This window comes from Gopherus flavomarginatus, chromosome 9, assembly GCF_025201925.1.
Source record: "Gopherus flavomarginatus isolate rGopFla2 chromosome 9, rGopFla2.mat.asm, whole genome shotgun sequence".
NCBI classification, from domain to species: domain Eukaryota; kingdom Metazoa; phylum Chordata; order Testudines; family Testudinidae; genus Gopherus; species Gopherus flavomarginatus.
Genome location: NC_066625.1, coordinates 14,063,513 through 14,207,691, shown reverse-complemented (window position 1 = coordinate 14,207,691; position 144,179 = coordinate 14,063,513). Strand labels below are relative to the sequence as shown.

The following is a 144,179-nucleotide window of genomic DNA, read 5'->3' as shown; positions in this document are numbered from 1 at the left end:
ACCAGCCTGGAGCTTAAATTCATTACTCTGCTAGTCACTAAACATCAATGACTGAATAGAGACATTGGATTTATGGCTTATTAAAACAATCCGTAATTCACTAACAACTAGGGTGACCAGACAGCCAGTATGAAAAATCGGGAGGGGCGTGGGGGGTAATAGGGGCCTGTATAAGAAAAAGACCCAAAAATCGGGACTGTCCCTATAACATTGGGATATCTGGTCATCCTACTAACAACCATCCTTTCGCCTGTCCCCCTCCCCACAGCTGCTTTCTCCCTCCATACCTTTCCTCCCTAAGACTGGAGGGGTATCAGCTGGAAGGGTTCCTTGAAATATGGGTTAACAACTTATGCTAAACAACCTGTTCCACTTTGCATTTAGCAGAGACTCTCTCTCTAGTTTCCTAGATCTGAAGATCTGAGTCTCTCACCAGCAAAAGTTATTCCCTCACCCACGTTGTCTCTTTAATTCTAAGAGCATTTTAGCCTCAGTGTGTTTAATTTCACTAATTGATTAATGGAATGAATACATTTCCAGATTGTGTTGCCTGCATTATTAGTGTCTAAATATTCCATCACTTCTCAGAATGATACTTTATGGTATGTATCTGATGATCATTCTTACGTTCATTCTCTGATTTGTTATCTGTTTCAGCTAACCTGCAGCATTTCTATCCCAAGTCCAGAGAGAAGTCTGCATCATGGGCAGCCAGCCAACTGCAGATAACAGTTCACTGTTATGTCAGGGGGCTGCCACTGACTGTAAAGTCTAAAATAGACTACGTCAAATCCAACCCACAGCAAACATCTCTTTGCTACATTAGGTCTCGGTTATGGTAGAGGGCTCATTAGAAGTCATCACTGAATTCTGGTAGCTTACTGCTATATAATCTTTAGGTATCTCTTAGTGTGGCTTCTATATATGCCACTTAATAAGGGTGGTCTCTAGTACACATTACTCTGTCTATTTCTATTCATACCAAATTAAAAACTTTGACATGAAAGTGAGAAAAAAGAGCCAAATGTTGTTCTTGCTTAAATGGGTAAAACTTCCATTGAAGACAAGTAGGAATTACAACCATATATCTAAAGTAAAATAAAGAGTTGACCTAAAGTACTTTAGCGCCAATGTGAAAACTGTCCAACTGCAAATTTCAAATAACATTCAAAATAATGATACAGTATCACTTTTTTTAAAAAAAAATCCCACAAAATCCTAAAATCCAAATTTACACTTTACACACCATTCAGTCATAAGGATATAGATCAGAGACACTCTGGGAAGGATACGGTATACAACCCCAGATGACAGACACGCACAATCCTGTTTGAATTATAGTCCCATTTGGGCGATTAATCGAACCTCAGAGTGTAAAATGAGTGTGGAATATGCCCGTTATTTCTACTGCAGGGGTTCTCAAAGTGGGGGCCGGGACCCCTCAGGGGGTCGTGATGTTATTACCTGGGGGGTGGCGAGCTGTCATCCTCTACCCTCAACCCTGCTTTGCCTCTAGCATTTATAATGGTGTTTAATATATAAAAAGTGGTTTTAATTTATGAAGGGGGGGCACACTTAGAGGTATGCTATGTGAAAGGGGTCACCAGCATAAAAGTTTGAGAACCACTGTTCTATTGGTATGTTACACACGAAAAAGACTGGATTTATTGGAGTAGACAAAAGAATTGTGATAGTACAATCTACAGAGTGAGGTAGAGTGAGGTACATACCACCTGGATGGTGATAACTGAGGATAATTAACTGACGAAAAGCAGAGCTATTCTGTTGGGGAGGAACACTGAACCTCTCGCTCTGTAGCTCAGAAATCTAGAAGATGGAGCTTTCAAAGAAGAAAAGAATGCCTTAAAACTTGCTTTTGAATAATCCTAACATTCTGAGGCACTGTCAGTAAGACAGCTGGGAGAACTAGGCTGTGTTGAAGAAGTAAAGCAGGTTGAATCTGAAGAAAGCCTTTCTGTACTTGGCATAATACAAATATTAAAGAAACCATTAGCTATATAATATATGAGTCTATCAGGCAGGCAAAGTCAGTGAGCTGTGTAATGATTGTCATGCATGTTAAATTTAGCTGGCTGGGGGCTTTAACCAAACAACAAAACTTCTAAAGAGGAGACTTATAAACTGTAGGCGTCTCCACCCTGCTCCAAAGAAAAGCTATACATTTGTAGTCAACAATTCACCCCTCTTGGGATCTGCTTTTATTGTCAAAAAGGTAATCCCTTCATAATAGAACATGAACCTCAATCTAAAGCTTTCTCCTTAAGCGTGGTGGCTTCTTGGGTTCCTAAGACTTCTCCTAGCACAGCTATACCTAGGTTTCCTTATTCTGGGACTTGTCTGTCCCAGACAATAGCCCCGTTTGCCAGGGGGCTATTTCATCTTCCTTTATACACAGGAGAAAGTAAAATGAGTCAACTCTGCAGCAGTGAGTCAATGGTAATTAAACTGCAGCTTCCTACAGGGTTCCAGTACCTGCTAATAGAGCCAACCTGTCACACAGTTACAACTTCACCCATTCAGATCAAACCACCTGCCTTTCCCCATAACTGTACACACACAAACACATGCAGGTGTCATTTTAACTAATTTCTCCTCTCCCTTTTGGACTTCAGGGCCTTACATTCTACAAAAGACACTTGCTGTATTAGGATATTGCATTTGTTAATTTATTTGGAAGCATTAAAAAACAACTACCTCTAAGAGCATTACTTGGGAGTCTTTGCCTTGGTAGGCTAATTGCCAGCTTCTCATGAAACCCTCTGGCATATACTGTAATTCTAGTGTCACACCACGAGACCAGTAGAGTTAAAGCTATACAACCCCACAGTGCGCATGCAGTTACCAGCATGGAAGTGGGAATAGGGGCAGGGGAATAGGTGATACCAACATAAGGCACCTTTATCCCAGCATAATGGCATCTGTAACATGGCTTGTACTGGTGTAATTATTGCAGTAAAAAAATCACACCCTAATTGAAATAGTTCAACTGATACAAAATCTGCAGGTAGATCAGGCCACATTCCCCGCTGCTTTTATTTTCCTTTACAAGAAATGTAGTTAAAACACTGACTTGAGTCTTTTTTTAATTACATCAAAATTATGAAAAAAAAACCATTTTCCTGCCGTAAGTTCCTAGAGATCCCATGACATGAGCAGTAGAGCATGGCAGAAGTGCATAATAAATCAGTCCAGACTCTAGCTGTGTCTAAAGGGTTTACAGAAGGCTCTATATCCTTTTCACACTCCAAAGTCTGAATTATAATTAATTTTAGAACTCAACCAACCTACCCTTACTTTCAAAATGTCAAGCTGAGGAGTGCTTTATATGAGATTACAATTACAATTCATCAGCAGTACAGGCACACACTCGCTCACATCTTTCCACTTAAATCCTTTGGCCAAAAAATATTACAGTACTGACAGATACTAAATGATGGTTTCAAATAATACTCATTGGTGATAATGCTACAGTTTCCAGCCTAGTGCTAACACAGAGCATTTCAGCGGCAAATAGGTGTCATTTGACAACTCCTGTGTTAACTCTTCTAACAACCCGTCTGCTGCTTGCCTTAACGTCTTTCTTTCTCTGAGTCTCTCACTCTTTTGGAAAGAACTCCAGGGATGCGAGAGCTTAGCCTGTTAAACTATAAAAAATATCATAAATGTTCGTTAAATATTAAAGATAATTCTTCCTTGGAGTCACACTCTTATTTTCTTTTTCTTGCAAAGATAAAATGAGTCAGCCAGTAACTGCTGCGCTCTTAGGCCCTGATGGAATCTTGCAGTCATATAAGACCCCACTGATGGCAAGGTGTCTCTGTGCATGCGGATCTGAGTGGGGACCTAGCTTACATTGGTCCCAATAGTTATTGTCTTATAACACTGTCAGGCTGGAACACAGCACACATTGGTGTGTTTTACTTTTTAAATGTAAATGAATGATGCTCCCCAATCATCAGGAGGAGAGTAGGGGTCTCCTCTGAGTTGCTCTTGAGCAGCTTAGGAATAGCCTATTGATTCTCTTATGCAAAAAGAGAGGTGTTTTGAGGGCAAATGCATTAATGATAGTGAGGCACTCAGATACTGTGGTAATGGGGTCCATATACATACCTAAATGCCTTGGGAGAAGGATATAGATTTTTAATCCTTTGGCCTTGTTGGACCCCAGCATTGACGCTAACATCCTTTTGTCCTGTAAATATTATCAAGGTGTTCATTAAAATTTGTGACTGGAATACAGGCTGCAAAACTGCAATCACAAAAAAAAACCCTTCAAGACTAAGACATAAAATGTAAGGCTCTACTGTGTCTTTTAGGAGACTGGCCCATCGTGGGGGTCAGTGTAAGGGGGCGTGACCTCAGAGGGAGCAGTTGTGAAGGGACAGTGCACCCCATAGGGACGCAGGCACTTCTTCAACCCATAAGATGGTGCAACATCTGCTCTTATTCCCAGCTCAGGTAGACATACAAGTGCTAGCTCTGCTCCAATTAGTGTGCTTAAAATAGCAGTGCACCCATGACAGTGGCTCAGGCTAGCCACCTAAGTACAAACCTATCCAAGATCCTAGGGATGTACTTGGGCAGCTAGCCCAACATACCACCAGTGCTGCTATAGCCACACCACTATTTTTAGAGCCCTAACTCAAGCAGAACTAGCATGTGTACACCCACCCAAGCTTGGAATTACACCTACTAGCTGCAGTGTAGACGTATCCTTGGTGGCTGGCCAGCTCTGCTAGCAAGTAAGGAGAGGGTTGAGGCCATGATTCTCATCAGTGGTTAATGGAAATCAAAACAGGACAGGGACCTCTCACCACACCAGCTAAGAAAGAGGGACCACTGTTTACCAAGCCAGAGGGGGAGGCGGAGCTCTGTTCCTTCCCACTCCTCACTTATTTTAACACCTAGTCCCCACCACTAATCTGGCCTCTAGCCCATGAAGTCTTTATACTCAAGGATGGTGATTATCACCAGCCCCTAAGCAGAAAGGCACATTTTATCCTCTCTGTGGTATCGGGGCATGTGCCTTTAGGGGTAGAACTTTCCAGAAATAATCAGAGCAGGGTGTTGTGAAGCTCTTAAGGTTATGCACAGAAGAAAGAGCTCTTGCAAGGAAAGCTCTGAGTGATCTCTGAACACCATGCTCTCCACCCTGAGAACGAACATGAAGGTTGGGCATTCTCTGGTCCTTCAGAAGGCACAGCGGCTAGAAATATCATTTTACTATACTGTCACCTGGGGCGGGGGGGTAGAACAAGAATAACTGCTCCTTAATTTAATTTGAAGTTCTAACAAAAGAGCCTGTTCCACTTCAATTCATCTATACTGTGAGCTATTTTTATCCAGGACCCTGGGATAATTGTTAACATTCTGATGGGCCTAAAATATTTCCAATAATATGGTCTCTTTTAATTCCTATACACTGCCTACACCTACAAAATGAATTAAGCAGACAAGAGACATGTATAATGCTCATCAGCCAAGAACCAAATTCTTCTCTCATCAATTATTAGAGACACTATTGTTTCTAGCAGCTCCTCTTAATAGAGCTGATCACAGCTGAACATTCAGCTGCTTCTGTAGGAAGTGCCAAGACTTACATTATTTTATTATCCACATTTTCTTCTTATTTGAGTGTTCTCTGAATCCTCTGTAAGTGATTGCCTAATGGCTAATGTACAAGCTTAGGAGCCCTGAGTTCTATGCTCATCTGTGCCACTGAGTTCTCATGTAATCTTGGTCAAGTCATGTAATCTGTTTGCAACTCCTCACCTATAAAACAATGATGCCTTCAGAAGATTTCAAGATTCTCAGTGCAGAAATGCACAGCATTGTTTGTTTGTTTTTCAATAATTCATACAAACACCTTTGTTCACAAGCACAGGAGTTTTGAAAGTGCATGGAAAACATTATAAATTGGAATGGTGGCAAAATGGTCTAAGCATCTGGTTCAAAAGACAATACCATCAGACAATCAGGGGCTAATGGGGCAGTGAGAGTTTTGTGGTGCCTGACTCTGCCTGGGGAGCTCAGCCCTTAAAGGCATAGACCTGCTATGCCATAGACAGGGTAAAATGTGCCTTTCCACTCAGGGGTTTGGGATAATTTCACCAATGGGCAATGTTTTCTTTCTGCGAATCAAATAGAAGTTTTTCTTTTCTTCCTCTTTCCAGCAGCATGGACAGGGTTTGAATCAGGAAGGGAAGACAGGGCTGGCAGATTCCAGCTCTTCAGTGGCAGCACCATGAAGTGAAGTCAGAGGAGAGGCGGGACTGGCAGTGTCCAGTCTCTTCAGGACAGCAGCTCCTTAGAGGGTAGGGAGGTTGTGGGAAGGTCTAAGGTCTAAGAAAGTTCCTCCCTCCATTGAAAGTATAGCACCGGACTTAGAGCTATTCTTTCATTCACCTTGGGGGCAGAGTTATGATAGCTCCCCCCTACCCCAAGTCTGAGCAGCCTCAGTGCAGAACTCCATCCCCACTTCAGGAACAGCAGTATGGGCCCATGTCATGTGAGGGAAAGCTGAGGCAGAGGGAATGAGGAGCCGGTTAGCCTGTGATTTCAAGGAGGTAGCAGGTAGGGGCCTGTGACCAAGAAGAAAAGGGTGAGCAATGGGAGCCTGTGATCTGGTGGGGATGGGGGGACAGAGAGCAAAATGGAGGGAAGCTGCCTATTCTTTACCCAGAAGGCTAGGGGAGCAGTGGTGAGAGTTACAGCAGAGCTGCTTTTCTGTGGTGGGACCTTGTGTGAATTAAGGATTGTGAGATCCTCAAGCAGACTCCTTCAGACAGTGTAGCATCTTTGGCACTGGCAGGAGAGACGCTCAGGCATCACAAGGTGAGGAGTTTTGTCCTCTGGAAACAAGACAGGTGAGCTTCTCCCTGGAGAGGAGTCTGGCAGCTGGTAGAAGGTGGGGTTGGAGCAGAGTACTTGTCACAGGAGAACGAAGAGGGACAGGGTGCAAGATGGAGGAGCCATTCTGGCAGGCTATCAGAAGCAGAAAGTCACAGTTGTGTGCTAGGAGGGGAGCTAGCAGAGCAGGGTCCCCATGTACCTATCTATTTGGCACATGTGTAAAGCCAGAGGTGAGAGGGTGCTCCTGGGCCAGGTATATATCTGTATGGCTCTTTCGTAACATGGCACTGCTGCAATGAATAGGAGCTTGGCATGCCATAAAAGAAATGCTGGCAGCTTTGCAGAGCCTTAGTACCCTGTTCAAGTCTAAAGGAGTGCTCCACAGGAAGGCTGGTTCCTGTCCATGATTGGAGGGCATTGGTATGGAGGCAGGTCTCATGCAGGGAGATATGGACAGGGACACTCCTGTTGGAAGGCTACTGGTGTGCCCAAATTCCCACAAATGATCATTTGTGAGAAGGTTCTGACAGAATAGAAAAACACCTTGTCTTCAGGCTGCTCAGGTACTCAGATCTGAAGTTTCCTGAGCCTTCGCTTCTACCCACAGTTTAGTTGACCTGAAAAGGTTGTGTTGGATGTGTTTGGGGATTGACAAGGAACAAGACAAAGTAAGGCAGCAAGTGGGCAGCCCTGACACAAACAGAAGGGCTTTCCTTATACAAAACCAACCTAAAATATTTATTTACCAGGAATTGTCTCAAGGACATTTAAAAATCTTAAAGGAAACACGTCTCATAACACACTGGGCTGAATTTGTCCTCATCTATCATCACTGGAGTTAAACTCTGCAGAATTAAAGTCCAGGATGAATACATCCCACCATGTAGAAAAGATCAAATTGCTGAACAGCAGCTTTATTCCCTAACATCTTTTCAGGCCTTTTCACAGCTTGTGTGATAATCAGTGACGGAGAGAGTTGAGAAACAATAACAACTGGGAACTAGGTGCTACAGCTGGGAAACATCTCTGTCTCCTGCGTTTGCCAGTCTTGTCAAACAAGAATCCAGGAAGGTTGACATCCACTGCCAGAGCCAAAGAAGGAAAGGTGCTGAAGGCGATTAACTGACATCAGCTGGAAGAGTCAGTGCTGAATGATCATGGCACCCACATGCTGTATAATTTTGCTGCCATGCCAATGTGCGTAAACATCTAATAAAAAGTGTGATTTAGTACCTGGAAGCTATGAAATCTCTTCCATTGTTATTGAATATCATTTTGGAAGGAAGGGCGACTGACCACAAAAAGACAAATTTTGGTGCCATTTATGTTGTACAAGAGCATCTACAGATGGAAATGAAAACCAGCTAATGTCAGTGCAGATATGAGTAATCTTATAAAGATAACAGCTATAAAGTGATATATTCAGACTACTAATAAAATTGCATGTATATTCGCTGGCTGGCAAAATCTGTTCTTTATTCCGGTTGCATTAATTTTAGTGTCCAAGCTTCATACACAATAAGCACTGTTCTCTGATGTTATTTTGAGGATCTTCTTTTTGAAATATGGCTCCACAGCTGTAATTTTTAATTGTCTTGTGCCATGAGTATTTTTACAGCAGCAGTCAAAAAAGCAAAGGGCATCGGCAGTGCATATAAGAGGCTGGGGGAGGCTAAGACTCCCCAAAAAAGGCTGGCGTGCAGGAGGGCAAATGCCAGTATGGATCACATCCCTTTGGAGATACACTGGCCCGCTACCTTTGGAGTGCCAGAAGCAAAGCTCCCTAGAATTAGGGGGGCCACCAGCACCCAGACCGTAGTCCCACCCACACTTGGCCTCTTGCTCCGAGGCCCCGCCCTTGCTCTACCTCTTTCCCCGAAGTCCCCCCACCCACCACTTGCTTCTCTTTGCCACAGAGAAGAGTGAGCGGCAGGCAGGCGGCGGTGAGGGTGGGGTTGGGAGAAGAAGCAGAGAGTTCTACTGAGCATTCCAGGCTCTAGTGAGAATGCAGCACTTTCTCCAGAATATGAAGTTGTTTTGAATACACATATACTTTGATTTAGAAGATGGATGAAAATTAGATAGTGTATTTCCAAAGGTTAACAAACTTGAAGGGTCATTAGATTAGATTAAGATTATTAGCTTTTAAAAAGAGCTGAATCAAAGATAAATTTAATTTAAACAGTTTCATCTCATTATCCAGTAGTTCTTACTTGAGAAAAGATAATTCAATGTCAAGCAGAAACGTTAGAGGAGAATACTTTTGCAATTTATCTTTGAGTGTTAGATTTAAAGGAGGGTTTACAAGGTAAAGGTATTGTCACTACTTTATCTGTTTTGATAGAGTGACTTGTACATGTTTAACACAATCCACCTTTAACTGCTGACTTGGTCTTATATTTTACTTAACATTAATGGAAGGGCTGGAAAACATACATGGAATGTACTTTTACTAGAGAGACTAATATGGGATATATCAAAAAAAGAAAATGTCAATTTCATGGAAGAGAAACGCTCTCTTGAAGAATGAGATTTAGAGTAAACCAGGGATCGGCAATGTTTGGCACGCGACCAGTCAGGGAAAGCCGCTGGCGGGCCGGGATGGTTTGTTTACCTGCAGCGTCCGCAGGTTCGGCCAATCACAGCTCCCACTGGCCACGGTTCACTGTCCCCAGCCAATGGGGGCTGCTGGAAGCGGTGGTCAGCACATCCCTCGGCCCATGCCACTTCCTGCAGCTCCCATTGGCCTGGAACGGTGAACTGTGGCCAGTGGGAGCTGCGATCGGCTGAACCTGAAGCCACTACAGGTAAACAAATCATCCAGGCCCGCCAGGGGTCTTACCCTGACGGGCCGCATGCCAAACGTTGCCAACCCCTGGAGTAAACATTTTCAAAACTGCCTACATGAGTTAAGAACCTAAGTCCCATTTACAAAAGTGACTTAAGTTATGTCTACACAGCAAAAAAAAAAAAGAGATCCATGGCAGCGAGTCTCAGAGCCCAGGTCAACTAACTCAGGCTTGCACTGCGGGGCTCAAAATAGCAGCATAGCAATTTGGGCTCAGGCTAGAGCCTGGGTTCTGAAACCTGGCAAGCAGGGAGGGCTTTGGAGCCTGGGCTTCAGCCCGAGCATCTACACTGCTCTTTACAGCCCTATAGCACAAGCCAGAGTCAGTTGACCCAGGCTCCTAGACTTGCCACCATGGTATTCTGTTTTGCTGTGCAGATGTACTCATACGCACTTAGACTCGGCTCCTCATAGGTAATTAGGCGATTAACTAGGTGCCTAACTACCTTTGAAGATCTGGGCCTTTAGGAGGCCAAGCCTTAGTGAGTCTTTTTCTGACATAATTATGAGTAAAACTAGATGATAAGAGATCTGTATTTTCTGATTTTGATTATACCAAAAAGGAATGACATAAAAAAAAATCACCTGTAGTTCATGGTTTAGCAGCTTAAGATCCTAGTTCTGATGGAGACTTTCAATTGACAAAGAATTAAAATCTAGGTTTTAAATCATTTGCTCACTCTTCTCCTCCCCACTTCACCTCACAGCTCCTATTTAACAACTGATTGAAATATAGATAACTGGGGTGAGCCAATTTGTTTTATGTCACATAGAATAGGTAAAAAAAAGAAGAAAAACAGTTTTGCAGACATTTTTTAAATTGTTTCTGTTTCATAGTATTCAAACTGGAATAATTTTTTCTTTTTTTCCCTATTTTTTCACAAAACACTTTTGGAAAAAGTTTGCATTGTTAAAATATCTAAATTTTGAATATTTGTTTTTCTGCCTTTGCTCCTCGTCTCCTCCCCTGACCCTTTTTGCCACTGATTGCAAAACAATGAATAACCTCCAAGGTTGTTGGGCTTTGTCATTTTCCTCCCCACACCTCACTGTAGCTCTGCAACTTTTCAAATCTTCTCCAATTTTGCAAAAATAATCATGAAACTCTGCAGTTCTGCTGCCTTCTAACTAGTCCAAAACTGAAGAGCATTTAAAAAGTTGCAGAGTGGAAGAAAGAAAGGAAATTAAACCATATACACAATTTATTTTATTGTAGGCGATGGCAAAAAAGAGAGAAAAAAAAGTAAAGGTTAAACTACCATTATTACTTATGGTTAATATGATCGTCATTATTAAAGATAAAGGAAGTAGCTGCTTTTATGTATTTGATTACTGCACTACAGTCACAACCAGTCTGTTTCACTCTAAATGTGCCAGGCAGTGTAACAGCAACGTATCATTACACAGATCGTGAACCGTTCAGACTGCTGACAAGTTGTGACAACTGCACCAAACCTTCTGAGAGTGTAAATATAGCTAGCTTGCTACCACTGTGAGTTTGCTCTGTTGCCACAGAGGTGTTATCAAAACTGTAACAAAGGTCAGTCCATGTATCATGAAAGTTGCCCACTAGGCTTCTAAAATAAGAAAGGGGAGTAGTACACACACACACACACTGCTCATGCATATGAACAGAGTCTATATTCTGAGATTTTGAAATGTGGTTTGGTTCCCAGCTGGGCTGAAAAGTCGAAATCTCAGTGTTTTTCACAAAATGAAATATTCTAAAAATATTTTGTTTCACCCTTATTGAAACATTTTTATTCCACTTTATTGTTTTGACATTTTTAATACAATACAATGTTAAAGATGATCAAATGGAAATGAAGTATTCTGATCTCACTGAAACTAATTTCTTGCCAAATTTTTTATGAAATCCTAGTTCCTGTGAAATAATTCTTTTTAGGCAAATCAGCATTTTCCGACAGAAAACTGTTTAAAAGTTTTCAACTAGCTCTAAATATGAGTAATGGGCTCAGAATCTGGCTGATTAGTTTTAATTATAATTGGTAAATCATAGAATATCAGGGTTGGAAGGGACCCCAGGAGGTCATCTAGTCCAGCCCCCTGCTCAAGGCAGGACCAATCCCCAACTAGCCCCCTCAGGGATTAAAATCACAGCCCTGGGTTTAGCAGGCCAATGCTCAAACCACTGAGCTATCCCTCTCCCCATGCCTTCATCATTTCTGGGTTTGTAACCTGGCCTTCCTAATTTGCTCTGTACTGACACTGGTCTTACTGGGTCTTTCACTGGAAAAAACAAAAACAAAAGAAAAAAACTAGTACAGTTTTCTTAGGGGGAGCTTCCCAGATTCCCCACATTTTCCTTACACATCCTTACTGGTGGTCTGATGGGGTTTTCAGCCCACAAGCTGTAGGAATCTGGACACAGCTACCCTCAGAGCCCACCAGGGTGGAGCTTTCAGCCTCAACAACTGCATGTTGAGTTTTTTTTGTAAATTAGAAAAACTGAAGCCAAACTGGGTGGACTGAGGGGGTTGTATGATGAGTGGGACTGGAGAAAGAACATCAGGTGTCAGGAGGAACCAAATTCAGTTTGACACATGGAGATCAGGAATGCAAGCTGGTGGCCAGGTGGCCAATTCTGCCTGCCTCATCACTTATTGCTAACAAAACAGAGGTGGTTGTGGTCTCTCACAAATTAAACAACTTTTGGGTTTTTTAGATGAAATCTACGTAAAACAACATGTGCAGGCCTTTCGCCTGTAGTGAGAGCCATTGTATGGCTAGGTATGCTGAGGTAGGCCAAAGGTATGCAGGGATAGGCCAAAGAATTCCATCTCCCTTAATCCCTGTTCCTTTTTTGCACCCCACGTGCGTTCTAGGTAGAGCTGACTGGAAAATGTTCTGAAGGCAATTCTGACATTTCAAAATTGGGTTTGGGGTTGAATTAGAAGAAGTCAAAATTTCCCAGAATCTGAATTCCAAATATTTTTTATTCCAAAACAGCAAAACATTTTATTTCGCTAACATTGAAACATTATTATAGTATATAAAATATTACCTTAAACGTAATGAATCAAAATGATAAAGTCAAAATGAAACATTTTTTACCACTCCAGGCCCCAGCGCCTTCCCCCACACACCACCCCTGTTCAGCCTCTTCCTGCCCCAGGTCTGGCCCCCACCCCACCCCTTCTCTCAAGCCCCCACCCTCACCCTACCTCTTCCCACCCAGTTCTGCCCCTTCCCCTGAATGCACCCCATCACCACAAGTCCCCCTCCCCTCCAATACCTCCTGCATGCCGCTGAACAGCTGATCATGGCAGGTGAGAGGCATGGGGTGGGGGAGAGCGGGAGCTGGCTGCTGGTGGGCCTGGAGCATCCATGGAGTCGGCACCTATGTTTTTTCCTTTATCCCAAAAGAATGTTTCAACATGATCAAAACAATGTGTTTTGCCATTATTAAAAAAAAATGACTGTCAAAACAATTTGTTTCAATTTTCTTACCAAAAATTTCATTTAAATCAATATGTTTATGTAAAGAATTTTCATTTTGACTGCATTTTCCAAGGGAAAACTGTTCAGGCAACACAGCCTGGGAATTTCCCCAAGAAATTCTGGGGAAATTATTCAGAATTCTTCCCAGGAACCCCAGCAACTGCATGACCTGCATCTCCATGTACCTTCTAATTTTCCCAAATGCAGTTGTCTAGCTCTAAATCAAAGTGCCTTTAGGTATTTGAAAAAGATATATAAAATAAACCATGTTATAGAAAATAGCAATTGTGCAGAGGTAGTAACTTCATATGGACCAACAATACCATTAGGGTTCTTACTGCATGGCCTTAGTAACTCATGTGCATCAGCCACTTTGAAATGATATACTTCCCCCACTCCCAAAGAGCATTCTCATATTATGCAGTGTCAATAATCTCCATGTTTAACTGTGCTCAAGGCTTCATGGCTGCATACTGCAATAACTCTTTTTCAGAGTTATTGTTATCAATAAATGGGTCAATGGGTCAACTTCTCTCTGGGCTGAGCACTTTTTCTGTGGAGGATGTATTGTTTCCATTTTTATGCATTACCTGTATGCATTTATCTGAAATCACAACACAAAGAACACATGCAAAGAGGTAATGAAACAAAAACATGTAGTATGGGGTACATAGGGTACAAACCTAAACTCCAGTCCTGCAAGGTGGTAAGCTCTCAGACCCCAATCCAGCAAAGCTCTTCAACACGTGCTTACTTTTAAGCATGAGTAGTTTCATTGAAACTAACAGACCTATTCGCATACGCAAGTGCTTGCTGGATTGGGGCTGTCATATCTTACTGACAAACAAACCAGTTTTAGGATAAACCCTTTATCAGGAATGGAGACCAGGTGCAAAAATAAGGTAACAACACTTCCTGCTGCTCTCTGGCTGCAGCCTCGCACTGCCCTGTTCTGGGCTCTTTCATTTCTGTCCCAGCAGGAAGAGTGGTCTCACTCCACTCCGTAGTACAGGGGTCAATTCTCAGCACCTTGTAAGATCCAGTCCTCAGAGTATAAGGGTCCCATGTAATTGCATTTGACATTAATCGACCAACTGTAAGTAATGCAGCATTTAGATTGTTCTTCCATCCATAAGGCAACCATTAGAATTACAGTAAGCATAGCTACCACCCACCATTATTTCCCCTTTAAGGGGCCCTTTAGGAACTCACAAAGTGTCCAGTTGCCTCTCAGCCCACAATGCTTTAATTCAGTCTTTACCAGGCTGGCAACAGAAATTCAAAAACAGAACTCAAGAGTCCCAAACAAACACAAAGTCTTTCATCAGCTCCAGCTCCACACAGTCTCCTGGGCTTCCCTAGCTTATTGCCAGGCCTTCCGCCTTTGCAGTCTCAGCTGCTTCTCTCAACCTCCCTCCCCATCCTGCAACTTCCTGCTACCTTTAATACTGGAGTCCCTGACTCTCCTCAGGTAGGTCTCATCTTGTAATCAGGGTTGGCTTAGACCCAGGTTCTCCAGCCCAAGGGCAAGCCATCCTGTTCAATGGCCCTGGGTCTGGATAATCCTGCCTGACTCAGTCTACCATGCCTAAGCCATTTCATCTAAGTCCCTTCTCAAAGCCTCCTCTTCAAGCTTTCATATAAGCTTTGGCTGCAATCAAAACAACTAATACAAACTTACCAAAAAGAAAGGGAAGTTGGAAATGCCAAGATGAATACACTAGCCTCCCACATTACTCTGTTTTCACATTGTCCTCTCCGTCATCTCACCCCTTCCTTATCTTCTACATGTGTTGTTATCTCCTCCTGCTATACTAGCATCTGGATAGTAAACTTTTGGACAGGGGAAACTGCTTTTACTTGTGCTTTGAACTCCTGCACATCTATGGAGTTATACAAAAAAATAATAGAGGCCCCGGAGAAGTCATATTCCTTCCTCCATATATAGAGATTACGTTAAGGACAGGATTTCAGCTTCAACATCTCCATGACCTGAGGAACAATACTCTTGATATATTGAACTTTTGACTCAATCTCTGAGCAAAGGGAGAGCACTGACACAGGATAACAGAACCATTATCAGAGATTATGTTGCATCTCAGCATTAGCTGCTGCAATCACCACTCCTACAATTGCTCCTAAAACACAGTCCATTTCAAGATGTTGACAGAAATCGACTCATGTGGACACATCTCAGAGTGCATGCGAAATTAACAAGTCTCCGTTGTATATTCCCTAAAACACAGCTTTGGAAGGTACAAAAATGGCACTCCTCTGGGAATGTGTCAGACAATTCAGATTGAAGAATTCACTTATATAGAAGAAGTAGTGGCCTTTCAAGGTTTGTAAGTAATGTAACTGGAATATAGGAAAAGTCGGACTAAAAGTGTCCCATTCTGCATGTGCATAAAATTACTCACATTAGTAAGTCTGTTGAATGGGCAAAATGATACTCATATAAGTAGTGCAGAAGTGTTAGCTGAACTGGACTCTAAGCCAGATCATGGTACACTATTTTCCTCATTAAAACTTTCCTAACTGAAATAAGGTGATAGACTCATTGAATGGAAAAGAGAAGAAGGGACACTTCCAGAAATACAGAGCATGTACATAATGTGGTATGTCTTATACTACAATATTATTTATGACTGCCAACCTTTATCTGGAGATGGGAATTCAAATATACAATGTCCCAGCTGTGAATGAGTGGTCCTCAGATATCCTACTTGCAATAATTGTGAATATACCCAAATTAGGAGACTATAATCTTTTTTGACATCATTAATGGCAAGCCACCCGTGAAACTTGTTTTTTGCAAATGATCCTCAAATACTATTGGTGGCCAAATACTTTTTGTTTATATTTTGCCTCTTTTTCTGTATTGTCCAGAAAAAACTGAAAAAAATATGAAATACTTTAAAAACTTTTCACAAATGTTTTCCACAAATAATTGCTGTTCCACAGAGAGTTTGCAAACATTTAATTGTAAATATTCAATATTTGCACTGTCATCGATGAGTTACACAAGTCAAATGGTATCGTTTCTGTTCCCTCATATACATCATTTGAAATCCAAATCAGTTTGGGTTATGTAATAAGTCACGCAGTGTTGTTTCTGTCCCCTGGTTGGATGATTTATTTAACTAGCCAATAATAATATGAATTTGATGAATTTGAATCAATATGAATTTGAAATGAGATCTTTAAGTGTAAAATTCACAGTTCACAATTTGTACTGCGGTTAATTAGCTGTATGATTCATGATACATGTATATGGCTTGCTTCTGCCAAGAGAAATTAATGAGATTACTCTTGTGCTTAAAGTTAAGCATATTTTTAAGCACTCTGCTGGATTGGTTGTTCAAAGAATACATGAGCACAAGAGTTTAAAACTAGTTTGTCATGTGCATTCACCTAAGTAAAGCTTGTTTTCTAGAATATATGTGGAAAAAAACATAGGAGTAGAAAACTTATCCAAACAAAATTCATTGGAAAATTCAAATGTATATTAAAAGCAATGTTCTTGTACCACTTACTCAGATCTGTCAAATCAATTTCCTTGACTTTGCAGAGGTAATCTATACCAGGTTGTATTACTAAACTACAGATACCAGCTGGATAAACGTTTTCTATACGGCAGTGCTTATTGGAAGGTTCCTCTATAAGGCAGTTCCTATGCAAAGTAGGTTTTGCTCATTTAATTTTAGTCATAATACATTTTTGAATCATGTCTACTCCGAACAGTGTTGTGTCAGTGATGCAATACTAGCTTTTCTGCAAGGCATATGTTCTTTGAAAAGAACATAGAAGGAAAGAGAACAGACAGGAAAAGGTTTAGACTGCTGCAGCCTTGGTTTTGCAGTGCGTGGTAATTACACTGAAGAATGCATGACTCACTTTGCTGCACTACCGTGTGTTGCTAAAGTAGAGGTTTAGCATACTAGACAAATGATGAAAGATATAATATTGGTTTCTCCAACATGGCCCACCACTGCACATTTGTGGTGTTTCAAAGGTCTTTTTTCAGCACTCTATCCTAAGGAAAAATGTGAGGGTTTTGTTTTGGTATTTTTTTTAAGCCAGAGTAACCTACTGAATCAAAATATACTATATTGAAATTACAGCATACACATAAACGGACTCCTCTAAAAACAGTATTTTGGGTTATTTGGCAAAAACTCTGTTTCCGAAGAATTGTTTCGGAATGTGTGTGCAATATTCTTAAATGGAAACAAGATCATATTAACACTGTGTTGAACACTACAACAGAAATGTGACATGGAAAGTAAAGCCTTAGCTTTGTATTAGGAGATGGGCAAGCGGAGAAAATGTTTTTATTGCAACAACTTACAAATACCAATTGTCAGGATGGCTTACATAAAAGACACACAGCTGCTGCACAGAGGGCAAACACATTGGAAGATGTACAATTTGGGATAACACTTTAATTAACCTCTTAGGCCCAAATCCTTCTCTTGGTTGCACTGCTGCTAATCTGGAGTTATGCAGTGCAGTGGAATTACTCTGAATTTATTCTGGAGTTAACTGCAAATAGAATTTGGCCTTTAACCATATTGCTGAATTGCTGTATTGTAGTGATTTATAAATGGGAAAGAGTGTGAACTAGTGATTAGGGCAGGGGACTAGCAATCAGGAGTTTGAGTTTGCCAGTGACTTGCTGTGTAACCCTGACCAAGTGACTTAACTTCTTTGGCTCTCAATTTCCCCACATGTAAAATAGGTATAGAAATACTTACCTTCCTGAAAGGGTTAGGGTGAGAATTAGTAGTATTATACATTTTCAGATTAGAAAGAAAGACTATGTTATAGAAGTATCTATAAAAGGGATTTTTACAGATCACTGCAGTAAGAGCGACTGAACATGAAGAGAGTGCTTAAAGTGCTATCAGAATTTCTATTTGTGAAACTTACTGTTCAGTTCACAGCTCCACTAAACAAGCCTGTGAATTTCCAGCCTGTAGAGACATGTTTAATCTGCATATACTAACCAAACATTACTTTGTATCTGCTCTTTACTCTGTTTAAAGGCCAGCATGGTGCTTGCAAACAGTTATTTTTTAAACTCTTTTCTACATACAGTACAGCTGTTGTATTTCCAAGCAAAAACAAAGTAGTCAGTTATTTACCAGTCTGGCTATTGTCCAGACTTGTACATGGACTAAGCATCGAGTAACACTGCTCTGTGTGTATGTATACACACATTTGTGTAGATAAGCAGATGATATGATTAAATATGCAATTTAAAAAAATGTTCAAGGGCATTTGAAGGGCCAGGCTATTATTTATTTTCATTTATTTTATTTGGATTTATAAACATTAGGGGCAAGGCTGTGAAAGCCTTATCGATACTGAAGAGCAGCTACTCACACAAGAGGTCCCGCTAGCTTCACTGATTTGAGTAAGGGTTTCTTAACCGGGCTCTAAAAAGGACCTGTGTCCATTTACTCTAGGGATGCTTTAAAGTACACATATGAAGAGAACACTGACATAAATGAACTGCAGAAATACCAGGGCAATATGGCCTCTCTTAATGTAATTTATTCTCTCAGCTCTCCTATATATACACTACATATTGTACTAATCTTACAAACAGAAGTACGGAGAAATTAAGTGACATTGACATGGTCACCCAGGCGTGGCAGAGCTGAAATTAAACCCAGGAATTCTAGATTTCTAGCTGCAGACTTTGACTGCTGGCACACCTTCTATCCTGTAATTTTACTACTGGTAGTCAGTAGATAGGCCTTCTAGACCTACAGCATATTCCTAAATTATTGCAATGCCGATACTCTGATTTATCTCCAATGTCATTTAGAGCTTTAACTTTCATGGGAGATTATTGCTGAAGAAATATGGTTTGCATATGTTCATGCTGGAAAGCTGTTTCTCTCTACATCAGGAACTCTGTGTGTGTGTGTGTGTGTGTGTGTGTGTGTGTGTGTGTGTGTGTGTGTGTGTGTGTGTGTGTGTGTGTGTGAGAGAGAGAGAGAGAGAGAGAGAGAGAAAGAGAGAGAATCAAGAAGACTAAGTACACGTACAACTTAGGCCCCATATATACTGCCAATGTACATATTCAACACATTGGGCAAATTCTCTAACTTTTAGCATTATTCCATATGGAGTTACAGCAGCTGGAAAATTGGGTATATAGCAGTCAGAATATCTACCCGTCCCTTGAGTGCTAGGGCCTGGAGAGAAAAGTTTTGGATAAAATAATTTTCCAGAGATCATTCCATTAATTAGAATGAAGAACGTTTTGCCGTCCCTCCTGCTTTTCTAAGCCGCAGCCCTTTCTCCTCCCCTTCTCCTTCTTCCTTCTGTTTCTCAGCCCTTCTGGTTATCAGGTTCCAACAAATGAAGGACTACATTACTTCAGATAGTGCCTACCCTCTGGTACTAACAGAAGTGTGATAACATTCCTAGCCAGCTTCTCACTATTGATATGAATGAGTGGGGGACAAAATGCTGCTGCAGATGAACATGATCTCAATACATTTCATATAGGAAAAGAAGCTACCACGAAACCAGGGAATGCAGAGTTGCCAGCATTTTCCTCTTGGGTGCAGCCATTTGCACTTCAGTACCTTATAATGCTCTTACCCCCACACGGCTGTTTTAAAAAGTGCTCGTCTCCAGGAATAAACCAAAATGTTTGGTTATGCACAGAGGGTCTTTGGCTTTTTTCACTGAAGTTCTTTAAGAGAAAAAAGTTCTGGGACTCAGAAGATCTGGTGAACCCTATAGTCCCATTTTGTCCCAGGTTTATAATATAAAAGCAGGTGGGCAATCATGTAAGTTCTGTGATATCTGTGCTGATTCCATAATGTGTCCACCCTGGGGTACCTCTGTCATACACCTGCTACACCTGTTGTATGCAGTTTCCTAGGTCAATGCTATACTCTGTGCACTGAACTTCAATGGGAATTGCACATTTAGAGCAGTTGCAGAATTGGATCTGTCAGCTCTAATTCTCATGCCAATGCCCATCTTCTTTTCCTGGGTCCACAGAGTCAAGGAAGCTATTGGCGGGAAAGTTGCTACAGCCTTTACACAACTCCATGCGGCTAGGGGACTGGAGGAACTGTACCTTGATGGAACCTCTGCCACTGGCCCTACCCCTTCCCTCTCTTGGACAGCCTCCAACCTACCTTCACCCATTCCTTAAGTACTACTGCTGCGAGAACCTCTCAAATTCTACCCTAATACCAAGAAACACTTGGCATTGTTCTGTATGGTTTCTCTCCCCAGAGGGAGCCCTTAGCTGCAGGTCCTGAAAGCATAGTCAAAGGGTAGTGGGGGCTGGAGACACGGCACCCTCTCACTGCTGCCCCAGGACAGGCTGCACTAACTGGAGGAGGCAGGGCGAGATCCCCTGCAGGATCCAGGCAATGTCCAGCCCAGCCCCTCCAGCTCGCCCAGGGCAGCTCAGCAGTGCTTGTACCAGCCCTTTCCCGCAGGCAAACAGGAGAGATCAGCACCCCAAGCTTGGCTACACTGCCTGCAGGCTCCAGCCCCAGGGTGCCACCTGCACGGCCCTGGATAACCAGTGCACCCAAAGCAGCTGCAGGGAATCTAGGAGCTGCCCCAACCTGGAGCCATGTTCCAGCTCAAATAACAATAGCACTGAAGCTGCAGCACCACAGGTGGCAACATGGGCTAAATGCTCAAGTACATGCCCAGGGTCCCATGTGCTGCAGCTTTACTGCAAGCTGGATCATTAATCAACACTAGCTCAGGTACGTCTACACTTGCTGTAGTCACACATCTGATTGTAGTGTAGACTTAGACCCGGTCTACACCTAAAACTTAGGTCCACTTAACTATGTCACTTGGGGCTGTGAACAATTTTGCACCCAGAGCAATGCAGTTAGGTTGATTGAGCCCACACACAAACACAACCAGGTTGACAGGAGAATCCTTCTGTCAAATTAGCTATTGCCTCTCTGAGAGGTGGATAATTACTTAGATGGAAAAAACCCTTCTGTTAACGTATGGAGTGTCTACACTACAGCATTGTTGCACTGCCATAGCTGTGCTGCTGTATAATAGACATATTTTTACTCTAAGGGCATGTTTACACTTACCTCCGGAGTGATCAATGCACCAGGGGTCGATTTATCACATCTAGTGAAGACACGATACATCAGCCACCGAGCGCTCGCCCGTCGACTATGGGACTGCACTGGAGTGAGAAGCGTAGGCGGAGTTGACGTGGGAGCGGCAGCAGTCAACCTACTGCAGTGAAGACACCACAGTAAGTAGAGCTAAGAATGTCAACTTTAGCTACGTTATTTTCATAGCTGAAGTTGCGTAACTTAAACCGACTTAGCTCGCCCCCAGTGTAGACCAGGCCTAAGATACCAGAGGTGCAAGGCACAGTATGGAACCTTTAATTCTCTCCTATTTTAAGGAATCACAAGCAATATGAGACAATAGAATAGGAAGTACAAAGGCAGTGTTTGCTGTCGACCATGTGCACTTATGCAAATGATACTCAAAGCTAGCATCTCATATTCTTTGTTCTTCCCTTGTGTCTTTAATTAGTCATGTCCTTTATTTTCATGATCTCATTATAAAACGTTTTGTACTTTTAATCTATTTCTCTCCATGTCCTTTTTGTTTCTTCTTTGATGTTTAGCCTTTTAATCCTTCTTTCCAAATGCTTTCTTTTTAACCTTCCCAATTTTGATTTGCTGTTTTTGAAGCATTTTAGTATTTGCTACCTCTTTCCTCCACGTGTTATTATTTTGATTGATGATTTATTTATTATGTGCAATGAGGCAGCAATCAGGGCCCTACTGATTTAGTATGACATACTATTATAATAATACATAGTATTAAATACTAAAAATACACCTATTACAAAATAGATGATTTTTTAAATTATGATAATTTCCACTTCATTTTCTACAGTACTTGTTGTATTCACAAGAGTGTTTCTTTACGATGGTCGGAATGTAACACTGGTCCTTATCAGTTCAAGCAAATAGAAAATATTTGTGACCTCACCTAGTGTGAAGGTTACAGATGCTCTGAAGAACATTGATCTTTGCTTTTAAGGCTCGATTCTGCAAGCAATCGAGCCCTCATGTGAAGTGTAGAGCACCTTCAACTCCCACTACCTGCAATGGGGATGAGGGAACCCAGCAATCTCACAGTGATGCTCTGCACCTTGCAACATCAATCCCTACAAGCAAAGGCCCATTATTATTAATTACCGTATTATGATCATTGAATTGTATTACCCTAGTGCCTAGGAGCCCAGGACCTGGACCAGGACCTCACTGCACTAGGTGCTGTACAAGCACTGAACAAAAAGACACTTCCTGCCCCAGAAAGTTTACAATCCAAGTACAGTAACTCCTCACTTAACATTGTAGTTATGTTCCTGAAAAATGCAACTTTAAGTGAAATGATGTTAAACAAATCCAATTTTCCCATAAGATTTAATATAAATGCGGTTCAAAGGATATTTTGGGGAGCAGACAAAAGGCATTATATACTGTACTAAATAATAATTGGAGATATACCTATCTCTTAGAACTGGAAGAGACCTTGAAAGGTCATTGAGTCCAGCCCCCTGCCTTCACTAGCAGGACCAAGTACAGATTTTTGCCCCAGATCCCTGAGTGGCCCCTGGGTTTAGCAGGACAATGCTCAAACCACTGAGCTTTCCCTCCCCTTTATGGCGGGGAAGTGCCCCTGGCTTACCCCTGGGGTGCAGGGCTGGGAGTGCAGGGTCTGGGAGGGAGTTAGGGTGTCGGAGGGCGCTCAGGCATAGGCGCCAACTTTCTCCAGTGCCAGTGGGAGCTCACGCCCCCCCTGCCCCTGGCCCCACCCTGACTCCACCCTGCCCCTGCCCCCATTCCAACTCTTTTCCCAAATTCCCTGCCCCAACCCTGCCCCCTATTGGATCCCTTCCACAAATTCCTGCCCTGGCCCTGCTTCTTCCCCCAGCATGCTATGTTCCCCCTTCTTCTCCCCCCACGCCCCTCAAAACACCTGTTTCGTGGTGCAAGCGCTGGAAAGGAGGAGAAGCAGGATGCGGTGGTGCACTCGCGGAGGAGGCGGCAGTGAGCTGGAGCAGGAGAGGAGGGTGCTGCTGGTGGGTGCTCGGCACCCACCAATTTTTCTCTGTGGGTGCTCCAGCCCTATGCACTCAGGGTGGGGGGGCGGGGTCTGAAAGGAAGTTAGGATGAAGAAGGGTGCTCAGAGTGGAGGTGTGGGGTCTGGGAGGAAGTTAGGGTGTGGGAGGGTGCTCAGGGTGGGGGTGAGGGAGGCGTCTCAGGGCTGGGGCAGGCAGTAGTTGCAGAGCTTTTACCTGGGACAGCTCCTGTTTGGTGCAGGGGATGTGCAAGTGGCTCTGTGCAGCATGGCAATGCCACCATGGCCATGATTCTGGGAGCTGCCCTCCATGGCAGGTAGGGCCACCCAGAACACAGGGGCTTTAGGGGCTGCAGGGTTTCTCTCCGGCTGGCTTTGAAAGGGAAAGTGCTGCTTCTCTCCGGCCGCTGGCTGCGCGGCTGCCCCTGCTCTTCCTGAGTCCTCCGGCCCGTGGTTGCAGGGGCTTTAGAGCTGCAGGCCAGGGCCCCGGGGCCCCCTTAGCCCAGGGACCTGCAGCCCCTAAGTTCCGGGTGGCCCTGCCCACTGGGGGAAAGGATAGCAGCTTCCCTGCTCCCTCCCTTTCTCCCTCCCTCCCTCCCAGAAAGTCCTAAGCGCCACCAAACAGCTGTTTGGCAGCAGGGAAAGCGCTGGGAGGGAGGGGGAGCAGGCGGAGAAGGGGAACTTGTGCAACACTCCCTTGTAAAGTCAGCCAAATGACGTTATAAGAAGCATTGCACAACTTTAAACGAGTATGTTCCCTAATGGAGCAGCAACACAACTTCAAAACAACGTTAAGTGGGAGGACGTTAAGTGAGGACTTACTGTATAAGAGAAGAGAGAAAAGATGGATACAGACAGACCAACAGGAGAGTACAAGGAAACAATGAGACGATATTGGTCAGCATGATAGGCAGTGGCTTCGGCATATCAGCAGCTTAACCATTGTCAGTTTTTTGTAGGCATCACTTGAAGGGTGAGTTTTAAAGAGGGATGTACACTTCAGGGTTTCTCATTAACTTCAATGAGAAGTTTATGAGAAACTTTAGTTACTCAGTAGCAGAAACCAATTTTATTCTGCACCAGGGTCCATTGCAGGGCCAGAATATGGTGATATACAGAAAGAAAACTTCTGTTACTAAATGACCGAGGCCATTTGGATCTATACACCCCAGCCAGTAGCTAGTTTTAATGGAAAATTAGTAGGTGCCTTGAATTTTCTTAACCAAGCCATTAAGACTGTTTTTTAGCTTGGTTAAAATATTGAATCATTCAGCACATAGGCGCTGACTCCGTGGGTGTTACAGGGCTGGAGCACCCATTGAAAAAAATTAGTGGGTGCTTAGCACCCACTGGCAGCCAACTGTCCCCCCTCCTCCCTCCAGTGCCTCCTGCCCACTGGTGGCCCCGCCAATCAATTCCTCCCCCTCCTTCCCAGCGCTTTCCACCCACCACAATCAGCAGTTCCACGGCATGCAGGAGGTGCTGGGAGGGAGAGGGATGGGTGCACTCAAGGAAGGGGGCAGAACTGGGTGGGAAGAGGTGGGATGGAAAGAGTTGGGGTAGGAACAGATGGGGTTGGGTGGGGCCTGAGGCTGAGTGGGGTGGAGGGGGTGAGCACCCCTGGGGAAAGGAAGCATCTGGGCCTGTGATTCAGCATTCATCCTTTTAGTGATATTTTATACTGTCAGTCAAGAAAAGCTATATACTGCATGGCCAACATTTACTTCTACCTTCCAGTCAGTGAAGGGAGACAAGGCAAATAATCGGCACAGGCAGCGTTCCTTCTTGAGTCAAACAGACCTGTCCTTCAGACATCCATAACTGAGGCTATGGCTACACTATAGAGCTTACGGTGGTGCAGCTATGCCATTGTAGTGCTGCTAGTGCAGATGTTCTGAGCCAATCGGAAAGAGCTCTGTCATCGACTTAATCACTCCAGCCCCCATGAGCAGCAGTAGCTATGTCAGCGGGATAGTTGGTCACACCGGCACTTCGATCCGTGGAACTTACATTGCTCAGGAGGTTGGCTGATTCACACTCCTGAGAGATATAACTTATACCCATGTAAGCTGCTGCGCATACATAGCCTCGGTCACCTCACCACACTGGGAAACTGCCTCAGAATGCTTAGCATGCTGGTCCGCTGTCACTGGCACAGAAAGCATTATGGCTGGGTGGAGGCCAGCTCTCCACTTTAAAGGCGTAGCATGGCCTCAAAAGGACGAGGATTAGTGTCTATGGCTGAAGAGGAATCAACCAAATGGAGAAGAGATTGGAAGCAAGGAATTAAAAAAGCAAACATGCTGGTTGTTATTTAGCATTGATCAGTATCGCCTGTGTTTAGCAAAGATGGAAAGCACCCATGTGCCAAAGGGCCCACTAAGAACTAGCCCCAAGGGGTGGTAATTGTTGCAGGAGTGCTCTGTGCCTGTATATATGTAAACAGTTAACAGATAAGGTGCCAATAGGTGGAATTCAAGAACGTGTAGCATAGCTCCTGGGTTTTGCAGGGCCAGTAAAATTTATTATGCACTGCAAATGGCTTCCTCTAGCACCTCTTTACACCAGTGCTTAACACTGATTCCCAAAAGGGCAATGTGAAGTGAAACTGTTTCTTTCTTCTTCTTCGCCTAAGCAAAAGCTAGGCCCCTGCAGAAAACCACCAACCAAACATACAATGCTAGATTCTGCCGGCCCTTCTGCAGGTGCACAGTGGGTAGGGACGGGAGGGTATAAGGAGCATCCACCCCACACTGGCTACACAAGAGCCAGACAGAAGTCTAGTCAATGTGCTCTACTCATCAGCAGAGCAGACCAAGCTTTTGGGGGAAAGCATACTGCGCCCCATTAAGATGGATAGCAGTATGTGCAGGTCTACTAAGTAATGGAGAGGTGAAGATGCATTTTGTGGGGCTCCCCACTGCAGGCTTTGTGCATAACCTACTCTGTGAAGAGAGAGAGAAAGGAGACAGATGGACACACACGTCCATAGGACAACTATTCTGGTGACTCAATATTGCAGTATTATTAAGCTTATTGTGGCCAGGAAATACATTAGCAGCAGAAGAAACAGCACCAATGCTGTATTGTATTTATACGTGTTGCAACCATGCTCAAGAGGGCCCAGCTGAGATCAGGGTTGCATCATAGTAGGCACTTATCTAGTTAGTTTTACTTGAGCTGCCTAAATATTTTCAAACACATGAGCTGAGCTGGTCTGTGCCTGTTTTACATGGTTTCCAGTGAGAAAGGCCAGACATCAGAAGAGACAGAGCGTTAATTCAAACGATAATAGGAAAAACATTATAAGGAGAGAATTCAATTCATCTCCATAACAAGAAAGTCTGTATTTCTCATGACGGCACCTCAAATGGGCAATACTTTACTCCTGTGGGCTTGGCTTCCTTGTGCAAAGGCCACGACATTTTGTCAGGAAATGAAAAGAACAAAGGAATTGAGAGGGACTGGTCAATAAACTCCTTAGCTGCATTACACAGAAATATTTGTACCCTGTCCCTGACTCATAATATTGCAGTAAAATCAGTGAATCATTGCAGTGATTGCAGTCTTAGTGGGGGGTGGGTGGGAATCCGACTTTTTTTTTTTCTTTTTTTTTTTTTTTTTGCCAAAGGTCTATTTACCCTGAAGCATACATTACACATGGAGGACCCAGAACAAAGCACAGTTGATATTATCTTCTTTGGTTTCATAATAACCATGGAAACCCCTTAAAAAAAAAGTTACCTAGACCATAAAAGGCTCGGGGAGGGGAAAAGCATGCACTAGAAACCATTTGACTTTGCATTTTTAATGTTCATGTTTGCTGCCCACCCCAGAGTTATATCTTTGCACATTTCTTGGCAACTGCTCAACATTTTTATTTTCTGACAGAGAATGGAAGGGACAAACTGTTTTCACCATTGACCCAAAGTACTCATGGTAAGGTGTATAGGTAGGGTACATATATTACTTATTATTATTATAGCAAGTGCCAAGAAGGCCCAACTTAAACCAAGGCCCATTGTGTTTAGCCATTGTACAAACATAGTAAGAGTCAGTCTCTGCCACAAACAGCTTGCACTCTAAAGAGACAGAGTAGACAACAACAGTATTATTATCCTAATTTTATAGAAGGTGCAGAGAGATTAAGTGACTTGACCAAGGTTCCACACAAAGTCTGTGGCAGAACCAGGGACTGAACCAGATCTCCTAAATTCCAATCTAGTGACTTAATCATCAGGCCACCCCTCCTTCATCACAGCACATCTTCCACAATTAAAACCATATACAGTGTCTTCTTGCAATAAAGCATGCACTACGTACAGACATAACAAGGAAAAGATGCAAGAACGTTATGCAGTAAAGGCTCATGTAAAACATCATATCAACAACTCAAGAAACAAAATACTATTAGGACCTGGAATATGATGACCCCCTTCCCTCCAAAAAAACAATACAAAGCTGGATACACTGACAATAAAATGAATAAACTTTCTAAAAATCACATTCCATTCACAGTGAGGTAGAGTCTAAGATTTGGGCCTTGAACCTACTCCTATTAAAATTCAACAGCAATACCCCATCAAATCAATGAGAGCAGGGCCAGGTCACCCATGGGCATATCTTAACACAGGCCATAATGGTTTAATTCTGAGATCAAAGGAGAATTCTTTTTACAAAAAATATCGTGCAGGCATGGATTAGAATTTGTGCCTTTACCAGCTGTTTCTGGATTACAATGGTATGAGGATCTACCCACCAGAACAACAGAAAGGACCAGGCTGAAGCAAAGGGTGGGCGGGAATGAATCAGAAAGGAAACTCACATCAAGTTAATTATTTAACACAGGTTTGGGTTTTGCTCTTATAATTATTTACTTTGAGGGAGTTGGAGAGTGGGCATTGCAAATTGTTGCACTGTATTAAAAAACAGTGTTTTTATTGGCATCCCTTGTTTAGAGTAATTGTTCAAGGGGAAAAAAAATCATTTTTGAGTTCAAATGTCCTTTGCAGGCAGCTGCCTTCAAAATCCTTTTTTCCAGATGGACAGTGGACTCAGTGGAATTGCCTGCCCATAGAACTGATCAGAAAACTGAAAATAATAAACCATGTCATCATTTTGTTCTGATTAAAATTGCCCACCCAGTTCTATCAGTCAGGTGTGTTGTAAACAAGACAAGAGAAGTCATTCTTCCGCTTTACTCTGCGCTGGTCAGGCCTCAGCTGGAGTATTGTGTCCAGTTCTGGGCACCGCATTTCAAGAAAGATGTGGAGAAATTGGAGAGGGTCCAGAGAAGAGCAACAAGAATGATTAAAGGTCTTGAGAACATGACCTATGAAGGAAGACTGAAGGAATTGGGTTTGTTTAGTTTGGAAAAGAGAAGACTGAGAGGGGACATGATAGCAGTTTTCAGGTATCTAAAAGGGTGTCATCAGGAGGAGGGAGAAAACTTGTTCACCTTAGCCTCCAATGATAGAACAAGAAGCAATGGGCTTAAACTGCAGCAAGGGAGATTTAGGTTGGACATTAGGAAAAAGTTCCTAACTGTCAGGGTAGTTAAACACTGGAATAAATTGCCTAGGGAAGTTGTGGAATCTCCATCTCTGGAGATATTTAAGAGTAGGTTAGATAAATGTCTATTAGGGATGGTCTAGACAATATTTGGTCCTGCCATGAGGGCAGGGGACTGGACTCGATGACCTCTCGAGGTCCCTTCCAGTCCTAGAGTCTATGAATCTATGAAAAACAATAGCTCTCCAATAGGACTGGTTCTATATGGACCCCATTCAGCAAAGCACTTAAGCACATGATCAACTTTAAGCATGTGAGTAGTGCCTCTGAAATCAATATTAAGCACAGCTTCAGTATTTTCCTGAATCAGTATCCATGTATCCAGTATTCACTCTAAGACCCCAATCTTAGAAACTTTTGTGAACAGACATTCAGTAGTCTCACTGAATTTATTGGGAGTACTACTCTGGTTAAAATTATATGAATACATATTTGCATGACTGGGGATGAAGACAGGAGAAGGGTTGTAGGACGGTACCACTCATTTTATATTCCAGGCTGTGACACTCTTCATATGATACTGTGAATTTCTTTCAATGTAATAAAATAGTTTTGACTTCTTCAGATTTTACAAGTTGCCTGAAAATTCAGTCAACAAGATGAGAAAGACTCGAGATAAAGAGTCAAAACATCCATAAGAAACCAAAACTGCACAGCAACAAAAGGGAAAAAAGCTTGTGGAAATATAGAGATTGCTCAATGAACAAATAAACTACCCTTCAATATTTAGGCAGCTCAAGTAAAATTAAATAGATAAGTGCCTACCATGATGCAACTCTGATCTCAGCTGGGACCTCTTGAGCATGGTTGCAACATGTATAAATACAATACAGTGTTGACGCTGTTTTCTTCTACTGCTAATGTATTTCCTGGCCACAATAAGCTTAATAATACTGCAATATTGAGTCACCAGAATAGTTGTCCTATGGACATGTGTGTCCATCTGTCTCCTTTCTCTCTCTCTTCACAGAGTAGGTTATGCACAAAGGCTGCAGTGGGGAGCCCCACAAAATGCATCTTCACCTCTCCATTGCTTAGTAGACATGCACATACTGCTATCCATCTTAATGGGGTGCAGTATGCTTTTCCTCAAATGCTTGGTCTGCTCTGCTGATGAGTGTGTATATGTGTATATCTACATACTCTGTTTTAACATAAGGACACGTTCTCTCCAGGCATAAATTGACGTAGTTCCATTGACGTCAATCAAGCTGCAAAAATGATTCTGTATGTAATTTACTGAGCTATATTTTGTAATTTATATACATATACACATATGCTATTGTTTGAGTTTAGAATGTTTCAAGAAAGTCCACAAGGAATGCAATAGACATGATTTCATACCTTTTTATAGGAATCAATTTTAATATAGCAGGATGTAATTGTGATTATTCAAATTGCATATGCTATTATGTCAGCCATGTCAAGATAATTTGTTTTGACTTGGTTTAAAATAATCTTTTTTTAGATAATAACACATTTTCCTAACAGACAACCTTCTATATGACATCCTTTTACTTAAGATGTGAAGTTTTCAGACCTACTGCTTTATAGCAATATGTAAGATTACTGCTACACGAGAATGAATAGAGGAAACGTGCTTACCTGCATAGTCCAAATCAAATTGCTTTAGAAACAACAATAACAGGTCTTGTTTTCTTAGATCCAGCCAATTCTTTGTTCTGCTCAAGACAAGAATGAAACATTCCGGGCCAGATCCTCAGCTGGTGTAATTAGACCACTGAAATCACTGCCAATTTACAGCAGCTGGAGAGTTAACCCTATCTCTGCAATTGTGACAGTTGTTCAGTAATAAATAAACAGGCAAGAGGGGTCTGTTTCACTGACCCAGTCACACAAATGGATTTTCTGGGTCCCATTTTCCAACAGTTTCTAAATTTGCACATACAGTTTAGGTCATACAAAACATTTGCACACATACATAAAAGAAAGTGTATATTCGAAATGAGAATGTGCCGTAGTTTGAAGATTTGGGCCCCCGGAAATCAATCAAAGTCAGTGATGTGTTCCCATAATGGGCTAAACTTTGTCTGGTATTGTGACATTGAGACAGGGCAGCCTGGCTTCACTTATAACCATGAAAGCCTATCATATGTCACTCCTTTCATTACTATTTAGCTCAGACTCCCAGCTCAATGCATCTGCAATCAACCTTAGCAAAACCATTAGGGGAAAGGGATGACTAGCCAGGCAGTGTATTTGATTTTCTGGGAGATTTGGACATGATGGCAGAAAATATAAAGCGTCTAACTAGGTCCTATGCTGAAAGGCAATGAAAATGATGCCTTGGGTATGTCTGCTTTACTACTAAGCATACAAGAACCGCAAACTTTTGAAGCTCATCTTCCATAGACAAGCTAGTAATCAGGATTATTATAAGGGTGCATGTTTGGGATCTTGTTTTTGAAAACCAGGAGACTGATGGTTCAAACACAAACCTTAAAAATGCTTAGTTTATAGTGGAGCAGCCCAACATGCAATCCCCATTTTATGCTTGTGTTACCTGCTGTTGGGTGTGTTGATAAAAATAGAAACAGGACATAGCAGTGTGTCTTCACAAAAGGGAGAAGCAAGGAAGAACTGAGTGAGCAGTTTGGTCCTTGTTTGGGAAGGGAGAGCATCTGTTCATCTGCATCCTAGTTTTGTAAATGACACTACCTGCAGAAGAGACTGTGCAAGCAACATCAGATCTGCAGAACTTTCAGCACTAGAAGGTACTTTCTGCAACCATGTTGCTGCAAACCTTATTTTCCAGTAACAATAACAACAACAAAATATTGATGGAAAATTTTCAACCAGGCTTAGTTTACAATCTGCCCCACTGTGTTTGAACTTTACATGACAAGATTGTAAAGAAGCCAGCAGAAAACAAAACAGGCCTGATCCTCAAAGGTATTTAGGCACCTAACTCCTATTGAAACCAATGGGAGTTAGGGGCCTAAATACCTTTGAGGATCTGGGCCTTAGTGATGCAGTATGTGTCCTCACAAAAAACTATGCTTAATTAACTTACCAAATTGAACTGTCATGTATTGCAGTCCTCTCATAGCTCAGTAATGCAAGCAGATAAATGAGATAGATCAAGATTCCACTTAGACTTTATCAACAACTGTTAATTCATTCTCAGAAGAAAGGAGGCAGAAATGCTATGATTTTCGAAGATGATGGCCCCCGGAATTTCAGTGTGCTTATACACCACCGTGAAACTAAAGCCAGCACATTTTTTTGAAAAAGATGCTCCGTGTTCATTCATGACACATGATACAAAATGTATCCTATGCAAATCAGTCACACATTGTGATGATAGCTATTTCATGTGAAATTTCAATACAAATCAAACAATACTTCACAGAAAGCAGAGGACTGGCATTTGTTGCTATAGCTAAAAAAATCAAATGAACATAATGGAGGGGACTTCAGTTCATTGAAATGATCTGCATGCAATAATGTATTAATGTTATAATATTCCATTAAGAGCTCATTATTTCCTTGTTTACATAATGCTAGGAATTATCAAGGGTAATGTTCATCCAACAAGCAACACAGCAGAAATGAAGAGCTGCTGGCCCTGTACTGAAGTCCCATCTGCAGTCTTGGAGTTTAGATAAGGGGAAACATTTACATTTTTTTACTGAGCTCTATGCCTCCAAAATAAAAACAGAAAAACAGAAAACCAAGCAACCCCACAGCAAACAATCTTAACTAACTTCTGAACCGATCTAAGCTTAGTAGTATTATACCGGCCCTGTGACTGTACAGTATATAGACCTGCTTGTTTGAGCAAAGCCTGTTTGATGCACCAGTTTGAATGAGAGAAAATAGTAAACGCAATCTTTAGTTTTCTGTCAGCCCCATAGGTACAGGTACGGCAAATGCTTGGAATGCAAACATAAGCCAAGATCATCCCTAGCCCTACACCCACACATGGCAGTGAGGGAGTGTAAGCAGCTTCTTAATCCCCTGCATGAGCTACACACCCAAGAGGTTCCAGCTGAACCATTACTCTACCCCCTATGCATGTGGGGAAGGGAGGCTGTTTTCCCACTGCATTTGGAACCTGCTGGACAAGTAGCCCATACCAAGGAGTATCAGAGGGGTAACCGTGTTAGTCTGGATCTGTAAAAGCAGCAAAGAGTCCTGTGGCACCTTATAGACTAACATGCATCTGACAAAGTGGGTATTCACCCACGAAAGCTCATGCTCCAAAACGTCTGTTAGTCTATAAGGTGCCACAGGACTCTTTGCTGCTTTTACCATACCAAGGAGTTAGGCCAGGGATTTTTGGCTCCATCCCCTTGGTTTGCCAAGGAGTACAATTTAGCTGGTGCAAAGGGGGATTTATGTACTGCTGGCATAGATCATTAACAGCCTATTTGAGTATCAACAGATAACACTGGAGTAAGAAAAGAGACAGGGAGAGAACTGTGACTCTGAGAGTCACAAGTCCCCACTTGGTCTGGGCTGCCCCTTACTCAGAGCAAAAGCCATAGAGTATTTGCTGGACAAGCCACTTGCCAGTCCTGTTTATTTAGTAGATAACTGGTTTGGTGGATATATCAAGAAACGGCAGCCATCCATCTTGAAAGGCGAAGGTGTGCCATGCTGCAGCATCATGAGTGGCTAAAAAGACCAATTCTTGAGCAATAGTCCTTACCACAGATAATGTAGGCATAAGGCACAGAGCCAGAGGATGAAGCCAGCTCGTGACATGTACTTGAGACCTGCTGTGTTTTCCTCTTTGCTTGCCTCTTTGTCAGCCACATCTCTTCAGCTCTTTTAACTCCCTGGTGCAGCACAACCCTTCAGTGTGTCCTGTTGGTAGCTGCATCTTCCCAGCTTGTGATATCCAGCTTTTCAAGTCCCTATTGCAAATGTTCTTGAATCTGAGCCTAGGTTGGCCCATTGGCCTGGGAACATCCTGAAATTCTCCATACAAGAGATCCACATCCATATCATCCATCTAGTGCAGTGACCAAGCCAACAGAGAGGTCTGTCTTTAAGAATAGTGGTTAGACTTGGCAATTTTACTTTCTCAAGTACGTTGGTGTCAGAACTTTGGTTTCCCTCTTGATATTTAGAATACGATGAAGAAAGTGGGTGTGGAAGGTGCTTAGACTTGTCTTGTGCATGCCGTAAGCAGTCCAAGTCTGGCCATCATACTGCAGCATGCTCAGAATACACATCTGGTAGACCCGTATCTTTGTGTTCAGCGTTAGTTTGCTGTTATTCCACACTTTTGGTCAGTTGTCCAAATACGGTGGCTGCCTTTCCAATCCAAGAATTAAACTCATCATCTAGAGATAAGTTATCTGATACAGATGATCCCAGATAGCATAACTTGTGCATAATTTTTAGCAAGGTGCTAGCTATTAAAACTTCTGGTACTGTCCACGAACTTGTGCCATAATCATGGTCTTCTTTGAAGTGACCATGTTAGTTGGTTAGTCCAAATTCATTACAAGTGTAAAGCTATTACAAAGTTGCCAGAATTCCTCTGCACTTTGTGCAACAAGCAGTGCATTGTTGGCAACAAGAAGTTCTCTTAGCATCAGGTATTTAACTTTACTTTTTTGATCTTAGATGTACAATATTTATGAGTTGTTCATCTGATCTCATATGGAGATGTACACCCTTGGCACTAGATGAAAAAGCATGACAAAGCAGCAAAAGAATAAACCAAAGACTGTTGGTGGCAAAATACATCCCGGTTTGATAACACTGTGGATTTCAAAGCTGTCACATTGATCACCATCATACCGTACTGTTGGCCTCATGTCATCATGGACAGATTGAATCAGACTGAGAAGGATTTGGAGACAACTAGTTCTCCCTAGCAACTGGGAGAAGCCCTTTCTGCTGGCCACATCTGATCTATGAAGGCCATGTACAGCGGTTTTATTTGTTCTTGATATTTTTCTTGCAGTTGTCTTAGTGCAAAGACTATCTCAATAGTTGATCTACAAGCGTGGAAGCCACACTGAATCTCTGGATATACACATTCAGCAAGAACTTGCTGTCTTTTGAGAATGACATGGGTAAATGCCTTGTGAGTAACACAGAGGAGATGCTTCCTCTGTGGATATATAGGGTTCTAAATATCAAAGTCGGGAAACACAGAGAATTCCTTGACTTTTTTATACATTTTTTTCCATGGAATAAAGAAACCAATTAAAGATCTTTTTTGGACGGCACTGCCCAGTCATCCCAAATATGAAAGACTTGATAATGAGAGACACAGAGCAGTTCAAAGGAAAAATGAGTGTGCTCAGAGCCTATAGACTACAAAAGGTGAAGGTGAAGAGAGCATGTAGAATGAGGTCATGAGCCAAGAGGAAGTAGTAGGTTCCCTAAAGGTCAGATGAGCCTGAGAAGGAGATGATGTCAGGGAGTGTGGATATCCTCCTTCCCACACAAGAATAGTCCAGGACATATAGGAGAAGTGAGTGAGATAAACAGGAGCAATCAGCATTTCCTTGTTCTCGAGGGCAGGATTCCCTGGTGTTCTTTACTCTACATCAGCACTAGCAGAAGCAGAGCATAAGCTACAACCATAAGGGAACTCATTCATAGTGTGTTTAAAGAATCCCACATCTCTGTTCTTATTCAGACCCATTAAAAGCACTCACATTTAATGAAGAGACTGTTGTCCATTATGGGAAATCTCTTAAAGCAATTAGCAATGGACTTAGTAAACTACGACCCTGTTGCAAGTTCCAAAAAAAGAAAGCTTCAAAGCAGAGGATGCATCTGTTGGTGACAATATAGCTATCTCTGTGGATCTGATCCAATAAACACATACATGGGTGTAATTTCAGGCATGTGGAATCTCACATAAACCATTACAGAAATGAGGTCTGCAACTGAGTGACTCAGCAAAGAAAGGCGAGGAAAGAATTAAAACAAATTCTCTTTTATTAATGATTCCAGGGAACTTTGGCTCTGGCAAGATTAGACTGAAATGAAGGCGTGCTGGAGACCTCAGTATTCATTTTAAAAATTGAGTCTAGCCCTTTCTCTTTTCTGTGGATTGAAGCTCAAAATGGCAACAGGTCACTTGAAAAGCTTGTCCATTGAAGAGCAAAATACCCATGAAGGGGGATGCTGACCCTTCTAAGGTCCATGCAAAAGGGGAGCCCAATGAGGCATCTATGGCCTATAGGGCATTGGTGCCTTGATGAGCATTCTAATGTCTCAAAGAGTCCTGTGCACCTTAGGCCTGGTCCACACTACAGCGTTAAATCGATTTAAACAGCGTTAAATCGATTTAACGCTATACCCGTCCACATTACAAGCCACTTTAAATTGATTTTAAGGGCTCTTAAAATCGATTTATGTACTCCTCCCCAACGAGAGACGTAACCCTAAAATCGATATTACTATATCGAATTAGGGTTAGTGTGGACGGAAATCGAAGTTATTGGTCTCATTCTTTTACTGAGCTACCCAGAGTGCACCGCTCTGGAAATTGATGGTAGCCTAGGACCATGGATGTACACCACCGAATTAATGTGCCCTAGTGTGGACGTGTAAAATCGATTTTATAAAACCAGTTTTATAAAACCGGTTTTAATAATTTCGATTTTATGCTGTAGTGTAGACGTGGCCTTAAAGACTAAGAGGTGTATTGGAGCATAAGCTTTTGTAGGTGAACACACACTTTATCTGATGAAGTGGGTATTCAAGAAGTGTGTATTCACCCACAAAAGCGTATGCTCCAATACATCTGTTAGTCTTTAAGGTGCCACAGGACTCTTTGTTGCTTTTTACACATCCAGACTAACACGGCTACCCCTCTCATTCTAATGCCTGTGGGTTACGGAGGTTGGAGATGTCAGGGTGCTGAAGAATCTGTTACAGCTCATGGTGGAGTGAAGGGAGGAAGGGAATCTTCACTCCCCACGACCCTCTGCATGGTTACACTTACAAGAAACACAACCCTTTGAAAATATGGATATTCATATTTAGAGGTTGAGACAGCTCAGTTACCCTAACTCTCCTGCCATCTTCCCCCGGACCACTTTAGTTATGCATGGGCTACAAATCACCATTTGCCCATTTCGAAACATGATTTTCCATGATGATCTCAGAGTGGTAGACTCCACAGCCATGTTTAAAAATATTGCGGAAGGACTGTGAGCCAGCTATGCTTGGCTGGCGGGGAGGCGAAGAGCAGCCTAAGGGAAGGTGTGTGGAGCAGAGCCAGTGGAACTATGACTAAGCAGATCTAAAAGCAAATTCTTGGAGCTATACTCTGGTAGGGAAGTACTATTTCTCCCATTTGATGGATGGCTAAATGAAGCATTTAGAGGTGTACATGCTTTGCCCAACATCTCTAACAAATCAGTTGCAGAGTTCAGAAAATCCAATTCTCAGTGAGAATTTTGCCAGAATAAAGACAGAGGGATGTGCTCCAGAATGTATATCCTGTTTGTATTGTGTTTGCAGTGTCAAAAAAACCAACAACATACTTCTTTACAAACTGATAATGCCCAATTCCCAGGATGAGCTCAATAAGCTTTACTTCAATAAGATTTACTGTAAGATTTATCTGCCCTTGCCCGCATTTGATAGAAATTTGGTGGCCTATCTACCAAAGATTATGCTCCACACTCCACACACAGAGTGCGAAATTGTCAAGGTACAGATTGCTATATGGCAGCACGGCATTAAAAAAATGTTCTGTGCAAACGATGGTTCCAATTCTGCCAGGCGGTCCCCGTGGATGGACCACTGCACCCACCCCAAGCTCAACTGAAGTCAGTAAGGTTTTGCAGGAGCACAAAGACACACCTGCATTGAACAGCTTGCAGGAGCAGGGCCTTGCACTTTTCAGAGTCATTTACAGTTCTCCAGTGTGGCGATGTTATAAGAGCAGAGATATATGTTTAATGCAAGCACAAGGCACGGTAATATATCTTGATGGCTTAACTATCTAATAATGAGGGTTCAGAGTCTGATGCATTTGTAGCACACATTACACGTCAAAACAAGTCAATAGATACAGCTTTTATGTGTTCCTGTGTAAAGATAGCAAGAAGTGGATATGAGTGTTTTAGCTTATTACTGTTATTCATTATTTTTCAGTATGACAAGGAGCTTTCAGCAATATCAAGGCCCTATGGTGCAACACCAGTAAGAGACAGCCCCTGCCCCAAAGACAAGACAAATGGAGTATGATTATCCCCACTTTACTGATGGAGAACTGAGGCAAAAAGAGATTAAAGACCCAGATCCACCAAGGTATTTAAGCTAACTCCTAATTGCAATGCAGCTAAGTGCCTAAATGCCTTGGGGGAATCTGGGCCACAGTGACTTGACTAAGGACACGCATGAAATCTGTGGCAGAGCCATGAGCTGAAACCAAATCTTCCCAGTCTCAATCCTACCCTTCCCCTCTAATTTACCTTATTAGAAACTCTTGGTCAGTTTTCAGAATCTCTCCTGGATGGAGGACAATACTGGTAACCTAATCACCTTTTCCATTAAGCTATGTTGTAAGCATGTGCAGCGAATGTAGCCAGAGGGATGGATTCTTATACTGCAGCACCTTTAAAGATTGCTACAGCCCAGAGGATCCAGATTCAAAATAAAGATTATTCATCTGTTTCTTAGGAGGAACAGAAGCAGAGCTTTACATTTTGACCTTGTTATAGAAGGGGGAGGTAGGGAGGAGAGGGAAAGAAGCAGATTTGCTTGAGAAAATGCTGTCTCCCCTCCAGACAATGACATAGCAGAATTCATGTTCCTGAGTCTAGGCAGCCAGACTGTACTAATACTTTGCAATGCTATTAGCATAGATTCCCCCTCTCTCCCCTCAAAAAACCTTTGAGAAACAGACGCCCTCTCCTTGCCCCAGTTGGAGCTGCAGTAGAAGGGGGGTGGGAGGGGAGGGAAGAAAGAAAAGCTTGTGGTTGAGGCTTTCCTGTTACTATCATTGTAACGTTTATTTAGCCAATCTCTTAACTATGACGTCTGGATTCATGGCATGCTCATAATATTTAACACACCCACTGAAGGCTGGAGCTGCAGCGCTCTGAGTCCAACCAGTCTAAAGCAGTCAGCGTAGCTGAAAGGGGTTTTCACTCTGCACCTGCCAAAGATCTCTCTCTCTTTTCTCTCTCTCTCTCTCCCTTGTTTCTCTTTCTCTCCCAAGGCAGATCTGTTTGACCCAGCAGAGATTAAAGACGGCACCTCCCTCGCTAGGAAGACCCGCTACTGATTTGTGCTAGTTTCTTTCCTCGAATCTCTCTCCTTTTTCGTGCCATATTTAAGCTCTACGTTGCAGTAGTGCCATCAGCCAGTTTTGCAACCAAAAAAAAAAAAACCAACCAAAAAACAAAAAAAACACGGAACCCCAGCTTGGATCCAGCAACTACCCTGATTTGATCCTAGTTGAACATTTCTCTCTCCCAAGCACTGGATGCGATGGATGAAGAATCTGGGAACTGTCTGAGAAAATCATTTTCCAGCCAATGTTTTTAAACAGTCTCGCGGAGCAGAGAGAGAGAGTGTGTGTCTCTCTGCTGCATCACTGGTCAATTTCAAAGGATGGGAGGAAGCGTTTCCAGCACCTCTAAATATTATGGATGATTTTTGCTTCTCCTGAAAGCCTTTTATTTTTAATAGGTGGTATTATTATTATTACCCCCTCCCCTTTCTGTCTTTTTTTTTTCTTACCCAATCAGAGCTTCAGATGTTGGTGTCTCTTCAATAATCCCTTTTCTTTACCGTTGTGATCCCTGTAGTAATAAAAAAAGAAGAAGAAAAGATAAGAAAAATTGGACAGATGGGTTTATAAATTGAACTGCTGTTGGCTTTTGTTTTTCCCACTGATTTTTAAAGACTTGCTTTTGTTTTTTTGTTGTTGTTGTTGTTGTTTTTGCTCAGTACTTGATGAGACTCAGACGCGAGGACCGACTGCTTTTAGAATATTTATTTCGAACAGCCGATGGAGATAAACTTTCTACACTTAGTTGTTTGCAGTTGTTCTCTCCCCGCTCAGAAACAAACAAGCTTTTTCTGTGAAAGAGCTCCTTTAAATATTTAAATCACCCCCTCCCTTATAATTTTCCTAGGAGGACCCTGGACCATGAAGATGATTTTAGTCCGAAAATTCCGGGTGCTGATCCTGATGGTGTTTCTGATCGCCTGCACGATGCATATCATGATTGATCTGTTACCAAAGCTGGAGAAGCGAGCTGCGAGGACCGAGGGCAAGACGGGCTGCTCGTGTTCTCACCCCCCGAGCGAGGAGGCTCAGGGCTGGGGGAAGCAGAGGACGAAGGGCGGCTCGGAACCGGGCTGGCCTAACAAGCACACGCTGCGCATCCTGCAGGATTTCAGCAGCGACCCCAGCTCCAACCTCACCTCCCACTCGCTGGAGAAGCTCGCCGGGACCTCGGAGAAAGCCGAAGCTTTTAAGAGGCTGGAACAAAATGGCATAAGCCGGGATCTGGGGCATAAGCCGCTCATCCAAGATGGGAGCCTAGACGCCCAGCCGGTGGGGAAGGGGTACTCCAAACTCGCGGCTCTCTTCGAGCAGCCCCTCTACACAATCGCCACCCCGGAGCTGGCCGAGGAGGATGTCTTGTTTAACGTCAATAGCGACATCCGATTTAACCCGAAAGCGGCCGAGAACCAGGACTGGTGAGTAGGGCAGGGCTGGTAGAGTGACCAGATGTCCCGATTTGATAGGGACAGTCCTGATTTTTGGGGTCTTCTTCTTATATAGGCTCCTATTACCCCGCACTCCTGTCCTGATTTTTCACACGTGCTGTCTGGTCACCCTGGGGCTGTGGGGACTCCACGCTGTGGGTCCCTAGCGGGCTGTCATTGAAAGCAAAGGGGATTTAAAGCCATCGGCTTCACTGGGCGCAGGATCAGGCCCCGAGGCTAGGCACAGCAAGGCTAAAGTCTCAGCCTTGTCTGCAGCGCTGCAGAGCATGGTTTCTCCCCAGCAGCAGAGTAGTTTGGGTTATGTTCATGTGGCATTACCCTGAGACTGGGGATGGTATGATCCTGCCATGGGCTGGGGAGAGGTAACTTCTCACTTTGCTCAGAGTAAAGCCACTGATGCAACAGCCACTGATGTGGCAAGTGGATCTGGGCTCTTCCTTTCAATTACAATATCTTAAAAATATACTGTTTGTGTGAAGGAAACAGAGGCTGCTTCTTGCACACAGAGTTTGAAATGGCAATGCAGTTCATTTACATTCCAGTGTCAAAAAGCTCTGCCTCCATTGAAAATTATAAGTGACAAAAACAGCTGCTGTACAGTAGCTGATGTGTATGTTAAGACTACTGAGTACTTTTTAAAAAACAATAGACCGCATTTATTACATATAATTTAAGATGCACTATGGTTTCTTATTAAAAACCCTGAGGAGGTTAGAAATAGCATTATAAGTAGAAAATGGAGACTATTTGCAGTGTTATGTTGTAGGTTTTGAAATATTTCAAAGCCAGTAGCTGGAAATAAAATTCATATTTGTTTTGTGTCTGTAAAGAAATATAGCTTCTAACCGGTCATTTACAAGACAGCTATTTCAGATGAAATGAAAGCTTCAGTGATATAATTCAGGTGTCACAAATGGGATAAGAAAATAACATGTTTAAAGTGGGCTGGTTATTTTCCCCCAAAACTAACAAAATAAAGAACGCAAGACAGAGCAGTAAAATATTAACTTCTCTCAGAAGCAGAGAGATTGACTTCAAAGGTCATAAAACTGTCCACAGTATACAGATATGAATGGGATTTCAACCTTCAGAATCTGACTTGTGACACAACATTTTCTGCTCTGAATTATTTTTTGACATTCTAAAGCCCAGTGCTTCTGTCTTTAACTTTTAATACATTTGGTTTCATCTATAAATTCTCTGCCCCACTGATATATAAGAAATGCTTAGAAACTTGAGTGGCTGCAAAATCAAAAGGCATGTCTCTAATACAACAACACCCTCTTTCAAACACAGTGACTCTGTAATGTTTAAACAGCTTTATTGTGCCATGCAAAAGCTCTGACAAGCAGGGGAGAAACCAGCCTGGATTTGAATCTTTAACAATATAGTGTAAATGTTTTCATTTTCAGCCTCAAGTTTATATGAATCACAGAGGCCCTCAATTAAAATCAAACTTAAAGCACACTAGCTTAGAAAACTTCCAATTTCTCTGGAAAATCTCTGTCACCAGCATATGGCAATAATGTATGGAGATGGCTAAAGGTACAGTTGACCCTTCAGTCAAGACATGTGATAGCAATGTGATCTCCAATATAACTGCTGCTCTGCTTGTTATTGTTCCCAAGGTTTAAATAATTAAAAACAAATTTAGCAGTTAACATTAATTCATAACATTCTTTGCTATGACAATAGCTTAAAGCTAAGCAAGCTTTCTTGCAGACATGGGAGATAGAATTTGCATCTAGGAAGTAGTCAAAAGTCATTTCACTTCCTTTGATACCCCTAGAATAATAAGATCAAAAAAGAAATATGAAGTATAATATCTGAATGTAACAATACAATTATCAAATAATTTCAGGACATGTTCATTGTTAGATAAAGATTTGGGATAATGTTTATATTTTTGTCTCAAACTTGTTCAAGTTGTTTTCAACAACTCTACAATACATAAAAACAACACTGGGTGGTTTTTTTCAACATTGTACTTTGGATTAAAAACTAAAATATAGTGCATCTACCTCAAATTCAACCAAGACTCTTCTGGAGTTTTAGAACAGTGCAGTATAACACCAAGTCTGAGCTAACGTCTATTGGAGTCAATAGGAGCTTTGCCACTGACTTTAATGGCCTTTGGATCAAGCACTAATAATTTAGGTCACAACTCTGCTCTCATTGAGGTCAATGGCAAAGCTCCCAATGGCTTCACTGGAAGTGGGAGCAGGCCCTTAATCCACATCAGGGACAAATTGAAGCCCTTCTCCCACATCTATGTTGTGTGCTTTTCACATCGTTGCATCTTGAAGCTCTCTTTTAAGTTGCTTTGTGGAGAACTGGCAGATAAAAAATAATAATACTTCTCTCTCTCTCTCTCTCTCTCTCTCTCTTTTCTTTGGTGATAGGCAAAATGAAGGTAATGAAGATGAAGAATTTTTACCCACCGCAGAAACATCTGTAGATGCCTACCCAAACTGGTTAAAATTCCACATAGGTATTAATCGATATGAGTTGTATTCCAGACACAATCCTGCAATTGAGGCTTTGCTACAGGACCTGGTCTCCCAGAAGATAACCAGTGTTGGTAGGTTCAGATACATATATTTGTTTTATGACTATTTACTTATTCAAGACCTCATTGCTGTTTTAATATTAATGAATATTTTCCATTACTTATACTTGATGTTCCTAAAACATTGCTTCCTGGCTACATTAGTCTGCACTTATTTTCCTTGTTAAATATAAAAGAGGCTTCATAAAGATATCTTGCCAGTTCTGTGTTGCATGAATATTTGAGAAGCCGTTTGTATTGACATGGATGTTAGCAAGATTCTAGCTGCAAAACATATTAGACCAGATTCATCCGTGAGGTAAACCTATTGACTTCTGAGGTACAGTTACAACACGGTTGACTAGTGCTCATTAAACTGTAAAAAAACAAGTTGAATTTTTCAAAAGTCTGATTTTTTTAATTTGAATTTTCTCAACAAAGAGTTTGATTTTAAAAAAAAATCCGGAAGGGGTGGGGGAAGTGGGATGAAGACCAACATCGTCACCTGCAGAAGGTATTTAAAGAATGAAGCAACACAGTGCAGTGTCTCTATAGCTCTTGCCAATCTGTATTGTGCTCCAGTACTGCTATAGCTTTAAGGCCTGGAGCTGAAGTGTTTGTACATACAAATCTACACTGATTTCAAAAGACAGTGAAACAAGCATCAGGGTAGCAGAATGGGGTCCATAGTTCAACTCTGTTTGTTCTGTTTATAAACCCATGATTGCGATGATACTATGTTGACCATTCGGTACATTTAATGGTCTGGAACACATGGAAATATTTGCTATGGGGTTGATTAGTGATAGGTTTAGGTGCTCTTGAATATGGCTTTATAGTTACCAACAAAAGAAAACAAAACAGGGTCCTGACATTCTAAACCAGTTAATGTAATTTTATTCTGGTGGTTGATAATTGTCTAGTTGTTTTAGGCATATAAAAAATTAGGCAATTTCTATTAAACACCAGCTTCCTAACTACTCTTCACCTTTTCACGATGATGAAATAGTAGAAGCTCTACAAAACTGCTGATAATCTGTATTTCCACTGCTGGATTAGGTCACTGGGCTTTGACCCTGCAATCTTATTCAGTAAAAACTTCCATTGGCTTTAATGGGAATTTTGCCCCAGTAAATCAGCATCACTGGGCCTAGTGGTTACATTTTCCATCCTGTGAACCATAGTTTTCTCTGAACAGTACTAGGATTAAGTGGGATTCTTGATCAGAAAGGAGGGATCGATTTAGTTAGTCAAGACAGCAGGAGCCAGGATTTGGGGAATGCTACATGGATGAAATTCAACTTTATGCAGAGAGACACTCCAAAGCTTTAAGTGAAACCTAAATCATGCTTAGGCTTGTGCTCTGCTTAGAGGGGAATTTCACCCAAAGAGAGCAATTTTCACCATGTTACCTTAACAGGATGTCCAGACCAATGTACTGAATGATCAAATTGACCTTAAGGTGCCTAAATAAATGCCATTTGTATGAGCCTGTGTGCTGGTTTTCTGCCCCACCTCTGGATTGAGATGCTTTATTAAGGAGCCCAGGTTTGAGAATCGTGCCATATATATTCCATCTTTAGATAACACCTAACATAGTAGAAATAGCAGTCACTCTCTTTAGATAATACCGAATGCTTTTCATCTTCCTGCAGTCTAGGCCTCAGGATAACAAGGATAATTTACAGTGGAACGTGTTCTAGGTGATTTTCACTGCCTTGTCTTTGTGGGGAACGACAATCCCCTTTCCTGACACACTCACCCAGTCAGGAATGATGTACAAAATATTCATCTTGCAATTGGATTGGGGAGTAGGACAGCTCCTTACTATGCTGATTTTAAAGGCATTCCTCACTTATCCATCAGGAGATGGAAAAGAAAGAGATATAAGCTGGGTCCCTTCCTATCCCTCCCACACCCTGGAGAGTGGTGGTATCACTTCCGTGATCTATCACCTTGCACAGCTTCAGGGCAACAATTTTGCTTAACCCCAGGTCCTTTAAGACTTTGCATCTGAAAGGCTTGACCAGCCGTGTTTTGATTTGCTGTAAGAGCACCATGCATCTCTCAAAATGCATTTGGACTAAAGTGGCCACTGCTGAATATACTGCACTGCTAAATAGTGTAGCTTCACAATTCACTGAACTATATATTTTTCTTCGAGATCTAAATATAGTATATGTTCCTTATGCAGAGGAAAACCATGGCTTGCAGCGGGCTCAGATTGACCATAATGTAATGTTTTTCAAATAGATAATGTAATAAAATCTTTCTCAGTTTGTCATGGAGAGTGTTGGCTAGTGATTGAAGGAAGGGAATGAGAATCAGAAATATTAGAGTTTACTTCTGTCTCAGCCACTGACTTGCTCTGTACACTTGGGCATGTTGCTTAATATCTGTCTGCCTCAGTTACCTATCAGCAAAATTATTATAAAAATTATGAGTGAAAAATCCCAGCCCCAATGAAGCCAATAGAAATTTTGCCATTGACTTCATTGGGGCCTTTATTTCACTTTATATGTCTTACAGATGTCGTGTAAGGCTTTAATTAACTAAAGCTTTGCTAGGGCTTTGAGATCCTCTGGGGAAAAGTGCTACAGATGCACAAAACCATATTTATTATATTATGTATTGCATATGGGATATTCTGTTATATGCTTGTACAGTGCTTTGTACAATGAGCTTGGGGCCTCATGATGTTGCTGCAATAAAATACTAAATATGAGTAATTTACACCAAGAATGCCTTGCAGTTCGGATATACAAAAATACTAAACAATGCATCTCATTAGACAATGTTCCTTAACCAAAGAAGTGCAGATTCTGTCTGAAAAAATAGGTAAAGATCAGTTCCTAGAAATGAACTCAAGCTAGCCCTTTAAAGTGTGCTTATAAAAATCAAGGGGTCCAATCCTGGCTAAAGTTGGAGGGTTGCCTGCACCAAGATGGTAGGATCCGGCCCAAACCATTGGCAACCAAGCCATGTTTGTTCCTCTGGTAACAGGGTTATAGCAAGGTTTGAATAAAGAAAGAACCTTATTTTATATTATTAATGTTTGTAGAGTGGAGTTTATTTTGTTTTACACTGCAAATTCTTAGGGCTTTTATTATTATTATATTGACACCTGCCCACTTTTCACTTTTTGTGCATAGATGCAATAAGGACTCGAAAGCTTTTGAATGGATGAATAAAGTCTGACATGTATTATCAAAGGACACATGAATGATCAGTGCATTGTTTCACATGATTCTGCACATTTGCCAAGTTAATTTGCATGGTTCCTTTGGTGGTGTGGTTTTGAAAGCCAGCTATGAAGATGACTACCAGGTTAAAAGTGTAAAACAAATTGAAATCTTCATAGTGCCTGAGAATCATCATTTTCTTTTGACATTCTGTGCAATTAAATATATAGAATCCTAGAAGATAGATGGAAAAGACCTATTAGCTTATCCAATCCTTACAGGGTATGGCTACATTTGGAATTTCAAAGCGCTGCCCCGGCAGCGCTTTGAAGTGTGAGTGTAGTCAGAGCGGCAGCGCTGGGAGAGAGCTCTCCCAGTGCTGCATGTAAACAACATCCCTTACGAGTGTAGCGTGCAGCGCTGGGAGCCGCGCTCCCAGCGCTGCTGCCCTGATTACACTGACGCTTTACAGCGCTGTATCTTGCAGCGCTCAGGGGGGTGTTTTTTCACACCCCAATTGCAGCGCTGTAAAGTGTGAGTGTAGCCAAGGCCTAGTGCAAGGAATCTTGTCTACAGCAGGTTTTCTAATATTTTGATATGTTATATGTAGGTTTTAATAGGCTTATATGGTTTTGATATGCAGGCTTTGATACTGTTTGCAACCTGAACTATAGCTAAACTGTCTTCTTAGCCAAGTCAGATGTATCCGCTTAATTTTATTATTAATTGGAAAGTGTCATGTCCAAATAGACAGCTCTGGATCAATCAAAACTGCTTGCAAGATTCTGTAACCCATCCAGTTACCTTAAAATGAAAATGGTGAGAGAAGCAATTACTGCTTAGTTCACAAGAGCAGAGAGCATCAAGGTGACATTTCCTGGAGGTTTAAGTTTAAATGGAACAAATCCACTGATGATGCCACTATGGAAAATTGAATATGAACATTACATCTAGTTCCCACAGTGACACCCAGAGGTGGCCTTGAAAAGGACAGGGTTAAGGATAGCCTTAAGCCAAGTATATATTCAAAGCCCTGCCTATCAGTATGTGTTTGCTATTTATTCTGTTCAGTACAAAGGGTCTGATCCTGTTCTCATGTAATCCAAAGCAAAACTTCTGATGACTTAAAAGGGAGCAGGACTGGAGCCTAAACATTAATATTTTCTATTGAATATTGAAACCCAATTTTCAGAAAAGGTGGATGCACATATGCATGCGGAACAGCACACCTGCTTTGCATTGAGAATTGCCATAACATCCTGTACAAATTACTGTAATTAGCCATTCTCCTGCACATTTATGCATGTGCATAATCACAGCAGCAGCACGAGCAGTTCAACTAGAAGCATTGTATGGCATAGAGCAGTTAGATGCATCCATTCAGTAACTGTGGGCATGATCCTTCTCCCATTAAAGTTAACAGGAGTTTTGCCATTGGTTTGCATGTCAGCAAAACAGGCTTCTGTGTGTTTTTTTTTTTTTATTTCCTGGTTGAAAGGCCGTGGGAACATTACCTGATTCAGTTCGTTTCTAAAACCTATGATGCATTCAATTTGTGCAGGCAATAATTAGAAAGCTAGAGCACAAAATTACTGATGTGGTAGATAAATGGTACAATTAACGAAGGTAGACATTGGCTAAACAGCAAAATAAAAGACAGTGCTATGAATACTGAACCTAGATCCTGGCTCTCAGTAAAATGATAAATGTCTTGTCAAAAGGAAAGGAAAGAATGTGTGAAAAACATGATGAAATGTAGCACCACTGATTTACTTTATAAGAAAACAATGAATCTGCCAAGAATCAGCAGATTGATTAAATTTACAGGCCTGAATGGAGCCGGGGAGTGGGGGCTGGGGGACTTAAAATGTACACCAAAGACTTTGGATGTTTTAACAGATATCTCCACCTTTTAAAACTGCTTTTATCATCTTGAAGGCCTTTAAAAATGAGTCAGCAGCAGTGGCTGAGCAAGAACAAGTGACTGAGGCTTGAATTTGTTTTGAAATTTGTTCCTTATTACAGTTTGTGTGGAAACAAGCATCTAGGTCAGCGGTCGGCAACTTTTCAGAAGCGGTGAGCCGAGTCTTCATTTATTCACTCTAATTTAAGGTTTTGCGTGCTGGTAATACATTTTAACGTTTTTAGAAGGTCTCATTCTATAAGTCATAATATATAACTAAACTAGTGTGGTATGTAAAGTAAATAAGTTTTTTTAAATGTTTAAGAAGCTTCATTTAAAATTAAATTAAAATGCAGAGCCCACCGGATCAGTGGCCAGGACCCGAGCAGTGTGAGTGCCACTGAAAATCAGCTCATGTGCTGCCTTTGGCACGTGTGCCATAGGTTGCCGACCCCTGATCTAGGTTGTGCAGACTATTATCTGCTAGTGAGGTCAAGGTGTTGATGTTAAACTTAGGTCTGATTTACAAAGTTGGAATCTAGATCTGGATTTAAACTTTCTCTTATTCAGATATTATCACACCACGAGTTTTAGCTCAGTCCCACCTCTCTCATATATCAGCAGCATAAGTACATGGGATATTGTATGTCAGACACTGTCAAAAGACAGGAAGTTCAGACTTAATGCTAGCACTCTGTCCTTTATCTCTTCCTGATGGTGTTGCAAAAGACTATGGGGAATATCTTGATCTGATATTCAGGGCCCTACCACTCCCATTGTTAATAAAAGTGATTATTATTATTTATAACAACACCAACAGAGCACACTTTACAAAGACAAGTGCCCTTACAGAAGAGCTTACGATCTAAATGTATTGGGAGGATGAGGGCTGGGTTGCAACAACATCCAGGAAATTACATACTAGGTCACACCAGGGGTTCATCCAGTCCAATGTCCTGTCTCGGACAACAGTCAGTACAAGATGCTTTAGAGGATGGTGCAAGAAACCACATATGGACAGCTATAAAAACATAACTGAGTGATCATGGTGCCATACATCTCATAAGTTCCATAGAGGGTGTCAAGGTTTTTTCCCCACTTTGAACTTTAGGGTTCAAGAAGTGGGGACCTGCATGATCACTTTTAAGCTTAATTACTAGCTTAAATTTGGTACGCTGCCACCAGCCAGAAGTCTGTGTCGGGCACGCGTCTGTTCCCCCAAAACCTTCCCTGGGGAACCCAAGACCCAAACCCCTTGGGTCTTAAAATAAGAAGAATTTAACCATCCCCCTCCCTGGGTTGCCTTGGGAAGCTTCACACCGATACAAACTCCTTGGATCTTAAAACAAGGAGGAATTAATCATCCCCCCCGCCTCCTTTCCCCCCACCAATCCCTGGTGAGTTTAGACTCAATCCCTTGGATTCTAAAACAAGGAAAAATCAATCAGGTTCTTAAAAAGAAAGCTTTTAATTAAAGAAAGAAAAGGTAAAAATTATCTCTGTAAAATCAGGATGGAAAATGCTTTACAGGGTACTCAGATTCATATAGACTAGAGGGACTCCCCCTCGCCCAGCCTGAGATTCAAAGTTATAGCAAACAGAGGTAAAAATCCTTCCAGCAAAAAGACACATTTACAAGTTAAGAAAACAAACATAAGACTAATCCGCCTTGCGTGGCTATTACTTACCATTTTGAAAATGAAAGACTGATTCAGAAAGATTGGAGAACCTGGAATGATGTCCCGTTCCTCTCAGTCCCGAGAGCGAACAACGAACCAAACAAAAAGCACAAATAAAGACTTTCCTCCACCAAGATTTGAAAGTATCTTGTCCCCCTATTGGTCCTCTGGTCAGGTGTCAGCCAGGTTCACTGAGCTTCTTAACCCTTTACAGGTAAAAGAGACATTAACCTTTAACCATCTGTTTATGACAGAGGTTTTCATTATTTGAACACTTTGCAAAAGGGAGGTGTAGGGTTTGCAGAAAACATGGACATGTGTTTCCAAGAGGGACTGGGTGGGAGAGAAGTTGGAAGTATGACTGACTAGGAACCCCCGGGGCACATGGGAGAAGGATGACAGGTGAGCATGGGAGAAGATCATTACATACTTAATCCAAAGCCCAGAAGAATGAGTAGAAAGACGCTCATGGACTTCAGTGGCCTTTGGACCAGGCCCTCAATCCCCAAATGTCCCTGGTAAAGTTAACTCCACTGAGGATTTGTTCCAAAGCCTCTTGAAATTTGGAAATCAGGCTGTAAAATTCTTGCAGTACCTTAGATGAAAGAGGATGTTAAAGCTGGAGTATATTAACCTTTAGCTTTCAATTTCTTTCTTTGACAAGTTGAATTGCCTAAAGATTGAATATAATCTTTGTACTGGAATTTACTTTTACCATTATATAAACATGTCCAAGAATTGTTGGATGAGAGTTGACTCAAGATGTGCTATATGGTATCAGCGAGTTTTTAAGAACTTTTCCAGAGCTGCTCATCGTCTGTAACATTAAGGCATATTCCAACACTTTTTAAAATGTGGATTATGACCCTGGCTGGAAGACACCTTTGGAGTCAGAACAGCCTTAAGGCCGTTTTAGAAATGTCTTAGTATGCTGATCATAGATGTGACAGGCTGTAATGGCTTAGTATCATTATGTGCTCTTCTCTGAATACTGTATGTTCTAATCCTGTGTATTATAAATCCTTATGAAATTTTTATTTGGGTAGCAGCTGAAGTCTCAAGGGCATGTCCAAACAAGCAAACAAGGTTTTAGAACATGATTGGACTCTTATTCCTTGGCATAATATAAAGGGAAACATGTTTGAACTGAGAAACATAAGTGGAAAGTGGAATGTTCCTTGTCTGATTCATATATGCCAGAAGATGAGAAGAAGCTGAGCAAGCAGCCTTGATATTAGAGGGAGGAGAAAAATCTCTAGGCCTAATGTTCAGATCAAGTCTCCATGAATGCTTTAGACAAGTACTACCACATAGGCCCATGCAAATTAAGGTTTTTGCATGCACTCAGTCCCAGATATTAAGCACACATGTCACTGTCTGCAGGGTTGAGACCTTAGATTGGAAGCACATTGGATTCAGACCATACCTCTTTCTCATCTGCAATGTGTCATGCACAACTATGGTACTGTATAATTCATGTTAACGATCCTCACTTTTGCATATGTAGGTAGGCACTTGTATGTACAGGAGCGGTGTTGCATCTTACGCGGAGGTTAGGTTCTGAAGTCAGCACGTAAGGCGAAAATTGCGTATAGTCAAAACGCTCATTGAGTGGAATAGCGGGCGGAATCGCCCGCACTATATGTACAGTATTTAAATTATTGTTTTTATCTTTTTTGTTTGTTTGTTTTGCTGAACGCGTATAGTTAAAATCGCGTAAGTTAAATGTGCCTATGATGCGACTCCAGCCGTTGGGTTAAAATGGGTGGGAGTCATAGTAAGGGACACTGTGGAGCTGCATAGCTCCTGCTAAAGTGCCTGGGCAGATAATTCCCCAGCAAGGCACAATGCCTCTAGAAGCTAAGGGGGAGTGCGGTTGCTGTGCCACCCTCAGTCAGTGTGTAGCATGTCCCCCCACACCCTGCACTGCAGGGGGCCAGTTGGGAGGCATGACGTCCTACATCTAAACTCAGCAGTGGCACAAAACTCCAGCAGTCCTTGTGTTCCAGAGTGCTACTGCAACCCATTCAGCTTGTGCAGACAATAATCTGTGGGTGAGTATGACAAGGCCAGAGGGAATCTTTAATCTTCTCACCTTGCACCCTCACACAAAGGATGAACCAGTTCTTTCGGTCTGGAAATCAGGCCTTGCATGTGTAACAAATCAGAGCAATTTTTCATGAACCTTTCATAAAGTTTTCCCCTTTCTTGTTGCAAAAGTCATTGGCTGCAGAGGTTGCTAGGCAAATAACAATTTCTTGTGCTGCTTTAACATACTGTGCATCCTAGTAAATTTAGAGTAGTCCAAGCTGTGTGTTTAGAAATTGCTGTGAGGGAATCTCCTTTTTTTCCACCATCACTACACCCTTTTGGTCTTGAACAATCTCCCTTTCCCAGTCAATATGGGCTTTCCCACTCACGTGGCTGCATAACTCCTAACGGTTGTATCAGGTCCAGGTCATGCCATGTGTAGAACCCTGACTTTTTGTAAAATGGGAGTATTCTGTTGAAATGGTGCAAAATCAGCTTTATGTGGAGGGATATGAAAGTAGATCCTGCTTTTCAAACACTGATTCTGCTTTGGGCATAACATTCCTATATTGCAACGTTTCCCAAACTAGGATGCCGCTTGCAGAGGGAAAGCCCCTGGCAAGCTGGGCCAGTTTGTTTACCTGCTAGATCCGCAGGTCAGGCCGATCGTGGCTCCCACTGGCCGCGGTTCGCTGCTCCAGGCCAATGGGAGTTGCTGGAAGCAGCGGACAGTACGTCTCTCAGCCAGCGCCGCATCCAGCAGCTCCCATTGGCCTGGAGCAGCGAACCGCGACCAGTGGGAGCCATGATCGGCCAGACCTGCAGACGCGGCAGGTAAACAAACTGGCCCGGCCCACCAGGGCCTTTCCCTACACAAGTGGCGTCCCAAGTTTGGGAAACACTGCCATATTGTATTTGTTTACTTTTCCACAGCCTCTTTTGGCTGTGGACTTTTTATCTGTACTGCATTACATTCAGTCAATTAAATATTTTTTAAAATAAAGTTTGAAACAAATGTTTATTTGCAAATACGTGGCTCTTTTGTGCCATTGATTATAAACAGAAATCCTCATCAAAGTCACCAGGAAGTTTTGCTTAACTGATGGCTCAACGCTGGTCCTTGAATAAGTCTAAATCCTACAAGAATGACTTGGACAAAACTCTCATTGATTGTAATGGAAGCGGAGAGTGAACAGGACTGCAGGAATTGGCCCCACATTTGTATGTTTAGCAAGTGAATGGAAAAAAGACCAATTTTGAAAACTTTAGTGACAAGGGGCAGCTCCTCAGGTGGTGTAAATCTGTGCAGCTTCACAGTTGGCAAGGGAGCCACGCTGAGTTACAACAGCTGAGGATCTAAGCTTAAGGATGCAATTCTGATCTCTGTTACTCAGAGTGACACTATGAGTGTAAATGGAGACTAGGGTGACCAGATGTCCCAATTTTATAGGGACAGTCCCAATATTTGGGCTTTTTTTTATATGGACTTCTTTTACACCCCCATCCCCTGTCCCGATTTTTCACACTTGCTATCTGGTCAACCTAATGGAGACATTCTGGATTTAAACTGATGTACGGGACAATAGAACTTGGCCAATGAGAATCACAACGTTGGCCTTATTCTGCGTCCTTTACACTATTCTGGCAGTGAAATGTGATAGAAGGCTAGCTTAAACTGCCATCTGGGGACTCCTGGATAGTGTAAAGGTGGAGTAGTTAATTATACACCCCATGCTCTTGACCACTCAGTATTGCTGACAATCTAAGTGTGTAGCAGAGCTGTTGCCAGAGTAAGCTGTGCTACAGTGATCCTGAGACGTTACTGATAGCACATACTACAGCAGCCTGGGGTTGCTCTAATTTATGCTAGGGGCTGAACTGGCTCTAGTTGCCCCCAGGATTCAGGGTGTTTGTGGCTGGAAAACCATCTATACCTCCCCCACTTCCCTTCAGGTGTCCATGAGGATCTCACCTACTCTGTGCAGCAAAGTGAGTCTAATATATGAAAACCACATGTTTCTGGTATACCTGTTCAGTGTGAGTTGTTTAATGCCCCTTAATTTCTAATTATTTATTTGTTCCATTGGGATAGCCGAGTAATTCAGCAGAAGGCAGGGATCAGCAAAATAGCAATGCAGGAGGGATTTTCTTCCAGAAGAAGAGTAATTAAACTGACCAGATTTGCATAGCATTTTGTTTCAAAAAATATCCGGATTACAAGCACTGAAAGAGAGCTGGTGACCCATCAGTAATAAGGCACAGAGAGGAGTAATTAACAGGACGTGTAACTAATGGTATTGGTTAGGGAAAGCAAATGTAGACATTAGACAGGTCAAATAAGGCCAGCTCTAAGGCAAAATTTATGAAAAAGATAACATGACATTTTGCATAGTTCTTAAATTTATACCTTTTTTGTCTGATTTCTAAAGAAGGGGATTATCTGATCATTCAGAGGAAGCATTAAAAAGGACTAAATTGCCCACACTGAGATGACTGACATGACCATCACTGCACAATGCAGAAGTGAATTAAAGAGTTGGGTGTAGATCATTTCATTTACTCAAAGTGTTCTTGGCTGGTGGAAGAGAGCAGATGGTCTGCTGAAGCATATATTTACCTCCCCTGACTAACCATATCATCAGATAAGATGTACTCTTTGAGAGCTCTTTTACTCATGTAATGCGTGGTTTTTTTAAGTGACATTTTTTTTTCCACTTATACAAAAAATGTATCAGTCCAGGTTTAAAAACACCATCATCCAACTGTTAAAATGATATTGTACAAATGATGCAGTTGCTAGGAATAAATACTGTCAGTCTTACAGTAATTCACCATCAGCTGGTGTTTGAGAGTCACGCAAAAATGGTCTACAGTGTGCAGCATGAGCCAAATTTCAGGGCATGGCTACACTTGCAGATGTAGAGCACTTTGAGTTAAACCAGCCTTCATAGAGCGCAGTAGGGAAAGTGCTGCAATCTGTCCACACTGACAGCTGACAGCACACTGAGGTGGCCACATTAGCAGCTCTTGCAATGGCCACAGAAAGCAGTGCATTGTGGTAGCTATCCCAGCATGCAAGTGGCTGCAATGTGCTTTTCAAATGGGGAGGAGTGGAGTGGAGTGTGACAAGGAGTGTGTTGTGTGTATGTGAGAGGAGAGAAAGTGGGTTTTGAAGGGCTGAGAGCATGTCAGCATGTTGTCTTGTAAGTTCAGACAGCAGCAGACCGCCTCTCCCCGCCCCCACCTCTCTCTCACACACAGCATTCTGCAGCAATGGTTGCTTTGTCTCGGAGCAGATAAGCATGCCGGCTGTCAGAAACAGAGCTTTCAAAGGGCATAGCCGCATTCCTGCAGTGATTCTAAAACAATGACAAGAGTGACCACTTGACTTAAGGGGATTATGGGATGTTTCTAGAGGCTGATCAGAGTGCAGTAATGCAACACCTCGCTCACACTGATGCCCAGGCATTTCAGCCAATGCGCACCAAGCGTTAAATCTTCTCGCTGAGATGGAGTATCAGGAGCGCTCTAGCCCTGCAGTCAGATTGCTCTATGTGCCTTGCCAGTGTGAATGGGTAGTGAGCTAGGGCACCCGAGGCTGCTTTTATGTGCTCTAACTCGCAGTGTAGCTAAGCCCTCAGACATTACTCATTCCTTACTCAAAGCTTCCACTGAAGTCACCTCTCGCTTATGTACATATCACCTAATGCAGGTCCTGATCCATAGCCCACTGAAGTCAGTGCATAGATATCCACTGACTTCAATGGCTTTGGATCATGCCCATGGAGAATATAAAAGATATATATACATATTGCTCAGGAATAATAAATACTTTAATCACAGCATAGTATTGGAGTTGTGATTGGCATCTGTTCATGCCTTTAATTAAAGGCTGGCTGCTACTCACCCGTTTTTACAGCCAAGGTTCTGGTGTTCTCCAAGACACACGCAATCTCTTCTTCCCTTATGCACACGTTTTGTGGTTGCAAGTTGAAAGAACATAGGGATTAGGGGACGTGAGACTGCAGGGACCTGTATCTACACACTCTTAGCATTCAGAACTCCCACTGAAGCCAGTGGTGTTTCTACACTTCAAGGATCAGGCCAACAGTTGGAAAAGCTGATGAAGGATGCAGGACTCCCTTTCTACTCCAGTTTAGTCAGTGTGAGCAGCTACTCTAGACTGCATTTCCCCTATTCATCCACTAATTAAGTCTTTATCCCTGTTCAGGAGTGCCCTATGCACATATATGTGGATGTTCAGACACCACAATGATGCGTGCAATATAAAAGCTTAGCTAGAGAGAGATGTGCTATTTCAGTGTCAGACTGCTGACTGTACGTAGAAATGTACGCTGTGATTTTAAATGGTTTTACTTTTCTCCCACAGCAATGAAATCAGGAGGCACCCAACTAAAACTGATCATGACATTCCAAAATTATGGACAAGCGTTGTTTAAACCAATGAAGTAAGTAAGAAATGTTTCACTCCATTTTAAAGCTGATTTACACAGCCGTGGCATGTTACCCTCTTGACAGCTGTTAAAAGATCACTCATCATGTCTACTAAGTTTGTGGTGCTTAGTTATCTAAGCTTCCCACTGAATGTAAATTGTAGGCATGTTAAGAGGAGGAGGCATGTTAAGGCATGAGGAATTTCAGCATTCTTAGAGCCTGATCCACATGAAGTCAATAGGAGGCTTTGCATTGACTACAGTGGGGTTTGGATTAGATCCTTAAATGACACCAGGTTATTGTGGTTTTATGTGAGATGTCATGCACACTGTTCTCTGTGAATTCTTTGACTCACAAAAATACAGGATGTGCTCAAATTCCTCTTTTATATGGATCTGTATTCCAAACACACTTGCTCCAATATTTTGCAGTTTGTGTTGCATCACTTATTTTGGAACTGTTACCAGCAAGAGTGCGAGTTTTGGCCAGGTTTTCAGAATAGATTTATTAGAGAGGAAGACATAGATAGTGTTTGTTCGATGAATTATAATTCCATCCTTAATTTATTGCTGTTGGTATTAGAAGTGCACTCTACTGTTTGCTAAGGCTGTATTGTAGCTGTGAAAATGAGGTTCTTTGAGAAGCAGGAGTGAGGAGAAAAGACTTGGATGAAACAGGAGTGATTTTATTCTCACTTACAGCTGTAGAAGCAGCAAAGAGTCCTGTGGCACCTTATAGACTAACAGACGTTTTGGAGCATGAGCTTTCGTGGGTGAATACCCACTTCGTCAGATGCATGTAGTGGAAATTTCCAGGGGCAGGTATTTATATGCAGGCAAGCTAGAGATAATGAGGTAGTTCAATCAGGGAAGATGAGGCCCTGTTCTAGCAGTTGAGGTGTGAAAACCAAGGAAGGAGAAACTGGTTCTGTAATTGGCAAGCCATTCACAGTCTTTGTTTAATCCTGAGCTGATGGTGTCAAATTTGCAGATGAACTGAAGCTCAGCAGTTTCTCTTTGAAGTCTGGTCCTGAAGTTTTTTTGCTGCAGGATGGCCACCTTAAGGTCTGCTGTAGTGTGGCCAGGGAGGTTGAAGTGTTCTCCTACAGGTCTTTGTATATTGCCATTCCTAATATCTGATTTGTGTCCATTTATCCTTTTCCGTAGCGACTGTCCAGTTTGGCCGATGTACATAGCAGAGGGGCATTGCTGGCATATGATGGCGTATATTACATTGGTGGACGTGCAGATGAATGAACCGGTGATGGTGTGGCTGATCTGGTTAGGTCCTGTGATGGTGTAGATATGTGGGCAGAGTTGGCATCGAGGTTTGTTGCATGGATTGGTTCCTGAGCTAGAGTTATTATGGTGCGGTGTGCAGTTACTGGTGAGACTATGTTTCAGGTTGGCAGGTTGCCTGTGGGCGAGGACTGGCCTGCCACCCAAGGCCTGTGAAAGTGTGGGATCATTGTCCAGGATGGGTTGTAGGTCCCTGATGATGTGTTGGAGAGGTTTTAGCTGGGGACTGTATGTGATGGCCAGTGGAGTCCTGTTGGTTTCTTTCTTGGGTTTGTCTTGCAGTAGGAGGCTTCTGGGTACACGTCTGGCTCTGTTGATCTGTTTCCTTATTTCCTCATGCGGGTATTGTAGTTTTGAGAATGCTTGGTGGAGATTTTGTAGGTGTTGGTCTCTATCTGAGGGGTTAGAGCAGATGCAGTTGTACCTCAGTGCTTGGCTGTAGACAATGGATCGTGTGATGTGCCCGGGATGGAAGCTGGAGGCATGAAGGTAGGCATAGCGGTCAGTAGGTTTTCGGTATAGGGTGGTGGTAATGTGACCATCACTTATTTGCACCGTGGTGTCTAGGAAGTGGACCTCCTGTGTAGATTGGTCCAGGCTGAGGTTGATGGTGGGGTGGAAGCTGTTGAAATCATGGTGGAATTTTTCCAGAGACTCCTTCCCATGGGTCCAGATGATGAAGATGTCATCAATGTAGCATAGGTAGAGAAGGGGCGTGAGTGGACGAGAGCTGAGGAAGCGTTGTTCCAGGTCGGCCATAAAAATATTGGCATATTGTGGGGCTATGCGGGTGCCCATAGCTGTGCCACTGATCTGGAGATATATATTGCCATTAAATTTGAAATAGTTGTGTGTGAGGATAAAGGCATAGAGCTCAGCAGCCAGTTGTGCTGTAGCATCATCAGGGATATACTGTTCCTGACAGCTTGTATTCCATCTGTGTGTGGGATGTTTGTGTAGAGAGCCTCTACATCCATGGTGGCTAGGATGGTGTTTTCTGGAAGGTCACCAATGCATTGTAGTTTTCACTTACAGCTGTGTAAAGCTGGAGTAATGCCACTGAGGTCAAGGAGTTGCACAGGTGTAAAACTGATGTGAGTGAGCTCTGAATCAGGCCCTATATGTTTGTATTATAATAATGAAAATCATTGTGTGCTTAGTGTACAGGGTTTAACAAAATCACTTGAGGCTGCAGAATGTTTAATGAAGTTACTCATTCTGTGTCAGTGGTATTACTGGAATAATAAACTCATTTCCTTTCTTTGTTCCCCCTATAAGGAAGTTCACTTAATTTCCTTTAAGGTGGTCTGTAAAGGAATAAAGCAGCACAGAATATGTGGTCTTCAGTATGTATGTATTTTATATTGTACATGTAGACAGGAAGGATGGTCCAGTGGGCAGGGGGTTAGCTTGACACCTGGATTAAATTTCCTGCTTTGCTACTGACTTCCTATGTGACCTTGGGCATGTCAGTTACTATCTCTGTGCCTCCATTCTCCATTTGTAACATGGTGATAATAAAGGGAGGTACCTTCCCTCACAGGGATATTGTGAGAATAAATACATTAGAGACTGTGAAATGCTCAGATACTATAGTAACAGAAGCCATATAAGTGCCTAAGTTAGATCAGGCCTTATATGGACTTCAGAAGGAACAGGTAAATAAGTTTCCTTCTCATCAATCTCCTTGTTCACGTGTGTCCTGAGATCTATGAAGAAATCCCCTAGATCTCAGATCATCCACAGAACGCCAAAGTGTTTATGCAAAGGCCCAGTGGTCCCACATTATTCCAAAATTCCTCCCATTCAGGTTGGCTTCCTCTGGATTCACATTCTTCTTGTTTCGTCTTTTGGGGCTGGGAGGCTCAGATCTCTGAGAGGGAAACTACATAAGATGATGTAGACAAGTCTGAAGGGAGATGTTGCCAAAGCATGTCCTAAATGGACCATTTCAAAACCACTGGAACTATAAAAGAAATGCTCAGAGCATTGGTTTGGATGATACCACTGAGGCTCTATTCCTCCCCCCGCTCCCTTCCCAACACATTTTATCTGACACATTTTATCACTATTCCAAATAATTTCTGGCCCTCCTTGGGAAATTTCTGAGAACACAGCAGGGCCTTGCTGTCTTTAATTATTAGGTAAAAGAGTGATGGCCTTGGTGGCTTTCCACATGGTACAAGATTCCTCCTGTCTCCATTTACTTAGATGCAGATATTTTAAATCATTATCATTGCTGTGACATTGTAGCTCTGGGAATGCTAATGAGGTTAAATCAAAAGTTTACCATGTGTACTGCTTTATATACACCACTGGCAAGATGATGAGTGGCAATGGATGTATAACCAGTTTCCTATACAGAAGCAATTATTGCCATCCAAGGGCACAACAGCAGAAAACAACTGTGTCTTAATCACCCCTTCAGCTTGATTTTGAGGGTGTTAAAATGCTATTTTCTAACTGATTTTGCATTAAATACATGTTTAGAAGAAGAACAGCATTCCACAACTGTGTTCCCAAATACTCCATCTTACAGTGGCAACACGACTGTATTTCACATGGTCGCTGTAGAATACTTCAGTTTTTTTATTAAGGACATTTGCGAGTATTTGTTTTCATCATGAACAAGGAGCCAGAACCTAAACTGGTGCAAATCTATATACAGTAAAAGCTGTTTTATCTGGCATGTTGGGGGAATGGGGGGTGCTGGTACGTGAAAAATGCCAGTTAACTAAGAGGGAGGGAGTTTGGGTGCAGGGGTGTGTGTGGGAGGGTGTCTGATCCAACGGCCGCTCACCCGGGGTGGATCCCCACAAGCGGTGACCTGTCCCGGCTGCTCCTAAGCAGAGACATGGCAGGCAGCTCTGCGCACTGCCTGAGCCTTTGCCCATAGGTGCCGCCCCCTGAAACTCCCATTGGCCACAGTTCCCAACTAATGGGAGCTGTGTTGCTAGCACCTGGGGCAGGACAGGGGCAGCGTGCAGAGCTGCCTGCCATGCCTCCGCCTAGGAGCAGGGAGGATAGGTCGCCGCTTGTGGGGAGCCGCCAATGGTGAGTGGCCCCGGATCCGGCACCCCGCACCCCATTCGATGCCCCACGCCCCTGCCCGCACCCAAACTGCCTCCTAGAGCCCGCACTCCACACCCCTTGCCACACCCCAGCCCCCTGTCGGCCCCATGCCAACTGGACTATAAACTGGAATTTCACTGAAGATCAGAAATGCCAGTTTATAGAGCTTTTTGGCTGGTGAAGTGCTGTATAAAACAGCTTTTACTGTAGCTCCATTGAGTTCAATGGGACTATATCAATTTCCCACAGTTTATGATCTATTTCCTGTGAACTGTTTGGTGAGATATACAGAGTGATTTCCTTCCATGGAACTGAACATCCTAAAACTTTAAATATACAGGCTGTTAAATCTACAGGACTTCCCATGGAAGGGCCTTATCCAGCTGAAAGGAGCCTTCTCTAAATTTAAGCTGTTCCCTCTTTTGAGGGGATATCACTTTTGGTTCAGGCTTTACGTCTGACTCCTTCCCAGGCAAGGTGTCATATATAGGGCCCAACCAAATTCATGGTCCATTTTGGTCAATTTCACGGTCATAGGATTTTAAAAATAGTAAATTTCATGATGTCAGCTATTTAAATCTGAAATTTCATGGTGTAATTGTAGGGACCCTGACCCAAAAAGGAGTTGTTGGGTAGTCACAAGGTTATTGTAGGGGGGGTTACGGTACTGCAGCCCTTACTTCTGCACTGCTGCTGGTGGCAGTGCTGCCTTCAGAGCTGAGCCACTGGAGAGTGACATCTGCTGTCCAGGAGCCCAGCTCTGATATGGCAGAGCTGCCATTAGCAGCAGCGCAGAAGTAAGGATGGCAGGTATGGTATTGCCACCCTTACTTCTGTGCTGCTGCTGGTGGGGTGCTGTCCTCAGAGATGGGCACCCGGCTAACAGCCACTGCTAGCCACCCCCCAGCTATGAAGTCTGCGCAGAAGTGAGGGTGGCAATACCGTGACCCCCTTAAAATAACCTTGTGACCCCTTTGCAACTCCCTTTTGGGTCAGGACCCCCAATTTGCTGGTCTCCTTCGTGAAATCTGTATAGTATACGGTAAAAGCACACAAAAGACCAAATTTCACGGTCCATGACTTGTTTTTCATGGCCAGTGATTTGGTAGAGCCCTAGTCATATGGCAATGATACTCATGTGGATAATGTCAAAGGATGTCCTACATGTTCTTAGGGCATCATCAATGCTAATGCAATGGGTAAGTTCCTCCCTACCTTAGTCACAGCCAGAGATGACCTTTAAAGGAATCTTATGGACCACAAAACCACTCCCTGACTCTCAGCTCTGGAATTGGCAAGCTGAAGAGGCTTTCACTTTGATAGTCAGGAAAGTGACCTGCATCTTGGGCCACTGCACTCTTCTTCCATAATTGTGATACAAGTCACATGACTGCATTCCACCAATCAACCCGTAGGAGTATGCACTATACTAGATGTCCCATAGATCATCCAGGACCATTTCCTCTTCTGTTTCTGGAGATGTGCACAGTAGCTATTCTAGCCTTTAGGAGATCCTGTGGGATGCATATTCCCAGCAGCAGAGATGGAACTAGGGAAGGACTAGTGATGTGTTTGTCTCCATTTGAGTGGATATGCCTTTCCCTATGAACAACCATGCTTCTAGCCCAGTCTGAAAAGCAGTTAAATAATGTAGCATTTCTTGCCTGTGAATAAATACTATGGCCTCAATTCAGCTGTCAAATAAAGGGGTGAAGACAATGAGAGTTGCAACTCTGTCTTTGAAGTTTGTACTGAGCTACTCTTTAACATACCAGAGGGGGTTGGAACCAGCAGGATATTGAGCTTGATTCCCAAAGAAAATTCATGATCAAAAGTGTCCCAATCTGTCTATTATTCTAGTTGGTTTAAAGCGAAATCCCTTATTTCTGCAGGGCTCAGATTCAGATAGTGTAGGAGGGAACCGCCCCCTGTCTGCACTTGATTCCATGTGTAATATTGGTGAACCCTTCTTGACACATATAGACCTGTTCACTATTCTTCAGAGTTGCAACGATATTGGTGCAAATGGGGTGGAATGAGAAGAACATGCTAAATCTTTACTAATGCAGGGAGATATCTATTAACTAAATGGCTATTCCATAGCACTTCAGAGATGGTTTCTGCAGCAGTGTTACAGTGAAATGTAACTGGCACGTTGTTCTAACTCCTGGAGAACTCATGAGCAGGCCTTGCTTAGTTTGCATTTCACAGCTGCCGAATCCTTTGTTGATGACATCTATAAAGTGAGCCAGCTCATGAAAGAATCCTTCAGCACAGCCAGTATTTGGAAATGGAGAAACCAGAATCTCTTTTTGGCATCGCCTGTGCTAAATGTTTGACATTGCCTCACAAATCTTGTACCATCGGGTCGTTTATTCAGGCAAGCAGAGCAAAATCAGGAAAGCGGAGTTCAATTGCCAAGAGAATGGCACTATGATAACTAAAGCCTGATCATCTACAATTATTTTATTTATTTGGAGCTCTGCATCTTCCATTGTGAAATAATTCCACGTAAAGAGTTACAAGGGGAGCCATTTCTATTTAAAAATCCCATAGCCCAAAGTAAGTTCCATAGCTAATTGCAAAGGAATCTTAAAAGTCACAGAAATGAATCATAGTTCTTGCAAACTTAAGGGAAGTTTGAATGTACTTGCAATGTGTCTAATAGTTAATATGTAACTTTGTTCTGCCTGTCACAACTGTATTGTACTATATTACTGTCATCATCACAAAACCCCAAAACCGCACCAACCCTAAAGCTCCTTCCTGTTACTATATTAGCTTTGTAAACAAAATGTATCGAGATGCCCAGCAATGTCTCAAGTCAAGATTCCTTTTATTGCTTATTCAGAGAGAAAGAGAAAGAGAAAGAGAGAGAAAGCGGTCATAAATTTAAAAGGCTTTTGGCTTATCTGGCTAAAAACTATACTATTTTTTATATTTTTATTTATTTTCTCTTTGCTGTTGTTAACTGGGGGAGTAAAACAGCTGGCTTAGCAACAAAAGAAACCACATTTTTTTCTCTTGGAGGCTTTTTATTTTTGGAAGGGTGAAAGCCTGCTCCATCGAAGTCAATGGCAAAATTCCCAGGTAGAACTGAACATAAAATATCTTTTCTAGAGTTTTTTTGGAGCCATCCTATAAAATTTAATAGAGAATTATCTCTCTCCTATACAATTTTACAGGCTATTTCTAAAATACCTATACAAAGGGCACGATTCACTATGAAATCTGTGAATTTTAGAATAATGTCAGTAGACCTCTATTTGTTTCATCCAGAGAAATGGCCTTGAAATCAGTGAAGTCACTCTGGATTTAAACTGGGATGAAACCAGAATCTTATTCCAGATTTACAGTGGTTTAAGGAGGTTAAAATTAAGCCTTACATGTTTTTTGTACATATTTTTCTTATAAGTGCATTATTTTTGTAAGTACCAACACAGGGTGGATAAAAGGTGCATCATTATAGTCATCTGTAAAAGATTGTAGCTAATCAGTGTCCATTACTCCCATTTTTTTTTTCAGGTGCAAGAATTTTATTATTTTTAATTATTTACTTATTCCAATTTAACACCTTAAAAACAGGATTTGTCTTTACTGAAAAAATGTGTCGTGTTAGAGACCTGTCAAGAAACATATTTTAACTAGCACTTTAGTTAATACCATGCATTTTCTCATCTTTGACAAGCTCTAAGTATCCTTGCAGATATTATCTGTAACAACAGATAAAATAAAATGATAGCAGTTCCCGCAGAATGAAAAAATAGCCAGGCAGAAAAAATAAAATAAAATAAATACATTCCCATCTCATATTCCTTAAAAAGGCTACCTTCTCAGACCTCCTCAAATTCCTTTCAAAGGGAGGGGCTTTGCACCATAGTTTGAAGATCACATAGTTTGAAGACCAAGGTAGTAGGGAAATGAATATTGTTTTAGTTGGCAAAGGACAGCTATTTAACTGGCTTTTAAGTTGCACACTTTTACAAATGAACAATTAGCAGCACTTTTTAATTTTCTCTTTGATTTGCCCTTTGAGAGTGCTATACAAATACTGCATTTTAGGATAGTGGCATTATATAGGACATAAAACCGCTCTAATAGAAACAACTGTTAATTGCTTTAATTTTCTACAATTATGTCCAGATTTTGAAGTTGTAGTGTGACTACTTACCTGTGAAATACAGCCCCTAGGTCTGATTATGATTTCATTTACACTGGTGTTACTCTACTGACTTCAGTGGCATTATTTCTGATTCACACAGGCATATGTTAACTTTGGAATCAGGGCCAATTGTCTATACACGCTGCATGATTAGTTTGCCTTAGTACATTGCATATATTGCTGTTTTGGGGAAATACATTTTGCAAACCTGTTGGGTTTCAGCTGGTGGGCATCCAATATAACCACACTGTTACAGGGCGTGCACAAGGGTGGACAAGCCCCACTATAATCGCTGGAGGCACAGAAATCCTCCAGCCCTGGGGCCAAGGTGGTGGGAGGGAGAGGAGAGAGCGAGCTCCTACCAGGGCCGAGCTGTGGGTGTCGGGGGAGTGAGCTCTTCCCAGCCTGAGGCCATGGCAAGGGAACAGAACATGCCCCTCCAAAAGGGGTCAAATTTAAATTCCTGTGCAGTATTGTTATAAGTCAACATAGCAATTAAATCAAACTGCAGCTACAGAAGTGAGATATGCATACAGTAGCTGCTATTCTATCTGCCTATCAGGATGATCACTTTGGCAGATTGTAATCCATTGCATAAAGCCCTACTAACCAATCCATGATTTAGGCACAACTAAAACCACTCTGCTTGGTGAATCAGCTCAAAGCAATTTTTACTGTGGTTGTCACTGCAGAAATCTAGCACCTTGTAAGGGGCTGTTATTTCAGACATACGGAGTGACAAACTGACACAAAAGGTTGAAACTAATAATGACACTATTCAGCTCTTACCTTCCTGATAAGGAAACACCTCGTTTTGGGTATGCAATTATCCGTCAATAAACAGACATTCCAAGGGCCCCATGCATGAGTTGCTGACTCTATAGGGAGAAATCCTACTGTTCTTACCTCTCCAATCCCTTCTGGGACTTTTGTCTGACAGCCAGATTCTGATCTCACTTGCACCAGTGTAAATCTGGAGAAAGCTGAGAGAATTATGCCAAATTTACACTAGTACAAGTGGAATTTGACTATGACTTTGAGTAAGGACAGCAGGATTTGGCCCCTAGCTTGTACATTCTCCAGCGCATGTAGTAGCATGAAACAGAACTTCTACCTAAACATCTCACATACTGCATGTTAAATTACTTTCTCTCCCTATCATATCTTCATCAGACTATACTTGTTCCACATAAAAGATCATCTCAATACAAATTTTAAATGGATTTAGAAATCGGGGGGGGCCCAATCCAAGGACCATTGAAGTCAACTGGAGAATTTCCAATATTTTCAATGAGATTTTGAAGAGAGCCGAAGCTGATAGCCCTTTTCAGATTAAATTCCTCTATAGCAGGGGTTCTCAAACTGAGGGGCTCGTGAGGTTATTACATGGGGGGTCGTGAGCTGTCAGCCTCCACCGCAAACCCCACTTTGCATACAGCATTTATAATGGTGTTAAATATATTCAAAAGTGTTTTTAATTTATAAGGAGCAGTCACACTTAGAGGCTTGCTATTTGAAAGGGGTCACCAGTACAAAAGTTTGAGAACCGCTGCTCTATAGCATTGCAAATAGGAATGCAATTTCCTCCATATTGCCCATGCAGTGTATTCCGTCCTTGCTATGGAGATTCACCTCTGGAAATGAAAGTCTTGGCTGGAGTCTAGACCCATTCAGTCATAGTGCAATTTGTTCTAAGATTTTTAGAAATATCATTAGATATTTACTGCAATGTAAACATTTTCATACTCAAGGTAACTTAGAGGAGGATTATTCGATGCAGTGAGATGAGTTTCAAGAAAACATCCCTGATGTTTATTTCTTATTGTAGTATCATCAGAGTGTAATACCAAGATTCATCCGTTCTTTTTGATCATCTTTAGAAAGGGTTTTCATTGAAATGTTCTCCGGTGGAGGAATGATGTCACAGCACATATATTTTCTGTTATGAGTGGTAGTCATAGAACTGTAGCACCTAGAGGGTCTAATTGAGATCATTGGTTAAGATCCTCTTGGCAAGATCAGAACTGGACCATTTCACTTGTCTGGTGACCATGACAAGGAAAATAAGGAACACCTTTTCCTGTCTCTCCACATCTGCAATATTGTGCTCAACCCATGGTGGCGTTATTCAGGATTATCCTATGGGTCATTCCAGTCGACAGTTGTAACAATCATTCAAGACGTGTGTTTTCAGCAAATTGATTGTTTTCTGTTGAACATTAGCAATTTCTTTCTCTTGCGTCTTGCTTCCTTCTGGCAACGCTTTCTGTATAATGAGCACTTCTTGACAAAGGTGGGTGCAATGGCAGAGGTAGCAGTGAGAAGTTGGGGACTTAGGCATCTCTGCTACTTGTTCAGGTGGCAGAATTAATAGCATCTGCAGAGTCAAGGCTGGAATGCGCCTGTGTGAGGAGTGTGCCTACACGCAAGCCTTTTACTTCTTCTTATTATTATTATTGTTCATTATTTATTCTTTGTATTACCGTAGCACCTAGGAACGCTAGTCTTGGACCAGGATCCCTTGCATTTGAGTAGGATGTTCTGGGGTTACAAATGTTTATGTCCCCCTGATAAACACTTCCTTTTTCTAACTCTCTGCCCTCCAAATTCACAAGGATTTATAGGACACAGGATTAGAATGTATATGTGTCCACAAACCGATGGTCTTGTCCCCCACCCCCATGGATATCAACGTCTTTCCAGAATGATCTGTCCTGAAATGGGCCTCGCACAGTAGCTACAACAAATGTGAGGTTCTCCCTAGCCTCTCCAGCAGGCTTGGAAAGATCTGTTAATGGTCCAGGAACACTACAACATCTGTTTTGTGCTCCTGTCTAACTAAGGCATTTATATAGCTCCAGTCACCACAGTATAGGCGCTAACAGTACCTGCTTGCCTTCTGGGTTGTAACCAAATGGGTAGCCTTGTTTTACACTGGTAGCATGACTTCGGCTTTTTTAGGACTCCATTGGTTAGCTCTCTCCATCATAGGTGTTTGTAGACTCTAATTAATTAGTCTTTGGGAGTGAAGAGGTAATGATGTTTGCTATTTGCTTTGCTTGTTGCTTTGAATGACAGTTTTCTGTCAGGGATTAGATCCTGATTCACTAACTAATGCCATGTTGTTACTAGGGTTGCCAACCCCCCAGGATTGGCCTGGAGTCTCCAGGAATTAAAGATTAATCTTTAATTAAAGAGTATGTCATGTGATTAAATCTCCAGGAATATGTCCAACCAAAATTGGCAACCCTAGTCATTACTCCATGAAAGAACCGCCGTCAGTATTTCATTTCAAGCAAGCAAATTCTGCATATTAATAATATCTGTTTCTTAGCATTGCCATCACACTTTACAAAGATGATAAGCATTATTATCCCCATTTTATCTATGGCGTGAAATGACTTGCCCAAGGTTACCCAGCAGGCCAGTGGTAGTGCTGGGAATAGAACGCCCGTCTCCTGTCTTTTGCTCTGTCTACTATGCCACACTGCGTCCACAGTTCGTATGATGTGCAGGCAATCCTCATGGAGTAGAGCTTGCTGGTGCAGGCACCCTTGCTGGGAGTCCACAAATTCACTATCCCCGTCTCCATCCTCTCCCTTCATGCAATAGAATTGCATTGATTCTGCTGCATCTGGGACCTTCCACTTCTGTAGAGGAGGGGAATAGGGCAGGAGTGTGGGGGGAGGGAGAAGGTTGAGGATCTGGCTCTTCGAACTGTTTATCTTAGCTTCATGTTTGTTCCTTAAACTTCCATCTTCCATAACTCATTTCCCGTTTCTGCATATTTATTTAGTAACAGTCAGCATCCCGCATGTGGCTTTTCAAAAGAAAAGGGAATAAATAGCAATGGGTGAAGCAGGGATGACAAGGCAGCATCTATAGTTTCTGGAGACCTGTGTCCAAATAGGCCAAAGGTCAGGAGCCAGATGAGTTTACTTGACACAGTCCCACACGGGCTAGTGACACAAAAAACAGCCTGCAATTGTGGCATGAGTGGTAGCTTCCGCTCAGGAGAGATCCAGATCTGAAATGAGAGGGTGATGCAGGTGGGGCGGCTCCAGGCCCCAGCACGCCAAGCAGGTGCTTGGGGCGGCATGCCGCAGGGGGCGCTCTGCCGGTCACCGGGAGGGCGGAGGCAGGATGCCTTCGGCGGCATGCCTGCGGAGGGTCCGCGAAGCCGAGGGACCAGCGGACCCTCCACAGGCACACCTGCGGGAGGTCCACCGGAGCCACGGGACCGACGACCAGCAGAGCACCCCCCACGGCATACCGCCGTGCTTGGGGTGGCGAAATGTCTAGAGCCGCCCCTGGATGCAGATCAAGACAGAAGGGCTTTGACGGAGCTGAGAAGCTTATGAGAGCTTGCACAGTGCCTGCCCAAATTATGCTGCCAATGACTTACAACAAAAAAAAGTGCATTTAATAATCCCACTAAGTAATGTGTTAAAATATACCTGTAAGACTTTCTGGTCACTCCTGTCATGTCAAGTGTCTATCTCAATAATGATAGTATAATTTTGCTTAAAATTTTCCAGCCTGTGATCATAGAATCATAGAATATCAGGGTTGGAAGAGACCTCAGGAGGTCATCTAGTCCAACCCCCTGCTCAAAGCAGGACCAATCCCCAACTAAATCATCCCAGCCAGGGCTTTGTCAATGATAACGTTCTGCATGTAGGTGTGTAAAACTGAGAAGGCCTGAAAAGCTAATTTGCATGCAAAAATAAAAAAGAAGCCCTAAATACATTTTCTATGTGTGCATATGAACAGTTGTAAATAAATGCATTCATTTGAGCCATATGAATGATAAAATATCTCACACTGGCACTTAAGCCAGATAGTACTCACAGAAGTAGAATCAAGATGATCCTCTGTCAGCATTATAAAACCTTTTTGTAAATCTTGCTAATCTGTGGTCCAGCTTCAAACTGCAATGGTAGATATCTGGCCAGTGAAATACTAAGGAGATGAGTGAGAGCAGACATATATAAAAGTTGGCAGAAATACTGACTTTGTCAATATATCTATTGCTTTTATTTTGGACCTATTTGCTATGCTACCCCCAAAACAAAAAAGGAGATGAATATACTATATTAATTCTCTCATTTAGAGGCAAATCTAATCATTATTATATTTTCTTTTGTTTGTAGTTGTTTGGTTTTGTTGTAATACTGTGATGTGATACAAGGTCATAAAATTTCACATCCAGCTTATCATATTATCCAATCATTAGCCTCCCACGTACAAAAGGAAACATATTATATTGTCATTTACATTATTGTGTACGGAAGACCATATGATTTGGCTAAGCCTTTTGGATAAGGATTCTTTTTCATCTGATTCCTTAGAGCTTTATTCACCAGAAAGTCTGATTCCTGTCATTTAAGCCACAGAGTTTACATAGGCTTTCAGACTTCAATTATGTTTAGAAACCAAATGTTTCTCAGTACACTCTCATTAAGCTGAAGATTTAAGTTTTGGCAACTCCACCAAAAAGGAGGCCACGTTTTCTCTCATACTCAAATATAGAAGGAAGATCCAAGTGATGCCATGATGGCGTTTCAACAAAGCATGCTCAGAGAGAGAACCGTGCTGTCAGTCTTCTCTGTTCTGATGCTTAGCTGTGCGTCCTACTATCAGGGATCTTTCTTCTCTAGAATAAAGGGGCCTGATTCTCTGTTATGCTAAGGCTCTTGTATGGGACCCTGTCAATGTAAAGCAGAGGGCAGAAGGAGCCACTGCAAAGAATGCCCCCAGCACAGAGGTGTGCAGATGGCACAGAGCTGACTAGAGTTACCAGCTGTCCAATTTTCAACCAGAATGTCCAGTCAAAAAGGGACCCTGGTGGCTCAGGTCAGCACTGCTGACCAGGCTGTTAAAAGTCTGGTCGGCGGTGCAGTGGGACTAGGGCAGGCTCCCTGCCTGCCTTGGCTCTGCGTGGCTCCTGGAAGCAGCGGCATGGGGGCAGCCAAGGGGCTCCGAATATGACCGCCACCTCAAATGCCACCTCCGCTGCTCCATTAGCCAGGAACTGCGGCCAGTGGGAGATGTGGGGATGATACCTGCAGATGGGGCAGCATGCAGAGCCACCTGGCTGTGCCTCTGTATAGCAGCCAGAGGCGAAACATGCTGCTGCTTCCGGGAACAACCTGAGGTAAGCACCACCAGGAGCCTGCACCTCCACCTGCACCCCAACACCCTGATCCCCCTCCACCCTCCAAACCCCCCGGGTCCCAGCCTGGATCACCTTCCTGTACCCCAAACCCCTCATCCCCAGGCCCACCCCAAAGCCTGCACCACTAGCCAGAGCCCTCCACCCCACCTCCCGCACATCAACCTCCTGCCCCAACCCAGAGCCCCGTCCTGGACCCTAAATCCCTCCCGCACTGGACCCCACATCCCCAGCTGGAGCCCTCACTCCCTCCCGCACCTCAGCCCCCTGAGCTAGCCTGCTGAAAATGAGTGGGTGAGGGAGAATGAAGGAGATGGAGGAGAGAGGGGAGGGCAAGTGACGGAGGAAGGGGGGATGGAGTGAGCGGGGCTGGGGCCTTGGAGAAGAGGCAGGGCCTTGGAAAAGGAGCGGGACCCAAGAGGAGGGGCAGGGCAGGGGCGGAGCAAGGGTGTTCGTTTTTGTACAAGTATAAAGTTGGCCACCCTAGAGCTGGCATAAGGCTCCAAACCATCCCTGTTTCCAGTCTAAGATGTAGGGGGAGAAATAGGGATGTGCTGTGTGCAAGTTGAGGGTGTGGCAAGAGTGCACTGCATTATAGCTATTCTCTACTGCACAGGGCTCACAGAGGGACCTCGTAAGCAGAGCATCATTTAGAGCAGCCCTGAGGGCTAACATGCATGGCCCTGCACAGCCCCAGAATTCAGGGAGCACAAAGATATCTTAAAACCATTTTTACTCCTACTCTTTCCACCATCCTTGCCCCAAGCACAGGAATGCAGTAACTAAGAATCTGGCCCCAAATGTGCCCTAGTTGCTCTGTCTGACTTAGCCTTCACTGACTAAAGAATTCTCAGTACTTTTGCTCATCTTGTGTCTTAGCCTCAGAGAGCCAGTCCTTTGGGTTTCAGGTTGGAGCTATCCTATCATGAGTTTTAACACTTAGCCGCTCCTTCTGTATTATTGTGGCACTCTTTACATTAGAGCCTTGCTTTGTTGGCAGGCAGAAGAAGGTGCAAAGTCTGTGCGCTTACTGTTACAGTACTATGGGCCTGATTCTCCTCCCATACTGGTGTAAAGAGGGAGTAACTCCATAAGCATGTTTACAGCCAATGTTTCTGTGCTGTTAGAGACGCAGGGCTCTGTGCAGAAGAGACGGCTCTTGCAATATATTCTGGCTACCGATTCAAATCCATGCTCTTCTGGCGCCCATTAAAGTGTCTGACAACTTGTGAGCAGGCACAATGCCATCCAAACAGATGGGCATGAATGTATTGGCTGCCAAGAGACCATTCATGTTCATCTGGTGTGGGTAATGAGGGCAGAACGTCTAGCTGTGACTGTCCAAATGGCTGTCCATCTTGAGGTTATATCTCTTTAGTTACACAGGGAGAGGAGCGGAAGGAAATAAGGACACCTTAAATCCAGTCTGGACACAGAGTACATTAGGGTTATTTATTTCGATTTTCACTTTGGCAGTATAGCTGGCACTGTAGTGCCTAGCATATAATTTCAGGCACAGGCACAATAACGTTTTATAAACATCAGTTAAAAATGTCCTATAACCACTCTGAATGATTTGTAAACTAAATAAAATAGAGGTTCAGGTATTGTCTTTAATCCATCAGCTCTTTATTCAGGGAGAACATTTTAGCATTCATGGTCACAAAATGTTTGTCTCCCGCAGTTGATTCCCTGCTCTGGACAGAAGTAATAAATCATGGGGCTTTCTAGCTAATACAACTAGAGAGATAGTACAGGACTATCCCTTTAAGAGACTGGGTGACTTCCCATGTTAGGAAGTGCAGCTGGCTGGATCCAGGTGTAGCACATGCTCTGAGTAAGCAGCAATAAAGGAACCTCCTGGGTTGTGTGTCTGTGCTAGCTGTGTCCAAGTCTAGTATCACACCAGAGACATTACAGAGAGCGTCTCTGCCTCCATCCCTACCCTCCTGTGGGCATGTTTTTTAAACTGTCACTACACCCCCCCCCACTATCTGTCTCCCTCTCCCCTGAGGAAAGCTGATTTTTCCTCTTCCACACCCTATGGGGAGGAGTCTTTTAGGAGGGATTCCCTCCCCTAGGAAATGAGTTTCCCTTTATTTTTCCCGAGTGTTTTGCACTGAAAAAAGGTTAGTGCTTGGATTAGAATTAGATGTTTCTCCCACGATGCATTAAGCCAGAGCAGCTCTGCACTTGCTTTCAGCCAGAGGCATAGCTGCCTTCCATTTTGATGCCCAATGGATTGGAGACCATCCAGGGGGCTCCTTGAGAACAGCAGCACAGCAGCGTTTAAAGGCTTCGCTGCCTCAGTGCCTGCAGGCAAGTTAGGGAAAGTGAGGCAAACGCTCTGAGTGGGACCTGTCAAAGACAACCACCAGAACAGCTTCTTAGCTCAGTTACTCTCATAAGAACATAAGAATGGCCATACTGGGTCAGACCAAAGGTCCATCTAGCCCAGTATCCTGTCCTCCAACAGTGGCCAATGGCAGGTGCCCAGAGGGAATGAACCTAACAGGTAATGATCAAGTGATCTCTCTCCTGCTATCCAGCTCCACCCTCTGACAAACAGAAGCTAGGGACACCATTCCTTACCCATCCTGGCTAATAGCCATTAATGGACTCTCATGCATTGTGTGCTCTCCATGCTGACTCACAGCTCACTAATTGGCTTTCATCCCGTCAGGAGGGGTTGGGGGAGGAAGGAACTTCTTGTGGTTGTGGGCCTGGACTCTATGGTTCCTTTGAACCTAGGGGTCTATGTTTGCACTACACCACAGATCCCTCTCAGACTGGCATGTCCTTTGGACCAAAGAAGCTCATAAAGAGGGCAGAGCTGGTAAGCAAACCTTTTATAGCCCCTCACTTCTGCCACATTCATTTCCAGGCAGCCTCTATACAAACATGATTTCGTGCCTATGGAAATATACCATTACCCTGAGGTTGGTGAAAAACTCTTTTTTTTATCGTCTTTTCATCTCATCTTATCGCCTGAGATAAGGGTTTAGATCTGTGAGCAATAAGGGTTCCAGCTCCACTAGAACATTGGCTGTGTGTAAGCATGGTTGCTCAACACAATTAGTAATAACAATACCGAGCTCTTCTATAGTGTTTTGACTCAGCAGCTTTCAATGTGCTTGACACAGGAGCTAAGTACTTTTATCTCCATTTTACACATGAGACGCAGAGAGGTCATCCAGCAAGCTAGGTCACCTGAGTCCCAGGCTAGTGCTCTGCCCTGTCAGTTTTAACATGGAATGGTCCTGCCTCTGGACAGGAAAAGCCCACCTAAAAGTATATTTTCCTAAAAGTTGTTTCTAAAATGGTTTGCTTCTCTCTACCCAGACTGGACCAAATTGCATAAAACACTGTCTAAATGTACACGGTATCATCGTGTAGAACTGAAATGAAAGGGCCAGATTCTCCTTTCATCTACAGCAGTGTGAATCCAGAGTGACTGTATTGACCTCAAGTTTTATACCAATGTAGCTGGGAAACGAACTTGCTTCATACCTCTGCCTCGTAGCCTTGAATGGTCTTGTAAGTCAGAGAACACCACAGTTGTAGCTCTACCTTATTTCCCTTCCCTGCCTTTGCTTTTCAAGGACTTTCAATACAGTCATTCAATGGCTGTATATGGAGTTGCCTTCAGGGTCTAAAAATAGAACCTCTGCTACCTGCTTGTCCACAAATATCATAGCCTCCAGAAAGGCTTTCCCAGTTGAGAGGCCTCCAATACGGATAATACAGTGGTGTCAATTAGCCAATATAGCCAGTCACCTATCAGTTGTTAGCTAGTGCTTTACCAAGATTTGCATCGTCCATTGTTGTCCCAGTGCTTCTCCTATTGCTACATTGCAGCATCTGTCAGGGGAAGAACCCTGTCCAGTGTACAAGATGGCATTCGTATGACAGGCAGCTCTGAGGAGCAAAAATATTTAGCATGTCTTGTTCCTTTTATTCAGCTCATATTACTTCACCCACAATGCACCATGTACCACATTCCCCCTGCCCCTGTGGTTTCAGATTGAATAGATTAATCATGTCACTTTACACCTTCCTGGTGTCCTATTTTGCTGAATTAACTTTTAAAAATAAAATAAAAGAATCCTTTGTTAGGTAAGGAGGGGGCCAAAACAAGCACCAGTATTCCAGGCACATTTGGGTTGAAGATCTCAGCCCTAGATGAGTCTAAGTTACTCACCACCACTGGATGCAGGGACTCTTTGTCATGGCAGCAGCCCGGGGCTCCTTTAAAGGTCCCCATTGCATTTGGGTTAGGAGGGGGAAGAATTGGGGACAGACTTAACTGAGCATATCTGAGTGAGAAAAAGGAAGGGGCTGGACCAGGTGGGACCACTGACCCACCATGTGCACCAAGGGGTGAGGGAGGGTATTTATACCCTGCAGGGACTCTCTCTGGATAGCTCAATATTTGGTACCTGCGTTATCAAGGGACGATGGGATATACCTCTCCAGCTGAGGAGTGGAGATATTTTTGGCTGATATTAAGGAGGCAATTGTTAACTATCTGGAAACCCAGTGAGGGGGTAAGCAGACAAGCTAATTGCTGGCACTTCCTTTTGGTAGGTGTCCAGTGCAGGTACTTGTTATAGTAGCAGATACTCATTGTTTCCTGACAAACAGGAGCTGGAAGTGGATCTAAAGGGAGGCACCCCTAAGAATACTGGTCTCTCAATCTCTGGTACAGCTGAGAGACAACCCCTTACTTTTTGTCAAGTCCCCCTTAACCCTTGTGTGAGGGGACTATGGTGGGGTCCCAGCAATTAAAGTATATCGGTTTCCACTTGTCTTTCATCCTGCATGGCCATGACAAAGGTTGTATCTGGATGCTGCCTTTAGATTTGTTTTCCTTATGTCTATATCTATATATAACCCTACTAAACTTTTTATATGTATATAAACAAATCTAAAGGCAGATAGATAGATAGATAGATAGATAGATAGATAGATAGATAGATAGATAGATAGATAAAGAGGGTTCTATCTATCTATCTATCTAAGTGTATTGCTGTTGTATTTATTAGCTTCTCTATCCCCAGAAAAAGAATCATCCATTAAAAAAGAGGAAATTATGTTACATTTGGTTCTTCTTAGCAATGTGTCATTATATCTCAATACCTGCTGGCCTGCAAGGTATTTTGTGTTACAAAAATCCATTTTAATATCTGTGAATGTGTGGTAAGAATTTTCTGGCATTCTGAGCTCTAAGGAATTAAATACAACGGTCCTCAATTTCAAAACCTGCTTTCACTGCAAGGAATATGAATCCAACAACAGGAGCAGGATTTTAATTAGCTTGCTTTTGAAAGATTCTATAGAAATCTAAAATTACTTTGTAGGGTAAAAAAAAAGCTCCTAGTTTTATCCGCGAAGAGGCTTTAATTCTGGTGAATAAAGTAAGTGGCGGCTGTAATAATAAAAGATTCTTCCCTCCCTCCCCCCAACTGTGTGGCAGTTCCTTCAGCCATAGCCTGCTGGGAGTTGATCCTGTAGCAGTGAGATGTTTCAGTTCATCAGACTTTATACGTGGCAATTGATGAACCAGGTGGTGACGAGAATTTGTGCTTCTGTTAGGTTAGCTGTTAAAAATGAGACCACCTGAATTCCTTTTCAATGTGACCTTCTCTAACTGGTCATGAACTGTGTTTTCTTTGTGATCTGATCTGATTTTAAGGCCAACCAAAAGGCTAACAGTGCTTTAAAACACAATAATACCTAGTCCCTCACTCTGCTGCTTTTTTATGAAGAGAATCAAAAGCTTTGCAGGCATTTCTACATCTGGCTTAGTTGTTGGTTAAATGTATCCTCAGGGAGGACTGGAAAATATTACTTTTCTTGTTTAGAAGAGAAGTAAATGAGTCACTTTTTCCAAAATTGTTTTCAAGGAAAGGGATATCAGAAGTTGTTTGTATTGTGCAGTTGATATTACAATAGATCTCATGTGTATTTTAAAATTTTACAACATTACAAAAGGGAGTCAGATTAAGCAGAGCAACAAGAAAGACTCTAAACATTATCATTATCATTGCTCTGGTGAGGGAATGAAATTTTATAGCTACATAATATCTTTACAGTCTGCCCTGAATAAGGGGCAAGTCATAAATGCACCAATCCAGGGCCAGAAAAGGGTGAAAACTGTGACTGTGATATTTCCACCCCAGCTTCCTCCTTTAATTTGCAGAGGGAGCAGATTACTTCAGATACTTCTGATAAACATTTTTTTCCCACTGCATACCCAGACAGGTACTCCGAGGTGAGCTAGAGGAGGAAGAGGGTAGTGGAGCCAGGGCTTCTCGCTCTCCTTGCACCTGTCTACCCCTTCTCTGCCGACATGCTCATAGGAGGCAAGAGGATAGGAGGAGCAGCCCCTTTCTCCCCATCATGGTCAAAGTTGTGATCTGAGCAGGGACGTTACTCCCCTTCCAGTCACCTACGCAGCTGAATATAAAGGCTGTGACATTTTCCCTTTGAAAATGATGGAAGGATTTCAACAGGAGCTATATGGAAAGCCAAGTTGATAACGTCTGTTACATTCACTCACAGACAACCTTGTAAGATTGGGCCCAATCCAGCAAAAAAATATGCAGATGTAATCCACTCCACCTGCCTAAAGCCCAGGTTTTTGGACTCCATGTGGATGGAGTGCAGAAGAGGAGAAATCTACCCACTCAAATCCAGGACCAGGATGTGGGTCTAACGTACAGCTCCTCTTCCCCCTCCTGACCCATCCCCAATGTGGCCTGTCATGCTGATCTACAAATGGCCCGTGGAAAGACCTATTCTTCAGTATGTAAAGGGTGTGTAGGAATGTCTGTCTGATCATTTAGTGAATGGAGTCATGAACAGGCCTTGTGCCGGGTTTAAGTACTGTAGAGGGCCAGCTGTCCCCACCCAGATAAATGTCATCATAGGCAAGATCTGAAAGATTTAACCAGCAGTAATATAAGCCAGGAGCAAGTGTAACTCAGAATTCCAAACGGTGCTTTAATGGAACCAAATAGCTTGTTTTTAGCTAATCAATCCAAACACATCTTTAGCCAAGTGTTAACACTTTCATCTTGCCATGTCATTGGAGAAAAGAAAAAGTAGTTGCTGGTATTTTTAAAAGATCTAATTGTATAATAAAACTAAATAAAAGGCAATTAAAAAATTACACCTGAAATTCAACACTCATGTTTCTAAATGTCCTCTTTTCTACATAAAAATATTTGAGTCATGCCCTTATCTATTCAGTGGGTTAATATTGAAATATTTTAAAATACGAGAGGCTTTATGCTGATAAAAATAGAATTTAAAAATACTTGCACAGGTAAGCTTGAAAATTAAAGTTTTTTAAAACTATGATTATTCTGTTCCTTCTTGCATAATCACAAATTTTAAATAATTATTTTTAAATTGATTTTTTTTCAAACTGGCCATAACAAGCTAGATAAATCTCTTCAGAAATAATTTTCCACCTAGCTGAAGAAATTAGCTATTCCCTTCTCCCTCCCACCTAGAAACAGCATTAGAGTGGTTACCTAGATACCCTGCTTGTAAAGGATGTGGATGCTGAAGCAATTTAAATAGTGTGATTTGTCATCTAAATGCAGACATCATTAGCAAAGCGCTATTTAGATGGAGCCTTGTCAGCTGAACACTGATAACTTTTCTCAGTGTTGAAGAGAGAGATTTATTTTAACCAACTTATGGGAAAATGTTGCTTGCCTTGGGTGAAATTCTACAGAGATGTCTGGCACAAGGACTGTGCATTCCTTATGTCCTCATTTATGACCTACTATGAGGACTTTAGTGTGATTTAAGGCTTGCATAGGTCTCCGGTTGGCTGTACAGTGCTGAATTTCACACAATATTGCCAGCCTTCAGCATGCAAAAATCATGGGTCAGCCCTCCCAAAATTCATGAGATTGTATTACAAATCATGAGAATTTTTTTTATACATTTTTGGTTCTTTTTGTTTGCCTTCTGGTTCTGAGCCTTTAGAGTGCACTAGCTTTGTGTTTTCAAAATTTTCTCTTCAGCCATGAGGGCTAGAAACTTACTTAAAAAAAAAAAGAAAGAAAGCAGAGATTCTCATGCAGTTTCTTCATTTCAACCAGTGGGGCTGTAAGGAACTCATCAGATATCACAAGACTCATGATGACTTTGCAACAGTTGGCAGTACTGATGTTTCCCCTCAAGTCAATGGCATGTTTCCCATTAAGTCAATGGCATTATTTGTGTGAGTAAGGCAAGTATGATTTTGCCCTTAACTTTAGGGGAGAGGGGTCTTGTATTTGTATTTTTTTATTTTATTTTTTTGTAACTTATGGTGCTTTTTCTTCCTGCTCTCAGTTTATCTTTTGGCCTCTGAATTTTTAAAATGGCAGGCACTTCAGAACAGATTACTAATGAGAACACCTAAGAGTAGGGTTCTAAGCTAGGTTGATGAAACTACATCATTGTACTGAAATTCCCTGTAGTTCACGTTTTACTGTGAAAAATAGAAAATGGCCACTTCCTCTGCTGAATGCTGTAGAACTTACTCTGTTAGGTAAGAAGGCAGTATTACTGCTTAGCATGAGATCCGGCTGTTTGGCATTGTTAAGATGGCTGCTCTGCCCAGGGGTGGTAAGCAAGTGTATCTGAGGCTCAAGAAAAAGATATTCTCCCAATTATCAGATCTCTTTTCATGGCCAAATTGCATATAGCAGATTGGCTCAGGGCCTGATCCAGAGCCCACTGAAGTCAGTATAAATCTTTCCACTGGTTTCAGTGGACTTTGGTGGAAGTTCACTCAATGCCTGATCTGACAAATCACCAGTCTCGGCTAGAGTAGGACCCAAATGGAGCTTGCACCCCAAATCCTAGCTAACCATGCATCCCCCAGATGCATTGTGGGATCACCACCATTAAGTAACTGCCAATTATAAATTTGTGAGCATCCTTCTCCGCAGATTTGCTCCCAGATCATATACGGGAGGCCTGCTTTTAAATCAAGCACAGTACCAAAATATTCTGCTGATCTATGATAAAACTCTCTTTTCCCTTTAGTTTTAATTGGTGTTACAAAATAGTTTATGGTTTTGTCATTAATATTCCCAATTGGCAAGACCAATAATTTATTTCAAGCTCAGATGTTTCTACTGATTAGCAACACCAGTGGGACATACTGCTCAATCTATCAACATGGGTTATTTTTCTGTTCTGGATGGGCAAGGATTCTTGTGCAGTTGAATTAGTGTCTTATCACAACGTTTGTTACCAATCTAGTGAAATGGAGATATTTTCATGATAGTAATTAAATTCCTTCAGTGACATGCAGTATATTATATGAAAGACTCCAGTGTAATGAATATATTTATCTTCCACGAAATCTACAATATTTTCTAGCCATTTGTAGGACTCAGTCTATAAATAATGCAAAGCATGCTGTGCTGCTTTTCAGTTCTTCCTAGGATATTATGCTATTAAAAATCCCAGGGTTCTTTCTGCTACGCACACATAGCAGGTAAAAAGGATGTTCATGTGATGAACAGTGACAGAAACAGCATCAGTTAATACATAAAGCTTCAATTCAATGAAATACAATGAAATTGTTTGCAATAATTGTAGTGAGGAATGAGACTGGTATTCAACTTAATATATGGTGGTTCAAATCTAAATTGTGATCCATCAAAGAGGGCATTGAATTTATAAACCTACTACTGGGATTTGGAGTGGTAAAATAAACAGAGATGTTTATTTATATTTTAAACCAAACATTGCTCCCCCTACAACATCGCAAGTACATACACTTGATAGCCATGTTAGCCAGTGCATCTAGGTTGTATACACACCACATTAATAGGTATTATGCATATGATATTAATATATATGTGTTGGGTATGCATGCTAAATAGTAGTATGCTTATTTTTGCTCACTTATGCTAAGGTATATATTCCACAATGTCCCAGGATAAGTATAGCTCAGCACTTGGCTTAAGCAAGTACAAAAACTGTTAGAAGCTAGATAGATGTGTGTTATGAAACAAAGGTACAATGTGGTACCAGGAAATAAGGTAAGATATATGAGTGCTTTGTAGTAGTGAATATCATGCCCCTTAATGTTTGAAATTTTATATTCCAATTAGAGTGACAAGATGTCCTTATTTTATAGGGACAGTCCCGATTTTTGGGTCTTTTTCTTATATAGGCTCCTATTACCCCCCTGCCCCCTGTCCCGATTTTTCACACTTGCTGTCTGGTCACCCTAATTCCAGTGAAAGATGAGAGAGTACAGGGAGGCACCAATGATAAAGCTGGCAGAAGCTTGCTAGTTAAACGTAAACTTTAAGGGATGTGAACATGGTCTGTAAATTATAAACGGCCATGCTATCAAAGATGGCTAGTTTAAGGGGGCAGTTGGGAAGCACATCTTCTGTGTAAGGTAAACTGACCATGCTGCATGACTCCACTTCTTGGGAAGGGCTGGTAATGTATTAACTCTTTCTCTCCTGTACCACATTGCTTTCTCTTTAGACAATATATTTACTTGGTACTGGGTCTCTTGGCCATTTTTAATATTGACCTGCAAGCATAGTCAGTTAGTTGGCTGTACCTTTAGTCAATAGCCAGGATAAGAATGAAACTTTGGTTGTATTTGTTTCTTTGTTTAGGAACACATCCTGTAATTGAAATCCCCTGCCCCTCGTTAACAACATCCAATATTGTTTTCAGAACAGGATTGCTAATTCTTGCAGTGTGAAGAAGACAAAGATCATCCAACACAAAGACAAAGTTGAGTCCTGTATATCTTACTTGTTAGATAGGAGTGCACTGTATGTTAGAAAGGAACTGAGTGTCTATCATGCACAAGCATTACTTACACATTAGCAGAGTTTAAATGCATGTGACAAATAGAAAGTAAATGAATTATGTACCTAGAAGAGGAAAAAATTATCTGCCTATTTATGGGATGATCAATTTTGCATTAGAATTGACAGTTATTTTTAGTTCAATAACATTACAGTAGCTGCATTTATAAAGAAGCAACCCTCTTCTTCTATGGCACCATAGACATTGGCTTCATGGGTGCTCCGGAGCTGGAACACCCACGGAAAAAGATAGTGGGTGCTCAGCATCCACCAGCAGCCCCACAGATCAGCTTCTCCCCCGACCCCCACCCCCCTTGCCCACCAGCAGGCCCCGCTGATCAGCTCCTCCCCCCTCTCTTCCAGAACCTCCCGCCCGCAGTGATCAGCTGTTCAGCAGTGAGCAGGAGGTGCTGGAGGTAAGGAGGAGGAGAGGGGATAGGAAGAGGCAGGAGAGCGGGCAGGGAGGGGTGAGGGTTTGGGGGAAGAGGTGAAGTGGGGGCAGGGCTTGGGGCAGAGTGGGGGTCCAGCACCCCCTGAAAATTCAGGAAGTTGGTGCCTCTGTTTGGCACCCTTATACCAAACAATTCCCTGAGATTTCTTGGTATTGCCATTTTCAAAATCCAGGGTAACATTCTGTCTGTTTCCTGTTAGCACATGAATTCTGACCATCATTTGGCTGCATAGTTATTCTTGTGCAAGGGAGTTGTGGATCGGTGATCTGCTTAAAACCCTCACAAGGCAAGTAAATATATCCATGTGCCTTACTTATTCCATCCCCAAGGTAGAGTGATTTACTTGGATGCTGTGTGAAAAGCACTTTGACCAGTTTTGCCAACCTGGATGCATTTATTCTGGTTGTTAGTGGACCACACCCACTTTTGGGAAGTTTGACTCTTTTTCCTATCTGTCAGTACTAGATGTGTGTTTTTGTAACAGACCAATTTTTGTAGTTTGAGTGGAATGTAACTAGTGCATAAGCCCTGTGTTGATCCTTCGCTCAGGGGTGACAAAATGGGATTTCGACTACCTCCTTAAATTTCACTGTTGTTTCAAAGCGTTTCTGCTGGATTTCGCAGAATGACTCAAAAAGCCATAGTGACTTGCTGCTTTAAAGAAAAGGTCTCTGATTTTTCATCTTTACTTTTATGATTAAAATCAATTACTTCAATCACTGGCTCTTTGATGCCTTTTTCAGAATGAGGTATCAAAAACAATACAAACGCAGATGTAATACGTAGTCATTATCACTAATGATGCATTGTAGCTAACTTCCGCTTCCAAATGAAAAAGCACAAGGGCAAGGAAAACAATCAGAAGCATAAAATTAAAAGGCAAAAGTAAATAATGTAGTATGACCAAGTCTTTGGAAATGCATAATGTGCAGCAATAATCATTGTTTCGGCAGGGAGTCTCCATCCCTCTAGCAAGTAACTTGTTTTGCAAGCACCGTCTGCCTTTTCAATGATTTGAAACAATGTCTTAATTAAACTTGATGAAACTATATCACATTAACCATTAGAAAAAACTCTGCTCTGATTTGTAGAGGCCACTCCCATTTTAGTCAATAGGAGCTGTGTGTACATATCTAAGGGCAGAATTTAAGAAATCTGATTTTGGAAAAAGTTTCAAGACTCACCATAAGGTGGGATAGAAAGGTTATGTCTGGAAATGTTACCTTAAAAGATCTTCACGGTAGATAAAAATGAGTGGAAATCAATAGGAAGCATTTTGTTCAGATACACTAATTCACACTGGACTGCATAGTTTAAGAAATAACTTTATTGAAAGGAAGTTTCTAGAGATTGACCCTTTGGTGCCATCACTCTGGAGCTCTTGCTGTCAAACTATAAAGGGGCTTGAATTAGTGCATAACAGCCGGGAATCTTGGTTCCCACCACTGTACCATGCGGCACTATTCTTTTCTATTCTATATTGGTTCTTATACTGCCCTGCCTGTCATATATGAGCGCCTTCCAGTAGGGCATTGAGCAATGTGACTAACGTCTATCATGTGAGCTTCATTCTCTCTTTCTCATCCTCTCCACAGAAGAAGAACTGTAAACGCAATTTACTGGTTTGTTTTGGTAGGGTTGTCTTTTGTGAGTTTGTTTTTTTAATGTTGTCAAGGTATGATTCCCCACTCTGAATCTTAGCGTCCAAAAGATGGGGTACCTGCATGAACCCCTCTAAGCTTAATTACTAGCTTAGAAATGATAGAGCTGCCACCACCCAAAAATATAGTGTTTTGGGACACTTTCTGGCTCCCAAACCCTTCCCTGGGGACCCCAAGACCCAAAACCCCTTGGGTCTCACAACAAAGGGAAATAAACCATCCCCCGCTCCTTTCTTCCTCCCAGATTCTCCCCTCCCTGGGTAACACTGGGAGATCCCTGTGATTCAACTCCTTGAATCTTAAAACAGAGAGGAAATTCACCTTCCCCCCCTTCTCTCCCCCTCCCAGACTCTCCCTGAGAGAGAGACAGTGATCCTAACACAGAGAGAAATCAGGCTTTTCCTCCCCCCCTTTTCTCCTTTCTCCCACCAATTCCCTAGTGAGTGCAGACCCCCTCCCCTTGGGTCTTACACAAGAAATAAAAAAAAATCAATCAGGTTCTTAAAAAGAAAAGCTTTTAATAAAAGAAAGAAAAAAAGTAAAAATTGTCTCTGTAAAATCAAGATGGAAAATGTTACAGGGTCTTTCAGCTTGTAAACACTAGAGAGAATCCTGTCCCCAGCACAAATACAAGTTGCAGCAAACAGAGATACAATCCTTCCAGCAAAATACACATTTGCAAATAAAGAAAACAATCAAAAGACTTAATCGCCTTTCTAACTGGTACTTACTAAATTGAACAGAAGAGGCTGTTTCAGAAAATTGGAGAGTCTGTATACGTCTGGTCCCTCTCAGAACCCAGAGAGAGAACAAAGAAAAAACCCAAATAGCACAGACAAAGGCTTCCCTCCACCAAGATTTGAAAGTATCTTGTCTCCTGATTGGTCCGCTGGTCAGGTGTTCCAGATTTACTGAGCTAGTTAACCCTTTACAGGTAAAAGAGACATTAACCCTTAACCATCTGTTTATGACAAATGTATACACGGCTCTGTGTTTATTTTTAGAGAAGAGAGGTTGAAGAAGTGCATCTTGCCTTTGGAGCAGAAGGTGACAAAGTCCTTAGTGCCACATTCCCAGACCAAGCTTTGGGATTGACAGTGGCAATTTAGATTAAATACCACTGTTGCTTTCTGAAGGTTTTACTGTTGGCTCAGCAGATCTCTCACTCCATTGGAAGAGTCTGGGTCAGCCATTAAAATCATTGGGTGGTCATTCTTCAGCTAGAATCAAAAGCTTTAGGGGAGACGGAAGGATCTGTCAGGCAATGCAATCAAGGAGAAATTGACAGAGAAAGGTGTGTGAATTGATCATTGGGGCCGGGAGAGGGACCAAAGACTTACAAGGCCCCAAGGTGTACGTAGCAGGTGAAGAAGGGGTCAAGACCTCTGAAAGGGTGGATGATAATATGCAGTGGATAATTTGCTCAAAGAGTTTAGCCTCTTTTTCTATTTGCAGTTTATCAGCAAGCAGATTACAGCTTTGTCGAGTTCGTTATTGAAAAATTATCTGCCATATAATTTCCCTGAATAAACCTCGGCCTGTTGGAGTGGACATGAGCAATTTGTTATGAGAGCTTGGTGTTCAGAATTTGAAATGTGATCATTAGTTCTAACTGGAGCAGATCACATGGTATCATTCCAGTCTCCTGACTGGATGAGCATAATTCCTGGAACCAGGAGTCCAATGCAAATATTCAGTATTATAATCTTATAATTCACTTTCCCAGAAAGTTTTCTGATATTTGCTGAAATTTCATTGCTTCCTTGTATATCCCTGCCAGCAAATTCATTGGCAACAATGTGCCTGGAAAGCGAAGCATCCAGATCCAATTCAATGTTTTATTAAAACAAATATTCATGCTAAAATTTAGATATTCACCCCGCTCTATTGGAATTAGCCTGGGCAGCTGGTAGTTTCCTCCTATCGGAGGACATAGAAGGAGGATATTGGAGTGACCTGTTAGAAGTAATGCAAACATCATTCGAGGATTTTTTTTTTTTTTTTTTGTCCACAGATCTCAACCTTAAAAATGCTAAGGACCTGATGGGTTGTGAGACAGGGCGTAGGTTCCAGTTTTAATTATTATATAAGACTCAATTCACCCCTTCTTTTTTATATTTCACTTTAAGGGCATCCAGCCTGATGGTTACTAGAGTCTAATAATTATTTATGCAATGACCAAATTTAGGCTAAACACTTTATATAGATATGCCATGGTCCCTGCCTTATCATAGTGTCTAATCAAAGGCATAATATCATGTGTAGTTTTGTTGACTTAAGCAAGTGCCTGATCCAAAGCCTACTGATATAAATGGGCAACTTTCCATTGACTTCAATTGACGTTAGATCAGGTGCTGTGCTAGAGTGTAAAGAATTGGATCCTAATTTAAGACATGGCTCTAAAAGATAATATAATAATTATTATCTAAAAGCCTGATCCAGTGCTCCTTGAACTCAGAGGGAGGCATTCCACTGACTTCAAGAGGTGTTGGATCAGAACCAGCGAAATAATAATAAATATTAGGGGAGAGGAACAAGGACAGATAGTGATTACACTACTGAAATAAGATGATCATTCAATTTTGTTATGTGCATATTTTGGTAGGTCCATTAAATGTACTATAAAAATATGAGGATAACTCACTAGATGTGGATGTCAGGGATCAAGAACTCATGTGGGTTTCACATATATATGACACTGTACTATAAATAAGTTGCATATTTTAGAGATATTTTAATAAAACTTAAATATTCTAGGAGTGACCAAACATACACCGTTACTGAAAATCAGTGCATATCATAAAGCAGCTTAATAAAAAATTGCTGGCAACAATGGTATTTCATGTATTTCACTTAAATGTGTTGTACTGCACAACTTTCATAAACTTTCCTTTCTTTTCTTTTGTATCCTACTTTTGTGAGCTACCTCAGTTGGCCTTAACATGTACTTATTCTCATTTTACAAAACAATCTACACTATAGCACTTTAATTTAAAATTGTCCTAAACTGATTTTAAAGCAGCACACCCGGGTCAAATTTTACATTTACGGAGCTCAATCATTTCAGTGTAAGTATTTCCTTTCCCTCCCCCACCCTTCTTAAGCTTTGCTTGAGGTCTAGGTATAGACATTTTGTCATCCATGGAGCATGAATAAATATACTGCTGTGCACTTTGAGAATGGTAGTTCACTGAACACATTCTCACTGGATGGCAGATATTTATATAAAATAGCAATCCTCTCAAGAGTTACTGCTGAAATAAAGAAAGAGATTATTTCTTTCTACCTAATGTTGCTCAACATAGTTATTCTGGCATCTTACTGCACTTTATTCTTTATAGGGTAAGATTTTAAAGGGTTTCAATAGTTTTACCACTGACTTCAATGGGGGTAAAATTAGGCTAACATTGAGCACTTTTTGAATATCCAATCCCTAGCATCCGTCTAATAAGGAAAGTATTGTAGCTCCTTAAAATCTTCTCCATCTTCACAATCAGTTGGCTAATGAAAGCAATGTCCACTAACTGGAATTAAATGTACAGAGTCATCCTATTCATAGATTCCAAGCCAGAAGGGCCCCTTGTGATAATCTAGTCTGACCTCCTGTTTTATATGGGCCACAGAACTTGCCCAAAATAATTCCTAGAGCAGATCTTTTAGTAAAACATTTTAAAATTCTCCAGTGATCCCTGGGAAATTGTTCTGTCTGATGAGCTAGGAAAACATTAACTCCCCGCACCCCGGCTGCAGCCTTCAGAAATGCGAAGGAGGGCAGTGTTGCCAATACTGCCTGGATTTCCCTGGGGGTGAATAAAGCTTCCCCATAAGGCAAGGGCCCTTGCAGGTACAGGGAGATGGGGAGGCTAGCAGAGGGCAATCCAGCCATTTATTCAGAGAATAAGAAACTGAATGGATCTTTATGTACACTTTCCCAGTCTAATTTGTGAGTAATGTAGTGCTCCTGATTTATAGTACAGGCTAGCAGTGGCGTTTGTGATAGCCTGAAACAGATAGGATGTGGGGTGAGATTTTCAACAGCACATTACACCCAGATCCTTAAAGGTATCTAGGCACCTAAATACCTCTGAGGATCTGGACTTAAACAATTTAGGAGCTGCAAGTCCATTGGAAGATTTGTGCTCCTAAATCAGTAACGTTCAGAATGACAAATTAGTGATGTCATGATACTCCTAAACATGTAACACTTCGAACAGAATGGCTTAGCCATGGTAGATGATGTGTGTTACCATCCATTAAACAAACCCCAGCAGATTAACAGCTCAATAGTGCTTTCTTTTCAAAAGCAGTAAGTGGCCCAGGCACATACCAGTCTTTAAAACTCTACGGATGTTTCATCTTTCTGCTGAGATACAGCCTGAGTTAGAGGCAGCCCACACAAAGACAGGAGATGCAATGAAGTAAATGGGGGCATTAATCTACATTCCTCATTTAGGCAAAACTCCCAGTGAAAGAAATGGAAGTTTGCCCTGAGTCACAGCATGAGTCAAAAGCAGCACAGAAAAGGTTAGATACCCTTCATAGAGATCACATCTGCTGCCAGGCAGAAGAGCGGCAATGGTACCGCAGACCTAAAGTAACCATAAAAAGAGGGCGGTGGAACAGTTTGTTTTATTAGAGTAATGAAATATCATACCATATCAAAGCAATTCTCTTTTCTTTTGTAACCACCAGGGAGTCTGAAACAGGCAATTACATCTTCTTTCCAGCTCAGAGAGGCATATCACCCTTTGCCACACATTAAAGCATGTTAATAAAGCAAGTTCAAGGGTGTGTGTACTTTATTGGGCAATCACACCTCTGAAGAATTAGAAACGCTTAGCCCTAGGGAGCGATTATCTTGCAGTAACCACAGGCCCGCTCTCATCTATGGCATAATTATTCAAGATTTTTCTGGATTTTGTACAAAGACAATCTTGAAAGAAACTGTAAGGGTGAAAAAGAATTTCACCCTTACAGTTCTGTAAGGGTGAAGTTCTCCCCGAGCAGATGACCAGCACAAGGATTGTGAGCTACTCAAGACCCACTTAAGCCCTATTTGAGGAATTAAAGAGGACTTAAGCAAGCACCAACATGGCTTAGTGCATGGAATACTGGAGTGGGACTCAAAAAATCTGGTTTCTATTTCTTGCTGTTGCCTATTGGGTAACTTTGGGTGAGTCACTCTGCTGCCTCAGTTTCCCCATCTGTAATATGGGGATAACAATACTGACCTCCTCTGTAAAGCACTTTGAACTCTATAGCTAAAAAGCACTACACAAGAGGTTGGTATTACTAGTAAGTGGTAAATAAACCTTGGGTAGGCATTCTGCAGAAAGGAGAACTGTTATTGTATATCAGTAGAGTCCACTCTATAGTCAGTATATACATACAGGACCTGTAGTTCCACACTTGATTCATAACATATATATTTGCAAAATCTTAGGCACTTGGCTTTTGTCAAAATAAATAACATAGCTCAGTACAACACAATTATCAGCTAGCCCTGCAATGGGAAACTGTAAATACAGTGCACTCACTTAGTGGCCTGCCTTATTCTGTTTTGCAGAATACTCAGCTGCTTGGAACTCACTGGGAATGGGAACATTCCTGGCACAGTTGTGCATATATGGTTGGCCGATGATGGAGGTACCGTGTAGTAGGAGAGATGGATATTGTGCTACTAAACCATTTCACAGCCAGGATCTCAGGGTCTTTTTATTATTTATTGATTGATGTTGCAATGCTACCATAAAGTGTAATGGTGAGATTGCATGTTACAGCTAACAGAGATGGAAATCTGTTCTTATTAGATCTTAGAATTACAAGCACTCATTTAATATATAGAGAAAGAGACAGAGTGAGGAAGAAATTCTGACTTTGAGCTACATTTTGAAATAGGTGTCTCTAAGAGTCTCTACGGTGCCACAAGTACTCCTCATTCTTTTAGCTTTTGGGAACTCCTTGTTCTTTTTGCTGATACAGACTAACACTGCTACCACTCTGAAACCCTAAAAGCTATGGCCAATAGGAGCAGTACAGAGTGTAAATACTGTGGCCCACTTCTACTTCCTCCAACACTTGTTTAATGCAACTTTTATGTGTCAGGCTGCAGAGGAGTTTGCTTGATCTTATCAGTTAGGGCTAGTGTCCATGTCCTTGCGCTACATCCTATTCATCTATGGTGTCTACGTGTCTCTGGCACTCAGAGGGCAGTGTAGAGATATTATGGGCCGCAGTGGTACTCCCTCATGGAGAAAACATGACAGCCAGGATTTGACACCTCTTTATAGACAAATTCTCCTCACCTTTCTTACCCAAGCAGTCACAGTAAATAACATTGCAAAGGAGGAGTTTCGTGTGCACTTAATTATTCTGAAGTTGCTAAGTGTTTGGGTACATGTTGTGCTGTGTCGACTCACTGCACAAAAACCTGAATGAAATCTAAATGGTGAAATCCTGGCAAATATATCACTGACTCTCATGGGTTTGCAGGATTTCACCCAAAATATTTGGTACCATGAATAAGAGAAGAAAGCATAAGGAACAGGAGTACTTGTGGCACTTTAGAGACTAACAAATTTATTTGGGCATAAACTTTCGTGGGCTAAAACCCACTTCATCGGATGCATGCAGTGGAAAGCATGACGATCTTGAAGTCCAGGCACTGAACCAGGTGTCGGGAGCTCTAGGTTCTGGCTCTGCCAAAATCTGCTTGTGTGACTTTAGTCAAGTCATGTATGGCTTGATTACTGAGCGTTGTAGCCAGATCCAACAAAACACTGAAGCATGTGCTTAATATTAAGGAACATGGTTAGACACATTGACTACTCAGGTGCTTAAAGTTAAGTATGAGCTTAAGAGCTTTGCTGGATGAGTTTACTCATGGCAGACCTGAGTCCTTAATATCTCTGTGTTTCAGTTCTTCACCTGTAAAATAAGCATAACACTTTCCTGTCTCACAGAGGCATTTTGAGGATAAATTCATTAATATTTGTGATGCTGTAAGATACCACAATGGTAGGAGCTATATTAGGAGCTTGATGAATAGGTTGACAGACATTATATTTCTGATTTTCAGTTCATCATATTCATAACATATTCAAAAGGTCTTTTTTTTTTTTTTTGCAATATGTGTAGAAATAGAAGAAGTAGTTCTCTTCAAACCTGGAGTATCTGCCCCTTTTTGTTAAAGGAAACTTGAGCTATTTGGTGTTCCTAATCCATTTAATGTTATTGTTCCTTTAAGTCTTTACCCCTGAGTGACCCCAGACACAGTATATATTATACAACATTCTCTGTGCTGAAGGACAGCTTAAACCTCTGATTTTATAGGTGTTTTTCTTCCATCCATGCCAGAGCACTACAAATGTTTAAATATTCAAACCCCTTCTTTGTACAAAATACTCTATATTTCCTTCTCTGAAGGAAATCTGAAACTGCAAGAGCACAAACTAAGCTTATGTTTGCACTGGCAATTTTTTGCAAAGCACTTTCTTTGCAGCTGTATCATTTTTCATGTTTGCTGTTTATTGTGACCAGGGCCTCCAAGGAGATGGGGTGTGTGAGAGAGAAATGACAGATTTCATGGGCTATTCATGGCAAAAATGCACACACCACAATCTTCATCAAATGAAAGAATCTAAAAGAGAAAGTCAATTATATAGGCAAAAAGATTTGCACGTGTTACAATTTCCTAATGCAGATGTATTAAATAGATGCACAGAATATCATTGCAGCCCCTCGTTAATGATCTCTTCTGCTTATTTAATTGCTACGAGACTCTTTTCTCCCTGCTGTGGCAACAACATTGACCATATTAATATGGTTACAGAGAACTGTTTTGTAGTGCTGTCAAGTGCCTCTTAATCTTCCTACTCCTGTATGTGAAGCCAGGTTTCTATCTCGAAGATTCATCAAATGTTATTTCTGTATTAAGGTTTTTCTTATTCACAAAGTAAATTAGTGACAGGAGCTTCCCAGCACTTGTCTTTCTTTTCATACCATGAGTCCTTCATTTTCATTCAAGCACTGCGGTTTATGGCTGATGGCTAGGAATCCTTTGTTTCTAACGTGCATAGCCAGTTAGCCTATATGGCTTTGATACCCACTTGATTCTCTTCTCCCCACCCATCTAAAAAAGAAGGAGAATTTACAGTAAATCACTATATATACACCCTTTTGTCTGTACTAACACACACAATTTAAGTGTGTACATGTAACCTGCTGGTAAGTGTGTTATGCATCACCCTCTGCGCCTGCTGCAAGGAGGATTTGTTTCGGCTCTCATCCTGAGAGTTTGGCTCAAGCTGTAGTGTCTCATGCTTGTTGCACTCTAGGTCCCCAAGAAGTGGCCATTGCATATAATAACAATTAATTGCTTAACCAATTAAATGTGTTGGGGTGTATGAGTGTGTGCATTGTTCATAACAGCTATTAAGAACATCAAAATGGCCATACTGGGTCAGATCGATGGTCCATCCAGCCCAGTATCCCATCTTCCAACAGCCGCCAGTGCCAGATGCTTCAAAGGGAAAAACAGGGCAATTATCAAGTGATCCATCTCTTATTGTCTAGTCCCAGCTTCTGGTAGTCAGAGGCTTAGGAAAGCCCAGCACATGGGGTTGCATCCCTGATCATATTGCTAATAGCCACTGGTGGACCTATCCTTTGTGAATGTGCCTAATTCTTTTTTGAACCCAGTAAAATTTTAGGCACTTGTAACATCCCCTGACAATGAGTTCCACAGGTTGACTGCGCATTGTGTGAAGAAGTACTTCCTTCTGTTTGTTTTAAATCTGCTGCCTAATAATTTCATTGAGTGATCCCTGGAAAAAATAATACTTCTTTATTCACTTTCTGCACACCATTCATGATTTTATAGACCTCTATCATATCCCCTCTTAGCTGTCCCTTTTCCAGGCTGAAGAGTGCCAGTCTTTTTAATGTCTCCTAATATGGAAGCTGTTCCGTACTTTTAACGATTTTTCTTATCCTTCTCTGTACCTTTTCCATTTCTAATATATCTTTTTTTAGGACTTCACTCAGTATTCAACATGTGAGCATATCATGGATTTATATAGTGGCATTATGATGTTTACTGTCTTATTATCTATCCTTTTCCTAATGGTTCATAACATTCTATTAGCTTTTATGACTGCTGCTGCTCATTGAGCAGATGTTTTCAGAGAACTATCCACAATGACTCCAAGATCTCATTTTTGAGTGGTAACAGCTAATTTAGACCCTATCATTTTATCTGTTTGGATTATATTTTCCATTATGTGTTACTTTACATTTATCAACATTGAATGTCATCTGTCATTTTGATGCCCAATCACCTGGTTTTGTGGGATCCCTTTGTAATTCTTTGCAGTTTGCTTTGGATTTAACTAACTTGAGTAATTTTGTATTGTCTGCAAACTTTGCCACCTCACTCTTTACCCCTTTTTCCAGATTATATATAAATATGTTGAACAGCACAGGTCCCAGGACAGATCCCTGGGGGACACCACTATTTACCTCTCACCTTTCTGTTAACTGACCATTTATTTCTACCCTTTGTTTCCTGTCTTTTAATCAGTTACTGATCCATGAGAGGACCTCCCCTCTTATCCCAGGACTGCTCACTTTGCTTAAGAGCCTTTGGTGAGGGACTTGGGTTAAAGACTTTCTGAAAGTCAAGTACACTGTATACACTGGATCTCCCTTATCCGCATGTTTGTTGACTCCCTCAAATAATTGTAATAGATTGGTGAGGCATGATTTCCCTTTATAAAAGTTGTGTTGACTCTTCATCAACAAATCATGTTAATCTATGTGTCTGATAATTCTGTTCTTTACTATAGTTTCAACCAATTTTCTTGGTACTAAAGTTGGGTTTACCGGCTTGTAATTGCCAGGATTACCTCTAGAGCCTTTTTTTTTTTTTTTTAAATTGGCATCACATTAGCTGTTGTCTGGTCATTTGGTACAGAAGTTGATTTAAGCAGTAGGTGACATACCACTGTTACTAGTTGTGCAATTTCGTATTTGAATTCCTGCAGGACTCTTGGGTGAATACCATCTGGGACAGTTTGTCTGATTTATCATTTAAAAAGAATAGCTTAGATATGGGAATCTCCCTCACATCCTCTGTAGTGAAGACGGATGCAAAGAATTATTTAGCTTCTCCTCAATGGCCTTATCTTCCTAGTGTGCTCCTTTAGTACCTCAATCATCCAGCGGCCCCAATGATTGTTTGGCAGGCTTCCTGCTTCTGATGTACGTTTTTTTTTTTCCTGTTAGCTTTTAAGTCTTTTACCAGTTGCTCTTCAAATTATTTTTTGGTCTGACTAATTATTCTTTTACACTTGGCTTGCCAGAGTTTATGCTCCTTTCTATTTTCTTGAGTATGAGTTGACTTCCGATTTTTAGAGAATGTCAGTTTACCTCTAATTGACTCTTTTACTCTGTTGTTTAGACCTGGTGGCATATTTTTGCCTCCTCTGACTCTTTTCTTTAAATTTGAGGTATACATTCATTTTGAGCCTCTGTTATGGTGTTTGTATATAATGATGCTGCCATAAACAGATAGGTAAGGGTTAATGTTCTTTACCTGGACAGGAGTAACCTGAAACACCTGACCAGAGGACCAATCAGGAAACAAGACTTTTTCAAATCTGGGTGGAGGGAAGTTTGTGTGTGAGTCCTTTGTTCTTTGTCTTGTGTCTGTCCCTCTTGGCTATGGGGAGGATTTTTCTGTCTCCTGCTTTCTAATCTTCTGTTTCCAAGTTGTGAGTACAAAGATCATAAAACAATAGGGGTTATTGTTTTTTTTTCTTATGTATTTACATGTGTGTAGTTGCTGGAGTGGTTTGAAGTGTGTTCTTTTTGAATAAGGCTGTTTATTCACATTTCTTTTAAGCAATTGACCCTGTATTTGTCACCTTAATACAGAGAGACCATTTTTATGTATTTTTCTTTCTTTTTACATAAAGCTTTCTTTTTAAGACCTATTAGAGTTTTTTTCTTTAGTGGGGAACTCCAGGGAATTGAGTCTGTAGCTCACCAGGGAATTAGTGGGAGGAAGAAGTCAGGGGGAAATCTCTTTGTGTTAGATTTATTAACCTGACTTTGCATACCCTCTGGGTGAGGGAGGAAGAGGAGAGATTAGCTCTCTCTCGGTACTTGTGTTTTCCAGGACTGGAAATAGGGAGGGTGGAGTCTCTCTGTTTAGATTCACGGAGCTTGCTTCTGTATATCTCTCCAGGAACCCAGGGAGGGAACACCTGGAGGGGGGAAGGGAAATGCTTTATTCCCCTCTGTTGTGAGACTCAAGGAATTTGGGTCTTGGGGTCCCCAGGGAAGGTTGTTGGGGGGACCAGAGTGCCACAAAACACTCTAATTTTTTGGGTGGTGGCAGCTTTACCAGGTCCAAGCCGGTAACTAAGCTTGGAGGTTTTCATGCTAACACCCATATTTTGGATGCTAAGGTCCAAATCTGGGAAATATGTTATGACAGATGCCTAATTCTAAGCAGATGTATGCATGTACATTTGCTATACAGGTCTGTCACATTTTACGCGCATTTAACATGCACAATTTCAGCTTTACGCAGTCAGCAAAAACAAAAAAAATAGAGAAAAATAACAATTTAAATACTGTTTTTGTCGTGCGGGCAATTCCGCCCGCCATTCAACTCAATGTAATTTTGACTATAAGCGGTTTTCGCTTTACATGCTAACCGCGGAACGGAACCTCCGCGTAAGATGAGACTCGCCTGTATATGCTACATATACAACAAGATCGAATACCCTTTGTTCTCTGGTACTTCCAACCATTTATGTATGGAACACAGAGAGCAATATGGGAGGAAGGATGGAGTAGGCAAACATGAAAATAGAGATACAGTAATAGGGAGAAAGTCATGGGGACCTTTTACAAGTGAGGAAAACCACCTCTATTATGGTATTTTATATATGTTTAAATAAATACAAAATAGTAATTTAAAAAAGCATAGGACCAAATATTGCTCTCAGTCATACCCGTACTCCACAGAGCTGCGCTGGTGTAATAATAACTCAGAGCAGAATCTAGCCCATGACAATGGAAAAATTCACCTCACCTCAACTATTTAAACTTGCATGCAAGGTTAAACACTGTAGGCCTGCCTGTTAGCTTTGAAATATTTGCTGCAGAAAAGAAGGGTGGTATAGACAAAGTCTAAGAAATGATCCTACTTGTCTGATCTCATTATGTCAGAAGCTACCACAGAATGCAGAGTATTTGATCTTGTGGTACACATAGTGTGCACAGCAAATGTACACATATACATCTGCTTAGAGTTAGGTATCATTGTATTCCATTCCTTTTTCTGTAATTATTTAGTGTGGCTTACATTGTTTGTATCTAATTTTGTTTTGTATCCTTTTTAGTTGGTTTCTCAATTAAAAAAAAAAGCTGTGAATTTAAAATCTCACTCTCCTGTCAATATATTTTCCATCAAGCTAACTTTTTGTTTTAGCTTTGAAATATTGTAGATGTGGCATTGGTGTGTCAAGTGGGTTCCAGAAAGAATGAGAATGAAATATTGTCCAGCTCGTGCCAAAAATATGATAGATCTGTTAGACATCTTCACTAATGTGCTTACACTAGTACTAATATTTTGCCATTGCTTTTCTCGTGAGAATTGCAGCTGCTTGTCTGGCAGATCTTGAAACAGAATTGCATTTTCGAAACTCGTCAAACTTCATGCTTCTTATTCCAATCAAAAATTTCCTTCCTGTTCTGTGCATCTGAAAGCAAGACAGAATGGCTGTAAAAACTGCTCTGTTTCACAGAATTATCTTCTCCTTTAATGACCCTTTCTTTGGTAAACTATATAGGGTTTTAGACTAGAGCCGGTATGCCAAACTGGGTTCCTGACTTTATACCTAGCACAATCCCAATAAAATCAATGGGATGGACAGGGTATAAACCAGGGAAGGATTGGGCCTCAAATACAGAACATTACAAGAGAAAATAAAAATCTCATGGCTGGAAAAATGTACATCTGTAAAGATCCTCTTAATTTTTTTCAGATGTTTTATTGGAGATCCTTAAATAACTTTACATGGTTTTTCTGACATTGAAACTGACTGTACATGCAGTTATATTTTATAGGGTTTTGCAATCAAGGTTAGTAACTTGTGCTCTATGCAGCATAATATTTGTATTTTTTCTCTTTCTTCATCCCTTTTGGGTAGGATTTGAGTAATATTTTATTACCATTGGCCTGAAGACATATGGGTATTGCAAAACCTCCTGGGATGAGTTTTGGTTTTGCATACCCAAATCAGGGTCTGTTTGCATCTGGTTTCCATATTATCCAAACCACTAAAGTTTGGAGAGAAGGAAGTGTTAGAATAAATGGTCCTGGCTTTGTCCCATTTCTAATATTTTTGTAATGTTGTTCTAATGAACCAGACAAAGAAACCCCTATGGATTAATATGTATACAGGTCAGCCAGTATGCACAGCTCTGCACAATAGCAGAACTGTTGCTAAAGAATCAGTGGAGCCCCTAGTCTGAAATGTTTGCAGCCTGCAAGGTGTTGAGCACTGTGGCAATAGGAACTGATGGTATTCAGCACCTTGAAAGATCAAGTTCAAAGATTATGAAGCACAGAACACAAGCAGAGAACCACATGGGCCCTAGATAGAACACTTCAGAGAACAGGGTCTTTTGAAAGTTTGGCAAGTATCTGTTGAGATGTTCTGCCTTGAGTACAAGGCAGTATGAAAGATGGCACAAAGTCCGCGAAAGAGAATCAAGAAGGGAGCATTGGTGGAATAAGGAGAGCAACATGGGAGGGCGAGTGGGGCAGACAGACATGAAGATAGAGATGTACTAAGGGGAAAAGTCATGGAGACCTTTGAAAATGAGGAAATGCTTGAATTTAACATGTTAGAAGAGTGGAGTCAGCATGTGCGTTTAAGAAGGAAGACCTATTGGGCAAACCAGTGGAAAAGGAAAAATAACCTCAGCAACTGCATTTTAGATGGTACAGTGGACAATTCATGGTTTGTTTGTTTTTCTTCTTTATATAACAATAGGTTTCAGAGTAGCACCCGTGTTAGTCTGTATCTGCAAAAAGAACAGTACTAAGAGACTAACAAATTTATTTGAGCATAAGCCTTCGTGGGCTACAGCCCACTTCTTCAGATGCATAGAATGGATATATTCCATTATGTTCAATATATGTTCCATTCTGTGCATCCGAAGAAGTGAGCTGTAGCCCACGAAGGCTTATGCTCAAATAAATTTGTTAGTCTCTAAGATGCCACAAGTACTCCTGTTCTTTATATAACAATAGGATTTCTATATACAATGTTCTCTCTCTCCTTAGCTGGACACCATTCATGTGACTGCAATTCTGCTGTTCATCTTAAGTTAGCTGGTCTTTGGGCATGTGCTGTTATCAAGCTTTCCTTTTCTGTATACTGTAAAAAGAAAATAAAGAGGCCCACATGCAGTAGCATGGTCTTGGAATTTATCCTTTTAGCAGTTTGTTATTTATTCCTATACCGTTGCAACCCGGTGTGAATTTCTGCCTTTCTGCCATGGTAAATATTCTTCCATTTTTCTAATAATAAAACTGTAGTGAGATGAGAGAAGTGCAAACATCTTGCAAAAATCCATATTGTCATTTGGATGAGAGCAGCTGAGTGGGCCAAACATTCTTTCTGTAGCACATTAAATTGCATGTCTTTGCATTCTGGGATTGGCCGCTCATTTTCGGGACCATATTCTGTTCTTGTAAACAGCTCGGATAGTCCCTAGGAGTGCTCTTTGTAACAGAATGCTTTGATAAAGCCAAAGCTATCAGCTGCCAAGATTCCATAAGGAGCTGGAAATAGGCGCCAGATATCTTTGCTACTGTAGATGTCAATGCATTAGCAACATCATTTATCTTCCTAAAGACATACTAAGTCCCTAAAATGTATTATAAAATTAAGTGGCATTTTTTTCCACCTGCTCTAGCTGATGCCAAATGCTGATAGAAAGCTCTCTCTAGTGATATGACTCTGCATGCAAAATTTAAGTGCCCTACTAAGGACTGCAGCTGCCTCAAAGACATCCTTTTTTCTATTGGCTGCCTCCTTCACTTAGAATAATAAGCTTTAGATTATCTCGGGGCACTTTAGATTCCAGGGCTGCACAATCCAATTTGACATAACAACAAGAAATAGAAAAAGCAAGAAACAAAGAAATGAAAAAGAAAAAAAGGCAAGCCAGCACTGGACTTCCATTCTGTTTCATCAGCTAGTCAGAAGAATAAGTTCATAAAAAATGATTAGTAAAACAGCAAGCTAGTACTAAGTGGCATATTTTAGTACTATATTAATTGTATTTGATCATTGTATTTATTTATTGTATTTATGTTATGCCAAAGTGTCTTCAACTAAGAGGGAACAAGATTTGAGCATCTTAAATATTTCACCGAGAATGGGAATAGACATATCAAAGGAACATTGCTTTTCAAAAAGAGAACAATAACAAGTGATACCTGTGGGTACATCCTGATAATCTCCAATTATCTGTTAGAAAGCCCAAACTACTTTCTTATCCATGTTCATTGGCCTGTTAAGTTTCTTACTGGTCCTGCTGCTGTAGAATTAACACCGCTCCTCCCCAAGCAATCCCATTCTCTGCTGCCAAAATACTTATTGTTGTTATGTGTATTGTGGTAATGTCCAGTCAAGACAAGGGGCCCATCATGCTAGATGGTGTACAACAGCTAGACATAGTCCCTGCCCTTAAGAGCTCAGATTCTCATCTGAAACCAGAATATGACATTCAAAAGGAGATAGACACCCGTTCACTGTACCCAGCCACTCAGCCGTACCGATACCTTGTGGATGTATGCTGTTGTAATCCACTGGTCCTCTGTAATCCTTTTAGTTTATTCTGCTGATTCCTGTTGGGTGTTTCTTTAAAAAAAATGTAGGAAGCATGACCTCCTTAAAAAGAAATGGCCTCTGAATCCATAATAATAAACCAACGACAAGTCCTTCGATTTGTTTGATTAGTTAAAATACAGTTGTTTGGATACAAAGATGCTTCTGGAAAGTCTCCGAATTGTCAGCAAAGTGTGTATGCCCTTATATATACATCAGTAATATCTAACTTGCTTTTTGACTGCCATGCATATGATTTAAAACTTACCACAGTCTGTGCTGAAGAAGTATGACAGCTGGATGTAATTCTAGTGAGTGGCGAGGAGGAACCCACAGGCATGCTGCATTTTAGTACTACTGATAACAGCCAGGCGTTGGAGAGAGGTCTTGGAAGCTAGCCTTAGATTACTAGGCTAAAGACTTAGTTTCTATAGAAGCTTTCTCTGAAAAACACCAATGAGCCAGAGACAGCTTTATAATCTTAATGTGTGGATGAGTTTTATGAATTGCCAATAATGAACAGGAAACAATGAACATTGCAGTTAAGGTATAAAATTATGAACCAAAACAAGAGTATGCTAACATTTTTGAAATTTGAGGGGATGTGCAAATATTTTCACACATAAATTGTCATGTCAAATGTCAAAATGTTCTTGAACAACAAATCCTGTGGTAATAATAATAATAGCAATAGAGTCAGCTCTCCATGATTATCCCAGAAAGCATTCATTAATTTGAATGGTTTTAGTTATTCCCTTCTTTAGCATGAATTGCTAGGTCAGTTCATGGATAAAGCTCATCTTGTGTAAAACCATATGTGTTCCCATTATTTTTAAATTCCACTTTTTGCTTTGTTCTTCTTTTTCTCCCAATTATGTTCAGGATTTTCAGTGGCTTTGGTTTTCCATGATAGTTCTTGTTTCTCCTCTGCAAATGTTGCTAGTTCTGATCTGTCTTCTACTAGTGTTGTAATTTATTTGGTCTAGTGCCATTGAACAAATTTTAGCTGTATGCAGTATGAGCAGAACTCCAGCTGTCTCTCTTCCAGAACTTCCCATTCGGTCATTATAGAAATCTATCAAATCTTCCCCCAAAGTGAGGAGTCCTGGATTCCAACTGTTTGCAAAATAGGAAGACCAGCCCAGAAATTCTCTCCCACCTTCCACAACGAGTAGATCCTGAAATAGTGGATGGTATGCGATTTTATTGCTGGCACAGAGCAGCTCCTGCCCTTATCCTTTATTATCTGCAGAGATCTTACCTTCTTGGTTTGTTTGCTCAAATATCTAATTGCTTTTTTCATTGTATGAACTAGTCTTTGTTCAATAACCATCACTTAATAAACCAAAAACAATAACCTTTTTTTTCATTTATTTTAAAATGAAATTCTGCTTTAAAACATGCTACAGGAGGGATTAAGTCAAGTGTGGTTTCATGTAATATTGTAATTGACCTGGAACAGATTAAAAAATCAGGACTCCTTTCCCAACATTTTACTCAGAGATTGGGCGACAAATTAAGATCTCATTTACAATTACTTAAAGCCAGAGTAAATCCATTGGGCTAAATGGGGTCTCATCAATGTAATTGAGAGCTGAATTTGATCCTTTGACTCTACACTTGTATAAATCCAAATAGAATTTGGCCCAGAGAATTCTTATCTAACCACACTGCCAAGCAATTTAACTGCACACCCCAGATAATAGTCACACTGGTTTTGGTTTTGAATTGTTGGTAAAATAAATTCAAATATAAATAATGCAAACTTGAAAAAGGAGAATATTTTAATTGTGGGCGCCTGTTGATGTTTCGTGCCTTTGTAACACAGATAAACACAGTCCATGGGAACTGACCATTTTGTTCTTCAGAAAGCATTGTCAAAAAACGGTGCCAGGTGCAGGAGGCCTTTTAAATTCTGTAGCGTACCTAGTGTCACGCACATCACACCTCTTACACCTTTCTCTAGAGACATAGAGTGACATCCAGCTCATTGGTGGCTGAGGAGTTGTCAACAAACCTTTCAGTTGCTAGTGTGTACTGCAATTAGCTGTAAACAGGCATTTAAATAAAATTGAGGGATATCAAAGTCAGCCCAAAAGGATGTTTACAATATGAATTGTAGTCATTTCCTTCTTAAGTATCAGTAGTCAGTTCCTACCATGGGACATTACAATAAGTCACCAGATGAAGGCTTTGGGAAGCCAGGTGGGTTCTAGGTTGGGATCAGGCCCCAAAGGATGCTCGGGTTTTCTAATTGCTTTCAAGCTGAGGTGAATAAAGTGCTAGTAGGTCACTAGAGAATGCTAGGATCTTGTGGGGTGCTCTGATGCTAGGGAGGACATTGAGGTCATTTGAAGACCCTGCTGAGGTTGTTTGGGAGAGGAGTTTCTTTCTTAGGCCCCTGAGTGGGCTCTTCTATGCCTGCCCCAACTTGGCTCTGCATAGGTTTGCAGAAATTCTGGGACTTGAAAAGTCTTCCTTCTGATTTATATTGAATCAGGGCCCAATTCAAAAAGTACCCAATGTTTATTTCTGTGAAAATACAGGAACAGAATATGCATGCTGGTCACTTCTGCTGATCGGATGTTTTTCTGTAGGTGAGCTGGACTGTCAACAGGACTTTAAATAACTAGTGTCTGTAGTTTATTTTTGCCATCAAGTCAAGATTTAAAAGGTATGGGTAACTCTTGTGTCCAGACTTAGCCATGAGTTCAGTGTCCAGTCCATCGTTTGGGCATTCCCATGAGTGTCTTGCTCAGTGGTGGGCAACCTGCGTCCCATGGGCCACTGCTTCCCACAGTTTCCATTGGCCAGGAACAGTGAACTGCGGCCACTGGGAGCTGCGGGTGTCTGTGCCTGCAGACGGTCAATGGAAACAAACTGTCTTGCAGCCTACCAGTGGATTACCCTAACGGGCCACAGGTTGCCCACCACTGGTCTTGCTCTTCTACATATCCAAGATCATGGCTTTTAGGATGGTGCTTTGCCATTTGAAAATGTATAACGACAGAACAGAAACCCATATAAACAAGCTTAAGCCTCCAGGAAAAGAAAATACTGATTCTACAATTAATAATATCCATTACCTTTGCCTGGAGCTTCAAAGAGCTAACAGAAAAGTGAAATTTGTGAGAATATACTATTCCTGCAGCTATGTAATGAGATGATTACCCCATATGTCAGATATGCAGCAGTAAGAAACGATGATGGTTTTCTGTGGATAGCTGCACTTTCACGATTAAGATCTACCCTTTATTTGGGACTTATTTTCTCAGTCAAGATTCTTTCTTTTTAAAGTAACAACCATTATATGTTTAATCTCTCTAGAAGATAAAAAGCAGATGGTACTGATTAGCTAATTATTAATATTTTCTAAAGCTTATCAGCTGCATTGAGTGTCTGGTGTAAGCTTTGCAAAATACTGGAGATGTGTCTTTTTCTCTTTCCATTAGTTACCAAAATTTATTAAAATCAGAAAAAAATAAACAATCAAAATCCTTTTCTGCCCAATATAAATATATTATTTTCCTTTTCCCAAAATTTACAGTCAAAACTCATTTCTCTAGTACTGAGGTTCCAACATACACTTGATATGGAACAGTACAATGAGACTGCAGCTAACCTAGTTGTTTTGTCTTTATTATATACTGTTGCATAAGCCAACTCTACTTTATTCGTCCCTGTGGCTATTTCACCTTTTTCCTTGTTCCTATCTAGAAAACATTAGTTTTATTTTGTCCTGGTCTCACTTCTAGCTTCTATCCTTTACTGTCTTTTTGCAACAACAGGAGCAAATGGAGAGCGGTGATTGCTTATTTGATTGCCATGCTGCAGCACTTCTGCTGAGCAGGGGACCACATGTGTGAAAATTACGATTGCAGTGCTAGTATTGTACCCACAGTAGGCATGCTTATGGCCCACAAATAGCCACAATTTGAACTACACGAGACATGAAAATAAATATGTTGATGGTCTCTACGTGTCTGCAGTTATGCTTCATTTAAGGCATGGACTTCTTTGTACTGTACAAACACTGTAGAAAGAAAAACAATGTCTATAAATAGGGCAGTTTTCTTGGGATGAAATTCACCCCAAGCAGATGGCCTACAGAAGATCTATGCAACACTTAAGTCACATTTAAGGGTATAAATAGGGTATAAATACCTCCAGATAGGGTATAAGTGGAACTTAACTGAGGCACAGGTCTTGTGCTAGTCAACTGCACAGGGTGAACTTCATCCCCTGGCCAATTCCTGGACCCACTGAAGTTAATGCAAAACTCCCATTGGCTTCACAGGGCCCAAAGATTGCCCCTATGTTACATGTAAAAGCAGCAAAGAATCCTGTGGCACCTTGTAGACTAACAGACGTTTTGGAGCATGAGCTTTCGTGGGTGAATACCACTTCCTCTGTCTGTTAATCTAATAGGTGCCACAGGATTCTTTGCTGCTTTTACAGATCCAGACTAACACGGCTACCCCTCTGATATGTTACATGTGATGATCTTTCCATTTTTAGCAGAGTTTGATGTTTGAGCTTTATCTTTGGATTTAAAAAACAGTTTTTATTTGTGCTTAAAATGTAGGAACAACAAATTCTTGACACTTCTCTGGAGCACAGTCTTGTTAATGTTCTTTGAAATGTGACATATGTCATTGCAGTCAAACTGGAATGGTTCCATTTCTTCTGAAATGAAGAAAACATGTCATTGTTGGGTCCAAGTAATACAAAAGAAGAGTCATATTTTAGATAGCAGCTCAACAACTGCCAAAGATGAAAACGAAATTTTATTACTTTGGGAAATTTTGTAATTACAGTTAATGATAATTTAATGAAATGACATTCTCTTCACTGCTATCACTAATGAAATGTTTGAGTAATAAAACAGATCTTGTTTAATAGAGCGAGCATCTTGGGTGGAACAGCACTTGTGACAGCAGCTTTCATGCAGGAGGATAGGCTTGGAATTCAGAATTTTTTTACAGAAGTAAGAAAGATCAAATTAATGTATGGTGAATAATTCGCACATGAAGTATTTTTAAAGGCTTTCGATTAAGCAACCAATAATGAACTCTCGAATAAAGGGCTTGATTTTTTGAGCATTGCTCATTATAAATACTAACCCTTATTTGTCATGTCTGTTTTTCTTTGCAGGCAAACCAGAGAACAGGAAACCCCACCTGACTTCTTTTATTTCTCAGACTATGAAAGGCATAATGCTGAAATAGCAGCATTTCATTTGGACAGGTAAGTAAAACGAAATAATATTTAAAAGAAAAAATAAATGTGATGTGCATTTTATTCCAAACCCTCCTGCCTGGCAAAAATTTAGTTACTTTAAAAATAGAAAATAACACAAAAATGGCGAGCAATCTACATGAAGAAATGAATGGAACAGAATGAAACTGGGGAACAATAATTAGAAACAAATGTTTATTTTGGGAGGAAGATACCTAAAAAAAGTAATGGTCAAAATGAATTAGAGGCAATATTAAAGAGAAACATCTAATGCTACATATAACAATGTGATCTTGAGTTGCATATGGAGAGGGTCTCATGGCATGGGTGATGCATGGCATTGGTATGACTGAACCTGTCCTACTTCACTTAGTTCTAGGCACATGAATTTGAGATAGATATTGATAAACAGGAGAGCACTCAGAAAGGAGTAACATAAATGATGAACAGAGAGGGGAGAAGAGATGGTGGTTTCATAGGGTTGGGGTTGCAACCGGCTGCTGAAGGCCATTGTGCACAAAGTTTAGAGTTAGGGTCATAGCTTGGCACACAGTTACAATGAGGAATGGGGCCCATAGATTGGTCTAGGACAGGATTAGAGCTGGACCCTGATGGAGCCATCTATGTGTCCAGGATAGCCTTTGGAATGGAGCTCATTTAGCCTCCAGAGCAGAGATTATGGGTGGGTTTTACTGGTAATTTAGGATTACAGTTAGAGACCATGGCATTTTCTGGATTAGGATTAGGGTTGCAGTTTCTTGCACTTCCTGGGTTAGGGCCAGAGTTGATTACCATAAAATGTTCTTGCCTAGGAGTAGGGTGAAAGTCTCTTGAACAGTGCATAAGAGAGTTAAGGTAGTGACCTGTAGGGAATCCTGGGAAAGGGTTTCAGTTGGATCCCATGAGACACACCAGGCTAGAGTTAAAGTTCAGGTATAAGTGACAGTCGGAGCTAGGATGATGGTTTGAGACCATTTGGATACCATAGTTTACACTAGGATTGAGACCGAGGGACTGTTCTGGGCTAGAGTCGGGGTTGGAGCCCATCGGACACTCAGATTAGGGTAATGATTGGAGCCAGTTGGGCTTCCAGATCAAGGTTTGGGGTTGGAACCTCTTGGACTTCCAGGCCTCAGATAAAGGTTGGGGCCCATAAAATTTCCACATACAGGGTTGGGTTTGTGCCAATAGGGATTCTAGAGTTATGGCTAGGGTTAGGAGCCATAGGACTGTCCACTCTAGGATCAGGCGTCAGGGTTAGGGTTGCAATGTATAGGGCTTCCTGGGCTAAGATTATGGTAGTGGATGGTAGGGATTAGGGACAGATTGAGGGCCATAAGGCTTCCAGGCATAATGTTATGGTTGGTGGCAGAAATGCTTTTCCAACTAGATACAGGATTGGGACTCACAGGGCTCCCAGACCTTGGATCTGGTTGGCTACCCAGCCTAGGGTAGGATAGGGGCTGATACAGATCCCTAACCTAGTGTAAGAGTTGAGTCTCATTTCACTTCTCGCCCTAGGGTTTGCATTGGGTCCCCAGGCCTTCCCAGTCTAGAATTATGGTTGGGGTCCATAGGACTCCCTGCCCTAAGGATAGGGTTGAGATCCATAGGGCACCCTAGTCTAAGTTTAGGTTTGGGGCCCTGAGGCATATGTCTACACTGCACCTGGAAGCAGGCCTCCCAGCCCAGTAGACAAATTTGCATTAGTGGTGTTCACACTAACAAGCCAAAAGTAGCAGTGGAGATGTTAAGTAACAGAGGCGTAGCCGTGTTAGTCTGAATCTGTAAAAGCAGCAAAGAGTCCTGTGGCACCTATTAGACTAACAGACGTATTGGAGCATGAGCTTTCATGGGTGAATACCCACTTTGTCGGATGCATGTAGTCAGTGGGGATGTTGCATCCCGGTGGAGGCTTGAGCTGGCCACCCAAGCTCAAGCCCACCCTACACCCTAGAGCTGAGCTTGGATGGCTAGCCTGAGCCTCCACCAGTGTTGCGATGTGCATGTAACTATTTTTAATGCACTAGCGAGAGCCCTGCTAGCACAAGTCTGTCTACCAGGTCAGGAAGCTTGCTCCAAGCTGCAGTGTAGACTTACCATAAGACTAGTTAACCTAGGGTTAGGATTGATGCCCCTAGGACTCTTTATTTAGGATTAGATTTGGGGCCCTTAGGAATACCCAGCCTGATGTAAGAGTTGTAGCCTGCGTAGTATTAGGGCTGGGGCCTATAGGCCTCCTTGGCTTAGGGTTAGGTTTGGGGCCCTTAGGGCTACCCAGACAAGGGTTAGGGTTGGGGCCTTTTGGGCCTCTCTGGATATCCTGGAATGAGTGTACTAGGTTACCAATGGAAGACATTGGAACCCCGTGTCTTGAGTCATTCAAAACAGGAGTGAAAAAGCAATGGATAACATCCTTTAGGGAACAATCCTGCATTGGTGAGGAGCTGGATTGGACTAGCAAACCGGTCTCTTGTATCTTAGATTTCTAGGATTTTACATTGCTTAATTTTTTCATGAAACATTGCATGCCCATATTTTTAATCGTCTAGTGATTCTGCTTGGTTCACTTGATGATTACCAGTACTGTTCTTTCCCTCTGAAGCACCTGGCACTGGCCACTGATAGAAGACAGAATACTGGGCCAGATGGACCTTTGGTCTGACCCAATATGGCCATTCTTATGCTTTATACATTAAGGCTAAATCGAGACTCATAACAAAGTATGTTTAACATTACATCTTGAGCATGTATTCTATGCCCCATGATGATCTGATTTAAACTTGATGAGGCTCTTTGAAATATGAAGGCCACAGAAAAATTTAGATGGTGCCTTCTGGGTATAATGTACCTCTTTAGTTTGCATCATAATTATGTTTTTAGAGGCAGGGATTATCAGAGGTGTTGTTGTTGTTGTTGTTGTTGTTGTTGTTGTTTAAAGAATCTTAAAAATAAACTGCCCCTTTATTTCACTTCCAGGATCCTAGATTTTCGTCGTGTTCCACCTGTTGCAGGTAGATTGGTTAATATGACCAGAGAAATTAGGGATGTTACTCGTGACAAGAAACTGTGGAGGACATTTTTCATTTCACCAGGTAATTTTATGCATTACATTGCCCTCTTCCTATGTCACAAGGGAGACACTTATTGTTTAATTGTAATATGAGGTCTCTTTTTATATACCTTTAAATCAACACAAATATGGTTTGTCGGGGAGCTGTTGCAGCAGGTCAAGCTCTGTTGACAGCAAACAATTTACTGTACTGAACTGAGTCCCTTTTTTCAGTGTTGTTGTCGCTGAGCTGATCCCAGGATATGAAAGGCAGAAGGTGGGTGAGGTAATATCTGTTATAGGACCAACTTCTGTTGGCGGAAGGTACAACCTTGCAAGCTATACTGAGCTTTTCTTCAGGTCTCTGCTTCCTTTCCCAGAAAGTTTGTACCTTCTGCCAAGAGAAGATGGTCCAGTGAAGGACATGACCTCACCCACATTGTCCTTTTTGCCATTCACAAATCATCCAATGAGTTTGATTTGTGTGTATTTGTTTGTTAATGCAAATTATTCAACAAGTGTTTTATGTAAAGCATTTTCATCAGTCACTTGCAGATTGTTCAAAACAACTGTCACTTAGCACATTTATTATTTACACTTGGCTATTGGTTGCTATGTGATTGATCACCACTATAGGTTACATGCTATTGTTTCTGCTCCCTGATTGGATGGCTGAAACTTTAATATATGGGAGGGAAACTGAATAAATCATCTCAGTCCCAAACATTCTCATGGACACATACTTACATTGGTATCAATAACAAGGCAGTGTGACACTTGACCAAATATGTATGAAGGACCACTCCTTCCAGGTGAAATTTAGCTGTGTTCCAAAGGCTACCATAGGGCCTATGCAGAGTGTAAGTCCCATTTATATCCTCAGAACAGGATTTAATTGTGACCTAACTGGTGCATAGCCCTTGTTCTGGCCCTCTGAACCAGGGAGAGTATTAACCTCCGTAAACATTCTTGTAAATAATAAAATTGCACATTGAGAATAGCTAATAAAAGGAGTTGTGAATATCATTGTAGTGAACTTGTGGGTGTTATTCGCAATGTGATCCTGAATGCTTTCTTCAGTATTTGCCAAGCTCTAGTAGCCTCATAAAATGCATTGTTTGAATTTTCAAAGGCTCATTCTTAAGAGTTTAATAATCCACACACCCCATAGGGCTCCTCTCTATGCAAATGCAGAGTTAAAAGCATGTGCTTAATTCCCATTGACTTTACTATTAAGTGATGTTGTATGATGTGCTGTGTGCTTAAGTGTTTTCCTGAATTGGGTCTACGTGACTTGCCTAAGGTCATTCAGGAAATCTCTGACAGAGCTGAGAATTGACCTCAGGTTTCTTGAGTCCCAGTCCCAAGTCTTAATCACAAGAGAATCCTTCCTCTCAATTTCCATGCACATAATCCTTACATGCCTGCATCAGATGAAAACCATAACCCTACATTTTGGATTTTCATTACAAAAATAGCTATTTATTGTGTGTGTCACACTTCTGCACATAAAATCACCTATAGAGTCATTTATGATGTTTACATGTTGAGATCATGATTTATTTTCAGCATTGTTGTATGCACACTTTTAACATGCTATTATTTATAGCAGTAACTTCACTTGGCAAATAAATTGCATAACCGCAAAAAAGTTAAATCTCCCCTCATATTTTGAGTGTCCATTTTTACATATACAACTAATAGACCGTGCTCACAAACCAAGGTATGCAGTCAATTCGTGTACACGCACAGGAATGTGGGTTCTCCAGTCAAGCACTGAAGTGAATAATGTGAATTTTCATGCACAAAATATGTGCACAATCGCTGCAATCAATTATGGATGCAAATACTGTGGGCAAAATTTAGAGATAAAAGACTTAGGCTGAAAATCTGGTAGATAATGTTAAGTTAATGTAGTTTGTTTTGCTCACTGGAAATGTTAACCGCTGTATTCCCATGCTTGTCAGCAAGCTTTGAAAGTGTATGGTCCTTTGTTTTTTGGATTTTCCAATTTACATTTCAAGGTTTCAAGGGAAACCTTGTGTGATTTCCGAAAGTAGAATCATAAAACAATGCTAAAATATCTGAGCAGTTTAAAACAACTGAAGCAACAAAATTCAGAGATAAAACTGCAAGTTAAGATAAAGTTCTTTATCTCATCATGATACAATTTTAGACATTCAAAGGAAGGTCCAAGCATAATCCTTTATCCACCTCTATTTATGTGATTCAGATAAATCCAGTTAAAATATTTGATTAACTGTGAATCAGGCTTTGCTGGAGAATAAAATGCTTAACCTGTGTGTTTTTGCATTATAGATTTTCTAAATCAATATACCTTTCTTGTAGCATGTTAGTGAATTGCAGAGCCATTCTCTGCAAATCCTTAGTTTAACTGGCCAGACTCAAGTTACTGTAAGAACAGCCTGCATCTTGTATCTCATACTGGTCCTTAAATGGCATTAATTAATTAATGTGGGGTCCAGAAGTAATAAAGGTCCTACATTAAGCACTGTTGGACAAATCCAGGGACTTAACACCCAGCCCAAATAGCCCATTTGAAAGGCTTCCACTGATTTCAGTGCTAGCTTCACAAGTGGGAATCCTCAGATATCAACCGGAACTACCTCAACCCAGTAGCTGAAGGAGTCTCTATAGCTCTGATAGACCCCTCCTGCAGGATTCATGATGTGGTGAAACGTCTGACCAAAGCCAACCCTCAGCTTCCCCAATTAGAAATTCTCCTATTCTCAGGAGGTACCTCTACAGAAGCGTACGTGCGGGCTTGATTTGCCTCTAGAAGATTCTCCTCTGCCGTATTTTGTGCTAAACTGGCTAGATTCAGTACATACAATACGAACATAATAAGAATCCACAGAATACTTCACATCTCTGTGTCACACTGAGCTCTCAAGATCTCCATGGGATTCCCCCCGAAGCTGAATGTTAGAGAGAGTATTTTGTCTCTGCAGCTCTGTCCCAGTGCATGGGGAAAGGTAAGGGCTGTGGAGACACATATTGTCTCCTCCATAGACATAACTTCCCATACACACCCCTGAAAGTCAATTCAGCAGTAAGTGGCATTAATTTTGCACAGAGCCCCCACGAGACTAGGAAACTACCCCTTAATGGGGAATCTAGGGTGACCAGATAGCAAATGTGAAATATCGGGACAGGGGGTGGGAGGTAATAAGTGCCTATATAAGAGAGAGCCCCAAAAATCGGGACTGTCCCTATAAAATCGGGACATCTGGTCACCTTAGGGGAATCCCTGGCTGCATGGATCTAATGGACCCACACTTCCAGCATGCTATAGGGGTGTGGAGAGAGCCACATAAAGAGGCACAGACCCTCAAATGGCCTTATGCATCTAATGATCACTCCAAGAGATGTTAGGGCCAAATCCTCAGCTTGTTCTATGATGTGTGGAGTGTGCAAACTTCATCCCAACAATGGAACAATTTGGGGAAAGAACCTTACAGGGTTTCCATGCCCGAGGCCACCTCCTACTGTTGTCCCTTGGGACAGAGCTATCTGGCCCTCCTATGCCAATAACTGGCAGGCAGCTCTTGTTTGGAGCTACACATCAGGGAAACGTTCATTCTTACGCTGAGAAATGTAAACCCCTGAAATCGGACAGCAGTAGGGTCAGTCAATACATTATACTGCTTTCCAAGAGAAAACACACTGCAGAAAAAGTGCACTTGCAGGCAGTTTGGAGTAAACATGAGACATGGAAATAGACGAGTAATCATTTAAATTAATTTTACGTCCTTTGCAGCAGGGGAGCCTATGGAAACTCTAGTACTCTTACAAATGAATAGTACTTACTAGCAAAAAGAAAGAAGGTGGGTGAGGTAATATCTTTGATTGGACCCACTTCTGTTGGTGAGAGAGATAAGGTTTCGAGCTTCGCACAGATCTTCTTACAGTAACAAAAAGAGACTTATTAATGTCAGCTATAGTTTTAGGAATAATTGAGGCAGCAGTTTAAAGAAATCCATGTTACACAGCTGATGAGCACTAGCGCTTTCATTCAGAGTAACCAATTCCAGGGGATTGTGGATGGGATTTTTTCTTCAGCAAACAATAGCAAATCTGGGTCTGTTATTATTCTGAGCAGGTATATTAAAGATCTTTTCATGTGCTGCTGTAGTAAGCATATTCAGGATTATATCCTCTTTCTAGACTTGTGATTGCAAAGAGATTGCTAAATGCACAGTATTAAAAGTAACACTACTTTTAATGAAATAAAGGTGCTGCCAAGTCATTTGATTGTAAAGCATCTTGAAATGTTTCTTTTCTACCTGAGCAGAATTATTGTTCCGGTACCTTATAAAAGCCACAAGATGAATGCATAGATGCACAGACACATTTTGAATTTTAATTGTAATAATCAGGCTGAGCCTTCATACTCCTATTTTTCGATCATTTGATTATGATTACAAGGCAGTTTGTCAAAACCCACAAATCTTGTCAATTCATATTCAAATGCCTAAGTACAGGACAAATGTACTGCAGTGTCGCTTTGGGCCCCTCAAAAAGTTGCTGCTCATGTTCTTTATTTATTGAAATGAAAGTTTACACATTGATGCATGACACAGCAGAAATGTTTCAGTGCATCCACCCATATGAAACATCCCCTCCCTTTCCGGGATGCCAATGCTGATGCACCCCACCATCCTTTGCATTAGGAGAGTGCAAGCAGCTTGCACCAGAGTTGCATGCTTTGCAGATGTATTGTGCTCCCCCTTTGGCTGCATCCCAACACACTATATTAAAAAACAAATACTGCCCTGGGTCCTCACAGGGGGCTGCTGTTAATGTTCTGTATAATCATAGGAAGGTGGGATTTGTCCATAAATGTGTCATGTTGGAATGCAGATGATCTACTTCAATCTAAAAAAACCTATTTGAATTTATCTTAATGGGGCTTGTGGATTATTACAAATATTCGGCATCTGTGCTTTTGAATTGTTTTTAAGAAATCCTTTTGAAGAATGCTATTCAGAGAGATATACCCCATATTAATACAACCCAACCTCGCCTCAATCCCTGCATGCAGGAAGTGGTAGAAATATTTGTAATGGCAAAATGCCCATTCAGAAGAGATTTGCGCAATACATTTATCTCATTTCAATGATGCTAAGATGTGAACTACAGTGCCAGAATCCTGCAGTCCTCTGCACAAGCCTTTAGAAGCCAGTGGGACTATGGGCCACAAGTCTGGGCCAACAGAGTATGCAATTGGTGGCAGTAAAGACCTTGTTATTGACTGTAACTTATCACCAAGAAATACTCTTGTGGGTTTGCTTCAGATTTGTTGTCCTAACAATAGGACATATCCTGCCATTCTTCAATGCATGGGACGACCATTGAAGTCAACAGGAGTTCTGTGTAAAAATCAATAGCTGGATATGCCCCAATAAGAACAATGATTGATTGGAAAGCACAGTGCAGCCAGCTTGTCTTAGCTCTGTCATCCCATGCAGCAGTTGATGTGATTGTGGTGATATGCCAGAGACTTTGCTGTGGATTTATTTAGATACTACTACATGATGAATGCCAAATTATTATTCCCGGTTGCTTGCACTAACAATATGGAAAGCTGCTGACTGCATTCAAGTCATACTCTCATTCCTCCTGCAGTACAAAATGCGGTATTTGATGTGATTCCCTTCTGAAAAAGGCAAATATGACAGCAGACGAGTGTCATTGTTGTGTCTTCTGCTTTTTACAAAACAGTTATGGTTCAGGATAGTGGATGATAAGTTTCCTCCCTCCAGGTGTAAGCAGATTCATGTAGTCTTGAAAGAGAAAGTATCTCAAACTATCGAGACAAATATCAGTGGATTATCCACATCAGCAAATGAACAGGCAACGCTGGCATTCGACTAAGTGAAAACATGGGGACTAGATGGCACTCTTACAATCTGACCCAAGTGTGGGGCAACACACAGTTGTGCTGACCCAGGAGCAGACACAGAAGCGGTGCTAGGCCACTGGGGTCCCTAAGCAGGAATCTTTCTGGGAGGCCCTTGCCCCTCCCCCTAAAACACTAATTGTGTTATTTCCTCAAACCAATAAATAGACCAACACAACACAATACTTGTTAAAAAGTCCACATTAAATAAGATGAAAGGTATTTGGGGGGTAACACTACAGCAGGGCCCACTTAATCTGCTTCGGGTCCTAACAGTTGCATAGTCTACTTATGCCTAGCACCACCCCTGAGAGCGCAGACCCAATTCTGACTTCCCATGGAGGAAGTAAGCTGTGCCAAGGGTCTGCCCATTCCCTGCTCCTGCCCTCCGCACTCTATGCCCACCAGTACAGGATGGGGAGTAGTAGCTAGAGGGTGGCTGTTCTTCCCACTGCACTGCCCCCTTCAATATGGGTAGGAAGCATGGGGGAAGGCAGGGAGGGGTCTCTTTATGTCCCCTCATTCCCCTCTTTTATCCTGTAGCAAGGATCACAATCTGATCCTGTGTGTGATTTTGTGCAAATCTTCTTTTGTGTTTAGCCTGGTGTCTATTGCAATAGTTTGTCTAGATTAATTTCTTTCAAAGGCATAATCTCAAATGTTTTTTCTCAGGAGTTAATAGCTAATAGTACCACTGCCGAGTACAATGTGATAATCCAGTTTCCTAGTAAACTGCAGTTTACTATAGCATTCAGCCAATGTTCAGACCACATCCCTCTTTCATTATGGATTATGAAAAAATTCAGATGGAGGCATGAAACCCTCCTGATTTAACAGTCGTGATCAAAGGCAAAGCTAAAAAGCTTCAGTGCATGTGTAGCCTTGTGGAAAACTGCAGCCAGACCAGCGCTGCAGTGGCAGTTTGGAGGAGAGCCTTAAGAGGGGAAATAAACCCCCCTACACAATTTAGACTGTGGATCCTGATGTTGTGGCCTATAGTAGTTTATTTTTAAGCTAAATTTTAGGATAGATAGATAGATAGATAGATAGATAGATAGATAGATAGATAGATAGATAGATAGATAGATAGATAGATAGATAGATAGATAGATAGATAGAGCTGTATTCCTATGAAATGTGAAAGATATTTTCCAAAGGTGCCAGTGTATAGATATGCATTACAGGACTGCATCAAGTTATTTAAAGGCTAAATTGAGTGTTATTCCTGTTTGAAACCTATTAATCAAATCCTTTGTTGAACATGCAGCAAGACTGAAGGCTGAGGTGCTTATAGGAAATAATCAACCCAAAGGGTTTATCAGTCAAGGATGTGGTTATTTCTGAGTTACGGGAAATCTCCTGAAGTTATTATTTTTATCCTGAAATTGTTAAGGCAATGCTCACATTTTAAATGAAAGGAAAAAACTATTTTTTTTAAAAGGGAGGGTGCTCAAATTGCCATAAGATTTTTATTATTATTATTTCAAGTTCAAAAATATCATTTTGGCTCTTCTTTCCCCCTATTATCATTTCTCCTTTTCATTTTTTTCACTTTTACTGTTTTTTGTCTCTCTCCCTCTCTTTCTACTGGTCAAAAATGCTTTGCCCCCCAGGATAAACATAATATATATTTGTTTACATTGTGTTTCGGAACCAAATTAGAAAAGACTTAGCCAATGTACGTAAACATTGAGGACACGATATATGACAATTAGGGAATTGTTCTTGTGCCCTCATTGACTAATAATGGCTGCCAGCCTATCAGAGTACAGGGATTTGCATGATATGTGGCCGCTGAGTAATAACCATAGGGATAATGCACAAATCAGATGCCCACAACCAACATGCATGGAAACTAGGAAAAACTGTTAAGTAATAATCCATCAACCCTGCACTCTGATTGTTTGAGACAATTTCATGGTAATCAGTCTGTTCTCTAAATAATAGACCTGAGCAATTCCAATCAGTAAAGGAATCATCAGAAGCTTACTGCGCTTTCATAGTCTTCTGAATTTAAAAGTATGTTCAGCCTTACTTTACAAAAGGACACATCAGCATTATTGTAGCTTCTTCATCTGTTTGAGGGAGTGTCCTCTTTACCATGCAATGTGGTCCTTGACAGTAGAGTGCTAGCATTCTTCCTCTCTACCTTTTCTCCTCATTGCATCACCTACCTTATGTCCGCACACTATTCTATTTCCACTTTGGATGCTTTCTTTTGCTATGGGGTTAGATCATGCCATTGGCACAGAGCTCCAACAAAGTGATTATTCAGAGCTGCACCACCACAGAGCAAGCTCCAGGAGGCATTTGGCCTCGGAGACCTTGAACTGTCCTATTGCATTAGGGGGAAAGTAACTAACCACACTCCTTTACAGTGTGGCACGGAGCTGCCTGTGCAGACAGCAGGTTCTGAAGGCCAGCCTGTGAAGCCATGGCGTCACCCATCCCTGCCCCATTTTCAATGAGTTGCTCCCTAGGAAGAGCAACTCTGCCACCAGCACTCGAGTCCAGAGGTGCTACGCTGGCCTTGCGGTGAGCTGTACTAAGAGTGGAGCTTCTTACTCCTTATCCCTGTGGCACAGTAGCCTAAGGAGAGGACACGATCTTGCACAACTTATATTTTACACATTTGTGCAAAGCAAATGTTTAAAGCCCTGTAGTAAAAAACAGCAATAATAAGAACATCACTCTGCTTTTCTTGCTGGGTTTCTTTCATGGGGTAAAGTACTCATCCTTCAGCCTTCTAGTGTATTCACTTGGGAAGTGGATTACGGCACTCCTAGTACAACTCAAATCTATGATGGTAGTTGTGAGATTTTAAAGTACTAGACCCTGTAAAATGTGATAAGTTGCTGTTGAGGCATTCTGTTTGTTGGCTAATGGAATAATGCAGCATGCAGAGAGGAAATTTAAGGTATCTATTGCCAAAGCTAGCTCTGTGATTCCCTAGAAAATTGGGTATGTATCACAAACAATTCTCTCTTGTAAAAATGAAAACATCTTATACCAAAAAATGCTGTCAGGGTTGAAAGAAATGAGACAGAATTTTAAAAAGTGACTATTGATTTTGAATACCTTAATTTCTAGATTCCCAACTTGAGACATATCAAAGGGACCCGATTTCCAGAAAGTGCTGAGCAAACTCTTAGCAATATTGGTTATTATCTAATGTTCAGGTACTGTATTTGGGGGAACTATGTTAAATCTAGAGCTTACCGACTAATATTTCTCAACAGGCATATTGAAGTTGGAAAAGTGTAGCGGAAACTATTTTTTATTTTACATAGATTGGAAATTTTCACAGAGGGCCTGATCCAGACCCCCCTCCAAACCACTGAAACCAATAGCAACCTTTCCATTGACTTCAGTGGACACTGGATCAGCTCATTGAAGGCAATGGAAAGACTACCACAGCCATCAGTGGGCTTTGAGTCAAGATCGTATAATTGTTCATGGTTGTTTGTGTATTTCTGTGTGTTTTACCTACTCTAAAACACTAATAAAAGAGAAAGTTTTCAGATGTTTCCCTTCCTTTGTCAGCAAACAACATCTGTTTCTATGGCGAATGCTCATACTACTGCTCAACCGAGCATGCTCTTTGTGGAAAACCAGATCAGATCGAAGGTTCTCTCGCTGCTTTCCTACCTGACCTGTCTTTAGCTAAAAGGAAAACCTGGAGAAATCCATGGCGGCGCTCCTACCATAAACGCAAGAAAGCAGAGTGAGTAGTGGAGAAGAAAAGGGATTTCCAGGAGAAGAGCTAATATATTGCTGGGTAGAATATAAGCAGTGATTAATTAAAAAATAAACACAAATTCTGCAGACGTCTAATCCAAAACCCATCGAAGTCAGTGGGAGCCTTTTCATTGCCTTCAGTGGGCATTAAATCAGGCCCCTAGACAATGATGTACTTGGAAAAAAATAAATATTTAGAATCTGGAAGAAACACCTGATCCTTGAATGGACTTCAGTGGTACTATGCCCATGTCTAAAGATAAGCACTTGCATAAGTCTTTTCTGGATCAAGGCCTGTATCTGTGTCCAGTAGCGAACCAGTCAGTCCTAAACAAATTTTGAGTAGTTCAGATATCTGACTTTATAATTACTTAGAAGGCACACCCAATCTCCTTAAACTCATGATTCTTTTAGAAATTCTAGAAAATTTACCTTAATTCATCAGGCACAATCATTATCAGAATTTGTATTGCTTTAAACAGCCTGCAGAGTTGGTTGTACATGTGCTAATCCTAACCCACTGCAGTACAACTAAATCCTTGAAAGGTTTTGTTATACTGAGTAACTTTTAGATCGGATATAAACAATCAACAATATCTCTTTTCCAGATGGGAAGTTGATCCGGATTATTGTGAAGAAGTTAAACAAACACCACCCTATGACAGTGGGACCAGAATTTTGGATATAATGGATATGACAATTTTTGATTTTCTAATGGGTATGTTTCAGATCTTTTAAAATTAAATGCAGTGTTTAATTATAGTAAGAACCAGTTCTCCATACAGTGTTTTGTATAGTTCAGCAATTTTCTGATGCACACCTAGACTTGCAAATACTTGTATGTGCAATTTGGGTAATTGTGAAATATTGCACATTTATTTGGACATATTTGCATCAGTGCGGATTAAAAGAACAAAGATTTATAGAACCATATTGACAGTCAAATGAAATGTTTTTGACAGTCAAATGAAACTTTCTTCATGGAAATTCAGAGCCTCTACAACACAGTTTACAGTGAATTTCATTCTGTTGTAATGGATGCTTTCTATATGTACATGTCCAGGCTGTATATTATTGGTAGATCTCTGAACACCTGTGTGCTAGTGCGTAAGGTGTGGTAGATAAACAGAAGACTGTTGATTCTGAATCAGGAAAGATGGAGAATACACCACAAACAGTATTTTTTCTATGTGCAACCCATTCAGAAATAAAATACTTACAAATACTGAACAAGAGTAACATATCCTAGGCCTGCTGTAATGTACTGAACATGGGGCTACAGCTTGAGACCATTTGGAAACTGAAGCCAGTACAGACTGTAGCTGCTCACTGAGAGCAAAATGTTAGAAAACATGCTAAGTAACATGTTTAACTAAGAACATAAGAATGACCATACTGGGTCAGACCAAAGGTCCATCTAGCCCAGTATCTTGTCTTCAGACAGTGACCAATGCCAGGTCACTGTCTGAAGGGCTGCCCAGAGGATTCAGGGGGCCTGGGGAAAAGTGAGGGAGCTGCAGCACTTGTATTCACTTGGCATCAGTCCTAGTCTTCGGCGGCATTTTGGTGCTGGGGAGGCGTTCAGCTGCTCTGCGTCTTCAGTAGCCCTGACCCCCCCGCCCTCTGCTGAAATGCCGGCCGAAGACTCGGACCACCACTGGTCCAGGGCCCGGGTCAAATTGCCCCACTTGCCTCCCCCTTCTGAGCAGCCCTGGTCCCAGATGAAGTGAACAGAACAGGCAATAATCAAGTGATCCATTCCCTGTTGTCCATTCCCAGCTTCTGGCAAACAGAGGCTAGAGACACCATCTCTGTCCATCCTGGCTAATAGCCATTGATGGACCTATCTTCCATGAACTTACATAGTTCTTTTTTGAACCCTATTATAGTCTTGGCCTTCACAGCATCCTCTGTTTGTACGTTGTTTAAAAAAAAAAACTTCCTTTTGTGTGTTTTAACCTGCTGCCTATTTAATTTCAACCCTAGTTCTTGTGTTATGAGGAGTAAATAACACTTCCTTATTTACAATCTCCACAGCAGTCATGATTTTACAGACTTCTATTACATCCTCCCTTAGTAAACTCTTTTCCAAGCTGAAAAGTCCCAAACTTATTATTCGCTCTTCATATGGCAGCTGTTCCATACCTCTAATTATTTTGTTGCCCTTTTCTGCACCTTTTCCAATTTCAATATATCTTTTTTTAGATGGAGCGTCCATATCTGCACACAGTATTCAAGCTATGGGCGTACCATGGATTTCACTGAATGCTCCTTTAGCATCTCGATGGTCCAGTGTTTCCACTGGTTGTTTAGAAGGCTTCCTGCTTCTGATGTACATTACAAAAGTTTTGCTACTACTTTTTGAGTCTTTGGCTAACTGTTCTTCAGATTCTTTTTTGGCCTTCCTAATTATATTTTTACGCATCATTTGCCAGAGTTTATGCTCCTTTCTATTTTTCTCATTGGGATTTAACTTCCACTTTTTAAATGATGGCCTTTTTGTCTCTCACCACTTCTTTTACTTTGTTGTTTAGCAACGGTGGCCCTATTTTGGTTCTCTTACTGTTTTTTAATTTGGGGTGTACATTTAAGTTGAGCCTCTGTTATGGTGTCTTTCAAAAGTTTTTGCAGGGATTTCACTTTTGGTGCTGTACCTTTTAATTTCTATTTAATTAACCTTGTCATTTTTGTGTAATTCCCCTTTCTGAAATTAAATGTGAAAAAAAAAAAGCCGAGTGCTGAGAAAAAAAAAAAGAAAGACCAGTGCTGCAGGCAAAGCGAAATATCAGGACAAATTGCATCCTGACCGATCGGGACAGTCCCCATTTTATCAGAACATCTGGTCATCCTAACAGGCTCCTAGAGTAGAGCTTCACACTAAGACAATACAATATTGGTGCTTTGTGAGCTCACTGGCTGCCTGGGAGTTGGAGCGTCGGTGTTGATTTTAACTGTAAAAGGTCTTACTGGTTTAGGACTTGGGTACTTCAGAGATTGTCTCTCTGTGAAGTTGAGGTCAGCTGAGGTGCTTGAGCAGAACCCCTCATTATAACAGAGACTGGATAGCTGGCAGGGCATTCTGAGTGAGGGAATTCACTTCCTTTCGCTTGGTCCTCTAGAGTTTGGATATGTTAATCACAAACAGGTTGAAACACTCATCTTTTCTCCAAGCCTTTTGAAGATAAGGAATTCCGAGGGGGATGCTGGGGATTTCACAGGGTTTGCTAGGAGGTTAATTATTTAGGGAAAGATGGTAGCTTACCCTATACACCTGCACAGGGGAATAAGAGAGCACAAAAATCTCTTATCCCCTTGGGCTGCATGTGTGGTGGGTCCGAGCATATGGGGGAGAGTGGGCTCTGTAGAGCTGCTACTTCCCGTGCCCACATATATGGGTGGCGAATGGGCAGTCAAAGGTGGCAGTGGCTGGAGACAAGCCTTGTTCTGATAAATGTGCCAGCCAGCCAGAATGCTAGAAGTAGCCAGCACTAGAGATAGGGATGTCAAGGGAGAGGGACCTAGAAACCAGATCATGATTCGTAGAGCAACTATGCGCTGTGGCTTACACAGGGCAAATGGTAATTTAGCCCTCAAAAATGGTACGAGAAATTTATCATCTGTTATTATATGAGAATGTATATTGTAAATTATATAAAAGCTTCCAAGTGAAAGGTTAGTGATATTTTTAATAAATCAAAAGACATAAATATTTAAGGGTTCCCAACTGATGTGCAAAGACCTCAGTTAGATGATAATATAGAATCAAGCTAAAAAGTATTGAACAAAAATATCTTCTTCTGTAATTTGCCACATCTTTTAGCATTTTTCATAGCTAATAATGACTAACTACAATAATTTTTCATAAATAACTAAGAAAGTCAGAAATATTCTGATAATGGCTGAAATAAGTGGCTTCTGGACTATCTGCCGATTTGCATTCTCAGCAACAAAACTTTAGGAATAACAGGGTAGAGTGGTGGTGTTTTGTTTTATCATTATTATCACTATTATTATCACTATTATTATTATTATTATTACTATTATTATTCTCTAGGAAACATGGATCGACATCACTATGAAACCTTTGAAAAGTTTGGAAATGAAACATTTATTATCCACTTAGATAATGGAAGAGGGTAAATATGTTAATAATTTTATTGATCAATGGAATAATTTTGGCCAGACTAACTTCATGACAACACAGCTATGGAGATAATTTATACATTTCAGTATAGACATGATTAATTATTAGTATTACAGCAATGGCTAGAGGCCCTACCGAAATCAGGAATCCATAGAACTAGATGTTATACAAACAGAGATAGGAGATAGCCCTGTCTTGAAGAGCTTCTGATATAAATAGGTAAGACAAAGAGTGTGAGAAAGGAAGTATTATTATCCCCATTTCACAGATGGGGAACTGAGCCCAACAGAATGATATGAATTCTATGAATTTCCTGAGCTGATAGGGGAAGGCTATGGTACAGGTGGAACTGAATCCAGACGTCCTGAGCCTCAGTCCTGTTCATTAATCATAAGACTATTCTTCTGCTCGGGTCATGTAATTTACCTACATTCAATTTTTCCCAGAATAGTAAATCCCCATCAATTTAAGACACAAACTTTGTTTTGTTTTTTGGCTTGAAAAGGCCTGTTGAGAAAAATGTGAGGCCTTGGTACATCATTTTTGCTGGGGCCCCACCCGCTCCCATTTCACCCACATTTCACCCCAATGACAGATGTTTACGGAGGAAGGGAGCTAAGCTCGGGGACTTGATACAATTGTCTCCCTTTTTCCCCATCTTGTCAGTTCTTGATCATGCACCCAGTGGCAAAGCTCCCATTGCCTTCACCCATCAGGCCCTATATTCCTAAAGATCTTTTTGCAAATTTTCTGGAATGAAAAGATACAGATGTGGATTAGACATTGAGATACCCTTTGTCATTTCATCCTTTATTTTTCAATAGGTTTGGAAAATATTCCCATGATGAGCTCTCCATATTGGTGCCTTTAAACCAGTGCTGCAGGTATGTTTTATTTTGGTATTTATTCCTAATCTGTAATGATCCCTGTTTTTTTTCAGCTGGCAAGACTGAAATGCTCAGGAGTGAGCCATGTGCTGAATAAACCACTCATTTAAGACACTCTGGGTATTGTTGGGCATCTATTGTTGACCAACACAATCTGTTTGTTTCATTGGTGCTTACAAAGCTGAGGCAGTGACAACAGTCAAATGTGGTGAAAACAGATGCAAAAGAGGTTTTCTGTCTATGGATTTCCCAACTAGATGTGCACCATGCTGAGCTTGATCTAGAAGAAGAGATTTCAGATACAGATTGTACACCGCTGTCCATGTACTGTAGTTGCCTGAGAGTTCATATGCATGTCTTTCCAGCTTAATTGTTTTGTGAGTTTTTTTAAATGCTTGTTTATTGGGCACAGAAATTGTCTCTAAATGTTGGTTTTCGTCTTCCATGAAATTTCATTTGAAAGCTATGGGCAGTATGTTCTTGTTAAAAAGTTCTGCACTGATGCTCTTTGGGCACTTAGGAGCCTAAATCCCACTGATTTCAGAGAGAGTTAGGCACCTAAGTCCCATTTGAAAATGAGACATGGGCTCTTAAGTCATTTTAGCACTTTGAAATGTTACTCAAAGTCTTTTTTTCATGTATATATCTCATTTGCATCAGTAGAAAGAGTTTTTCAGCAAAACTATTTCAGTTACTACCAGAGCAAACTTCCGATTTCTTCAATTTTTTGCGATTGTCAAGTCTCTTTGACCTAAGTAAATTTTGAAAAATGGGTCTTAGGTTCCTAACTCACTTAGAGAGTTTTGAAAATTTTACCCTTAATGCCACTGGCCAAGAATTTCAGATGTGACTAGTGATACTGGGTGCCTTAATTTTTGGGTCCCCAACCTGAGAAACTTTAAAGGGGATCGATTTTCAGATGGTGAGTGCTCAGCACTTTCTGAAAATCAGGCCTCTTTAATACATCTCAAGAGGGCATTTAAAAATTGAGCCACCCAAAACCACTAAAGACTTTTGAAAATGTTGGCCATTCATTAAGAATATGTGCCCGATATATTACTTCTGTACCATGTTTTCTTATGTCAGTGTCTTCCATGTTATCGTGAGAAGGATTATTTCAATTCTGTCTTTTATGCCACATGTAATAAAGTGTAACTCAAATACTAATTTACTCTTTTTCCTTTATTCCTAGAATAAGGAAGTCTACCTATCTGCGATTACAGTTATTAGCCAAGGAGGAATACAAACTCAGTCACTTGATGGAGGAATCGTTACTAAAAGATAAAGTTGCACCCATCCTTTACCAGCTACACCTAGAGGCAATGGACAGGAGGCTACGGATTGTTCTCAATGCTGTTAGTGACTGTATAGAAAAAGATGGTTATGTTAATGTGGTTGAAAATGACTTTGACACTGATGTTAACACTGTTACAACCAAGAGGTAGTGAAATCACACGACTGCATTTTTACTAGCTGAGTAAAGAAGATAAAAAAGTCTTGCAAAAGACTGTGTATGCAACTTCGTGAATTCAATGAATTCAAAAATGAGATTTAATTGTTCCCAAAGTAGGTAAAGTGTAGACTCTGTGAAGGATTAGTTAATTAAGAAAAATAAGTCTAATGTGATGCTTTTAAATAGTTCCTAAATCAGAATATGAAAAGGTTTGGAAAATATTGAGGTCACTGACAGGTGACGCTAGTCTGGTGGCAAAACACCTCCTACTCTTTCTGTATAGAAAGGAGGCCTTTATTTAATATTTTGTATTTATATATGGTATATCTATGAAAAACCACAGGCACCTACCTACCAAATTTAACAAAAGAGGGACAGCATAGTTTTGTGACTCACAATTTATTCTTGGTGACAGTCCACTCAGTATTTTGTGTTAACCCTTTAAGTGCTCTCATTCACTGTACCTACTTTAAATTGAATGCTTTGTTTTTCAACTACTCAGCATTTAAAGGGTTAAGACACGTGAACTTTTTAAAAGCAAAAATAACAGCTGCAACAATAACAAGTACCGTGATTAGCTGGAAGGGGATTTCAATAACTGTGCATTGACAAGAATACTTGAATGTTGGTTTTACAGAGTGATGTAAAATGACAAGTTGTACTATTTATCCATAAGAAAGTAGCAGCTCTGATCTTTCTAGACTATCGTAGTAGGGCTGTTACTTTTCCAACTTTGCTTTTGATAGCTTTGTGTAAATATATACATACATGGGTAAAAGCTGCTTTCAGCAGCTTCTAGTCTTACTTTTGCAGCATTTTTGTGGAATTGTTTGCAATGTGGTAAAAGTGCAATAAAGATATGGCAAATGTGTAGCTGGAGTGTCTAAATGGATTCATTTAAATTGCAAATATATTTCAAAGGAAAAATATACCCTAACTACATATTTGGGAAGTAGATATTTAATTTGTGATCACATTTTGCAGTTCTAGGTAGAGATGGTTATGCCAGAGCAGACAACTGATGGGTAATATGCATTGAAATTCTGCTGCAGCTTTGCTACTGTGTAGGGCGGGCAATTATGGTATTTATCTATAGCCCTGAGTAGAGAGACATGCAGCTGGTTACTGGCCCGGGAGGAGCTCGAGGAGGTAACATGACTCCTAGAACCACTGTGCTTCCTTGATTTCCTCAGTCCCCTTTGACAAAGTGCAGCTGCTTTCCCTTGTGTGCAGGGGTAGCTCTGTAGGCTGGTACAGAAGTTTTAACAGAGCCATATCCCCATCTCTTCCCTGTGTGCCTTTTGCAGCCAACCTATGAGTGCATAGAGGAAGCAGTCCTTGTTCTTCCCAAGCACAAAATGCCAATAGTCCCCACCAGGGGCAAGGTACAGAAGGCTCTATATCCCCTCCCCTTGGACCTATGTATATTCAAATCCTTTAAATGACTGCTAAGGAGAGTAAACACAGGGTGCACTTTACAGGGTTTATTACTATTGTTATTTTATTCCTTTCCTTCTCTTAATTACCTTTATTCTGAAATAATTGAGAGGTAGACAATGCATTGGCAGGATTTCTCTGGGAGCTGGAGAAGCTGTAGTGTTTGTTTGTTGTTAGCTGTGAGACTCCATTTTGAGTCAGGTGGAGGAACCCAATTGGCTAGAACCTGGGGCTAACAGACTACAAAGCCTGCTGCACAGGGAAGGAGCTGATTTCAGTTACAGAAGTCTAGCTGGTTAGAGCTCTGCCTCAGCTCAGATAAGTTTCTCTAGCATAGGAGCTCAGTTGTGTCAGAAGTCTGCACCTAGTCCTGAGAAAGCTCATTCTGCCTTGTGAGTTCAGTACACCTCAAGAGTTTAGTTTAGCCTGGGGGGAGTAGCATAGCTGAGAAGATCTCTTCTTCCTGAAAGTGTGGAGTAGCTCAGGAGCCTACTCTGGTTCTGAGAGCTGGTAGATTCTAGTTAAGGGCTTCCATTAAAAGATTTCTTAGTCACAATAGGGGGAATCTGTAGAAGGATGTTTATTTTATATGAAACTGCTGCTGGTCTGTAAGTTGTTAACAGCCTTCCTATAGGATCTTAGACTAAAATTCACTCATTATTCCTATATTTCAACGGACTCCTGACTCTTTACTCTCTGTTTCCTTCCCTACACTTTGACTATATGGTATAACCGTAGTGTGATAATGCTGCAGTTTTGTAATTAACCCAATAAATGCCTTCCTGTGTTTAAAACATTTCCAAAACCCATTACATTTCCAAAAACCAGAAGTGCTTCCCTTCTGCTTTAACCTTCAGAATAGTGCTCCTTTTTATGATTCTTACATCAAAGCCTAGTTGAAAGAAAGGGTAGCCCATGGGCAGGTGGCTAGCTGGAGACTTGGCATCAATACCCTGCTACCCTACAGGCTTCCTTCTTTTCAGCCAATCATTTAGTCTCTCTGTGTCTTAGTTCCTTATCAGTCAAATGGCTGTAACAGCACTGCCCCACCTCCTAAGGGTATTGTGAGGATAAGTACACTACAGATTGTGTGATACTCAGATCTAATGGTAATGGAGGGCATGCAAGTACCTCAGCTAGGATTCAGCAAGCTGCTAAGCACTCTCAGCTTTGTTTCAGTGGGAATTGAGGACACTCATAACTTGAACTAAAGCACCTTGAAGTCAATGGAAAGACTCTTATTAGTTAGCTTGAATGGGCTTTGGCTGAGTTCCTTAGTCCATGTCTTTCAAGAAGCTCACATCCGTGTGCAGGAGCTCAGGCTAGGAACTAGAATTTTGGACTGTATGTTAATTTTCATTTCACTGCTTCTGGGTATCTGTGAGGGGAAACCATCAAATATTGACTTGTCTTGTTTTGACTTTTTGATTTATTTAGTTTTTGTGCATGCACGTGGGGGAGAGGTGTGACTCGAAGCCACCTTTCTGCTACCCTGATGCTCCGGCCCAAAACAGTTCCCCCAGTAGCTCAGAGCAGCCTAAGGAGGACTCAGTGCCATGCTAGAACAGCTCTCTGCCTCTTTACTGATTATGCAAAGTGGACAGAAGTCTGGGTTCAGGGTCTGTCCCTATCTTTCAGCACTGAAAATATGTACTGATTTTTTTCCCATTCAGACAAAAGGATTTGCTATGTTGTGGTGAAATCCACATGCAAAGAGCCACCCCAAGGTCTATGAATCACTTAAATCTATTTTGGGGACTTAACTGGCACATAGGCCTTGTGCTGTCCCTTTGCACAGGGTGGGTTTCACCATGGGTGGTCTTGTGTACCTGCTGTTAAGGTTGATGAAGTTATACTGCTCATGGTATGGAGGCTGTTCACCTTCTCAAGCATGTGTGACAGCCAGATTAACAGAATGAGATGCAATGGCTCCGAAGGGGCTGTCATTGTTGATTAGGTCAATAATCCATGAACTAAGGAGGATTAACATGATAGAGCAGAACATCTCTTTAGGAGTCCTGCACATCTATCAGGCCAAATGTTCACTATAGAAAAAAGTACCTGAATGCAGTTTTACTCAAAATACCATACTTTAGAATGTGTAGATATGTGAAGCATACACCCAAGGAAGCTTCTACAGTCTATCAGGGGCATAACATGTTCAGCAAAATGCATGTGGTATTCACAGTAAATATTTGATCAGATACATCATGTGGCTTTTAAAATGCCTACTTGCAAATTTACCTGTCAGCCTGGAATAGTGATGCTGTTTTCTTGAGTAATCAAGATGTGAGAGAGACTTTTTTGTTGTTCGTTTGTTATTTAACCACCAAAGGAAATTCACAAATAAATGGTTCTAGTGTGAATCAAGAATGAATTTGTTGCATGCTGCCAGTCTGGTCAGCACTGGTCAGAGCACGGGGTAGCTAAGATGCCTACCTTAAGGAGCTTGCAACAGCACAAAATGTTTCTCATGTGGGAAATAAACAATGGCTGGAAATGAGAGAGAACTCCGTAGACTCCTGTTGGATGAGCAGGCAAGGGTTGAGCGCAGGCGAGACTTGTTTTATACAAGAGATGGAGGAGTGTCAAATAAACACCATGAGCATTCGCGCTGTTGTGATTGGAGCCCTTCAGGTGTGTTGAGGCCCTCAATTCAAGTAAGTCATTTCTTCAAAGCTAGACACATGCTTAAGTACCTTGCTGAATTGAGGCCTGAATACGTGTAATTCTTAGCATCCGATTTCCAGGGCTAACACGTTTGCAGATTAAAAATTTACTTCCCGTGAATTTTTTTCCAGTGTGTTGCCTTAAAATTTAGCGTCCACGAACACTCCTGCTGGTGCACTTGTTTGCTAATCAGACACAAACATAGTCTAAACAAATTCATTTTAAAATGTAAAATCAATATAGGAGGAAACTGGGCAAGTTAGCATCAGGGTCTTTGATTTTTTTTTGCCTATTACTTGCACATAGATCCAGAATCATGTATTTTTACATACAGAAATGTGCCTGTAAGAGTGGCACATTGATAGCCTGAAGCTATGCCACCTCAGGCTGTGGACTTGTCAGATTGGATTAACTATTTGCTTCTGTATTTATATCGCCAAAACACCCATCCAGTGCTCTGGGGGCTGTGTGGAAAAATTATAAGCAATTCAGTTTGATAGGTCAAAAGACCTAAAGAACTAAACTGGGTCAGACCTGGTCAGGGCTTGGTTAGAAGGCCTGCAGGGGAAAACCTACGTGCAAGCTGGCAATGGTGATGTTGATTTAATAATTGTCACTCTTCCCTCCATTACTGAACCGATATGCCAGCCTGGTGCTAGGACAGAGGTTGTCAAACTATGGTCTGGGGGTCACTTGCATGGGTGGCTCCAGGCACCAGCACGCCAAGTGTGTGCCTGGGGTGGCAAGCCACAAGGGGCGCTCTGCCGGTCGCTGTGAGGGTGGGCAGGCAGGTTGCCTTCAGCGGCATGCCTGTGGGCAGTCCACTGGTCCCGCGGCTTCAGCAGACTCTAGTAGGCATGCCGCCGAATCCGCGGGACTGGGGACCTCCCGCAGGCAAGCCGCTGAAGGCAGCCTGCCTGCCATGCTTGGGGCAGCAAAATACCTAGAGCCGCCTCTGGCCACTGGTGACCACCCAGCTCTCTGAAGACATGCTTTATTGGTTCTGACTTATTTTCAATTGCTAAACTGCATTAAACTATACTAAACATTTTCCTGTTTTTTTTTTCATTCGTGCAGCTGATGTAATCACCCATGGATATAAAGAAATTGTGAATGGTAGGGGAGGCCCACTAGACAGTCTCTGTATTCAGATGTATTCCACGTTCTGAAAATGGTTAAGAACACTTGTGCTAAAGGACGAGCAGGCAGCTAGAGGTGCTGTCTTTCAGCCAAGCCTTATTACTGAAACCTTGATTAGCTGTGGGCCGTAAAATTACATTTAATTAACACAATTACATTTAACACAAGAACATGATTGTTAACCAGTGGGGTCTCCGCTAGAGGTAGACTCAGACTCAAAATCTCAGCTCTGGATCCAGGTTCTGATTGGAGTTGGTAGCTTGGGCTGAATCAGAACACCCTCAAATCTGGAAAACATCAGATCTGGATTTGAAACCTCCAAGTGTAAGCCTGTTGTGATCTGAGGGGGTTGACTTATATTTGTGTCTTCACCACACTCCGTCTAGGACAAGGATATTCTATTTACCTAGCTAAACTGGAAGGAGAATTTAAGTAAGATATTTATTGAATGATTTATTACATTTATAGAAATGCTAAAAAGGATGCCTACCCAGACACTTGAGGTAACCTTAACGTAGCTTAAATACATAGTAAAAGCAGTGCAATTCAAGATAACCCGCCACCAGTAAGCCAGGCAATTTAAAAGCTCATAACCACCAGACAGGTGCTGTTTTAATGGTTGCTGCATCTCACCCCAGATGTGGCTGCATGTTGAAGTGGAGGAAGCTCTCTATATATGTACAATTCTGTGAAGCACCTGGATGTTTGCAAAAGGCTCTATATATATCACTTAATACCCACACTCTGTGTGCATCTTCTCAGTCCTATGTGCATAGTTCAAAGGATGGATAGTACATAGTGGGCAAAAGATTAATGTTAAAGCTGTCAACACCACAGAAGATATACAGCTGTGGAAGATCCAAGTAGAAATAAAAACTAATATGGGAAGCTCATTCTAGGATCTTCATTACAGGCTGATGTGTGAGCCAGAAACACAGCTTGGTGTCCTGGTGTCAGACTGAGCCCTGGCAGTTAGAAAGGAATCTTGTTTTGACTTGTAAATGGAGCAAATTTGATATGCAAGTCATTGATGAAGAATAAATATGGAATACCAAGATGTCAAGTTTCATGGTGTTATTTCTCTAATCTTAGACACACTGCAAAGACACTTAAAAAAAAAGTCTATTTTTGGTCAGAGATTGGCTTTATAAAATATATTCTCCAGTGGTATTTTCTTTAGAGCCTCCCTGAATGCTAAGGGTTGGATGGTTTAAGTCTTATCCCTGCACCCAGAGTCTCTGCTATTGGGAGAATTTCACAAATAACTAAGATAAAAGTCTCTCGCAGTTAGTCCGTAGAGTGATGTTTGTACCATTCTCCATATGAATGGCCCTTTCTGTTGATTTTAAATAATTCCTTCTTAATCAGTAAAGAAAATGGGAGTTTTATAGAAGCAGGATTAGGCCCAATTTCCTCCTTGACTGCCCATTCACAGATGAATGAGCTCACTGACCTTCTCATGGGCTTCTTAGTTACATGCTTGAAGATTTTATTATTGTTTGTCTTCTCTATATAGCTTTGGATACTTATTCTCCTGTTTGCTTCGCTGCATTGCACTGGATTGCTGTTTTTAAAGGATGCTTTTTTGGCCTGAATAAGCTTTCCTAAATTCATTATTTATAAATCGAGGCATCGATGGCTGAGTCCATGCGTTGTAATTGCAGCTTCATTTAAAGGATGACAATAGCATTTAGAAGAAATTAGTCGCAGCAAGTTTCTGTATCTTGACCCTATATGGAAAGGAAGTCACTTTCAGACAAGTTGATTAGATCTCCCTGATAGGCGAAAAAGTCTGTATATAATAAAAAATTGTGCCCTGTAGCACCTTTCAGTTAAGAATCTCAAAGAAATTTCCAGACATTAATGACGTGAGACTCTCAAAATCTCTGAGGTGGATAAGTCTTATTAGAACTGGATGTATCAAAAAAAAGTATACAGGTCAGAATTTATTGTAACACCACACAGGACAGGCTAAAGACCCAGGGAGAACTACAGGGTCTGTGTGTATCTGACCGCCCCAGTAAAGAATGTCTGTTAGCATTAAGTATGGCACAGGCCTAGAGGCTGCAAGCACTATTGGAATGGACTTCTCCCTATGCCCCGGCCATCCTAGCAAACCACAGGAAACCACTGCACAGCTTTGGGCTTCTCCACTAGTGCAAAGATGGTCTGAAACTGCTGGGAACCTGAGTGGGATTATTCCAGCATCAGAAGATCATTGGGTGATGCCGGAGAGACTCATATGCCATGTTCCTTCCTCTGGCTGGCACTGGAGGGACAGCCAGGGGAAAGGAGTTGAGGGTGGTGTGTCCCTGAGCTCCAGGGATTCCTAGCTATCTTAATGGCCTTGTAGGGTTGTTGGCAGGCAGCACAAGATAGTGCAGCCTGTAGGCTTCCTATTGATTTAAGACAGTGGGAAAAATCCACCTTCCACAGGCTTTGGAGATGACCTACCACAGCTTAAACTCATTCTGAGATGGGTGGAGACAGGACTGTGGGATCTCCAAGTTCTCACCTGGCCCACTCTTAAATGCATACTTCTCTCTGACTCACAGGATGCTTCCATGGAAGACAAGACATTGACTCCTCCTCCACGGCACTTCCAAATCCTGCCACATCTCTTGTGAATCAGAACTGTCCCAGAGAAGAACAGTAGGATGTTCTCATTTTACGACCTGATTCAATGCACATTGAGGTTAATGGAAAACCTCTCATTGACTTCAGAGAGCTTTGGATCAGATCCTCAATGACTGTGAGGATCAGTGAAACAGAGGTTCTTGCGTGAGACTTCAGAAAACACATTTCAAATTAGCATATTGAAAATTAAAAGGGTTGACGGTTGTGATAGCATTTTATTTGCTCTTGTGTTTCTCTCTGTAGTTACAAGTGAAGAAATAACCCTTTAGCTATTTGTATGGGGTTCAAAGTGTTGCAACAGGTGAGAAATAAATAAAATAGGCATCAAGCAATGAGGCCAAGAAGTCAAGGGAAAAATAAATAAGGCATCAAGTCTTGTGTAGTCTGGAGAGAGACTACAACCCGATTAACAGGCTACTGCATATTTATTAGAGCATTGCACATGTCCTCTCTCTTATTACAGAACCCTAACTCTGACCTGTCATGTTTGATTAGCATTTTAAAAGCTTCAGACATTTATTTATCTGGTCTCCACCTTTTGCGCCACAAAATGGATAATTCAGACATTCAGTGCAGAGGACTCATGGGTATATTTCCTGTCTATTAACATCCCACGCCAGCATGACAGGCTAGTCATTATGCATTCATCTATTTTGCTATAAATTGTGGTGAATTGACTGATTAGCCACCATTACTACCAGACAACACATTTCTTGTTCATCTGTCAGTTGTTCAGCGGCCAAACTCCTCTGCAGTGGACCCTAGAGTGGTCTAAATCAATATTACACAACCTGATGTAGGCCATGCTGGGGTATTATTCACATCTCTTGGGTCCACTGTTCAGTCCTCAGCCTTGTACTCTAAGCTGCAGCCACCCAAGAAGTAATGAGCTTCCAGCATAACAAGGGATATAACTGTGACCCTCTACAAAGCTTGATTCAAATAATTTGAAATAATGAAACCACCAGTAATAAAACTAGAATGTTTATATATTAAATAGCAACATCCTTTACATTAAGCAAACTAGAGTTAATTTTTAAAAAAACAAAACCTAGAGATATCTGCTACTTTAAAAAGCAAGATCTTTAGTGTCACTGTATCAAAACCTTTCCCTCCATGCCACACCCTCCCCCTGCATCACTGCAGCAGTGATAGGACTTATTAATTTAATATTCATCATGCATTTTGCCTACCTGGAGGATGGACCAGAAGAGGCTTATCATACCAGAGCATGCAACAGTGCTCCATGCTCTTCATTGCCTCTCATCACTTCTGGCCTCATCTTCACAGCCCTGAATATGCAAGGTTGGAATGGTCTCAACGGCTATTGTTTCCTCCATGGCCAGACTTTATACTATAGATAGGGGCAAGGAGACTGACTGTCCCATGAGAGGGACTCTTTGGGAACAGATACATGTTGCTATTGAGTGACATCCCTGAGGGGTGATGTTCACTATCACCAGAGACCACTGTGTGCCCAGGTCTTATTAATCCATTAAAAAGCCAATGCTTGCCACTGATATCTCCAATTATAGGGGGAAACTGTGGTTAGCTCACATACTGTCATGTCTGTGAGCTAATGCTGATTTTATAACTGTAGAATATGGCATAAGAACCTTCTTGCCTCCCCCTGACCCCAATAACAGAACTAAAATATGAGTTGGCATTTTTTCCTGGAAGTGTGCCACAAAAGAGACGCCACTGAGTTGAGTAGCTAACATGAGATCAGAGACCTAGCTGGAGGTTGATGATAGAAGCTATGCTGAGCTGGCTTATCTTTGGAAAGAATGCTTGTGGTCCTTTCCTCAAGTATATGGTGCTCTAGGGATGGGCCCACTAGAAGTACTGAGAGGGATGAGAAGAACTGAATGAGGAGTTCCTGATTTGGGGGGGTTTGGTTAGAAGCACAGGGTGCTGAACCTGAATGGGCACAGCTGTGTGACGCACTCTCCAATACCAACTGGAAAAGTGGATTTGCAGCCCCCCAGAAGACAAGCCCAAAAGTGAGAGGTTTAAAAAGTTAAAATCTATGTTGTGTGTTGCCAGATGGTTTGGGGCAGAGAGGACTGTGCTTGACACAGCTGCTCAGTGGCTCTGGAACACTTTTAATAGTGGGGATGCTGAAAGCCTTTTACCTCATGCCCCCCCGTTACCGTGTCCAAGCCCCCCCATCCCTCAAAGTTGGGGTTGAGAGCAGGGCAATGTCTCTGGGAGGGGGGGACCCAGACAGGGGCAAAGGGGCCAAGGCTGAGGGTGGGCTTGGGGTCAGGAATGGAGCCCTGGGCACAGGGCCAGTGACCAGGACCCTGATAGTGGAGCCCCAGGAGTGGGGGGCTGGAAGCAGGGCTTCAGGAGCAGAACCCCAGGAGTGGGGTGTGGAGGCAGCCCCCAGGTGCAGGGCTGGGAGCGGAGGGTCAGGCTTGGAGCCCCAGGCATGGAACCAGTGGCCAGGGAGCAGGGCGCAGAGCCAGCACCCAGAACCCCACATAAAACCTGGGGTTGCTGCCGCATCCCTAGTTCCTGCATCTATGCTGCTGGGCCTGACACTGGTAGGTCATGCTTCCACCTGCACAATTCAGTCAAGAGGGACAGAAAGTCCCTACATGCACCTTTTCTAAGCATAGGATTAAAGTAATTAGCCCTATTGCCATGGTGGTGAGGGGGGTCACAGAACTAGGTGTGGGGAGCTGCGAGCACTGGAGCTTGGGCCTATGCACTAATATTTCAGGCAATAAACAAACAAACATAGATGCAACACCGGGGAGGAGAGAGGGACTCTGTGCCAACATGTTGCCAGGGCTGTTACACTCAACCTATCAGAATGAAGGATCTCCTAATGGCATTTTATCATTTTAATTACATTTGAAAATAACATCTTTGGGGAACGTTCTGTGCTTGCTAGGAAAAACCAAGATGATGACTTAGATCTCTCAAGAGCAAACCAAGCTCTTTTCCTTACATGCCAGGATCGTGTTTGTGTCCCAGATATTAGTGCCGATGTTGATCTATGTCAAGCATGCTTATTGCTGCCATGCTGATCTCAGCTTGATGTAACAAATCATGACATGGCAAAATGTGTTTGGAACCGCCCCGAGCAGCATCTCATCTTGCTGTAGCAATGATAGAGGGGATCTTCCCTAAATTCCTCCTATTGTGTTTCACAAAGCTGCCATCCTTAAGTGTTTTTGTTCTCTCTATTGCAGCATTTATAACCCTTAAGAAATTGGGAGTTTCATTTTCTCCTGGCCTTGAAAATGTGTTCTAATTTATGGGATAAGATGTGTGGTAATTGAGTTCACAACTGAATGCCAAGTCTTTTCTTATCCCCTGGGGTTTTCCTGGGAACTAGATATATATCCCAATATGTTTCAAGTAAAAATAATGAATCAATGAATAAATAAATACATGAATAACAGCATGCTTCATTTTGTCTATATCATGGAGAGAGCGAGGAAGCTAATTTTTAAGTATCAGGAAGGTGCTCATTATGCAAAAACAGCAAAGCAGATGCAAATATTCATAATAAATATATTAGAAATCTTGTTTTAGCTCCTAGAGCACAAATGCAACAGCAAAATTGGGTATGATTATAATTTTTCTTCAGCCCCCAATGATATCTTCTTATTTGAATACATATCTGCTTGATCTGGCTGTATCTAGAAGTATGGAGTCTATTGTGCTTGGAAAAGCAAACTATTAAAGCTACATTCTTTGACACTTCAAATTTGGAGGCTGATACAAAACTCATTGAAGTCAATGGAAAGGCTCCATTGACTTCAAAAGGCTTTGGATCAAACCCTAAATTTACTGCTGATCTCATGACCATCAGCTGCTGAGTGTGTCATTTTGTCAGTTACATTTTACACTTTTGTAGCACTTTCCATCTGAGGACCTCAAAGTAGATGACAAGGGGCCTGGGACATAATATAAATAGGGCTATTCATCATTACCGCAATTTAGTCAAGACTAAAATGATACATTGACAATTGGATGTCTTCATAATGATTGCACGATGCCTAAAGCACCAGATAGGGTCCTTTCATACATTGAAATAGATCAGATAAGTAGTCTACTGTGGAGAAAGACGTCAATCTTTAATTTCAGCATGAATAATGGTGAAAATAAAGGTTGGTCATGATGGAGTCATTCCATGCCTTGCTACGGTAATTTGTGCAGTGTTTGTAGATGAAAAAACAAATCAGTCATTTACACTCTTCTGAAAAATGCTGAAGGACCTCAAAGCTGTGCAAATCACTTCAGTATAAACAAAGATTCTGGCTATGTCCATGATGACCTCTTTAACTGGCAGTTTTAATTCATCCCCCAGCTCTCGCCTCAACTCCAATATTGAAAATATAAAGAGCTAGAGTACAAGTGGGGACATAGGATTGAAACTGCAAAGGTAGATAGGAGGGAATGTCAGAAAGATCAGGAAAATGCCTGGAATGCAATCCAGGTCTCAACTTCCTGCTCAAGAGGTGGCAGATCCATGGGGGGTCTTGCAGTGAGTGATCAGCAGTACAGATGGACCTCCCAAAAACGATCAATCCACAATCCATTTTTATCTCTTATCTCTTATTTTTTATTCAATGGTGTTTGATTTTGCTAAATCCTATCCGGCCACTAAGCCACTCCAAACTGGCGTGAACCTCTCTGAAAGCAGAACTCAAAATGAAAATGAAGAATGAAAATCAAACTTCAAAATTGTCAATGAAAAAGTGAAAAACAAAGTTTCATCAGAAAATGTCAAGACTATTTACAAAAATGTTCAGTTTCATAAAATGAGCATTGGCCTGCGAAACCCAGGGTTGTGAGTTGAGGGGACCATTTAGAGAACTGGGGAAAGAAAAAAACAAACAACCCCCCCCCCTCCGCCAAACGATCAGAGACACTACTTGGTCCTGCTAGTGAAGGCAGGGGACTGGACTCAATGACTTTTCAAGGTCCCTTCCAGTTCTATGAGATAGGTATATCTCCATATTCATTTATTTAAATGGCCACATTACAATTTTTTTCTTCAAATGTCAAATTTCAACCAGCTCTGCTCAGCTAGTTATTCTATTCTGTTCTGTTCTATTCAGGTTCTTATACTGCCTTGTCATTGTAGTATCCAAACACCTTCCAGTAATGCGTGAAGCGATGTGACTAACATCTGTCTTGTGTGGCGCTCCCTCTCTCTCTCTTATCCTCTCCCTAAGGGGAAAATTATGTGTGCAGTGAAGTGTTTTATTTTGTTAGGATTTTGTTTGGGGGATTTTTTTAAGTGTACACATTATACTAGAGAAGGAAGGGTTACAAAAGTGCCCCTTGCACTGGGAGCAGAAGGTAAGGATATTTGCTGTGGTCTTTAGTTCCTGTGCAAGTCCATTCTACAGACTCAAACTGGACCCCGAGAAGGCTTTGCCTCCTGTGCTGCGCTTATGTTAGAAAGTTTCATTTTGCCAGAAAAGCTGAGTTGTCGACTCCGGTCTTCAGTGGCACTATGACAATGTGCACCAGCTGAAGATCTGCGAGTCAGAATCAGTGAAAAACATCTTTGCATTGCAGTTTCCCGCTTGGCCAAGATTTTTCAGACATGTACATACATGTAATCTGAAGCCAGGGTTTCTTCTCGACTCTTTCTGCAGTAACAGTAACAAATCGCTCTCCGTCAGCAGGGCCGGCGCTACCATTTAGGCAGCCTAGGCAATCGCCTAGGGCGCCAGAATAATTGGTGGGTGCCGTTTTGCCAGAGGGGGCGGCAAGCAGCTCCGGTGGAGCTGCCACAGTGGTGCCTGCAGAGGGTCCGGTGCTTCACAGCTCCGGTGGAGCTGCTGCAGTCGTGCCTGCAGACAGTCGGCTGCTCGCACGGCTCCGGTGGACCACCCGCAGGCATCACTGCGGCAGCTCCACCGGAGCCACAGAGCACCGGACCCTCCGCAGGCACCACTGCGGAGCCCTGGGACCAGCGCGCGAGGCAGCGAAATTGCCGTCCGCTTCGGGCGCTCAAACCCTTAGCGCCAGTCCTGTCTGTCAGACACACAAATACATAATGACATATGCAACCATAGTATCAGTAAAATTGTCCAGTAATTCCTTATTCCTGGATTTTTTTTTAGGAATATAAATGTGAAAAGATAACAAAATATACTTATTCGAACTAAAAGCCGGCCCAAGAAGCTTTGGCATGACACAGTGTGCACAAGAAAGGCCTGCTTAACTGAGAGCTACAAGAGAGAGTTAGATCCTGGTGATGTACCTGGTAAAAGAACCTGAAGAGGAACATTAATGAATTATATGAGTGCAAGAGCCTGCTTAAGCTAGTTGCAGTGCTTAGCAGAGCAGTCTATATGCAAAATACAAAAAAGAAGAAAAAATGTCAATTGTGCCTTTACTACAGTGGCATTTTTCTCTCTCTCTACGCAAGACTTTTGCAATCTCATTCATCCTCTCAGACATGTCAAAGGAAAGGTCCCTCACTCCCTCTGCTTTCCAATGTTTAATGAGCCACTTTTTTGCATAGTGCAATGGTCTTAAAGGCACTATAATGAATAAAGGCCAGAGTGAAGTCATCTGCTTACAGACCCAGAGAAGACATAGCTTAGATAAAAGTATAGTGAGACACTTGAGTCTTACTGAGGTCTACAAATTCAGAGTCGTCTCAGAAGCCCCTGAGACATGTGAAAGGAATGCAAACCTCTGCAGCATTTCATTGGATCTAGCAGTCTATGAAGAGAAGCATCCACTGTGTCCAATAATATGTTTAAAGGTTTGGGTCAAATCTTATGTGCAGTTACTATTTTATACGCTGGACCAAATTCTACCCTGGCATACATTTGTGCAAATCTGTTCTCCTCATAGGCATGCATGTGGGTGGAGCTTGTCACAATGGGATGAGCATGCTCACAAGTATCAGAACAAGAATTTGGTTCCTTACCAAAGTGCAGTTTAAATCATTGTTCTGTTGGAGATTACAGGAGGTCATTTCTCATTTGCATTTTCCTGATTTACCAGGAGTTTGATGGAAAAAAAGGAAACACTAAGAATGGAGAATGTGACATTAATTTGAACAAAAGCAAGATGACCTAAGTTTTCAGTTAAATAGCCTGTGTGAGAGACATTCTCCAACTGAGCTAAACAGAGCTTTATCCTTAAGTAGGACAGAATATTGCCAGAAGGGAGCATGAAGAAGAGAGAGAGAGAAAATGAAAAGGGCTGTAATCTAAAATTAGCACATAAAACTAACTGGAAAATGCTATTGTGTGGGGACTGGGATGTCAGAATAAGGAAGACATGACAGGAAACCAAAAGAAGGCAGGGGAGATATTTATCAGTGAATAGAAAAAGGGGTACCTCCACTTGTTAAGGAAGTGAAAACTCTCTTTTGATGTGGGTCTCCTATATGATGTATATGATGTGCCAGATAATGATTTGGCTTTGCTAGAAATCCATGTGCTTACCTCAACCAGGGCCGGCTCCAGGCACCAGCTTATCAAGCAGGTGCTTGGGGCGGCCACTCCAGAGTGGGGCAGCACTTTCAGGTATTGGGCGGCAATTCGGCGGAAGGTCCCTCACTCCCGCTGGGAGCGAAGGACCTCCCGCTGAATTGCCACAGATCTCAATCGCCATCGCTGCTTCTTTTTCTTTTTCTTTTTCTTTTTCTTTTTCTTTTTTTTGGCTGCTTGGGGCGGCAAAACCCCTGGAGCCGGCCCTGACCCCAACCCAAACAATATTGAAAAGTGATTGACCATTATCAAAGTTTTTGCTGGTATCTTGAATGGAACCAGACTGACTGGGAATGAGCATCACTGAACAATGGGCTAGGAGCCAGGACCCTTCAAGTTTTTGGGGTCATGGTGGATTATCAGCTGAACATGAGCTTCCAGAGTGACTCTGCAGCCAAAAAAGTTAATGTGGTCCTGGGATGCATGAACAGGGGAATCTTGAGTAGGAGTGGAGAGGTTATTTTACAGGTGTGACCGCCACTGGCATACTGTGTCTCCAGTTCTGGTGCTCACAATTCAGGAAGGATATTGATAAATTGGAGAGGGTTCAGAGAAGAGTTGTGAGAATAATTAAATGGTTAGAAAATATGCTTTATGGTGATAGACTCAAGGAGCCCCATCTATTTAGCTTAACAAAGAGATGATTAAGGGGTGATTACAGTCTGTAAGTACCTACATGGGGAACAAATATTTAATAACAGGCTCTTCAATATAGCAGAGAAAGATATAACACGATCCAACGGCTGGAAGTTGAAGCTAGACAAATTCAGACTAAAATTAAGGCGTAGATTTTTAATAGTGAGAGCAATTAACTATTGAAACAATTTTCCACTTGTTGTGTTGGCTTCTCCATGGCTGACAATTTTTAAATTAAGATTGAATGTTTTATCTAAAAAATCTGCTCTAGGAATTATTTTGGGGAAGTTCTCTGGTTTGTGCTATACAGCAGTCAGACTAGGTGATCACAGGTTTCCCTTCTGGCCTTGGAATCTATGCGTCTATGAGTTCTAATGCCAGCACTCACCCCTACTCCTTCTCTGGCCTTGTCACTTGAAACTTCTCTGCCTCAGTTTGCTTACCAGTGCAATGGGCATTATACTAGCAATACCTGACTACCAGGGAAATTGGGAGAAATAATTAGTTAGTGCTTGGACAGCACTCTGCTACTAAGAAGCACGATGTAAATGTTAAGAGTTGTCACACTGGACACTGAAAATTAAAGTTAATTAAAGCCAAGGTTAGCAGGACCCACAAGATCTGAACAGAGCCCAAAGAACAAAAGGGAATATCTAACGTCAAAAAGACAGGAGCCCCGTGCCTGGATTCAGACTCTTTAAAATGCATGGTGGGGGGAACTATCTTGGATGATATCTGAAAGGAAAACAAACAGCTTCCCAACCCAAATACATTCAATCTTCTATTTATCTGCCAGCTTTTGAGGTGGTATGTCATCCTTTGAAATGTTCTACTCTCCATCAAAGGTTTCTTTCCTTGGAGTTTTCTGTGAGGGCAGAAGGATTTCAGGAGAACAATTAATAAATATAAATATCCTGAAGCTTGAAAACAGGCCAAGAGCATTGGATCCTTCGATGGAATGAAGCTGGCTTTCATCGCTAAACTCTAGACAATGCTGAAGGGTGGGTGGGGAAATGAGCAGAGCAGAAAAAGCGAGCAAGTTCTGGTGTAGAGATTGAACTGGAACCAGATTTTTTTATACCCAGTGCATTCAGTTGTCCTCATTTGTGCTGAGATGTGTTCAGGCCTATCTCCCCAACAGAGAGAAGAGGGTTGATTGCGGCTGGGACTGTAAGCCAGTGGAGGAGAACAAGGGGGAAAGAGAACTCACTCTTTGCTCTTCTACATGGCACCTTAGGTCTAGGCACTAATGAGAGTAAAGAGGCATTCAATCAGCCTCCCCTTGAAATATTAGCCACCGCCTTTTCACCGGACCCAGCTGAAGTGGAATGCAAACCCCAAAGCTGAGATAGCCTTGCATGAGTGTATGAAGGTTTACCCTATGTGCATAACTCTTGTAAACACAATGAACACAAATAATAAAACACCCCTAGGCCTCCCACAGGACAGAAGTAAAACAATACAAACTCCCGATGTACTAATGAGAGCCAACGATATAGAACTAATTATATATTTAAAACCTGGGAGAAAAAAGAAAAGGAACTTCAGGGACTCAAATCTCTCTCGATTAGTAGTTCTCTCCAGCGGTTTGTCTGATTAATGGCTGCACCTCACACTGTGACTGTATAATAGGTGCAGGGAAGGTGCTCTAATAGTACTTTGCCACTAATTATGTGAGGCCTGAAACAATGGGGCTCTTTCTTGAAGAGTAAACATCACCCACCCACCCACACACACACCACACACACACAGAGAGTTCACATTGATAAGCAGGGCTAAAATTAGGGCTGGGTGAATGGTTTGAAGGATCATAGGAACATATCTGATCCAAGGTGGTTTGCACCATCAGACAGACTTCACATTAAAGGGCTGAGTTCAGCAGACGTGATGATAACTACGTGCTGAGATCAGCACGGAAGCATCATCGCAGGGTTCATGACACTGCCCAAGAAAGACACTATCATTCTGAGAACCGATCCCCAAGGCCTGGATGACAGCAAAGGATTGGCCACTTGCCCATCATGTTGACCCTACACTTCCACTCGAACTCCTTTCCCAAGGTGGATGATCTGCTGGGTGGGTGGTGTGATGTGATAATGTTTACAACACACCAGGTGGAGACCAGGTCCTGGTTAGATTATAGTCCTGTTCCTGACTCTGCTACTGAAAGTGGCCTTGGGTAAATCAGGGTATGTCTTCACTGCAGAGTTCATTCGAGTGATCAGCAGCTAATCTGGGCACCCGGCTTAGCATAGTCTGGGTGTGAGCAGCCTCCTGAAAAGTGCTACCCAAGTTACAGCCACCTTATTGGTGCTGAATTCCCTACATGTGTTGCTAGCTAGGATTTGGGGGGGACATATCCCGTTTTTCTTTTGTTCTTCAGTAAGATGAACTGCTCTATGATTCCTTCATAGGTGATTTGTGGGAGAACTTGTCTATTCTTGGCACACATCGAAACACAGTGGAGGGCTATCAGCACTCAAGGTAACTTCGGTCCTCACTACAAAGTGGGCAGGTTACTGGCATGAGTGAAAGCTCACATGGATTTTAGCCTACAGGATTTGCCAGGCCAGTAGGCCTGGGTCGAAAACACTAGTAAACTCAAATGAGAGGGATTTGTGCGATATGGGAGGAGGTCCAGCTAGAGGCAACACCCAAGTAAGAGGCCACTTTAACCCTGCAGGGAAAACTTATCTCGAGACTCTGTAGGGAGTTATTCAGAGCTGAGCCTGGTGCAGGGACTGAGAGTGCTGTATTTTGTGCCGCCACTATCCTAGGCAGCTGCTGGGGGCTAGTTTAGCCCTGGGTGCATGTTGAAGCAACTTTGTGATTGGCCATAACTTGTATCTTGGCTTCAAGAGAACATGTGGGCTATTGCATTACTGGGAAACAGTCAGGACATAGGCATAGCCTGGCCATGCACTCACCCTCCACTACCTCCTCACCTGGTCAATCCATACAATGAGATTAATAACACACACCCACTCCACTGATGTGCCACTGGATCCTTGGAGGAAAGTTGCTGTAGGGATGCAAAATATATAACTAAATTATGGGGCCAAACATGGTAAATTTTGCCCACCCTTGGTTAATCTACAAAAAGCTCATCAATCCCTCTCTGTCTGCCCTCCTTCCAGCCCCCCTGTTTCTGGTAAGCTCAGAGACTCACATATTCACTGCGAACTAAAGAATGGATTTAAAATACATTTACCTTATAAAAATATCAAATCTTCTTTTGGAAATGAGTACGGATGAATTATGAATGACGGCATGCAGCACTGCGAGCCTCTGCTTATCCATTTTTAAAAGCAGCCTTTCACTTCTGATAACATATTTTTGAAACCACTAGATTGAAGTCTATAGTCTATTGCAAAAACAATCATATGTTTGGCTACTGCATTCCCTGCACTGAAGGGACTCCCGGCTGCTTTGGTGAAGTAACTCCTGTCACCATGTCTCTTCCAGCATGGAGATAGGTTTAACAGGCCCAGGCTGAAGTCACCGGAAGTGTAAGAAAAGAACTTCTTTTTGCTTGGCATATCATCATCATTTACAAGGAATTAGAGTGTTTTTCGAATCTGAAACTAATAATATCCTAGCAACAGAGCTCCACCAGGTATCCTGAGGCAGACTTGTCAGGCCAGAATCATTAGCTGATGTAAATAGGCTTAAATCCATTGAAGCCAAGGATCTGGCCCTTTACTTCCACTTAATTTTAATTTTAACTCATGATAATATCCCACATTTCCTCCAAGGAGCTCAGATCACTGGTA

General features: G+C 41.7%; 1 protein-coding gene across 1 annotated transcript; it reads left to right on the top strand.

The window, feature by feature from the left end:
* Positions 1–39,006: 39,006 nt before the first annotated feature.
* On the top strand, positions 39,007–125,275 carry FAM20C (FAM20C golgi associated secretory pathway kinase). Its single transcript, XM_050966736.1, has 10 exons — positions 39,007–40,546; positions 42,979–43,157; positions 56,310–56,388; positions 105,122–105,214; positions 108,185–108,300; positions 117,724–117,904; positions 118,527–118,636; positions 121,973–122,054; positions 122,887–122,946; positions 124,142–125,275. The coding sequence occupies exons 1-10, from the start codon at positions 39,990–39,992 to the stop codon at positions 124,392–124,394; spliced, it is 1,710 nt and encodes a 569-aa protein (XP_050822693.1). The 5' UTR covers positions 39,007–39,989; the 3' UTR covers positions 124,395–125,275.
* The last annotated feature ends 18,904 nt before the right edge of the window (positions 125,276–144,179 follow it).

Bases quoted from the DNA above. Each gene is read 5' to 3' on its own strand.
- FAM20C (XM_050966736.1), top strand. From the start codon at position 39,990: ATGAAGATGATTTTAGTCCGAAAATTCCGGGTGCTGATCCTGATGGTG. The intron at 56,389-105,121 runs GTAAGTAAGAAA...TTTTCTTTGCAG, and splicing joins GCGTTGTTTAAACCAATGAA to GCAAACCAGAGAACAGGAAA. The intron at 122,055-122,886 runs GTAAATATGTTA...ATTTTTCAATAG, and splicing joins CACTTAGATAATGGAAGAGG to GTTTGGAAAATATTCCCATG.